The sequence below is a fragment of the Pecten maximus genome, chromosome 6 (genome assembly GCF_902652985.1).
Source record: "Pecten maximus chromosome 6, xPecMax1.1, whole genome shotgun sequence".
In the NCBI taxonomy this organism is placed as follows: domain Eukaryota; kingdom Metazoa; phylum Mollusca; class Bivalvia; order Pectinida; family Pectinidae; genus Pecten; species Pecten maximus.
The window spans coordinates 22,873,788-22,999,683 of NC_047020.1; the positions used below are offsets into that span (position 1 = coordinate 22,873,788).

At 35.4% G+C, this 125,896-nt stretch overlaps 9 protein-coding genes across 10 annotated transcripts; 6 read left to right on the forward strand and 3 right to left on the reverse strand.

Moving 5' to 3' along the window:
• Nucleotides 1-5,693: 5,693 nt before the first annotated feature.
• Nucleotides 5,694-7,947, reverse strand: LOC117329266. The gene is made up of 2 exons (XM_033887128.1): nt 7,854-7,947; nt 5,694-7,348 (listed from the first exon to the last, which is right to left on the reverse strand). The coding sequence occupies exons 1-2, from the start codon at nt 7,872-7,874 to the stop codon at nt 5,990-5,992; spliced, it is 1,380 nt and encodes a 459-aa protein (XP_033743019.1). The 5' UTR covers nt 7,875-7,947; the 3' UTR covers nt 5,694-5,989.
• A 373-nt stretch (nt 7,948-8,320) lies between these two features.
• On the forward strand, nt 8,321-15,784 carry LOC117329272. The gene is made up of 3 exons (XM_033887134.1): nt 8,321-8,366; nt 14,434-14,697; nt 15,309-15,784. The coding sequence occupies exons 1-3, from the start codon at nt 8,343-8,345 to the stop codon at nt 15,720-15,722; spliced, it is 702 nt and encodes a 233-aa protein (XP_033743025.1). The 5' UTR covers nt 8,321-8,342; the 3' UTR covers nt 15,723-15,784.
• An 8,100-nt stretch (nt 15,785-23,884) lies between these two features.
• LOC117329271 (RING finger protein 121-like) lies at nt 23,885-32,525 on the forward strand. Of its 2 annotated transcripts, XM_033887132.1 has the most exons (9): nt 23,900-23,936; nt 25,070-25,234; nt 26,448-26,488; nt 26,881-27,022; nt 29,625-29,779; nt 30,242-30,470; nt 31,278-31,411; nt 31,911-32,012; nt 32,284-32,525. In XM_033887132.1, exons 2-9 carry the CDS (start codon nt 25,172-25,174, stop codon nt 32,402-32,404), a joined length of 987 nt encoding a protein of 328 aa, XP_033743023.1. In that variant the 5' UTR covers nt 23,900-23,936; nt 25,070-25,171; the 3' UTR covers nt 32,405-32,525. The 2 variants fall into 2 exon arrangements, with proteins under 2 accessions (XP_033743024.1, XP_033743023.1); XM_033887133.1 differs by lacking the exon at nt 25,070-25,234 and having other exon boundaries at nt 23,885-23,936.
• Nucleotides 32,526-41,842: 9,317 nt separating this feature from the next.
• LOC117329273 (V-type proton ATPase 21 kDa proteolipid subunit-like) lies at nt 41,843-52,566 on the forward strand. Its single transcript, XM_033887136.1, has 7 exons — nt 41,843-41,982; nt 43,914-43,962; nt 44,118-44,201; nt 44,679-44,826; nt 46,037-46,091; nt 48,736-48,926; nt 49,241-52,566. Exons 1-7 carry the CDS (start codon nt 41,868-41,870, stop codon nt 49,268-49,270), a joined length of 672 nt encoding a protein of 223 aa, XP_033743027.1. The 5' UTR covers nt 41,843-41,867; the 3' UTR covers nt 49,271-52,566.
• Nucleotides 52,567-56,626: 4,060 nt separating this feature from the next.
• On the forward strand, nt 56,627-59,287 carry LOC117330103 (leucine-rich repeat and fibronectin type III domain-containing protein 1-like protein). The gene has a single exon (XM_033888322.1). It carries the CDS (start codon nt 56,627-56,629, stop codon nt 58,445-58,447), a length of 1,821 nt encoding a protein of 606 aa, XP_033744213.1. The 3' UTR covers nt 58,448-59,287.
• An 8,551-nt stretch (nt 59,288-67,838) lies between these two features.
• Nucleotides 67,839-70,081, reverse strand: LOC117329275 (leucine-rich repeat-containing protein 24-like). The gene has a single exon (XM_033887138.1). It carries the CDS (start codon nt 69,885-69,887, stop codon nt 68,277-68,279), a length of 1,611 nt encoding a protein of 536 aa, XP_033743029.1. The 5' UTR covers nt 69,888-70,081; the 3' UTR covers nt 67,839-68,276.
• A 10,190-nt stretch (nt 70,082-80,271) lies between these two features.
• On the forward strand, nt 80,272-85,018 carry LOC117329277 (caltractin). Its single transcript, XM_033887140.1, has 5 exons — nt 80,272-80,433; nt 81,910-82,068; nt 82,437-82,518; nt 83,365-83,549; nt 84,301-85,018. Exons 1-5 carry the CDS (start codon nt 80,290-80,292, stop codon nt 84,388-84,390), a joined length of 660 nt encoding a protein of 219 aa, XP_033743031.1. The 5' UTR covers nt 80,272-80,289; the 3' UTR covers nt 84,391-85,018.
• A 790-nt stretch (nt 85,019-85,808) lies between these two features.
• LOC117329276 (ceroid-lipofuscinosis neuronal protein 5 homolog) lies at nt 85,809-94,949 on the reverse strand. Its single transcript, XM_033887139.1, has 5 exons — nt 94,819-94,949; nt 91,942-92,119; nt 91,057-91,276; nt 90,611-90,700; nt 85,809-87,217 (listed from the first exon to the last, which is right to left on the reverse strand). The coding sequence occupies exons 1-5, from the start codon at nt 94,926-94,928 to the stop codon at nt 86,748-86,750; spliced, it is 1,068 nt and encodes a 355-aa protein (XP_033743030.1). The 5' UTR covers nt 94,929-94,949; the 3' UTR covers nt 85,809-86,747.
• A 6-nt stretch (nt 94,950-94,955) lies between these two features.
• Nucleotides 94,956-104,003, forward strand: LOC117329278 (COMM domain-containing protein 6-like). The gene is made up of 4 exons (XM_033887141.1): nt 94,956-95,031; nt 97,269-97,328; nt 97,963-98,115; nt 102,024-104,003. Exons 1-4 carry the CDS (start codon nt 95,011-95,013, stop codon nt 102,072-102,074), a joined length of 285 nt encoding a protein of 94 aa, XP_033743032.1. The 5' UTR covers nt 94,956-95,010; the 3' UTR covers nt 102,075-104,003.
• Nucleotides 104,004-125,896: the final 21,893 nt, after the last annotated feature.

A 125,896-nucleotide genomic window follows, 5' to 3' on the forward strand; every position in this document is an offset into this window, starting at 1 on the left:
TGGCCTAGTTTGTAGCATATTTTGCAGATGCGTTGTGTCATTATTTTAAATTAACATCCTCCTTCTCCCCTCCCCCCTCCCCCCAAAAAATTATAGAAAAAAAATCAGAAAATGTGGTACATGTTCTTAGACTGTTATTCTCATGTCCCTGTACATGTGTTTCCTTCTTGATTAACGGCGAGTCAGGTGATTATAGCTGTGCTCTTCTAAGGCTTTGCCTTAATTCATATTATTTCATGATTATATACCATGTTTCAAATGGTCCGTTTCAAATCTTCAAGCAAGATTTTGAGTTTCTGGAGTCTGGGTTGCTTTGACGCTCTCTGTACGGTGTCGTTGTAGGATTCATCCACTCCAAAAGTTCCGGGTTTGGTCATCATCATACAGACGTTTGCACATAGTATAAAGAAGTTTGCACAGCATATAAGGAAGTTTGCACCGCATATAAGGAAGTTTGCACAGCATATAAGGAAGTTTGCACCGTATATAAAGTTTCATTTTAACTACCGAATATAAAGGGAAACGCACCGCATATAAGGACATATCTACCGAATATAAGGACATATCTACCGAATATAAGGACATAACTACCGAATATAAGGACATAACTACCGAATATAAGGTTATGTCTACCGAATATAAAGACATATCTTATGTCTACCGAATATAAAGACGTATCTACCGAATATAAGGATGTGTCTACCTCATATAAAGACATAACCACCGAATATAAAGTAAAAAGCACCGCATATAATGGTATAACTACATCATATAAAGACATAACCACCGAATATAATATTTGATCACCTAAGACAGCTCTGGCGTTCCATAGCCCTACATATACACCACACATGGTGTCAGGGCCATTATTAAGGAAACTCGGGCTTAATGTTTTGTGTTTTTGTCGGGTTCGTGAAATCTTATATTGACTCTTGTTAATAATAGAAATCATCTTATCTGTGCTGAGATGTATCAATTTTAGCAGAGGTCAATATAATATTTCATGCACCTGGCGAAATGTTATATTAACCTCTCGATAATGTGATGAGGTATGTTAAAGAAACCTTTTTTTTTTAAATTAATATAAATCATATTATAAAGTAAGTGCATAATTTAGTTCCAGGCAATCCATGGTTTTACGTACCCGCCCTGAATTGTTTGTTGACAAAATATATACGTCTCTGCTTGACGTTAGCTTCATCTGGTAACAGGAAAAACGCTAAAATTGCATTGATCAGTTCTTACAAAATGTCGGTAACGTCACAAACAGATGACGTCATGATTATGTTAAAAACCGATTCCCGCAATTATTAATCCGCTGAGCCTTTTCTTCATTGCGTTTGCGCTGATTTATTCGCAGTCAGGGTTTACTAAGCTGAATAAGGGAGGGATGTAAACATGAACAAACTGCACTCAAAACACATCGATATAGGTATATACGAACTTTACATAACCTTCACACACTCTTGGAATGTGTGAATTATTACGTGTGTGAATTATTACACTTCGTTTTGTATGATGATAATCAGAATTTATTCAGATCATCATCAATCAAGCTGGCGAATTTTTTACGTGCATGTTTGTTAGTTTGTATGACGGGTTTATTGAGGCAGGCCCCCTTTTAGCAGTTGGTGACTGCCTTACTAGACAACATACGAGAGGCCCGTCACATGCCATCCAGAGTAATTAGGGTAAAGTGTCTTGCATTAGGACATAACCAAAACAGCAGACTGGTTCGTTTCTCAGCTTCCCGAATTACACAGCAGACTGGTTCGTTTCTCAGCTTCCCGAATTACACAAACCGATACGGGTAGGATATAAAACATACATGTCTCTTGGTCATCGAGAAATCATGATTTAAAGATTTTAGCATATTTAACTCCTGTGACAATGAAACAAGAGATCCCAGAGGGATCTTGGCGCCCACCATTGAATGATCTTTATAGGTTCCATGTCAGATTGATCTTTTCTCTACTTTTCCCTTCCTCTAAATCTTACTAATCTGTGTAAATTCAGAAACAGCCCTCTAGTACTTTTCAAACAAGGGAAACCTATATATAAAATTTAAGATTTAGCGATAATGGCTGTCTGTCGGCCATGTTGTTTTCGGATTGGTCCCAAAATGCAACACCAGGGACCAAGGGGAACCTACATATGAAATTTGAGAAAGATCCCTTCAGTACCTTCTGTAAAATAGCGATAACAAACTTCAATTGTCAAAATACAAGATGGCTGCCTGTCGGCCATGTTATTTTCTGTTTGGTCTCAAAATGCAATATGCATAACTAGGCACCAAGGGGAACCTATATATGAAATTTGAGAAAGATCTCTTCAGTACATTCTGAGAAATAGCGATAACAAACTTCAATTGTCAAAATCCAAGATGGCTGCCTGTCGGCCATGTTGTTTTCCAATAGGTCTCAAAATGCTTTATGCATAACTAGGCACCAAGGGAAACATACATATGAAATTTGAGAAAGATCTCTTCAGTACATTCTGAGAAATAGCGATAACAAACTTCAATTGTCAAAATCCAAGATGGCTGCCTGTCGGCCATGTTGTTTTCCGATTGGTCTCAAAATGCAACATGCATAACTTGGTACCAAGGGGAACCTACATATGAAATTTCAGAAAGATCCCTTCAGTACTTTGAGAAATAGAGATAACAAACTTCAATTGTCAAAATCCAAGATGGCTGCCTGTCGGCCATGTTGTTTTCCGATTGGTCTCAAAATGCAATATGCATAACTAGGCACCAAGGGAAAGATACATATGAAATTTCAGAAAGATCCCTTCATTACTTTCTGAGAAATAGCGATAACAAACTTCAATTGTCAAAATCCAAGATGGCTGCCTGTCGGCCATGTTGTTTTCCGATTGGTCTCAAAATGCAATATGCATAACTAGGCACCAAGGGGAACATACATATGAAATTTCAGAAACATCCCTTCAGTGCTTTCTGAGAAATAGCGATAACAAACTTCAATTGTCAAAATCCAAGATGGCTGCCTGTCGGCCATGTTGTTTTCCGATTGGTCTCAAAATGCAATATGCATAACTAGACACCAAGGGGAACCTACATATGAAATTTGAGAAAGATCCCTTCAGTACTTTCTGAGGATTAGCGATAACAAGAATTGTTTACGGACGGAGGGACGGACGGACGGAGGGACGGATGGACGGACGGACGACGGACCACGGACGCAGGGCGATTTGAATAGCCCACCATCTGATGATGGTGGGCTAAAAACTTGGTAGCCCTTCACCCTAGCATCCTACAATATCGTACCCAATATCATGTCTCTGGGCCTCTTGGTTATTCAGAAAAAAAATCGTTAATAGTTAATTAGCCTTTTTAACCCCTGTGACCTTGAATGTAGGTCTAGATCATTCATTTAAACAACTTTGTAGCCCTTGAGTAGAACATTCTACAGGCCCAATATCAGGTCTCTGGGCATCTTGGTTATTGAGAAGAATTAATTGTTAAAGGGAAAAATTGATGCTAAACAGACTACAGATGCCCCACCACTTCATATGCCTTTCAATCAGGCAAGGTAAAAAGTATATAACCGCCTAATCTTATTTTCTTTTCGATCGTAATTAAGGAAACTTTTTCGTCGAACGGATGCTAGATGCTGCACCACTCCGACTTCAGCTCATCCGGTCAACAAGGAGTCATGTGTTTTGGTTTGATGACTGGGAAATCGCACTAGTAAATGTAAAAGCAATGACATCTATGTTGTGGTTTGCACATTTCCAAAGTTACCATCGACAATAAACTGACGTTGGCCCCACATATAATACCACCGTTTTCTTGACACGCAATATATCCAGCCGCCCAAAGAACAACAGGGAAACGATATACTCCTATAACATAAGAGGCCGCTGGTCGGCTCTTTTTCTATCGGATATTATTTTGCCGACTGTTACACGGCGCTAGTCAAAAGTATCTCGCCGTGTAAAACCTCTAACATTGTTGGAGTAGGAAACGATATACAAAACACTGATTTGTGGAATATGCGTCAAAAGTGCAGGATCACTCCAATAAGGCGCATATAGTTAACGTTGCTAAAAGGGCCGCTCAGTACAGTGTAGCAAATTTCATCATTGGAGACAACAGCAGTCAGATCACTTTAACAGAAATGCTACAGAAGATCTATAAATGGAGACCTCCAAATTTTGGCCTTGCACAGCTCGACCTACCATTATGCATGATGTTGTCAATGGGCTCGATCATTGACATACCAACTACTCTACAGCAAACTGGAGTCTGAACAACAACAAACCAAAGAGCATTTTTACCAGGACTCCTTTAAATTCCTCGCTGATATACATGTATATATATCTATGGAAATTTTTGCCACGTGTGCCAGCTGGAGTCTTTCAAGACCAAAAAGAAAAAAAAACATTGGCATACATTATTTCTATATGGTGGTCCATATAGTTGACCACTAAATATCGACATGTTTTATCAAGTTTTTAATCTACCATCTAAATAGATACAATTTAAATGGTGACAGCTGCTTAAGCTTGTCTTTATATATAGGTATTTCTGCCTTTTCTGGCTATCTTTTTTTTTTAAATATAAGACTAGACATCCCCTATGTGTAAAGTCAATGGTGCACATATATACAAGGCAGACCAGATCATTGGACTGATGGATGTATTTTCATTTGTTTACCTTGATAATTATAATTGAACAGTCTGTTAATTTTATATAATTTTTTAGAATAATCAAGTTAATAAATAAACCTTGGTATAGTATAATTAAAATAAAAATAAAAATGATAAAAAAAAACAACAATAATATAATTTATATTAAAAGGTGGTGTGCACCACGATTGATACCTCTATCTGGTATTAGTTATAATTAGAAACTTATCAAAAGAAACTTGTATTTTATATAAGCCTCTAGATCTGTTATCACTATTGTTATGTCATAAACTGGTCTGTGAGCACAAGATACGTATACGTATATAATTACCATATATCATTTATGGTCTAAGGGGAAGTAACCCTATTCTGGAAATTTCTTTTATTTTATTAGTTTTTTAATTGCTTTGGAGAAGAATTAAATTTTGTCTATTTTCATATCATGAGTCATGTCATTATCTGCCATCAGCCATTGACATTGACATCACACTTCAGCTAGCTATTGCTATTTATCAGAAAGTTCATGATGGATCTTTCTCAAATTTCAAACGAAAGATTAATTACATATAATTCCCTTTTGGGGGTATACGTATACGTATATCCATCGATACAAAATTGGTGCCCCTTCACCCAAGGATGCTTCAGACAAAATCCTTTCATATTTTAACAGGAACAAGAAGGATTTTGAACAAGTTGCTATATTTCGACTTATATTAAGGGCCTACTCCTGGGGGCCAGACCCACATTTATACAAAATTGGTTCTTCTTCCGACTTCAGCAATGGATGCTTTAGACCAAACTTGGTCGAAATCTGTTTTGTTCTTGCTTTAATCTATCATATTGGGCCCAGCCCATACGAAAAATTTGTTCTCCTTAACCCCTAAAGGATGTTTCTGAGTATTTTTTTTCAAAACCTATTTAGTCTTTTATAGTGATCATTTAAAAGAAAACTTCATGGATGACGGATGCCATGCCATGGCATATTAGCTAGGCAAGTCCTCCTGACAAGATGAGCTAGTAAAAGGTACATTATGATCACATAATTATGAAAAATTTCAATTTTATTTTTCTTATTAAAAATTACAAGTCACTGCTACTATACTGTAGCTACAACAGTTCAACATTATTAAACTCAATTATGATGCATTTATAAGAGGTCTGTTCTTCAAATTCCAATACAAATATATCTAGACAATACATTGAAAATTGTTCTGAGAATTATTTTGCTATGTCATCAACATTGGTATTTTGCACGATCATCTCCCACAGAGATTTAATTGTCCTGTCTAATGGTTCATTTACATATATACATTGTACTATATATGTTGTCTTGATGTTAAAAGTGGAGCAGTCTGTCAGTCTTCTCAGACATCTCTTCCTCCAGTATTGGTGTCCAGCTGAAGCCCATCCATTGAGACACTTCCTTACATAAACAGGCCTCGCTGTCCAGGATACCTCCCCCTTCTCTGAGTGTGGAGGGTACAGGCATGCACACTCGGTAGTTGTAGAGAAGCTGTCCTTTCTGAATGTGAAGGTTCTGCAATTTGTCAGCTTTCATTGCTAGACACCATACTGCCTCACATGGCAAAGGAATGCCACACACAAAAGTCCGCAGGTTTCTACATTGGCTGGCGAAGTAGTAATAATCACATGGTAATGACTCCATATCATCATAAGGCGGCAGTGTGGGGTGAAGCATTGACAGATGGGCAAAAGTCTGTAAACTATTGGCATATAATGCTGCTATATTTCTCAAAACATCCCTAGATAATGCATTTGGCACTTTTCTCAATGTGATTGACTCTAAAAATGGGTTAACAGCAAAGTCACTTAATTGTACTTTGATTTGATCAAAGATGTAATGCACTTGAAGACCCCTCTTTGGTTTGATGTCACACCACTGTATTGGTGTTTTACCACTTGTCCATCTCTCCGTGTTCTGGTCTCGCACCAGGTACACCTGTTGGAGATTTTGTTGGACCAGATCCTGTATAATGTCTGTACTGATGCTACTTTGCTCAGTTTTCAGTGTATGTAGACTGTTGAATGGCCGTAACCCTTTGACAGGTCTCTGACAATAACTGTGCAGTGTAAACTCCAGCACATTAACTCGCTCACACATAGACACCTCTTGCATCACCTCGAAGAATTTACAGTTCTTAGTTTCACTATTCCTTGGACAGTCTTCCAAGTTACAAAGTTGAACATGTTTCAACGATTTTGCACACAAATTTTTCAAAGGTAATAAGTAGTCTTCCCACTTTCCTTCAAAAGTACAGAACATGAACTCATGGTAAATCCTGAGGGATTTGAGGCTTGGACAACACTGTGAAAGCTTATTGAGCAGATGAACACCATGACTGTTTTCTTGAACGTCAAATACGGACAGCGCGATTGTAATGTGTTGGAAATATTTTCCAAACTCATCAATACATCTTTCCTGCTGCTTTCCCTCATCAATAAAGGCACTATTGAAACCGTCCGGTAGTCCAATGGCCCAATTGGTGAACTCCACAAAGTTCCATGAAAAAGAGGAGTGAAGCTCACTGTACCAGCCGGGGATCACTTGTCCTGCTAGGATCCGGTCTTCCCAGTCCAGGAAGGACAGAATCCGACATCTAACCACAGAGGGCAAATTCAGAAGCTGATGGTTCCATGTTGTTATTTTGTTGAATGTTTCTGATGGATTGTCAACCTACAAAAGAGAAAATCAGTAAATAGCCGAAAATATATAATGATAAAATGACCAAAATTGGAATATTCATTGAACAGAGTACATTTGTTTCAATATCCTAGCTACTGTTCAGTCCATGCACAGGGGCATGTCTAACGTTTGTTTTATATATAAAAAAAAATAGTCAGAAATACTTATAGTCTATATATTGACATATAAAACTAGACATGCCGGCCCTGTGGTCCATGATGCCAGATGCTGAAAGATGTTGTGTTCCTAACCACAGGTCCTAGCCTCGTCTGTCAATAAATCCAATATATAATTTTAATATATACAGTAATCTTAGATGTATTGACAGACGATGCTAGGACCTGGGGACCTGTGTTCCTGACCAGTTCACAATGACGTGAGACAGTTATTGAGAGCACTCAAAAAGTGACGGTCCAGACTCTGGTAGGTGAAGAAATGTTGAAAGAATAACAAGGAAATATGAAAAAATACTAAATGAGCTTAATATTATACTCACACAGACACAGTTTTCTTGCATTCTTGAGTTTCAGAACGCACTTTACCACAAGACGGAAACGTCTCATCGTAGCTTAAATTTAGAAATATACCCGGATATGTCGTTTCATAATTATCTTTTAATTTAGGAATATGGGAATTTATTCAACGCAAGAATATTAAACCAAATGTAATATTATTTCTGATAAATGAATATTATATCGATACAACATATAACTAAATGCATTGATTCAACAACAAAATAATTATCACGGAATATTGACCCAGTTCGTTGTTTTTTTTATTATTGTTGCACGTTATTTTCGTATCGTATTATATTTTCGATCCATGTGAAATATAAGATATAAGACAGATGAAATGTTAATATGCAATCATTATTTAAGTAAAAATAATTCAAACAATTTTTAATGTAAATAATAGTTCAAATATTTTCATATTGTGAACAGTTACTTTGGATTCGAAACTAAGAAAAGCGATCATAATAAAAAAAATGGCGGCGGTGTTACAAGGACAGGTGTGTTGAAAATATTATGTTGAAGTGGCTTTGCCTGAAACAACCACTTTCATTCTTACCCAAACCTTTCAATGTCTGTATTTTGATATGCTGGTCAGTTGAGATTGATATCTGAATAGTTGCCTAATCAAAATTTTAAAATCGACGAATCCGGTATAGTCAGAGTAGACTGGCCAAAAACTTGAATAACATATCTATAGTTAGCTAGCTAGTACAGTCAGTAGTCAGGTCGGGCATATATTTATAAATGATCACTATTATAGCGAAACACCACTATAAAAGCTATTGATAGTTATACCAAACTGACGAAAAACAATATACAGTGGAACCTCTATAGTCTATAAACCGAACATGCATGGTACACCGGTATTTGTTTGATTTATAGGGGGTTCGGTTTGGAGAAGTTGATCGAAATGACCGGTCGAATTCCGGATATAATTGGTTGGATGATGTTTTGTTAGAATGTACCTAATTACAAACCGTCATGTACGTACGTTCGTTTGTTTGAATAATATGAATATTATGACAGATAATCAATGTACATATTAATTGCAGATTATATACCAAAGGCAAATGACAATAACTGTAGTTTTAAACAGTATTTGTACATGAACAACTGCACATTACAATCGACCTACATTTTGTTACATCCGGCGAAGCTTCCTCATGTTGATGGGACCGATACAGAATATTTTACACATCAAATAATATGAAAGGGTGTGAAGATTTTTTGTTTCAATATTAATTACAATTGATCAGTTGATACTAGTCCTATTTCCGACATTGCAATTGGTATTGTCTTAAAAAACATCACAGGCTTCATTTACGACCATGCAAAAACGACCCCCTTTGGGCCTCATTTAAATTGGATGCGAAACTCGGGCTTCTAGCTCTAATTATATGTATACTTGCATTGAGAAGATAAACAAACCGATGCGCTTCAATGATTGTTTCATAATTGTCGTGTTGATTATACACTAGGCCTACCATCATAATGCCCCCTCGGGGTATATATCGGATACCTGTGCAAATCACCTACATGTATATGTACGTTCCGAGACACAATTAGGCTTCACACAAAACCTGTCACAGGTGTTATTTCATGGTTGACTGGCGTGACCTCATGTCATGACCAACATCTGAAAATTTTCAACTTTCTGGGGGATGTTCATAAACAACATTCAAATTTTTTTCTGCAAACAGCAGTTTTAATACAGGTTAGACGATATACAGGATTGGAGAAGAATATTGGACCGTTTTAGCTTTGCATTTAGTTTGATTGACATAGCTTATACTTGTGTTAGGACTTTTTTTAAGAAATTATACAAAATATTTATTTTATTTTTCACATAAATTCACCGTACATATCAAAATGAAAGAAGATTTACTGGATCAGGCATAGTTGGCAAGCTTGTGGGCAGGATCGGACCTTTTAAATATAAATTATATATTTGCTTTGATTATTCTTTTAAATGGTCATATTTAACGTTTTTGCCCAATTTTAACAAAAGTATACAAAATATTGCCTTTTTTCACAAAAATGTACTGGGTCACGCAGGACTTAAAGATAATTTACAGGTTTGAACAGAATTGGACAGCTTATGACCAGGATTGGACCTTAAAATTATGTTTTTAGTTTTATTACAAATGTTCATATTTAACACATACCCCAGGTAATAGTTTCATTTTAAATTCAAAACAAAAGCAATTATTAGCCCAATTTCCTGAATTAATTTCGATCAAAGCTGCTTTCAGTATGTTTTAATGTTGTTTATAAACATCCCTTGTAAGTTTCAAGTGACACACTTTTGCATGCCTGCAGTGTTTTAGCCCACCATCATCAGATGGTGGGCTATTCAAATCGCCTTGCATCCGTGGTAGTCTGTCCGTCCGTAAACAATTCTTGTTATCGCTATTTCCCAGAAAATACTGAAGGGATCATTACAAAATTTCACATGCACCTTCCTCTTGGTCCCTAGTTGTGCATATTCGATTTTGAGAGCGATCAGAATCAACATGGCGGACAGGTGCCCATCTTGGATTTTGACATTTGAAGATTGTTATCGCTAAATCTCAGAAAGCACTGAAGGGATCTTTCTCAAATTTCACATACAGGTTTCCCTTGGTCCCTAGTTGTGCATATTAAATTTTGAAGCAATCGGAAAAGAACATGGCGACAGGCTGCCATCTCGGATTTTGACATTTGAAGTTTCTCATGGCTAGATCTCAGAAAGTACTGAAGGGATCTTTCTCAAATTGCACATGCTGGTTCCTCTTGATCCGTAGTTGTGCATATCCCATTTTAGGACCGATTGGAAAACAACATGGCTGACAGGCAGCCATCTTGGATTTTGACAATTGAAGTTTGTTATCGCTATTTCTAAGAGAGTACTGAAGGGATCTTTCTCAAATTTCATATGTAGGTTCCCCTTGGTCCCAAGTTGTGTATATTTCATTTTGGGATTGATCAGTAAACAACATGGTCGACAGGCGGCCATCTTGGATTTTGACCATTGATGTTTGTTATCGCTATTTCTCAAAAAGGCCGGATCTTTCTCAAATTTCATATGTAGGTTCCCCTTGGTCCCTTGTATTGCATTTTGGGACCAATATGAAAACAACATGGCCGACAGACAGCCATTATTGCTAAATTTCAAATTTCATATATAGGTTCCCCTTGTTTGAAAAGTACTGAAGGGGTGTTTCTCAATTTACACAGATTAGTAATATAAGAGGAAGGGAAAAATAGAGAGGTCAATCTGACATGGAACCTATATATATAAAGATCATTCAATGGTGGGCACCAATTAAAGATCCCTCTTGGATCTCTTGTTTTTAGGTCATCTGACTTCTTCTGAAGTTCCACAAGTGAGATTCAGCTCCAACTTGCCTGAAATGATTCGAGATGGTCCTGACCTAGTGTTGTAATTTTTGGGTTGCTCAGTTATAAGCTTACCTAGCCCAAAGGGCCATGTGAGCTTATGCCATGGTGTGGAATATAGTGAGCCTGGTGTCCAACCGACGTCAACTTTTCAATTAAAACAACTTCTTCTCACTAACCAGGACTCCTAGAGTCATGATATGTAGCTGAGAGGTTCCTTGGATCAGGCCCAACAAAGTTTGTGACAAGAAATTACCTTGACCAATATTCAAGGTCACATGGGTCAAACTCCTTAATGCCTTTAAAATGACTTCATTTAGCTGACATGATCCTTGGATGAGGCCCAGCTAAGTAAGCAAAAAGAAATGACCTAGACACATATCTAAGGTCATGTGGATCAAATTCCTTAAAATCTTTAAATGACTTCATCTCGCTAACCAAGAGACCTATTTATTGTAATGATATTTTTCCAGTAGGTCTCTTGCATGAAGCAATGACCCTGACCTATATTCAAGGTCACAAGGGTCAAATTCATTAAAACAATTTCTGGTTAACCAAAAGCCAAGAATCATGATAATTGGCTGGTAGGTTCCTATGATAGAGCCCCCCAAAATTTGCATAACGAATGACCTTGAACTATACATATTCACGGTCACAGATTTCAATTTGTTAAAAACATAATAAGGAGTTCTTATGATTACCTATATAGCTATAGCTGGCTAATTATATATATATAATTGCCTTGAATGAATATCTCTTGACTGAATGAAAGGCAGAGAATCATCAAACAAGTACCAATACCAGGTGGACTACAGGCCCATAGGACCTCTTGCCCAAGATGGTGCAATGGGCAACATATAATATTGCACAATCCCCATTGTTGTCTACCACTTATACTGCTACTGATCATGAGTACGATAGGACAAGGATCTGTTTTAAGTCAGATGACATTGAATTTGGCCCTTCCACTTCTTGTTATCCAAAAAATATTTTTGGCAGGTATATGTATGTATCTCCATAATAAATTAACATGTGCCCAACTTGCTACAGTCTACACATATATGTGATCATGATGAACTCCATTGGAAAGTTGAGACAGTCTTAATTTTGCGAGACTTCTTTGTATTTTATGATTTTATTGAAAACCGTACCTCTTTTTCTCAATATAAACAAGTTATGTTTGAACAGTTTTAATTTTTTTGACAAATATCTTGGATTTTGGCCTTCAGAAAAATGGTGAATTTGGATGCTGCAAATCGGTAAAAATAAAAACATTGATCTTCACATTGTCTCCAACAGAGTTAGGAACTCTCTCAGAAAGTCAAGACAGTTTTGCAAAATCCCAGGAGCTAGCAACGATTATATGGCATAAGAATCAACATAATATACATAAGAGAGCAAACACAGTGTTTTGTGCTCCTACGTTATATTTTTAGCCCACCATCATCAGATGGTGGGCTATTCAAATCGCCCTGCGTCCGTGGTCCGTCGTCCGTCCCTCCGTCCGTCCGTCCGTAAACAATTCTTGTTATCGCTAATCCTCAGAAAGTACTGAAGGGATCTTTCTCAAATTTCATATGTGGGTTCCCCTTGGTGCCTAGTTATGCATATTGCATTTTGAGACCAATCTGAAAACAACATGGCCGACAGGCAGCCATCTTGGATTTTGATAATTGAAGTTTGTTATCGCTATTTCTGAGAAAGTACTGAAAGGATCTTTCTCAAATTTCATATCTAGGTTACCCTTAGTGCCTAGTTATGCATATTGCATTTTGAGACAAATCGGAAAACAACATGGCCGACAGGCAGCCATCTTGTATTTTGACAATTGAAGTTTGTTATCGCTATTTCTCAGAAAGTACTGAAGGGATCTTTCTCAAATTTCATATATAGGTTCCCCTTGGTGCCTAGTTATGCATATTACATTTTGAGACCTATCGGAAAACAGCATGGCCGACAGGCAGCCACCTTAGATTTTGACAATTGAAGTTTGTTATCGCTATTTCTCAGAAAGTAATGAAGGGATCTTTCTCAAATTTCTTTCTCAAATTTCATTTGTAGGTTGCCCTCTGTGCCTAGTTATGCATATCGGATTTTGAGACCAGTCAGAAAACAACATGGCCGACAGACAGCCATTATCGCTAAATCTTAAATTTTATATATAGGTTCGCCTTGTTTGAAAAGTACTAGAGGGCTGTTTCTGAATTTACACAGATTAGTAAGACTTAGAGGAAGGGAAAAGTAGAGAAAAGATCAATCTGACATGGAACCTATAAAGATCATTCAATGGTGGGCGCCAAGATCCCTCTGGTATATTTATTCTAATATGCCATATATACAATGTAATTAATCATTGCTAGCCCGTGATTTTGCGAGATTTCTTTGTATTTTACAATTGAGCTTTTGGTATACATGTACTTTATGTAAAATATGTACTACATTTTACTGGAGACCTTTGCCTTTTTGCCTATAATTAACAGTTTATGTTTGGACAGTGGACAGTTTTAATTTTTTTGAAAAATTTCTTGGATTTTACAAAGATGAACTTTAATTTCAGATGCTGCAAAATCGGTGAAAAACAGCAAAAAAACAAAAGTTCTTAATTATTATGTTGTGATGGTTTTCTATAAAACAAAATCTGAATATTGTAATATTTTATAAAGGAATAAATTGTTTTTTTTGTTGTTGTTTATTTTGGGGGGTGGGGGGGCAGGGGTACATTTTGGGTGAAATATAGGCCCCTTCACCTACTGAAATTTTGTTATATTTTCCCAATCAGAAATTGTTTTAAGTGTTCATGTGTACATCAGTTTGTATGAAGAAATGTTTATCAGAATGTACTGGTAATAATGAAACTACCAGTAGTTTCTATTCATCAAAGCTAAATTAAACATAGGATATGTGGTAGCAAATTAGCAATAAGCAAAAGGTACCACTGTATTTTCCCCAAATGGATAAGGTAGAGGCCCTGTAAATTTAGGGTAAGCTCACACATTCAGTCAGAAAAATACAAAGAAGTCTTATCAAATCAAGACTTTCCAAGGGAATTCCTATTGGTCAAACAGTAAGGATTCAGTTTAGCTTGTCCATAATGGACATTATCTGAGCAAAATAATAAGATAAATATGAATATCACTGTGATTTAAGATTCCTATAATGATGCAATGATGTTATTCTTTTTGGCAGACATGGTGTCTACTGAGGGCGCTAACACGAACAAGTTGTGCTTCTCTACGGTGTAAATCTACCATCAGCAAAAAGCTGTGGGAGGAGAGAGAGAAGGACACAACCTGGGCGGAGCCATTACTTGAATGGCCAAAGGAGCAACTTGAAATAAGGAAACAGGAGCCATCCCCATTACACATGGTAGTTAGGATCCATAATCTTAAGGGCAGACCGAAAAAAGAAAAAGAGATGGCCAAGATTCTTGGAATTGGGGAAGGTACAAAGGTCAGTATCCATTTTGTTTCTTTAAATCCAATATTGCTTTCATATGGAAAATGTTAAGTCTAGAAATTGTCTCTAGATAAGAAATGTTGATGAAACCTGGACCTGAATCTTTAAAGAGGAATGACCTTGATGAAGAAGACCCCTAGTCCTCTGTTTCTTGTCAAATTGATATCCGCTACAGAAATCCAGGAAAGAGATTACTGTATATTTATTATCAATAATTTACTGAGTATGTATGATAAATGTTATCAATATTTTACTTTTCTAACTTTTGTCAACCTTTTCGATATGACTCTTGTATTTAAAAAAAAAGTTGAAAAAACATCAGAAGATTTGGAATAGGAATTATTGAGCATTTGTTCTCGTTATCTATTGAATATTTATTTTACAGTTTATTCAATCTATGAAAATATTATTGAACATTATGATATATGGTATAGATATTGTTGAGTGCTGGTTTAGTATATATATTACAACTTTTAACATGCCATATATATTAAATAATTTAGGAAATACAGATGGAAATAAAATACTGTACTCAAAAAAAAAATATCTAAAAAAAAATCCACATACAATGTACTATACAATCATCTGCTTAATGAATTTTGCAGAGGCTGCAAAAGGTCCTGCTGAAGAACATCCCTACCATCAATGAGCAGCTGAGAATTGTACAGCATCTAGTGAAGATTGTTCCTGTCACATTCCCCTATGGTCTTCCAGAGAGTGAAGAAGACTGGGAATACTGTTACTTACGAGACAATGGCGAGTTTGTTGTGCGTCGGAAGATACCAAATATGGAAGAGAGTCTTCCAGAGGATGTAGAAACCACAGCAGACAAAGAGCCCTCAATTTGGGAAATGGACATTGAAACAGTTAAAAAACAAAATCAAAAGAAATTATTAAACTATGATGTTAATTCAGAATTTTTCAAACCTCAGTATGTATATAAAAACAATACTGACGGTAAAGAACATCGATATTTCGGAGATAAGAGATTCAATGGGAAGGGAAGAACATGGTACTGAACTTTGGATGTTGGGTTTTTGCTTATAGAAGTTTTGTAAATTAAATTGTAATATTGTAATCATCAATGTCTTTGTTTTCTCCTTGGTTTTGTCAATATTTCTGTTTACACTTAACTATCCAAATTGTATCTTCCTACCGGTATGTATTTTCTTGGTTGGAGTCGAGGTATTGTTTTACTTCCACCCCTGTATATTTAAGATTAATAGAATCTTGAATGTGAGGACTTCTCCCTGGACAGATACCCTGGTATCTTTTGTGTAAGAGTTTTGATATCTGATCGGTATGAGTCTCGTTGAGTGCTGGCCTGGCCAGAGATAACATTTTCCATATATAACAGATCCATATTTGATTATTTAGTCTGGGCTAAAAATACAGGTAACATATCATGATCACGTGACCCCCCAGTGATTCCCACAGTACCAAAATAGATCGTCATGGTCCATTGACGCGCCATGCATTCTGAACGGATAATATAGTCAATCAATACCATATGAAATAAGTAAAATTGACATGTTAAACACGAATTTTACACTACCCATCCATGTATGCCTGTTGTCGACGTTGCAGTTCATTTACATTTTACTTTGAATGATACGGGGTAAATCTCTCTTTTTTTTTTCTTCATATGAATTTTTAGCTCGTCTCTTCGAAGAAGAGTGAGAGCTTATGTCGTAACTCCGGCGTTGGTTTTCCAAATGTTAAATTTTTGGTGCAAGTGTTGAAAGGCATAGTAATTTATGGTAATATGGTCCCTGTGGGGGTCAAACTATCCCCTGCCGGAGTTAAACTAAAAGATTTTTTGGAAAAAAAAACAGATTTTTGAAAATTTTTGGACTTAAAAAATTTTTGCGTTAAGTTTTTGGTGCAAGTGTTGAAAGGTATTAATACACCACTTCATAATTGTACTAGGGTGCTGATAATTGGCAATAGAGTCCCTCTGGGGTTAGTCTATCCCCTGCCAGAGTTAAACTAAAAGATTTTTTTGGGAAAAAACCAGAATTTTCAAATTTTTGGACTTAAAATATTTCTGTGTTAAGTTTTTGGTGCAAGTGTTGAAAGGTATTAATACATCACTTTATAATTGTACTAGGGTGCTGATAATTGGTAATAGACTCCCTCTTGGGTTAAACTATCCCCTGCCGGAGTTAAACTAAAATATTTTTTTGGGAAAAAAACAGAATTTTCAAATTTTTGGACTTAGAATATTTCTGCGTTAAGTTTTTGGTGCAAGTGTTAAGAGGTTTTAATACATCACTTTATAATTGTACTAGGGTGCTGATATTTGGCAATAGAGTCCCTATGGAGTAAGGCAATCCCTTCCTGGAGTAAAACTTTAGAAAAAAATTGGATTTTTTCTTTTTAAATCTGTGTTTTTTTGTATTTGTTTTTAAATCTTTGGACTTTGTGTTAAGTTTATATTGTGAGTGTTGAAAGGCATTGTAATACATGGTATTAGGTTCCCTGTGGGGGTTAAACTATCCCTTGCCGGAGTTAAACTGAAATATTTTTTTGGGGAAAAAAAACATTTAAAAAAAAAAAAGGTGCAAATGTTGAAAGCTATTTAACACATCACTTTATGATTGTACTAGGGTGCTGATATTTGGTAAAAGAGTCCCTATGGAGTTACACTATCCCTTCTTGGGGTGAAACTGAAAATAAAACAATGTGAAAATGCTCACAATAGACAATTTATACCGATCCACATTTTTCAAGGGAGACAACTCTCATCAGGATAATATTTTGTCAAAAAATTGAAGAAATATGTCCAAAAGCAATTACATTTGTATTTAATATATTCATTTAATCTACAACAGCATAGCTTGTCTCCTGAATGTTTGTCAATAAATAATTTATATATATATAAATTTGTATGGCTTTGAAAATTGCATCAATTCACAAAGCATAATCTGATCAAGTAAACAATATAAATATTATTAATGCAATTTGCGAAACCATTCCAATTAATATATTTTAATTGTTTATTGACAAACATTTGCGAGACGAGCTATGCTGTTCTCCAACAGCTCTTGTTTTTATCTCAACCATTTTTATCTTTATATTAAATATGCATGTAACGTTACAAATAGCTTTCAAATACGATCAAGAAAAATTAAATGGTATTAAGAAACATAACAAAATATGAAAAAAATACATCTTGATGATTCGAACTCCAAACCTTTCTGTTGCTAAGCAATGGTTCTACCATATGAGCTATGCAGACTTATGGCAAGTTGAAGTTTATGTTATCAGTTACAGTCAGTCTAGTTACTGCTAAATTAAAATATTTTGTCAACTACGTTTTTTTACAATTTTTCGATACCAGCGTATCAGAGGACCACTTTTTAGCTCACCTGGACCGAAGTTGAGCTTATGTCATGGCGCGGCGTCCGTCCGTCCGTCAACTTTTGCTTCAAATCGCTACTAGTCAAAAAGTTCTTATTGGATTTTTACCAAATTTGGTCAGAAACATCCTTGGCGGAAGGGGATCAGAATTTGCATAAATGGTGGCTCTGACCCCCCAGGGGCTGGAGGGGCGGGCCCAATAGGGTAAATAGAGGCAATTCCTTTAAATCGCTTCTAGTCATAAAGTTATGAATGGATTTTAACCCAATTTGGTCAGAGACATCCTTGGGGGAAGGGGAACAGATTTTGCATAAATGGTGGCTCTGACCCCAAAGGGGCCAAAAGGGCAGGGCCCAATAGGGGAAATAGAGGTAATTCCTTTAAATCGGTACTAGTCATAAAGTTATGAATGGATTTGAACCCAATTTGGTCAGAAACATCCTTGGGGGAATGGGAACAGATTTTGCATAATTGGTGACTCTGACCCCCGAGGGGCCAAAAGGGTGGGGCCCAATAGGGGAAATAGAGGTAATTCCTTTAAATCGCTACTAGTCATAAAGTGATGAATATTGTATTCAAAAACTCAGTTTTTAACATTTTTTTTTTAATTTTGGAAACGGCCACCTTTAGGTCGAAACAGGCCATTATGTGCCATACCTCTTTGACTGGAAGCATCTGTAAGCAGTTGGGATTAAAAAATGGACGAGGCCAAAAAAATTGAATTTTGCCTATGAAAAAATATAGAATTTTGCCTATGCAAAAATAAAATATTGCCTAGATTTAATTATGACATCATTCCTGTGCCATATATTTCTTGCACCCCCCATGGCATGATCGTAAGAGGCGACTAAATTTGGGATCTTATATTTTCTCTTCTCTTCTTTCTAAACAACTTTCTTCTTCCTAATGTCTCCTTTGACAAAGCCTCACTTTTGGTCTTCAGTTGAGCGTTCGCCCCTATGAGGAAGACTTTGGGTTCTGTCCCCTGGCCGAGACATACCAGAGTCATGAAAAATGGTAGTCACTACTCCTGCTTAGCGCTCAGCATTGTATGGAGTGGGACGACTGGTTTGCTCGTTGTCAGTATAATGTGACCGGGTGAGGTGTCCTGCTGGGTGTCTGGCAGAATGCTTCAGTGAGGTAGCACTATAAATCGGCACTTAATACGAACATATCCTTTAAGGACATATGCTTCAATTTGCAAGGTCTTGGTTGAGGGCAGTTTCTATATATTTACAGGAAGATGATATCTGATCATCAACTGCTAAAAATAGGAAGACGAGTACAATACGTTAGATCTGTTTACGGTAAACTAAGTATGATAATAGGGAACTCCAGTTTGTTTAGTGCCCGTGCCAGAAAGAGAATCTGAAATCAATACTTGTTGCCTATCAGATAAGTATCATGATTAATTCGTTAAAAAGGACGGAACGTATGAGGTAGTAAAATCCATCCATATTCTCTATAATACACAAGTTATTGGATCATAAAACTGACCAATGCACGCTATCGCGATGTGTTAGTAAACACATCACCAAATGCTCTCTGATGGCTAGTATCTCTGTGTACATGTGTTACTATCAAATAAAAAATACACATCCATATAGTATTTGGATAATAAAATAGGTTTGGTTTTTCAGATTGTTAAGTTTTGGAAAAGAAACACCATCATAGAAAATTATATCTTTAATTATAAAAAAAAATGCAATTGTTTGATAAACTGAATATCACACTGAGGCCTATAGGTCATGTTACACTCCATACATTTTGTTCATATTGCCAAATTTGTCCTACGCAAATACTCGGGGTTTGAATACATAATTCTTTTGTCATGGTAGACTACATCTTCGCTAGCCAAGACTTCTGATTACGTTTCGTGGAGTGAAACGTAATCAGAAGCCTTGGCTAACGAAGATGGGTAGACTAGTGTCACATTATCAAAAGATTCCACAAAGTGGGTATTGACGTAATTGACATAGTCCTTGGAATTTTGCATAACTGGAGGTTTTTATTTCCTTGTAAGTATCCTCGCGGCATCTTCTGTTGTAATTTTTAGTTTTTAACACTCATAATTTTAGTCAGTTCACTGTGATGCCCTTTGCAAAGTTCACAAAAATCTTATCCAGAAAGATTGCAAATTTCGCTGTAATCATTTCATTTTCCGAAATTCGGCTCGCGCATACGCTCGCATTACCACTAAATTTCTCTTTTCAAATTACTGGATGCGCGCCTGGTCTTAGTAACAATGAGTTCTTATAGAGCCAGTCTTGTGTATGTATTTTAGCGGGACGTGTAGCGATTTCCTTCATTGGTGATTCCTCTCGCAGCATGCCGAGTGTCATTAGAATTTTGCACGTCTGGTTGGTCCTCTCTTATATATTTATTAACAGATGTGTTTCTTTCATGATCATGTATACAGACTGCAATGACATTATCTTTGAAATATTTATATATCTGTCACCTAACAGTTCATGTCTAAATTGATCAGCATCCTTATTAATTGTTGCAGCTCCTAACACCGTGTGTGTAATGCTGCCAAGGGCCAAAACATCTGACTGGGCTACATTTCGCCTCCACCAAAGTTGAGCATCTGTTATGGTGTCGATTCCTGAACATTCCTTCCCATTTGCCTCACATTGTATTTTTCACTTCCTCCTCTAAAAAACATTCTTTATAAACGTTTTAGCTAAGTTTTCTGTGATTTCACAAACTGTTTCATGAAGTCCGTCAACATATTACTCGGCACAGACATCGATTTTTGCAGCTTCATATTGCAATTGGCTGTATCTTATTCCCGTGTATCACTGCATGGACTAAGCGTATGTTTGACAACAGTTTACCTCCTACAATATTAGGAGAGATGTCACAGTTTTCTGTGTGTCACATTTCACTGTGTGTCCAGCTGAACATTGGTATGTTACTTCCCCAGCATTGTTAATTTTCTGATGTCGGCGTCGCAATAGCTATACTGGTTTATGGGCTTGTAAGTAGAAAACAAACACTCCATTCAACAAATAATGTTTTTGACATCAGAAACCTTTTCTCCAGTGATAAGTTTGATTCAGTCCATTTTGTTAAATAACATCATCTACATAGTATTTGATAGTTCCAGATATCTTCCGGTTTTCATTACTTTTTCGTCTTTCATTTCTTTCTTTCAGATTTCCTCTTCTTTCTTCGATACGCTCTCCTGTCTTTTGACATCTCTTATACGTTTCATATTTTTATCATAGCATCTTCTAAATATCTTAACTGATTTGAACTTAGTGTAATAACGTTTTTTGAATAAATTGGTGAAATGGGTGGGAAAGTACAGAATGGACTGTTTTAAATGTAAGGGAGGTCAGGATGATACATGTCCTCTGTTTATGTATATATTTGAACAGCTATGGATTTTTTAATCATTCGATTTTTTCTTCTTATAAGTCTAAGATTATTGTCTGCAATAGATCTTTCTGACTTCTAACAAATAATCGTTTTGAATAGGAAAGATATTCAAATGTTAATCTTTCATTCCCTTTCAATAAATGGAACAGCTCAATGAAAAATTTAACCTTTTAATATATAAAAGGTTAGTTACCAATATTGGCATCACTCTAGGGATTACAAGTCTAGCTTTCATCTAAATCTCATTACCAATATCCTAAATGGAAAGGAGAGAGGTGATCCTGAACCTGACAAGGAAACAACTAAGTAATGACAGTGCCAGCACTCTGTCCACAACAGTTAAGACTTTCATGACTGCGTCAATTATCAATGATTGGGATTTTCAAGAGGAGACATCAGATGGAATTGCAGAAAATGGACAGGAAAGAGAGGAAGTTACTCAACAAAAAGGCGTTGTGACTGATCTCCAATAAAAAGGAAAATAAGATGAAAATTGGGACGACCAAGGAAACTTTTAATCTGAAATAGAGGGGAGATACTCCTCATCCAAATAAATGTAGAGGTTGTTTCTGTACTCCATGTGTTACTTCAGACAGACAAATATGGCTGGGGGACAGGCCATACATGAGAAATTCAAGGATCAGAAAAACAAAATACAAATCTAATTATTTTGGACTCTGTTATCCAGAAGGGGTGTTTGGAGAGATGCACGCTACACGTACCAGGAGAAAGCTCATAATGGTTGGAAGAGATGCTGACCAGCTTGTGTGATCACTTTACCCTGATCCCACCAACAAGCCCTACATATGGGGCACCAGTGGATATCGTAGAGTGTGTATTTTCGGTTGTATATTGATTTACACGATGTATACTGTACTGTATATGTTTATGGACGGGAATGAAAGACAGCTTCAATACTGTGAATTACTATATCAATGCTATTATGGATACAATATATATGTTATTGATCAAAAGTAAGTTGTTTCTTTTCTTTTTCAATACAAATATAACTGGAAAACACAAATCTATATATGTCTCTGTTCTAATGTGATTTTAATTGAATGGTCATGTTCCTTTATTTATAAACAGAGATATGTCTAATTTGCAATGTGAGTGGCAACTAATGTAAGGTCACTATTTCCTTATTTATAGAATGGAAGTTTTCAAATCTAGATGAAAATATTACACCGCAGATTTTCTACTAAAGTTTTTGTCTTAATTCATTTTTTCCAAAATTCATTATTCAGCCGAATATTAACTCGTAGAATTATTTAGCCGTATATTAAAGGCATATAATCATAAATACCTGTAACAAGTTTTGGAAATATGTGAAACATTGAACCATTGATATTCAGCAAAACCACGCAGAAATCTCCTCTGGTTTCAACTTACAGCTTAAAAACTGAACATTTTCAAATATAGTTCCACCCCTGATTTCCGTTTATACTCTGGGTGCTGGTGTGTGTACGCTGCCACTGATTAAAACATAGCTGACTAATAGGTATATTTATAAAGCTATAACAATCTATATTGGTTAAGGCAATTATAATAAACTAGAATAAACCAATTATAGAAAAACTGACCCGAAAATATTTTCCAGGGAAGACTGTTGATTAAACCAGGGACGTGTTAATCAAGATAAAACGAAACTTCTATGGCATGGGGACGGCGACGCGACTCAAGTGTATAGTCAAAACGTTCAATATATAATTTAATATTCGTTTTGTATTGTTTAATGTCATATCAATAACTATGCGCGGTCATTTACTGACGGTAATGTTAACATAAATGATACATATAATAATTGAAAGACTGCACTATAAATCAAATGTAAATTGAATTTGATAAAACAACATTGAATAAAACGGGCAGTTTTTGTCCCAACCATTTAATACATATAAAGACATGGTTCAGATGATATGCCATATAAAAAACTACTTAGGCCTACTTTCATCGTGGTGTTAAACATTTTTTGTGTTTAACACTGTTAGTTGCACTTCGATCTACATAAGGTAGATGATACGACTGTACAGAAACGTCTGGGCTATATTGATATATACGTGTATCATTATAAGTTGACGATAAAATGTACAAGCATATTTACGTTTTAAAAAGATTATAACACCAATTTTCCTCATAAAATCTTTTTAACAATACAAAAAAATATTTGTACAAAAAAATACAAAACGGGGAAAATATGTAGGAGAATCAAACTTGGTAATGATTTACTGTTAAACAGGTTAAAACAACAATGTGAATTTCATTTGGAATGAAGCGTTCTGAAATCATACAATTTATGTGTGTTCGTTTATAAATATACGGACATAATTCAAATTTTACACAGGCCTTCAGTACAGTATCACTTTCAAAACAACTTTTCCTTTAACAACTTAATTACCGTTCCTGTTGATAGAGGTCGCCTCAGTCGTGCCATTTCCAACATGGCTTCCATACATCATGCCGGCCACGTTACAAATCTATCGGTAATGTTTTTATCCCACCAGCAACGGCAGATAATTCTTTCGAGATATTGTTAATGTTGTAATGAGACTAACATGCATATGTAACTAACAAATATCTGATTTTTAAGTCGCATTGTTCCAAGAGATGGAAAACAGGACTGAATATGAGCTGTCAGATCTTGCTGATGATGCTGGTAGCTATGATATCGATGGCAACCAATCTAAACGGTCAGCGTTGCCTACTAACAAGATGAAATGCTCCAGTTTATGAACACATTCATAAGCACATGATTAAGATACTATGATTTGTTTCAAATGCCAGTCACTTTCACTTCGCGAACCGAAAGCACAAGAATCGGACTTGGCCTAATAACATATCACGTACTGAATAGAGTAGTCGTGTAACCATATATATATAACGCTGTTTTTATGTTGTCATTTCATTAGTATCACAGCTATTTATGTGCAATTCTCTGATTATCTCCATTTTTTTCTTTCAATAACAGATTGTAAATATTTTCAATTCAGTAACTTGATATTAAATAATGGCTATTCAATAAATAATTTTTGACATGGACTTTTCATTTATATTTTAATATTTTATTGAAAGGCATATAGTATGGAGCAAGTTAAGTTAAGTTCTTTATTTCCTTGAGCCTTACGGCTCATCGGTTCAACAAATATATACATGTACAGAAATGATACAATACAAAAACCACACACTCGCATACACACACTCACACACAACCGGACTAACACATACATTGTACAACAGGTAGAGTGTAGAAGGACATTTTTTTTTTTATACTAATAGACATTGCATTCAGATAAGCGGATTTCTTGAGATCTACTTGCCAGGGGCAAGTGACTTAATTGAAAAAAATGTTTTTACCCCTGATGCGTTGCTTGGCAGAATCCTCGATTCAGGGCCTGCAGATATTTCACTTGACATGATGCTTTTGTTTCAATCATAAAGAACTATTCTAGATGTGATTAATCTACAAAATGTTTTAATTAAACTGCTATGGAAATTGAGACATCTTTATTTTAATGACACTTTCTTTTTTGTTGTGAAAAAGAACTCGTTAAGTAAAATCCTGTTCATCACAAACAGTTTCGATTATTTAAATTATGATTTTCTTTATCATGACTAGATACTGTACATGCATGCTTTGTGAGACGGTGAACCTGCTGGTGTTAAGTCACAAACACTAAGTTGTCCAAAAAATTGCACATTTGTTTATCTTGGAGGAAGCATGCAAGTTAGGACTAAATTCCCTAGATACTCAAAGGAGCATTACTACTATGCTGATCTAGAGGTAAATCATCTTTGTGTGGGTTGTAATTTTGGGTTCCTACTATTTATAAGGTGTTAGAAGCTGTGATGGAATTTGCTTGACACTCTTACCTACAACATCCTCAGGAAATCACTTAATTTCAAGATGATAATATATATTTGTCAGGAAAATAAAATATTTTCTTAAATATTTCTTCATAATGAACTGACAAGGATCAATATAATGAAGCATCCTTGAAAGGACACAATTGTTTTTAATTCAAAGTGAAAATAGCTCTTAATGAAAATAAGTGATTTAAAGTATAACTGGCATTCACTTGTGTATGCAGGCACTGCACCAAATACATCTTTATTATGGTTATAGCATACACAGGTAGTTATGATAATTTGTAAGTTCATATCCTGATCAACGGTTTAGCTATAGCTATAGGTTGCTTAAAACATTTATGTCGGTTTTGTATCGCTGAAAACAGTACCTTGTTTTAAGATATCAATAGTTATTGGTACCTGGCATTTGTTTGTTTACAAATTCTTTATTAGATACAAATGTTTCTGTAGATTGTTTGTTTTGGCATGATGGAAGTAGTCATGTTTTGGCATGGTGGAAGTAGTCAGGGTTATAGTTTTCTTGCATGCTTCCTTGTAGTGAGATTTCAGTGGTGAAGTTAATAATGGATAGTATGCAATCTATGCGGTGTTATCTCCACCAGAAATTATAGCAGCATGTGCCTAAATTTGAAAATTAATAATAATACTTTATTAAGAATTAAGAAGATATTGGTGATTGTTAACTCATTTTGGGAATTACATCTCAAAAGAATTCGAAAGAGAGCATTTTTTTACAGGGTAAAAATATCACTGCATTGATGAGTAATAGATATAAATTACAGTTATTTTACTGGTTATATACCAGCCAAAATATCCAAGTTCAAAAGTACATTGTATAGGTGTTACAATTAACAATCCTACAAATTAATATACCTGTATTAAGATAAATATAGTTTTAATACCTATGAGATGTTTACTGTTATTTGAAAAATAAACCTGACTTATGTTTCACCCAACATGTTCATGAAACACTATTAAGATATGTTAATTTATAACTTAGAATGCTATGTATATGAATATTATAATAATGAGAACCCTAACTTTTGTTTGTTCTAATTGATTATGTAAATTTAAGAACTTTGCTGTAATAAATAATATTAAATATTCATGCTTTTTAATATTTACAGAATATAGATTTGTCAAAACTATCAGAAAAGGAGAGATGGAGGTAAGAAAAGTACTTAAATTTCTGTAGAAGAGAATTCCTAGAAATAAATTTGTTTACCCAGAGTTTGTAGAAGAGAATTCCTAGAATTAAATCTGTTTACCCAGAATTTGGATTTTTAACTTCTGTTGAAAGTTGAGTAATATTTACTTTGTATATATTGTACAGGTACATTTAATTTGTACACTTGCACAACTTCAATTTAACACACAATATGGATGAAATTTCAATTTTGTCTGGATTTTGGTCCCTCTTTTCTGATAGTGTTTAGATTGATTGTTGATAAAGCTTTTTTGAACACATGTATTTTATATGCCTGTTAAACATTAATTGTTATTAATTATTGTAGTAGATTAATGAAATTTCATTTTTGACTTTATTGGGTTTTTTTTCAGGATAGAACACCAGCGGTTACATGAAAAACACAAAGGCCATGAGGCCATGCATGCTGAAATGGTGCTCATCCTCATTGCCACATTGGTGGTCGCTCAGATACTGCTTGTACAGTGGAAACAACGCCATTTTCGATCCTATGAAGTAAGAGTTGTTCACAGTTATGTATATATATGCGATATTGTTCTGTAGAGATTTTGTCCTACGACCACTAAACTTTTCCCAGTACCTTCAGCTTTTCAAGATAACATTTAAAAAAAAAAGCTAGAAATGCTCATTTCATTATTTCTTATGCTATAAACTGTTTTCTTGCTTGCTCTCTGTAATGTAATTTTCTTTATGTCACTTCCCTTTACATTGAGAGGGTGCCCTGCAGGTAGGGCGTAAGAATTGTACCTGCTGCCCCCATTGCATGATCGTAAGAGGCGACTAAACTTGGGATCTAATCTTTTCTCTTCTTTCTTAACAACTTTCTTCTTCCTAATGTCTCCCTTGACAATGCCTCACTTTTGGCCTTTAGTTGAGCGTTCGCCGCTGTGAGGAAGGTTTTGGGTTCTGTCCCCTAGCCGAGACATACCAGAATCTTTAAAAATGATAGTTGCTAGTAACTAGCTACTCCTGCTCAGCGCTCAGCATATTTGGAGTGGGACGACTGGTTCGCCCGTTGTCAGTATAAACGCACTCGCCACACGCATGCATGTCGCACGCACGGGAGGCCGTCCTTAAATGACCTTAGCTCTTAATAGGACGTTAAACAAAATAAACCAAACCAAACCAAACATTGAGAGGACCACTGCTTAATAAATTTTATGTCATTAATTGAAGAGTCAGAAAAATTATCCCAACAATATACTACTGGAATCAGAAACTTTAATATATATTCCTGTATTTGTACAGTTTTTGCTGTTTAAATTTGATGACAGGGGTTCTTAATCCTTTGCAATTATGTAAGTAGGACCACATGTCAATCCATTTGACTTGACCACTTCCTGTTAGTATGAAGTTAACTGGTTGGCATAATGTTGGGAATTGCTTCCCTATCAGTTCATTGATGGATATCCTGAATTCGCAAAGGATGCTTTTACAGGTACAAACTGTAGCCAAGGGTCATGATAGTTTTTACACTATGTATAATCAAAGCTGGGTAAAGGGCATTCATGACACATTATAAACATGTTTCTTGTTCATGAATCCATCGTGACATTCTCATATGTTTGTGTGGTTCCAAACTCAAGGGTAATAATTATATAATAAAACATAATCTTGAACTTTTTGAACTAAGCAGGAATTGAAACAGGATTCGGCACAGAACTTATATTACCCGATGTAAATCTTCCCTCCTTCTGTAGATTGTGTCTTTCACTTCCTGACCCTGACTTCATACTTTAGACATTGGTTCACCTAAATGAGGCTGTGTCGCATACCAAAAGTCGGTGACTTTGACCTACATGGTGACCTTCGACATACATCAAAGAAACAGTTTGTCGGGTTCTTAATACCTCTTGCCACAGGCACTTCATACTTGGGTCGTTAGCTATACAATAGCTGTGAAAGACAGATTTCAGAACTAATGTGATGGAGCCCATTATTCAATTTCCGTACAGTATGATCCTGATACATCTGTATGCACATCTATATTTCGTTATATTTTCTTTTTAATAGAATTTACACCCTAGAATGGGTGATATCATTAATCAAATTAGTCACATTGCCTTTTTGAAATTTTCATTTTTATACCCCCGCAACGAAGTTAGGGGGGTATACTGGAATCAGGTTGTCTGTCCATCCTGTCCGTCTGTCTGTAGACACATTTTGTCCGACAACTCCTCCTAAACCGATGGGCCGATTCCAATGAAACTTCACACAAATATTAATGATCATGTGTAGATGTGCATGCCACTTTTTGTTTTTTCAAAGTTATGGTTGCCATGGCAACTGGTCACTATAAACAGGTTTTCCGATAAGAACCTTAACTTTAAGTTTGTCCGGACAACTCCTCCTAAACCGATGCGCCTATTCCAATGAAACTTCACACAAATATAGAGGACCATGTGTAGATGTGGATGCCACTTTCTTTTCTTCAAAATTATGGTTGCTATGGCAACTGGTCACTATAAACAGGTTTTCCGATAAGAACAATAACTTTAAGTTTGTCCGGACAACTCCTCCTAAACCGAAGGGCCGATTTCAATGAAACTTCACACACATATAGAGGACCATGTGTAGATGTGCATGTCACTTTCTTTTTTTTAAGTTATGGTTGCTATTGCAACTGGTCACTTTAATAATCTTCTTTATTGTGAACAACACATATTTCAGACAATCTGAATTTCAGAAATATCGGCATGCACGGGTTATCTCAGTTAGCCTCTAATCAACAGTTCCAATTCACCATGCATTGACTAGTGCAGATTGCGGGGGTATTAGTCAGCCATCCAGACGACAGTTCTAGTTCACATCTGAATCCTGATATAAAATTAGTGATATTACTAAATTTCATACCACACAATGCAATCAAATAATGTACATTTGTCACCAGATCCAGTTTCATTGTAAACAGACATCATTTATCAGAAATATCCGTCAGATTTATTTATTATCTGTACATTCTCGGCATAAAACTTCACATTGGGTGGGGTACTGTAGTTTATTGAATTGTCTTGTTTGACACATGTACCATAGTGACATTAGGAATAACTTGAACATGTATATCTTACATCTGTATTAACTATAATTTTCTTTTCAGAGAGCAACTCTAATAGGGATGTGGATCATACCAATTGGATTCTGTATTAAGTTTTCCTGGTTACGATTTGTTGTTATATGGGGTATATTCTCCTTGATAACAGGATTTGTAACATTTAGAGCTACGAGGAAACCTCTTCCTGGCAATACGCCAAGGTAATTTATTTCATACACAAAAGCAAAATATGTGTCAGGGAGGCCCTATTTTATAAGATAAACACAATACATGTAATAAAGCATTTGTATGTGTTATATTGCATGATGAAGTATATATATTAGGATTCATCAGTATATTATATGGCCTATAATCATTAAGGAATATTTTAAACCAATATTAAATTAAGAAAAGGAGAAAAAGATTGATATATGAGTTATCATTTTTTTGAATTATGGGTACCAGTGATGCCCTGGGAATATATTGTTCTCTCAGCACATTGATGGTACCAATATGAAATGCCAGACAGAGGGTTTGCAACGTGCTATGGCATTGTCAGGTAAATATACATGTAACAAGACTAATGCGGATTAGCAATGATGGCTTTATGGGTTGGTGCAATTTTTAGGGTAAGGACTTGCATGTTTCATCATTAAAGTGTTTGACCGTTGGTTCTGTTTCAGATTAGTTTACAAATGGTTCATAATGATCCACAAAGTGAGTTACTTTGCGGGAGTGACAGGCTATATGATCATTATGCTGACATTGTTAGGACTGAACCTTTTACTCCTCATCAAACCTAATGTATCCATGGACTTTGGACTGTTACTTCTCTTCTATGGACTTTACTTTGGTGTTGTGTCGCGGGATTTTGCTGAAGTCTGCTCAGATACTATGGCTGCACATATAGGGGTAAGACCATCATTCTTCTGCACAAATTTCAGTTTTATGCACATGAAAGATTGATGAAACAATTCAGAGGAGTTCTTTCATTTCATTTAAAAAGTGTTGTAAAATATGTGTTCCCACAGCATTCTTTGTATTTACAATTATTATCACACGAAACAAATTTCATAGTTAAAGACAAAATGAATACATGTTAAGTGTAAATACAGTATGTATAAGTTTTATTGTCAAAATTTTATGTTAGTATGGTATACGTACCACTTGTGATGTGTGGGCTAACATAATGAAATCAGGTTTTATGTCATACTTTACAGCATCATTGTCTTTTCACTATGTCACGTTGACTGGAGTAGATCTTGTGTTCTAATAGATACCTATATATACTGGGTAATTACTGCTAATTGAAATTCTCTGCCTTCAGTTTTATTGATTAAAGCATTATTTACCATCATGGCATGGAAAACAGAAAATAACAAGTACACTAATTGTAATGGGCACTGTTATGTATTTCCCCCTAAGTGACCCTCCCAGTCGTAAATAAAGTAGTTGATATCTCAATGAGTTTGTACCTATATACCAAATTTCCAGCCGAAAAAACAAAAATACTCTTGTGCAGTGCAGATCATACAACACAAACACTCTTGTGGAGTTTCATTGAATTACGGCCTTGTTTTCAATGGAAACCTCTTTGACAGAAGAAATAAGAACAATAATGAGAAGAAGAAACATAGCGAAAATTTTGTCAAAGGGACATTGTTTGGGGGACAGAATTATGTTATTTTATGTGTCTTTATATGTTTTATCTTGTTTCAGTATTACTCAACAACAGGTCTGCCAGGAAAGCGACTAGACCCAAACGTATGTGGAGTGTGTGGAAATCCAATTATGGTGCTAAATAATGAAGATGCCATTATTGAAGAAACATGTAAACTAGGATGTAACCATATGTATCCTTTGTGCTACAAGTTAACCCACACACAGTGGAATCCCCTTCCTCACACTTCAATAGGATCAATAATGGATACCTATTATAGCTGAATGTATATGTATTCATATGAAACATCCTGAATAGGTAGAAATGTTGGATCATCAGGACATCAACATGTTCCAGTTGTTTCTGCAATCAAAATTGACATCTTATTATTAGAGCACAAATATTGTTGTTTTTGATAAAGAATTTTACATCAATGTCTATTATTGAATATTGGGAAATATTCAAAGTTATACACTTTATACTAGAAAGCTAGATAATATGATGATATGCTAGTACAGGTGATATGATATATGATAGTGTAAACAATATTTTATTCAATAGATTCACAATGTAATATGATAACAAGCATTTTCAATGAGAGTAAAAACCGATAGAACTTTCATGTATATCGGTTCCTCTCCCAAAGAGCACACTGGTATTGGTATGTTACACTGTCCTTGACTGCTTTTCAGATTCCATGAGTTTTGTTTAAGAGGCTGGTGTATTGTAGGTAAAAAACAGACATGTCCATACTGCAAAGAGAAGGTGGACCTGAAGAGGATGTTCCCGAGTCCGTATCCTTTTACATGTGATCGAGTGGTAGTCAAATCATACTTTGGGACAAGATCATCTGCAATAATTCATTTGCTGTACTTGATATCATTATTCAAATACAGATTTCATTCATTTCTGGTATTATTATTTTGAAGGTCACTATGTAAAGATCTAGAATATTTTCAACAGCATTCAGCTGCATAAATGTTGCATTCAGGAGAAAGTCACTTTTCGAAACTATGACATGCTTTGATCTTAAATAAACCTGTTTGACCTTGACTGCCTCGTCAGATGGGACCGTCCACATATGATGTATGGCAACCTTCTAGATTGGATTCGTTACCTTGTTGCTTGGCAACCAATCATTATAATGGTAGTTCAGGGTATAAACTGGGCCCTTGGGCTGGAGTAGACTATTTATTCCAAAAGTGTGAAAATATGGATGTAAATGTATGTGATCTCATTGACCAATGATATATATAATACTTGTGTTGTACATGTTTTTTTTGTTTTTTTTTTTTTTCAAAATATAACCATGGAAGCATACTTGCCAACTTTTTAAAATTCTCATGGGGGAGAAAGTGCGTGAGCGACTTTTTTGACCGGAAAACACATTTCACGCGCGACACATTTAGCAAACAAAAACTAAGGGGAGATAATTTGCTATTTTGGAAAGTAAATTCCTTGCATGAACACTTAAGCTTTCTTCCCTCACAGAAAAAAAGGTGGGAAAAAACTTATTTCAAGCTTGGCCAATGATCTTTTTTATTCAAGTTTGGAAAGATAATTATATAAGCAACAAGTTACAAAAAATAGCTGCAAAAGTACATCATTTTTAATTATTTCTGGATATGATTTAACTCTCTGTTCACTCTAAATAAAAGTATTTACTTAGATGTGTTATGAAAATTATGTTGTAAGATAGATGTCAGTCAATTAAATGCAAATTATCACAATGATATCACTTTCTATCAAGCTTTCTCTCCAGCAGTAAACTTAAAAAAAAATACCTAAAATGTCACGATAAATATCTAGAGTACAATATAATATCTGAATGAAATTTCAAATGTTTCCTTTGGATTACAACAAAGACAATAATACAAAAAATTTAAAAAAAAAAAGGGCTGTACCAGCAGTTGTATTCACTATATGCTTACAACTCAGTACTTTGTAGGTGGGGACTGATACTTAAATTCAAAGTTTTAACATGACAGTATTTAGTTTAAGAAAGTGAGTATTTGTGGACATGTTTTTGTCTTTCAAAATGTGAATTGGGAAAGTTTCAGCCAAAATAAGTCTCTGCTAATTGACACTATAAGTATGCTGATGCTACGGTGATTGAAACGATGTTACCTACCGGCAACCAGGCCTTCGGTCTATATGGTCGTTATTGTGAATTTATTTCCTTGTGCTAATTATCTAAAGATCAGCCAATGTTTAAATGTAGTTAACATTTCAATAAGTAATCTGTCAAATTTGATACTCCGTTGATAACATTGCCAGTGTTGTTTTCACTTTTCTGTCCGAGATATACTGTCAAGTAGAGGTCGTTTATGCGCTTGACATTAAAGGCATTATACGAAGCCATTTACAAGCGTTTAATCAACCATGACTGACCTGCTACAAAACCATCACCACGCGTCCTCAGCTTAATTGGTTTTAATTAATTGTTTATTTATCGGGGTATTGTCACCCTTGCAGTCAGTGAAGTGTCAGAATTTCGTTACGGTCTGTGAGCAGGTCAGTTAACTGACCAATGCCCCACACATATGTCTTTCACCAGCCAGCAAGCGTTACCTGTCATAGGCCTAAGTGAATCTAACAAGATGAATAGGGGCTCCATACGGGGTTATCAAGACATATTCTCCAAAATCGGGAGAATACACTATGTTTTGTCCAGACAGACAGAATATATCTGAATGATTTGCAGAATATCATGGGGAAAAAAAGGCTGTGGGAAAAACATAATTTTAAATAAAATGTGAAAGTGTGGATCCTGTTACATTCAGTAACAATAGAAGAATAGAAAAGTAATAAAAATTCAATATTAGATAATAGAACAATAGAATAACTGCATTAGAGAGAATCCAATATCTAAAACAATAAAATACCTGTGAATTAGGACAATAAAAGACTGGGTATTGATTTTAGAGAATCCAATGTGATTTCATAAGTACATTTTTGTACTTGAAGTTGGCATCTTGTAACAAGAACAAAAGTAAACCTTTCATATACTGTGTACATTGACAACATATTTAAAATCATGTCATTTGGTGAGAGGATTTAGCTTAAAAGTATAGAGACTGTTTACCTGTATGATATAAAAACTTTAGTGTGATATATTAAATGTGTGCTTGTAATATATTGTTGTCTGAGTGTCGAGTTCATACAAATTAGTATTTGAGAGGTATTTGAAACAAATGTGACATTTAAATATTTTTTAACAAAAAGGTGCTTGAATCAATTCATTTTATCTTGAAAATGAATGAAGCATTGTCTCCTTTTGTACTATTGTGTGAGGTAATGTCTCCTGTACAATTTTACAATATTACACATTGCTAATTTTGTCAGGGTTAGGGGAAGCTGATTCAAGCACCTGCTATTTCAGGTATAGATCTTAAATGTGAAAACTGGAGAAGATTATTTATATGTATTGTTTGTAATTTATATATAGTCATGCACAGGGACTAGTCACACATTCCCAACCAATAGTCCATGTATATTTATTATAAGTTCTTGATACCTTGGCACTATAATACAGATATATGAACTGTGGGTTGGGATTTTGTGCCAAGTCCCTGTGTAAATAGTGTGTACCTAATAGACAGTTATATTGTTGTGGTTTATAAGTGATGGGTGTGTGTGTTGTTGGAGTAATGCAACAATTTTTTATTATTTATAATGTTGTAAATGTGTTAACAGGGGATGAACTGTACAACATCAGGAATCCAAAAATTTGGAAAAAAATTGTCCAGATTTTAATGTTTACTGATTAGCGTTTCAGTTATTGTTGTCCTATCTATCTAAAAATAACGTACTTCCCCAAAGGGAAACAAGGGTCCACAAAACATACGTGTGTAATAATACATGCATATTTGTATACAAGGGTATGCATGTATTTAAATGAACATCTGCACATGTATATGTATAACCTTGAAATCATGTAGAACCTTAAAGGATGTTTATGTTTTGTGATTGTAAATTGTGAATATGCATGTGTGCAGAATAAGCCTTTTGAGGGCATGTGTAAACATTCATACATGTGTAGCAAAATGTGTGTATCATAATTGGTGTAATTGCTGAAAACTTTCAGTTTCCCTTTAAATACCATAACTTTCAAAACACTGAACATTTTTACAAGTGGAAACTAATAAAGGTACAACATATTTATTTATTCTGTCATATGGTTGAAAATCGTGTGTTATATGGAGGGAATCCATTTAAAGATTCAGTTGCTGAATTAGCTCGGGGATAAGTAATATTGTATTTCACATTTGTATGACGCTGTGGTATGTCACTTTGATAAGGCTGCTCTTCCATTTATTTCTTGAAATGATTCAATTTATCAACAAATACATCTGCCTATGAACAAAAAATAATAGAAATAATTGAAATTACAAAGTATTGTTCTTATTGGTCAGTTGGATATTTGCTAATGGTTCACTGATAAAATGATATACAAGTTATTCATGCATTTGTGTAATTGAGATTTGTATGTGTGCGTGAGAGTGTGTATGTATATGTGTGTGTATTTGCAATCTGCTAACACTATTACAACACTTGGGATCTTTTTTGCTTTTATCTTCTGGCTTTCTCGTCAATCTAATTGAAATTAGATGTTCATTATCTAGTCCGTAAACTCTGTTCATACGAAATGGAGTTTACGAGTAGATAATGAACATCTAGATTTAATTAAGATTGCCTTTCTTGTCTGCTGTCTCTTGTATGCTTTATTTTCATATGTTGGTGTCCCCCTAGATCTCTATCCAAATATGACTCCGGTTTTTAATTAGAATTTAATTTTTGGGTACCCCGGTGTATTTATTTCACCAATTGATAAACATGTACATTTTTTGTACTTCCAAAATTCTGACCATTGCCAGAAAAACTGTGAGCATTTGATTAATTTTTTTGGGGCATGTGCACATTTGCAAAAATGTGTATAGATGTAATGTACTGTTAACAAGAAATAAATTCTGTAAACACTGAAGGCCAAAAGTTATTGTGTTTATTTTAAATGAAGGGAAATCAAAGTAAATGTACAAACTTAAAGAAAGATATGGCTGTGTGTAGAGTGATACTGGAATTTTACCAGAAGTTGGTCGGAATTTTAGTGGCTGTAAAAAGAAATATTTATTCCAGTTTTGTTGGCACCTTTGAATGATGGGGCTGCATCAAAATTGTGAGAAGGTGAATTCAATGATGGAAAAGTAAACTATCTTCTGAAAGACCCTAGAGTTGAAAAATTAGTGGGATTGTTTGAGATGTATAAAAGTTTGTAACATAATGGGGAAAATATCATTGTATAAATTCATTAGAATCTTTCAAATATTAGTTTTCATGATATCATTATAGTTTATGTTCCATTATTCTTTTCAAGTTTTTTGAATTTGACATGAGATAATTTTTATTGAGCTATAATTGTTGATTTTTTTCAGTATTTATAATTTTGTTATATAGAATAATTCATGTATATTATAAAAGCCAAAGGAAACAAACCTGTTGAGCACATTTTAAGTTGATTGTTGTTGATTCTGCTTTATCGAGGCAACCGTTACATGTATAGCCACAGGTGTCTGCATCTGGTAAGTAGTAATAGAGGAAAAACATAAACCTCTCCTACTTAAAGGTGTAGACCACTGTGATTATATCATCCTCAATACTCCAGGAGATATATTCACTTTTGCTCTCTGAACCCCAGAATATGTGGCAAAATCAAAGACACACAACTAGCTATTTGATTGGTGTCGGGAACAAAACACAACCAATCACTAAGCTAGTGCATTTCTTTTGAGGATCACATAAGCATGACAATGAACTTCATAGCCAGTCAATTTATTGGTATGGCGACCTTTAGATTCATTTGTATGGCGACCTTGAGATTTGTTTGTTTGGTGACCTTTAGATTCATTTGTATGACGACCTTGAGATTCTTTTGCATGGTGACCTCAAGGTTTGTTTGTGTGCCGACCAGGAGATTCGTTTTTATGTGACCTCAAGATTTGTTTGATGTGTTTTAAAGGATCACACTTATCTGTGTGTTTATCAAAAAGAGAGCAGTGACTGTCCATGGTTGCAGAGAGTGAAAGTGAAACTAGCCCCCGAAGTATAGAGGATGTAGATAGTATAGAGGACTCCTCCAGTCTCCCCAACTTACAATCATTTCTATTTTGTGGAATATTTATTATAAGATTAACACACAAAGAGAGTTTGTTGTAAATTTGAACATCATACTATTTCTATCACTTTTTTTTTCTTCCTTGAATCCAAGACATGATTAACTTTTTGAACCATAATGTTTTGTTTTCTTAGATAATAGAACGATATGTATTAAACTAGAAACCTTTCATATACCAGTTAGTTGTCACATAGGTCATCTTTTCTCTGAAGTGTCTGATTTTTCATGCAATCCAAATGCTTTTCTTTTATTATTCTGTTTCCATGGGAAAAGATCCATTAAAACTTTTCCAAGATTTGAAGTGTAAAGTTTAGCTCTGCATAGTTAAGGATTAATATTTTAGCTAAAAATCAATGCATAACTGTATTTTAATTTTAAAACCTCCATCAGTGTAACAAAGACTTATACAAAATAAGAATGTATGCTGATGGAAAATTGGTGTGATGTTCCTGAAACAAAAGTTCTAAGAGTGAAATTGTAAAAGTTTGCAATGGATATTCAGAATGTGATCTGTCTTTGAAAACTGAATTGGATATCTTTCATCTTTTGTGTGTGAATCAGGTCTTGCCAGTTACAAACAAGGCAGCTCTCATTCAGGTAGGGATAATATTTCAGTCTCTGTAAATAGTCATGTCTTGTCAACAAATATTGTCAAAGAGAATTTGATCTAAACATAATCATTAATGTTTCACATGAACGGACCATTTTCAGAGATTGAAACTACTGGTTTATACTCCTTTGATGTTATGTAGTGTTGGCGTTGTTCTGATGAATTATTTAATGTCTATTTTCTACTATGATATATGTCCCAGACCTTATTTATGGGGCGTCTATACGTAATATATTTCACGTTTGAAAATAGATACATGTAAACACCTGTGATGTCATAGCCTCCTCTTCAGATAGTTCGAATTAATGAATAATGGTCAGTGTAAAAACCAGATGGACAATAAAAGTATAATGAATGGTTTTGATTATTTGCCTTATTTTTAGCTCACCTTGTCCGAAGGAACAAGGTGAGCTTATGCCATACCTAGGCGTCCGTCCGTCCATCAACAATTAACTTATTTGACTTCTTCTTCATAACCGCTGATCAGAATTTGAACAAATTTGGTCAGAAACATCCCTATGGGTAGGGGACTCAAAATTGTACAAATGATGGGACTGACCCCCTGGGGGCCTCTGGGGCAGCCCTAAAAGGGGTCAATTTGGCACTATTGATATAAACGACGACTTCTCTGAAACCAAGAAATGGCTATTTCTCATATTTGCCTGGTAGCATCACTATGGGGTGGGGATTCAAATTGTACAAATGATTGGGCTGACCCCCCAGGGGCCTGAGAGGTGGGGCCAAAAAGGGTCATAGATAGCTCTCATATTTGACAAGTAGTATCCTTTTCGGGTAGGGATTCAAAATTGTACAAAAACAGCAAAAATGGGTCAATTTGGCGAAATTGACAAACAACTTTTTCTCTGAACCTAAGCAATGAATATCGCTCATATTTGCCTGGTAGCATCCCTATGGGATGGGGATTCAAAATTGTACAAATGGTAGGGCTGACCCCCCCCGACCCCCCCCCCCCCCCCCCCCAGGGGCCTGAGGGGCGGGGCCAAAAGTGGTCAATTTGTTTAAACTTTTTCTCTGAAACGAAGCCATAGATATCACTCACATTTGTATGGTAGCATGGTTATGAGGTAGGGATTGAAAATTGTACAAATGTTGGGGTTGACCTGGGCCACCAGAGGACTAAGGGGTGGGGCGAAAAGGAGTCAATTGGTTTTAACAACTTCTTTTCTGAAACTAAGCAATGGATATCTCTCACATTTGTGTGGTAGCATCCCTATGGAGTTTCACCAAAAGTCAATTTCATTTCATGGATTAATGCACTTTTTGGCATTTTTAGGATTAAAATAAAAACAATGTACATGTATATATAAAATTCCTATAATATGTATTGACATAGCAATACCAGCGACAAATAGACTTGAGCATCATTCTAGTTTCATATCTCATGAAACCAGGTGAGCGATACAGGCCCTCTGGGCCTCTTGTTTCCAATAACTCCAAGAAACATCTGTTGGTACCATGCTCTAAAAGGATATGGCCAAGGCGGTTTCTTCAATGATCTAAATGCTTTCAAGAAGTACATAGATCCGTCTCTTCATCAAGATAGATTCCTACTAACAGCCACAGGCGCTTGCATAGATAATGAGATTTAAAAAAAAAAAGATATCAGTGGTATGTGTAATACAGTACTTTACAGAGTACACATACCACTGTCATATAAAAAAAAAATGAAAATCACATTTTCTATGCAAGCGCCTGTGCTAACAGCCCGGGCCGTCATAGCTGCTGTTGCCCCGGAATATTAATAGAATGTTGTCAATTTCAGTAGGTCTGCGAGCCTTATTCCTATATTCTCGAGCCACACGTACAAAGTATGTTGTGTTACGAGATGTAAAACATAAAATGCATTACGAACAATGAAGATTATAAATCATTTAATTGCATTTGTTAGAAGTCAAATACTCAGATAATACATTTCGTGCATTTAACTACTGTGGGTTTGTTTTGTTTTTTTTTAGCTCGCCGGTTACGAGTACATTGGAAAGACTATAACAAAGACCCTCTATCAGAATATCGTCCGTCTGTCGTCCAGAGATATACGTTTTCGCAGCTACGAATATATGCTAATGACATGAAATATTTGACATTACATATAAATTTGATGAGATTACTTTTGATTTTAAACAACTCCGTAAATGTTAATCTATCTTTTTTCACTGATATTTTATACCCGTATAACTCCTGACCCCCAGGATGTCGTCTGTGATACATAAAGTTATCATTGAAGGTCTAAGGTGAAGTAATAATTTTCATTTCAAAATATTTTATTCAATCAAGCATTTGAATTAATTTACATACGATATTTCATAATAGAGATAGAATTTAGATATAGAAATGGATTGGACAACAGGCTGAGCCTATACAGGTCATTTCCGTACTTTCGTTATCATAAATATTATAAATAATCTTAGTGGTATAGTTGTATTTCTAATCATGTAACGATATACAGTTGTATATATATAAAATGTTATATATTTATTGGAGGAAAAGAAAGATCATAATTGAGGGGAACGTTTTGCTTTATAATAGAAAAGATAATTGATTGAAGAGAAAGTATAACAGAGAAGAGAAAAGGTCAATAAAAAAGAAGTAATAATCCGGATGTCTATATATAGCTAGGTTGAATGAATTTAAATAAAACCTGATTATATGTCCACCGGAAAGTTGATAAACTGGTCATGATTTTCAAAAACGTTGCGTCGAGAAGAATAGACATTCCTCAATCGTCAGAACTTTATTAACCATTTCACGTGCAAACCTAGTCCGAATTTTCTGACGACCTTATAATTACTATATGGCCATATTAAGATTATTTTTGTAAAACTAGTGACATACAATGTATACAAATGTCTCCATATCTGCACTCTCTATTTGCCCTTATGTCTACGTAGTGGCCCCTGGCCTTTCCACAATCCTTTGCGGTCGCTCGGTTCCGTCTTCTCATGACGCCTTATTGGAGAAAACTTGAAAATCAGACACATAATTATCAATAATTTCTATTTGAAATCATCGACAAGATCCAATGATGTGTTTTAATTTTATTAATATCAAAGTGCAGAAGTGTCATCAAGATGAATATTATTATATCAAAATTTGCTGTCAAAGTGTTTGTATTTTGAGTATGAAAGTCAAGCACACCACAGGGAAGATCGGCGGGAATCTCCAATTTTCGAAAAGTCCCTATGAATGTTCGACAATACGGATATTATTGACAACAATGTGCATGATCAGAGACATATATACATCTGTATATATGTCTCTGGCATGATCAATAAGACTATATCCCATAAGTATGATAGTTTTTGGATATAGTAACATTCGTAGTGGCCTAAATTTAAAATTGACGACGTTTTGGTCTGACGTAATGGCGGATTAACCAGAACATGTCGAATAAGTTCCATTACATCCACACATACGCAAAGCCCGATTTACAATAATTATGCCCGCGTGCGTTTGATATGGGACAAGGCGCTCTCGATAAGGGATATGCTTGTATTGAGTGGTCACGAATAAAGGGAGCCACCACTTGTACGGGAAAATAGCGATGTTACTTATCTCTCTCTCTATATGACTGTATATATACACAGTCCTATTAGTCTACTACATACATATTTATTGGTAATGACAATTGTTTTATAGTCTATCTTGTAGGCTATATCAAAGTCAGCCTCGCGTCTGTTCATAAGAATATCAGCGTGGCATGTAGCCCAAGTTTCCAATGGCCCTGAAAGATACAGGGGTGAATAGATCGACTTTAGCAAGTCTACAATATACATGGTTAAGTTAGAGTTATCGTTCTTCCCTCAACGAGATTTCAACGTGATTTCCTGGTAAATCATATGAGCAAAGATGGCAGACATAGACTATCAGCCTTCGAAGCCTTCCTCGAAGCTTTCGGGGGTTTCCCTGTACCCCGTGTATGCGATTGTCTATGTTTTAGCATTTTCAGCTATTATTGTAATAGGTAAGTTCGATATAACTGCACGTCCATTTGCTGTTGACCGTCATTGAATTGCTGACATGGCAGTGCCCTTGGGTGTTGTTGACAAATGTTCACGAGACTGGTGACGAAGGAATGCATCTGATCTGACTTAAACACCGCTTCTTTTATCAGTCACTGTCTATATTCTATATCGTGGTTATCCAGTATAAAGTTTGGAAGGAAACTGCATTGTAACTACTGATGTCGTTAACATTTGTGACATAAAAAAGGGGTTTATAGTTAACTTGACAATCATATATTGATCAAAATATGGTAACTGGGGGGGAATCTAAATTGAATCAAACGTATTCATGTACTCATGCTACGTGTACACGTAGCACCATTACGCATAAAGTAGTTGAACATGCATGTACAGAACATGTTCAGTCGTTTTAAAGCCTCTCTATGTTTTCGTAATTTATATAACATATTAATTATGACAAAATTACAAAAACATGTTGATTGAATCATATAGCTAGAGTATAGAATATACAGTACTGTACAGTAATGATGATATAATGAGAGAAACAATGTAATTCATCATTATTGCAATGAAAACCAGAACACTACCCACTGATTACAGGGACTCTCTTATGTGGTGCTCCACTCTCTAAAACCCGAAGATGTCATGCATGCATGTGTAGCGGAACTGGACCGGGTCGATCATCGGCGACCAGGTAGCTACACATGCATGCACAAACTAGCTAGTTAGTTTCGAAGAAGGCAGACTGGCAATAAAATCCATGCATCAGAAAACCAGAGACGATCATTCAAACTTGTTGCTGTCGTAAAAGCAAAAAAAAAGGAATGGGTAAAATCACAAGTCAATATATGAGCTTTTAATGACAGTTCACGAGTCTTCACAGCGTTTGGTAGATAAACCCATACTTTCTGTTTGTGGTCCAGGGAGGTTGCTGGCATGTGCAGCGTTGGTTCATGGTCTGTTTTTAGATGATTTACTTTATTAAACTTTATTTTTGAATGGTTGACCTGAGCAGATTTAAATGGAAATTAAATGATTGGGGATGATGAAGTCTAACTTGAACGAAAACATAGAGAGGGCAGGCTTTATTACCCAAAATGTGCTCCATATACATCTAGCACACAAACTGTAAGGATGCTGATCGATGTTGACCTTTGCTAATCCGGTGCAGTTATCCGGAGCTTCTCTCTTCACACTGGTTTATTAGGTGTTCTAATCTACCATATATAAGATCTAGATAAACTCTCTAAAACTACTGAGTAATTACATTCAATAGACTACCAAAACTAATGTGCACAGCTGTACAACAACAGTGCCTATATTCCATTTAAACATATAGAAATAGCAAAGCTAGAGCTAGTTCATTTGAAATTCATGATCTTACTTTGCATTGATGATCAGCCGATTTGCAACACTGTACATCATTCAACATTGTATTTAGATTTAACAATTTTATAATCAAAATTACTGCATACATCAAGTTTGTCATATTATGAAAACACTAAATTCTTCTATTTATAAAACTAATCGATGCTTGTAAATTGTGTACATGTGATATTCATCAACATCTAATAACTAATAATGCATATATCCATTATAGGTGTAGTATGTTGAAGTCAGGGGCTGCGGTGGCCGAGTGGTTAAGGTGTACAGACACTTTATCACTAGCCCTCCACCTCTGGGTTGCAAGTTCGAAACCTACGTGGGGCAGTTGCAAGGTACTGACCATAGGCCGGTGTTTTTTTTTTCGGGTACTCAGGCGCCCTTTCTTCCACCTCCAAAACATGGCACGTCTTTAAATGACCCTGGCTGTTAATAGGACGTTACACAAAAACAAACCAAATAAAACCAAAGTGTTAAAGTCAGTCATTGCCCTTCTGCGGAAAACATTCTTTTTCATTGTTTTTATTAATTTTTTTTTTTTTTGCAGCCTTTTATTATATGCTAACAGGGAAAGGAACAAGATTTGATATTGGATGGTAAGCATGTTACATTATTATGATAAAATTATTTTGAAAATATATAACTTTTGATAATACATATTATGATATGATTGCAATATGCTATGATGTACTTTTGAATTTTTCATAATGCTGCCATGATATTTATAATGATTTGAAATTGGTTCTTGTAGGTTTCTGGAAAGCACGTCTCCATTTATGTGGGCGAGTATAGGAATAGGCCTGTCTATTTCCTTGTCAGTGGTTGGAGCAGCCTGGTAAGTTATCAACCTGTCTGGCATATTCTCAATTCTTGGCAGTTACTCTAGGTGTAACATGGGGATTTTAAATTACAGCAGATATATTTTAGACTAAACCTACTACTGCAGTTACAGATCTGCATATTACCACTTAAAACAAGTAAACTGTGTTCAGTATTGAGATTATTCGTAGTCTGTTGTATTATAATTTTGTTAGTTTTTCATAGGAATACTTGGTTTCAGACATCCTTCAAGTCAATTATGTAATATTCTGGGTATGAGGATTCCCAGATTGAAATTTAAATGCTTACTCTGTTGCCTTCTTTTCTATCATGATTATATTTGATCATTATATGTAAATGGTACTGAAAATTGTGTTAAATAAGTGTGTGAGTATTGTTATAGGCAAAACTAAATTATCAAATTACCACAAAATCTTAAAAATATATTTTTCTAGAGAAAAATGTTGAATTGCTTTACAACAAATCTTTGCAGGGGAATTTTTACGACTGGAGCCAGCATCCTTGGAGGTGGAGTGAAGGCCCCTCGTATCAAAACAAAAAATCTGATCAGCATCATCTTCTGTGAAGCTGTCGCTATCTATGGCATCATCATGGCTATTGTCATCGCAAACCAGCTGGGTGTAAGTTGATTGCAATTATCTGTTTTAGACTACCGAGAAATCTATCTCATGTTTATAAAGTTTGGCTTTTTTGGGCGGATATTTTAGTATATGTACTTGATATTTCCATTCATTCATTTGGTTTCTTTAAGAAAACTTACAGCTGTACTTAAAATACCATTATATTTTTGATTGAATAGTGGCATAGTTTTTGTAGGAAGAGGGTCAAAATCTGTTCTAAATTTCCAATTTATGTTCTGATTAGTCAAAATTTTGAAAATTTTCTGGACTTATACATGTACTTAGATAAATATAGTATAGTAGATCTATATTTGATCTATATACAGAAACAGGATGAAATACTGGACAGTTTGATGTTAAGGAAAAAAAATGGTTTCAAGACAGAATATGTATTTCAGTAACTGTATGAATTACCGTATTTGACCTAATAAGGGCGCCTGCCCTAATAAGGGCGCCACTACCTTTTTTCAAGCAAATAAATCTTTGACTGAGTGTCAAAATGGTGTTCAAAAGTAATAATTCATGTGAAATATTTTGCTACTTTATGTGTTCAATTTTCTTCAGCAAATTAAGTAACTGGAACACAAGTTTTGGCCACATTTTGTGTATTCCTACAGGCTACAGATGACATGTCAGTGCAAAGAGCACCCAAAACTAAACACACATACAAATAATAACTTACCATCATTATTTGAAGGTAAAGTAAAGACTTCATTCTTGTTGATAAATAACTTTTGTTCAGAACAGAAAGCTAGTAAAAGACATTGTAAATCAATTATTAGGTCAAAGAAAACGATGTCTGATATGATCTGGGAAATCACATGTTTCTATAAATAGAACACAAAAGAGTTCCAGTTGAACATAAATGGTGGAACACACGTTCTCTGGTCTAAAGATCAGCTGGCATGGTTTACAAGTTTGCAGGAGTATTCAAGTGGTGTTTAAGCTTAATATATGATAATGATTAGATATCTTCATCTGGAATATTTTTATGACTGAATATTTTACCGTTTCCACAACCTTGGGTATTCTGCTATAAGGTATAGTCTGTTTCATAAAACTTCAGAATAACTAATCTTAATAAGGGCTGTCAATTACCCGCGCCCTGCGCCCTTATTAGGTCAAATACGGTACATGTACTTGTTTTCTTTAATTCACTCCTTAAATTTGGAAAACATATAAATTTCATAGCTGATTTTCTACATTTCAGAGTTATGACCCACTAACTGCATCGGAAACTGTAATTAGGGATTCCCATTATGCAGGTAAGGTCAGACTGTCAACAATGAAAATATAATTTCTACATTGATCAAGTGTGGTCATAAGATTATAGCATTCTGTATAATCCATTATACACTATTATCGTGTTAGTTTGTTGTTTCATTCATAATCTTTTGTTTTTGATTTGTTCACTGTATATGATGTTAGCCCGAGTTTTCTCTGGCCCTGTCACCATGTCTGGTGTAGGGCCAAAGCGCACTGCTATATGAAAATGTGGAATTATCCGACACCGTGACATAACACCTACCTTACATGTTTGGATAAATGAGATATTTATTTACCCCGAGAACACCCATTTAGTCATATCTAGCTAACCACCCGAATCGGAACGCAATGGACCGAAAAGACCACATATGGTTTATTGTTTTTTTTCTTCTTGCATAGTTTAAATTAAGAAAACTAAGTTTATTATTTCCCCAAACCTGTTATATTAAATTCAAAAATGCGGACGGAATAAAACAGCTAGATTGGACTAAATTGGTGTTCTGGGGTAAATAAATATCTCATTTATATATATAAATCCATCTATGTAAGGAAGGTGTTATGTCACGCCCGATTTTATTAGCCCACCATCATCAGATGGTGGGCTATTCAAATCGCCCTGCGTCCGTGGTCCGTCGTCCGTCCGTCCGTCCCGTCCGTCCGTCCGTAAACAATTCTTGTTATCGCTATTTCTCAGAAAGTACTGAAGGGATCTTTCTCAAACTTCATATGTAGGTTCCCCTTGGTGCCTAGTTATGCATATTGCATTTTGAGACCAATCAGAAAACAACATGGCCGACAGGCAGCCATCTTGGATTTTGACAATTGAAGTTTGTTATCGCTAATTCTCAGAAAGCACTGAAGGGATCTTTCTCAAATTTCATATATAGGTTCCTCTTGGTGCCTAGTTATGCATATTGCATTTTGAGACTAATCGGAAAACAACATGGCCGACAGGCAGCCATCTTGGATTTTGACAATTGAAATTTGTTATCGCTAATTCTCAGAAAGCACTGAAGGGATCTTTCTCAAATTTCAAATATAGGTTCCCCTTGGTGCCTAGTTATGCATATTGCATTTTGAGACCAATCGGAAAACAACATGGCCGACAGGCAGCCATCTTGGATTTTGACAATTGAAGTTTGTTATCGCTATTTCGTAGAAAGTACTGAAGGGATTTTTCTCAAATTTCATATGTAGGTTTCCCTTGATGCTTAGTTATGCATATTGCATTTTGAGACTAATCGGAAAACAACATGGCCGACAGGCAGCCATCTTGGATTTTGACAATTGGAAGTTTGTTATCGCTATTTCTAAGAAAATAATAAAGGGATCTTCCTCAAATTTCATATGTAGGTTCCCCTTGGTGTCTAGTTATGCATATTGCATTTTTGAGACCAATCGGAAAACAACATGGCTGACAGGTAGCCATCTTGGATTTAGACAATTGAAGTTTGTTATCGCTATTTCTAAGAAAGTATTGAAGGGATCTTCCTGAAATTTCATATGTAGGTTCCCCTCGATTTCTAGTTTTGCATATTGCATTTTGAGACTAATCGGAAAACAACATGGCCGACAGGCAGCCATCTTGGATTTCGAAAATTGAAACTTGTTATCGCTATTTCTAAGAAACTGATGAAGGGATCTTCCTGAAATTTCATATGTAGGTTCCCCTCGATGTCTAGTTATGCATATTGCATTTTGAGACCAATCGAAAAACAACATGGCCGACAGGTAGCCATCTTGGATTTTGACAATTGAAGTTTGTTATCGCTATTTCTAAGATAGTATTGAAGGGATCTTCCTGAAATTTCATATGTAGGTTCCCCTTGGTGCCTAGTTATGCATATTGTATTTTGAGACTAATCGGAAAACAACATGGCCGACAGGCAGCCATCTTGGATTTCGAAAATTGAAACTTGTTATCGCTATTTCTAAGAAACTGATGAAGGGATCTTCCTGAAATTTCATATGTAGGTTCCCCTCGATGTCTAGTTTTGCATATTGCATTTTGAGACCAATCGGAAAACAACATGGCCGACAGGCAGCCATCTTGGATTTTGACAATTGAAGCTTGTTATCACTATTTCTAAGATAGTATTGAAGGGATCTTTTTGAAATTTCATATGTAGGTTCCCCTTGGTGCCTAGTTATGCATATTGCATTTTGAGACAAATCGGAAAACAACATGGCCGACAGGCAGCCATCTTGGATTTTGACAATTGAAGTTTGTTATCGCTATTTCTCAGAAAGTACTGAAGGAATCTTTCTCAAATTCCATGTATAGGTCCCCCTTGGTGCCTAAATCTTAAATTTTATATATAGGTTGCCCTTGTTTGAAAAGTACTAGAGGCTTCTTCTGAATTTACACAGATTAGTAAGACTTAGAAGAAGAGAAAAGTAGGGAAAAGATCAATCTGACATGGAACCTATGAAGAACATTCAATGGTGGGCGCCAAGATCCCTCTGGGATCTCTTGTTGTATTTGCACCAAATTCTCAGCAACATCATACATATGTAGGGCCCCTGACTGATTCCATCTGGATAACAAGAAGAATTTATATAAGTTGATATTACTTGTGTCCAATTGTTGAAAAATGAAAAGGTGTTAAGGTTGTATATACCAGGAATATATCCCTGTTTTAGGTTTCCAGATGTTTGCTGCTGGCCTCACAGTGGGTTTATCCAACATTGCCTGTGGAATTAGTGTTGGAATAGTTGGATCTGGTGCTGCTTTAGCCGACGCCCAAAATGGCAGTCTCTTTGTGAAACTTCTCATTATAGAAATCTTTGCCACAGCTATTGGTCTCTTTGGAATCATTGTTGCAATCTTGCAGGTAAGTACTTTACAATAAAGTAAAATAATAGTACAAAAATGTATTGTTTTCTGTTTTGAAATTTTATACAATTTTGCTACTGAAGAGGTCAATAGGTATACACCCTCCCTATTATTGAGTTTATGATGGTTTTAAATTCATAAAAATGTTTGACCTTTGAATTTATATGTCATATTTTGGATTTGAATAAATGATGCAATGAATTTAGAAAGCTTTAAAAAAGTGTGTTTGATGTGTTTAACTGTAATATTTCTTTTTTCTTAAATCAGCTTTTTCAAGTTAAATTATTATACACTTATTTATTGTCCTTATAGATCACTGGAGTGAAGATGGGATCAGATTAAAGTTTGCCCCGGACCATTCATATTGTGGTATTTGTTGATAGAGACAGGACATTTTCTCACCTCTAAGAGTAACCAAGATGGCTTCCAGCCTGGCTCATTCTGAAGTTGTGTCTAGAAGTGAAAGAGTTAGATAGAATTACCTACAGATTCCAGTACAGATAATGTAAATGTGATACGTTTCTTCCAGTGATGTTGTCACCAGTAATCACTCCTATATCTATATATATATATGATGAGCAAAATTTCATTTAATTTTCATTAGAAACCAGTAGCTAGACTACACAAATGACCAAAAGGGTAAAAAAAAGTTTCATGATTTTGTCCAATATATTAGTCAAACAGTCCATATATAATGTTAGATGCACAGTATATCATGGAAATATAACATGAATGTTTCTGCATTAAATGAATCAGATCTATACTTTTGAAAATAATTAATTTGTTTAATAAGTTAAAAGAGAAACAGATGATAAATTTGACCTATTTTATCTAGCCACCCTTAACAAATGTATTTTCCCTTTGCCTAATGTAGTTGGCAGATGGTAATTTTAATGTCAAATGAAATGTCTCAGTCATGGAGTGTGTAGTTCTGTAACAGCACTTCTATGTATTAGCTTAAAAATAAGGAAGAGAAAATAGATGGAGATTTATAGGGGCTGGACACAAAAACATACATGAGGTGTATATATATACAATAGTATTGTCTGTCCAGTAACCGTAGTGGCAGTAAATTCATATAAGGGTGTTAGGGGCAGTGCCCCCTACAGCTTCTTGGGTGATCTTAAATAAAGTGATATAAATCAGTTAAGATCTGTACCCTGTTGCAGTAAAATATCTACCCAATGGGAGGAATCCAGGTTTGCCAAACAGGAACCACCCATGGAAGTGATTTGATTTAAACAGTTCTATATGATGACAGGCTACATTTTCTCCAGCACCCACCATATATAAAGGCTACATTTTCTCCAGCACCCACCATATATAAAGGATTTCTTTATTTTTTGGCTTCCTCCTGTTGGATACATATTTTACTGGAATATCCCTAATTGGTGTTATAATGTATTGGCACTATGATAATGTATGATCCATGTCAAACTGAAGAAATCCTGGGGGACACATTTCATTGATAAGTTGTAGATTTATATTCAGATTAATATATAATGTATTGTAAATATTTTACATTTAATTGTGTTTCAATTATCATGTCTCAATATTTACCAATGTGATAGTGATTATGTCAAATGTTTTGTTCTAAAAATATTTTCTTGATTCATGTATTATTTCATTTAATAACTCTATGGCCCGAAATACGAAGGCTAACACTCTGTAAAGTTGTCAGTGGAGTCTATTACCTACAAGTACTGAGGGAGCATTTCCATTAGTCAATTTGTCATTCCAAGGAAATGAAAATCTTGAACTGTTCAATCATTAAACATGATGCTGTAATCTGTAGATTTTATACAGCAAACTTAACATACTTACATTTAAGTTGTTTATGTAGGAATGTAAATGATTTGATTCCTGTTTTAAAAAAATAAATGAAATTGTAAGTAAGGGCTATTCCAGTAACTATATCTACCCTAAGGGAGGAGTATATTAACTGGAATAGCCCTAAAGTTTTCCATAGCTTCCATTAACCAAGATATTTCAGTGTTAACAATTTAAATGGAATAGTTGTAGGGCAAAGCTGATAATTATATACATCCATGTTAATTGGAAGAGAGGATTTTGACATTTCATCATTTTACTTTGCTGACATTCCATTCTGCTCCACATTTTTTCAATGTTGATTTGAATTCTTTCATTGAGCGGTGTTGATTGAGGTAATAAAATGATATGTATGGAAATCTATGATATTAAAAAACAGAACACAAGAAATACCTAATGATTATTTACCCATGGAAAAATGATAGTATAAATCAAATGATCAATAATGTAGCTATTCAAATTGGGTTGAAAATAATTCTTTAATTAAATCTTGTGTTCGATTCACATTGTACATTGAACAAATTGTGCTAGCAGGGAGTGGTTGTTGGAGGGAAGAGTAACATAGGTTTGAAAGAAGAATACATGTGGTTGCTTAATTATTTATCATACAATATGTGATTATTTATATATTATAATTATGGTGCATGGTAGGGAAACTACTGACTGGACCATGTCTTTGGCAGACAGCTGTTTTAGAAAGTAAAAGTAAATATCGAATTGGTGTTCGTATCTTATTGGTTTTCTAAGCTCATTAAACTTGAGAAAAGAATTTCTGTCATGATATTGTCCTATAGATAGTTCTAAAATCCCACATCAAAATAACTTTTTAAAAGTAGATTCATTTTGTTGTTAATGTTGTAAGGTAGTAACGGAAATGTATTACTAGAATTACTTAAAGCTGACTGGAAAAATTGAATTGAAGAAAGCTAGAAATCATTTGAGAAATTATATTGCGCTTGTCAAAATGCTGATACTGCCAAATATAATGGGAAAGAGTTGATATAGCAAAGTACACGTAGCTTAAGATTGATTGCTACTGTGTGTTATAAATTATGATATTGAGTGTCGACATTAATTCAGGGTGCAGGTATCAGCAAATGCAGTACAGGGTGTGTCGATGATCATGTAACATCATTGAATATTATATATATACAATGTTATAAAATAATAACTATACATTGACGTAAATTAAAGCTGATTCTCTCGAAGAAAAGATAACTGTTTTGTGGATGTTGCAAATGCGCATTTAAAGGATCATAACTTCGAAGTTAACAAGTACATAAACTGGGTATATGCTACTGCTGGTTATGATTTCAGAATTGTTTTTTTTTGTTAAAAATTTTCATCTGAGAACATATTCTGTTACTGCGAACAAAGCAAGTAAAACCGATCTTGATTGTAAATTTGGTTTTGAATTGAATTGTGTTAAAACAGAAATATTTTAATTTAAAAACTAATTACGTTTATCTTTTAACAGATCGATATGTTAGATACATGCTATACATGTAATTTTTGTAAGAGTTAACTCCCCTGTAATTCTGAATGACTGTAAACTTGATGAATAAAATATTGATGTAACAGTAATGTTGATTTCAAATCTAGTCAAATTCAGTAGTTTAATGTGAATCATGATAAAAGTTAAAAAGAAAATGTTATAGTTAGTCAAATTCTAATTATGATGGAGTCACAGTCACTAGACATGGGAGTGAAATGTTCTGTAATAGCCGATATACAGTATGTTAGTAATACATGTAGTTGTTAGTATTTAGTGCATATGATCAATGTCATTGAATAAACATGGTATAACATATTGGCCATTTGTTTTATTTGTTTCACATAATTCTCATTCACATGATTACACAAATTCTAAAATTGAAAGATAAATACTTTTTTAAGATTTCATTTTTATCATTTCTGTAATTTGCGGATATGAGGATAATTTTTATTTCTTTGATACAAAGTCGGTGTCACATGTAAGTTTGGTTTTCCTCCGGGTACTTCAGCTTTCCTCCTCCAAAACCAGGCACGTCCTTAAAGTACCTTGGCTGTTAATAGGATGTTAAACAAAATGAACGTTTGTCACGAGTTGATATCACTGGGATTGATGCTAATTGGTATTGCGTGTATAACCAAAGCCACATTATCCGAGACAAGTTATTTAAGGCAACAGCATAGATAATGTAATTATGGTGTGTTATTCAAATCAGACTTTATGGTTCATTGTCCCCTGTTTTCTGCCAACAATACTGTTTCTCTCAAAATGACCAGCAGGCAACTGACAATTGAAGATTGTCGTCGTCCGTCCGTCCGTTGTCAGTTAACATTTGCTTCAAATCGCTACCAGTCAAAAAGGGGATCAGATTTGCATAAATGATTATTCTGACCCCCAAGGGGCTGCAGGGGTGGGGCCCAATAGGGGAAATTGAGGCAATTCCTTTAAATCGCTACTAGTTATACAGTTATGAATGGATTTGAACTTAATTTGGTCAGAAACATACTTGGGGGAAGGGGAATTTTTTTTGCGTTAACGGTGACGCTGACCCCCAGGGGCCAGAGGGGCGGGCCCAGTAGGGGTAATTGAGGAAATTCCTTTAAATCACTATTAGTTATAAAGTTATGAATCGATTTGAACCCAATTTGGTCAGAAATATCCTTGGGGGAAGGGAAACGGATTTTGCATAAATGTTGATTATAATCCCCAATGGGGCTAAAGGGGCTTGGCCCAATAGGGGAAATAGAGGTTATTCCTTTAAATTGCTACTTGTCATAAATTAAAGTTAAGAATTAATTTGGACCCAATTTACTCAGAAGCATCCGAGGAGAAATTTAAAAAAGGGGAACAGATTTTGCTGTGACCCTCCTTCCCATAACCATGCATAGCATCCCTGGATGTAAAGTGATAAACACAATTGTGATCTAAAAACAGGCCCAAGGGTCTATCCCCACCCTATGGGACATAGTTTCACAATCATGTAAAAACAATCCCTGATGTCTTTTCACACCCTTAGAGAGTCTGGACTTTTATTTCTTAAAAGCAGTTGGGATCCCCACACTATAACCATATATTGCATTGTTCTAGATTGACAAATAAAGCTACGTTTTAACGAATTGAACATGAACATTATTTTGACAGTAGATCTAATCCAACCAGGTGAGTGATACAGGCCCCGTGGGCCTCTTGTATCTCATTGTCATGGTTCCTACTTCATTTTCAATTTTGAGACTGGTCGGAAAACAAAATGCCACAAGGTGGGCAATTTTGAATTTGACAATTGGAGTTTGTTACCGCTTTATATTTACTGGGTACTGAATGGATATTTCTCAAATTTCTCTTTAATGTTCCCATTGGTCCCTAGTTGTGCTAGTTAAACTTTCAGTTTGTTGTGTTTGAAATCTACTTCCCTGGTATTTCCAATATTATTGGTGGTTTCCTTGTCCCTGATTGTACATATTCAGTATTGAGACAGACCGGTTTTATTTTGTTTAACGGCCTATAATAGATATGGCCATTTATGGACGGTATTGAGACAGAACTACAATCAAAAGTTTATCAAATGACTGAATGAAAAAGAAGAGAAAATATCAATCTTACTTGGAACCAATAAATATATTTTTCAATGATGGGCGCGTAAATTCTTATTGGATCTCTTCTTTAACACGGGTTATTTGGGGCTGATCATTTCCACTTAGTAACTTGGTCAGGACAATCCCAGGATCATTCAGATCAGTGAGAGCGGATTCCACTGTTGGAACTTGAGAAGAAGTTTGAAATGTGAAAAGTTTACGCACAGCAGACCACGATGGACTGACGACCTCAAAATCGGGACCTGTTTCTTTGAGAGAAATAATTTTAGCTATTTTGATACCAAAAATTGATTTCAACAAACATTATTGTGCAAGTTTGAGTATGTGTCAATTTTTATAAAAAAAAATATCAACTGCCGGCTGTTTATTATTCATTAAAAAGTGCTGACATTCACACGATATCGGAAATAAGATACCACTTTTCCAACCTTAAAAAAACAAATTACTTACATATATACATGTAATATTCTTTTCAGGGGTGGTAAATATATTTATAACGTTAATTTTGACGACGCCTGAGAGAACACAATATGCCTTTTGATCTGCATTTTTAATCTTAACGATTGAAGTAGAAAACGTCCCCCGTTCCTCGACACCTTATCAATAAGAATCTTCATTTACATCTTTATGTTGTAGATATTTCATCAGGTTAGAGTTATGCTAGTTATGTAATTATGGTTTATATTTCAACTTTAATATGTGATTCAGTAGTTACTTCCCTTGTTAATTCCTGTTAAAGGGAGATTGTCAATCATAATTTAAATGTCACTTTTCTCAGATTAGATATTGTATGTTGTATTTGTAATGTGATTTGATATTCTGTATAGGCTTTTCGGCGTATTTTAGATTTTCACATACAGGTATATCTATACATGATAGGAAAGAGAGAATGCTAATGTAACGATTAAAGTACTATTAAAAAGTAATTCATGGGAAGTACATTTCAGTTGTTGTCTGACCTTTGGTTTAAACAGTATTTTATTTTGTAAACAGCAAAGTTGTACACATTACATGAATGTAAGGATTCGAAATCAAGCCTAAAGCTTATATTAATTCGTCTCCTTATAAAAGAAATAGCAAAATATATACAGACGACGGTAAGTCAAAAGAGCATGGATATGGTAAGTTTAATACAAAGTTTAAACCAGAAAAATTAGGTAATAATGAAAATCATAATTCAAAATCTTAATCCATGTCCCAACTGTGTCAGTACCAGTATGTACATGATACATGTTGACACATATTCTATTTAATACATTATTATGATAAACATGTTATATATATATATTATATTTAGAGATATGATGCCATTGAAAGACAGATAAATAACCTTTAACGCACATTACGACAATTTGCTAATGCAATGTACTCTTCGAGAATTACATTTCAGTTGCTATCTTTCTTCGAAGTATATCCGTAATGAACTATCTTGCATATTACTATTGAAAGCTCGTACTATAAAGAAGTACATTTCAGTTTGTGTATACTCCTTATGCAATATAATTTATGTGCGACATAAACAAATTTAAATTTAAAAAAGGTCCGGGAAATTAAAAGTTGGTATCAAAATGAGGAAGTATGTTTTAATCTATTTTAAGGACCCATTATACATGATTTATGTTAATATTTTTGTATTATTATGTTAAGAGTTGTAAGGATTTTCTATATAGGTTATATACTAATTAATCATTTTTCACTGACCTCCTGTATTGCACCGGCAACATGACATGTCACCCCTTACTCGACTGATGGCGGACATGTTCAGATAACGACTAAGTAACGTTCTAGCTGGCTTATCAAGCTCCCAAAGGAATTTGACGATCCTTTGTTGCTTCAATACATCCTGTTCAATAGGGGTTGATATAAACGGACGAATGATTAAAGCCGGTCAGTCTGGGTACAATACTGGAATCTGACATGCAGTTATCCTATAGTGGGCTGTCTATGGAACTATGTAAGCTCCAAATGACACTCTTTTCAGCTCTGCTCCCCGCTCCATATTAATCTTAATTGCTCTAGCCATAGTGATATTGAAAGTTCCTTGTATCCTGACATTGATTAAACGTCTATGTAGATATATATAGATGTTTCCTAATGTGTTCAGATAGTATATACAAAAGAAAATATATGCTTGTGTCATAACCTTACCAGCTGTAGAACTGGAACATTATCTTCTGCGACTGCCAACGAAATATTGAAGAAAACTTATATAAGGAAATATTGGAGAAAACTTATATAACGAAATATTGGAGACCAACTCTTGTGCAAACCCTCGTTTACAAGATGCATACTAAGATTGAAATCACTTTGTTGATATTAATACTTTTTGTTTCACGTGTAAATAGTCTTTGTCCAGCAGGATGCGCGTGCCCTAGCGCCACGACGGTCAGCTGTAGCCCGGGATTTTCTACATTCCCATCACCACTAACCGATGATGTCAAAGTTCTTTCTCTTTCTGGAAACTACAAGACACACAACAAGATCCCGGCATTACACAATAGTGACTTTCAATCCATGCCTGGATTGGTTACGTTAAAGATGGCGCATTGCGAAATTAACGCAATTGCAGACGACACATTTTCATCATATACAAAATTAATGTATTTAGATTTGTCGAATAACAACATTCCAAGAATAACTGACAAAACATTTGCGGGACTTATCAATTTGGTGTCCCTTCAAATCAGCGGGAATCCGCATTGCGAGTTCAGTGAAAAGGCTTTTGATGGTCTTTCAAATCTACAAGAACTTTATATTGCCGACATGGACTTGGAACGTATAATTCCAGCTATGTTCGCAAGCTTGAAAAACCTTCGACTTTTGGATGTCCACGGAAACAAAATTTGGAAAATCGAATTCGATTTTGGATCTGTATTCCCCAACCTACAACATTTGGATGTATCAGAAAATGTTCTGAAGGGACTGCCAAAAAAGTACAATAACTCCTTTTCGAATATAAACACGTTAAAACTGTCGGGCAATCCTCTGCAATGTAATTGTGAATTACGATGGTTGAAACACGTATCGAAAAAGGTCCTTGATCCTGAATATGCAAGTGATGCATTAGTTTGCACTGGACCAGAACGACTGAAATTTGCTCCGATTTTGCGCGTTCCGGACTTGGAGTTTAAGTGTGTTCCACCGGAAATAATCAACTGTACAACTGAAACTTACGTGGTGATGGAAACGGCATCACTCCGGATGTTGTGTGAGTTGGCAGGAGATCCGTATCCGGAGGTAACCTGGACGAGATACGATGGAAAACAAGTGGAATTTACTTACGAAAACACTTCAAACTACTATGTTTCTAGAACAGGATCGTTGGATATTTTCAATGTCTCAAAGGCTGATGACGGTACATGGACTTTAGGTGTCACCAATACAATTGGCCATAAAAGTCGTCAGCTAAAAATTGTTGTTACCCGCAAAACAACAACGACATCCACAACAACAACAACAACAACATCGACGACGACGACAACAACAACAACAACGACAACAACCACACCTACAACGACCCCGACGACGACAACAACCACACCTACAACGACCCCGACGACGACAACAACCACGTCTACAACGACCCCGACGACGACAACAACCACGTCTACAACGCCGCCGACAAAAGCGATACCAGCAACATCAACAACGACGGCGACGACAGTACAGGGAACAGCAGCTAAAATTATTGGAGGAAGTAGTTTAAAGACCACAACTGGAAACTCAATTATAAACAGTAATGACCACAAACAAACCGGCGGAGGTACTGTAACACTAAACATACCTAATCACGTCAAACCAGACCCGACTAGCATCCCATCTGATGGTAATGACCATGGGGAGACAGGCGGTGGTAGCAATGAAAACAAAGCATCAGACAGTAAGGCAGATGTTCAAAGTGATGAGGGAGGAGGAATGAACATGATGATGATAGCGGGGGCCGGTGGGGGCGGTCTTTGTCTCATCGTCCTCATCGCCGTTACCGTCTACTGCGTGAAGAGGAAGAAGGGCAGTAACCGAGTGGAGGATATCAGCATCAAACAAGACGACGACTTCGACTCGGTCAGAACACCGCGTCGTCATCGTGTGACTAATGATTTCTAAAATACACGCATGTGAAGACAGCAGTTCTGTATTTCGCTCTGTATTGAGGATACTTCGAGGAAATGTGGTGCATTAATTTTATTTTCTGTTTGTTTGCTCCTGTTAAGAGCGCGAAACCAAACTCTAACACAGACACAAAATTGTGATTATTATGCAAAAATTGAAAACAAAACGTGAAGGATAAAATATCAAAGGGACCAGACGCACCGCAGAATTAAACTATGGTGTTTATCAATACTTCCTCACTTATCGCGATTTTCTGTTAGTAAGACTATGTATACACCGGTAAACGTTTCTGTGATTGACTGTGATAACCTTCTTATTGAAATACTTTGATGTCCCTGTGATAGTGTGATAACGTTTCTACTGAAATACATCCTGTGATAGTGTTTTACTGTTATATTTTTACTATGACTTTATTCTACCTGCGAGTAAATGTTCCTTTATTATGGACTCTACTAGAGCCAGCAACACCACTGGCGGGATACACCTGTCATATATTGATGTTTTATGTATTCGAAATTATTATCCACAATATCTAAATGTTAGGAATAAAACTAATGTTGAAATACGAAGTTTTATAAAAGATGCTTCTCCGACGAAGAGTAATTATGAAGGATTTGATCTGTACAAAATACTGTTGTGTATTTTGTACAAACCAAAAGTTACATAAATCAACACCCTCCAAATAGTTTAACTTAATTTTTATCTTTTAAAATAAGGTATTTTCATCTCTTAAAGTTAAAATGGAGAAGTGACCATTCGCACCATATCTATCTATATCATGTTATAAACGATTATTAGTAGGACGCTGTTATTGTTTTCATTTATTGTTGTTAATCATACATATTTCTATATTTTTTGACGCCCCTTTGTTGGTGTTAATTAGATATATTTCTATACCTTTTTGGGCGCCCCGTTATTGGTGTTAATTTTATATATTTCTATACCTTTTGGGGCGCCCCTTTGAAGATGCTAATGATTATATATATTTCTATACCTTTTGGGGCGCCTTTTTTTTGTGTTAATTAGATATATTTCTATACCTTTTGGGGCGCCCCTTAATTGGTGTTAATTAGATATATTTCTATACCTTTTGGAGCGCCCCTTTATTGGTGTTCATTAGATACATTTCTATACTATTTGGCGACCCTTTATTGGTGTTCATTAGATATATTTCCATACTATTTGGCGACCCTTTATTGGTGTTAATTACATATATTTCTATACTATTTGGCGACCCTTTATTGGTGTTCATTAGATTTATTTCTATACTATTTGGCGACCCTTTATTGGTGTTCATTAGATTTATTTCTATACTATTTGGCGACCCTTTATTGGTGTTCATTAGATTATTTCTATACTATTTGGCGACCCTTTATTGGTGTTCATTAGATAAATTTCTATACTATTTGGAGTCCCTTTATTGGTGTTCATTAGATAAATTTCTATACTATTTGGCGACCCTTTACTGGTTTTAATAAGATTTATTTCTATACTATTTGGTGCCCCTTTACTGGTTTTAATAAGATTTATTTCTATACTATTTGGCGACCCTTTATTGGTGTTCATTAGATTTATTTCTATACTATTTGGCGACCCTTTATTGGTGTTCATTAGATTATTTCTATACTATTTGGCGACCCTTTATTGGTGTTCATTAGATTATTTCTATACTATTTGGCGACCCTTTATTGGTGTTCATTAGATATATTTCTATACTATTTGGCGACCCTTTATTGGTGTTCATCAGATATATTTCTATACCTTTTGGCGCCCCTTTATTGGTGTTCATTAGACAAATTTCTATACTATTTGGCGACCCTTTATTGGTATTCATTAGATATATTTCTATACCTTTTGGCGACCCTTTATTGGTGTTCATTAGATATATTTCTATACTATTTGGCGACCCTTTATTGGTGTTCATTAGATACATTTCTATACTATTTGGCGACCCTTTATTGGTGTTCATTAGACATATTTCTATACTATTTGGCGACCCTTTATTGGTGTTCATTAGACATATTTCTATACTATTTGGCGACCCTTTATTGGTGTTCATTAGATATATTTCTACACTATTTGGCGACCCTTTATTGGTGTTCATTAGATATATTTCTATACTATTTGGCGACCCTTTATTGGTGTTCATTAGATATATTTCTATACTATTTGGCGACCCTTTATTGGTGTGCATTAGATAAATTTCTATACTATTTGGCGACCCTTTATTGGTGTTCATTAGATATATTTCTATACTATTTGGCGACCCTTTATTGGTGTGCATTAGATATATTTCTATACTTTTTGGCGACCCTTTATTGGTGTTCATTAGATAAATTTCTATACTATTTGGTGCCCCTTTACTGGTTTTAATAAGATATGTTTCTATACCTTTTGGCGACCCTTTATTGGTGTTCATTAGATATATTTCTATACTATTTGGCGACCCTTTATTGGTGTTCATTAGATATATTTCTATACTATTTGGCGACCCTTTATTGGTGTTCATTAGATAAATTTCTATACTATTTGGCGACCCTTTATTGGTGTTCATTAGATATATTTCTATACTATTTGGCGACCATTTATTGGTGTGCATTAGATAAATTTCTATACCTTTTGGCGACCCTTTATTGGTGTTCATTAGATAAATTTCTATACTATTTGACGACCCTTTATTGGTGTTCATTAGATTTATTTCTATACTATTTGGCGACCCTTTACTGGTTTTAATCAGATATATTTCTATACCGTTTGGTGCCCCTTTATTGGTGTTCATTAGATATATTTCTACACTATTTGGCGACCCTTTATTGGTGTTCATTAGATAAATTTCTATACTATTTGGCGACCCTTTATTGGTGTTCATTAGATATATTTCTATACTATTTGGCGTCCCTTTATTGGTGTTCATTAGATTTATTTCTATACTATTTGGCGACCCTTTATTGGTGTTCATTAGATATATTTCTATACTATTTGGCGACCCTTTATTGGTGTTCATTAGATTTATTTCTATACTATTTGGCGTCCCTTTATTGGTGTTCATTAGATATATTTCTATACCTTTTGGTGCCTGCTGATGAGTAATGTATATGCTGTCGGCGATATGTTGAATAAATATATTTTCAAGTTATTTGCAGCATAAATAAAAGACATGTCTTGTGTCTTGAAACATGAGTCACGACTTGAATTGTCATTGTCAATGGCAAAAAGCTTCCTAGACCAAAGTATAGCTTATCTACTGGTTGTCTATCTACATGATGTATATTAATCACTAGTTCGAATGTTCCCGCACACATGAATTGGCATGTTTCAAAAAAAAAAAAAAAAAAAAAACAGAATAAAAAATATTTTAACCGTGCAGTAGCAGAGAGGTATGGCAAGCCAAATTGTCATTTATTCATGTAGAAATGTTGACCAAGTACTTGAGATGTTACATTTTTTTTAAACGATATCTAATTTATCTTATATGATTCATCGTACAGTATCTGTTATACGGCACATGTATATGTTATATAATGTAAGGTTTCTAATAAGTATATAAGATATTTCATTCATTTTATGAGGTATCTAATGTATTATACAAAATATGTAATATGATATATATTAATTATTTACTATATAACACATCTCATAGTATACAAGGCACAATACTGCTCCACGCCTTAGAGAGGACGAGTTTATTGTAAATAATGTCTTTTTGAAAACACTCGTTAATATTTTGAATTACTAGTCACATCGTTTTATTGTGTTATTGATTATAATACCAGTATCAAAACAAACTTCTATGATATAATTGTGTATTCTGCTGGAGAAAATCAATGATCCTGCAATACAGAACACTTTATTTGATAAGGTTGATATAGTAGGAAAACGCTGTCTCAGAATATTGACTTATCCTAAGTGCAGCAACAATATATAGGAACTAAAGTGTTCACGGAGGTACTATACTGGAAAATGCGTTTGAGCCTGGTCTAAGCCTCGCTTAGTACCACTATTATTTGGCTCTGTTATCATTTCAGATATATATATACATTTGTAATTGGTCACCGACGACTTTAACATAATTCATCTGTTATAATTCAATTATTATTTCTAAATATAACGGAATTCAAATAAATGCACGTATATCTCTAGATATTTCCAGACAAATTGTGTGATATCATTCTTCTTTATCCTGTGTTTAATTTCTAAGGAAGATATTCAAAGTTCAATTAATTCCCCTTTAAAAATGTATGATCGCAAACTGTACCAAGGATGTGATGTGATGTATCTTGATTTAAATGCCAAAACTATGCGGTTATTATTTGATATCATATTTTAGTAGATGTATTGGCTTTGAAATTAGTTTCAGGTGGTAGGTTTTTTATCATTAAGTTTAAGTCGGTATTATACTTACGTTCCATGTAAATACTTGTTATTAATTTATTTATTTCGTTTTTTTCCTTCTTGATTTAATGTATTGTAATGGTGTTGGTTGGCGTTATGTATCATATATACATATAACATATGTATATATGTGTGTTATGAAATGTTTATTTTCATATTGCTTTGCGAAGGATTTACGGGAGTACAGTTATTTATATCACAAATTCAAATAAATTGCGATTTAGGCACCAACTACAATGACGTGTCCAAGTCTTTCACATGACACCATGTTCATATGCGTCACTGTTATTTCAAAATCGTGAAAGTGTTTTCAAAGTCTGTGGTTGTGTTGTTGTTTCGGGTATCCAGGTATTGTCGTTAGTCACAGTATTGTCACACAACATATACATATCTAAACATATCTCCCTTGCTTTGTTTTAAATTTGAAAAGTTTGTTGCAAAATAAATTTATTGATTTCGAGTTTGTGTTGTTGGATTATTATTCACATATTGCTTTCCGTTCATGTTTTAGGGTTCAAAACATTCTTTGGGTTTATCTTAAAACGTTCAGGCATGTGTGCTTAACGCTTGTCGCAACCTTGTGAAATCCACCACTTTTAAATCTGTTCCCATTTTAATACGTTTTCATGGCGTGAAACGACTGATCCGTAATGAGTTAATTCCTTATGTGTGAATGCATATTGAACGGGAACCTTGAATCAAGTAAAATATATATGAAATATTGACTGAAACATTGCTTCAACACTGAAGCATTGCTTCGGCAATGAAAACGCAATGGAACACGGCATCCACAATAAAGCATTGCTTCCGCAGTGAAACATTGCTTCTACACTAAAACATTGCTTCTACACTAAAACATTACTTCCAAAGTGAACATTGCTTCCAGAAGGAAACACATTTGCACATTGCATCCTCAATTTAACATTTATTTCACAATGAAAAATGCTCTCACAGCGAGAAATTGCTTCCACAACGAAGCATTGAATCCACAATATTAATGTAACATTGGATCCACACTGCTTCAATAACTGAGCATTGCTCCAACAAAAAATACAGTGGGACATTTCTTCGACAATGAAACATTGCTTCTACAGTGAATATTTTTTCCTTCGTGAAACATCAATTGCATTCACAATGAAACATTGTTTAACAATCAAAATTTGCTTCCACAATAGAACATTGCTGCCATAATGAAACATAACTGAACATTGCATTCACAGTAAAGCATTGCTTCAACAATGATACACAGTGGTATTGTTGTTGCACAGTGAAACATTGCTTCCATAGTGAAATAATACTTCAACAGTGAAAAATTGCTTCCACAATGAAATATTGTTTTCACAATGAAATATTACTTTCACAGTGAAATATTGTTTTCACGATGAAATTAATTTTGAAGATACTAAATTTACCGATCAAACAAATATATCTTGAGTAACTTGTTTTGTTTTTAGATTGCATATAAAGGTCACAATCTTGAATTTCACTTTTTAAAATTCATATGTATTGTTCAATTTTTCATTACACTTTGTTCTGATGCATTTTTACTTTGTTTTGCACTTCAATTTAGAGGTAGTTTCCAAAACCGTGTTTCTTAACGTTTCGCTAATTATAATCATATAAAATCAACCGTATACTCTGTCAAAGACGTACCAACGAACATGCAACCAGTCAAACAAGACATTGAGATTTTAAAAATTGGATCATAGACGATAGACTTTTAGTTTAAGAGTTTAAATGATGTTTTATCCATCAACAAGGATGTGTTAATGAAGGGCTAACGGCACAGATCAGAGAGGACGACTGTAAACGAAATGCATAGCAAATTTAACAAAATGCAATAAGCCAAGTTTCAGTGTGAATCAGGTGTTATAATGGTCATGTTTCAAAAATGTTAATGTTCCTTCTTATTCGTAAAGTTTCTTTCAGCATACAAATACATGTACATAAAATGTGGTGTTTATGTAATCATTTAAGCATTGAACGGCTTTCAGTTGGCATTCATAGTCAATATGAATGCCAACTAAACAGAGGCAAATTATATTCAACATGAAGCGCTAGCGCGCTTCATGGAATTTGCCTCTGTCCAGTTGGCATTCATATTGACTATGAATGCCAACTGAAAGCCGTTCAATGCTTATATCTACCATCTGCGATTTTTTATTTGTCGTGCGATTTTTTTTGAAATTTTCAAACTATATCAGTGTTGACGCTTTTCATGTAAGCGTCATATGTAACGCCTCGCATACAATACTGTTACAAAATGTTGTATTTACCAACTATGTTGTACTACCCATCATAGGGTGATCATGGTAATGAGGCCGGACGTTATTTTTAGTACTAAATGTACAGCTAACTCCTCATTTAATTATATATTTGAAACCACCCCGTGGATAATGTTTTCACATTAGATGTTTCATGTAAATCTTATATGTTATATCAGATGGTGCTAATTAAATCATTCCACATTTCACTAGAATATAGGAGCTTAAGAAGATATATGGTTTACACGTAATTATATGATGACAATATAATACTCGCCTACTCAGTTGGAATCAAAAACATATTACATGTCTCACATACCGGTATCACCACTGCCACGCCCTTACTGGACGTCATTACTTTGGAGCTTGTGTATAATCACATATGCATATGGATTTATCTATCAAATGTAGTTCCTGATCCTATATCGGGCCGTGGTACTCCATCGCATGCCCTGGGTGTGATATTTACATTCATATCTTACATAATGGGCGAATATGGTATTCCGTTCACTGTCTGAGATATGATATTAATATTTTACTATCATCAGCGCTATAGTACATATATCAAATTTTCTGTAATATATTTTCGTTGTGTGATTCATGTAATATGAACATGGTACAACTTACAGTGTAAGTAATTTATTTATCTATTTATTTCTGTATTTATTGTCGCTGGTTGATATACACAGTACTGTGTAACCATCGCTTACTGCTGTGATCTTGTATATCATCAGGTTGATTAAAACGTAAGGAACTGAAAAAAAAACCACTTAATTTTTTCTCCCATACTTCACAGGCTCATTATTCGGTCTAGGCCATTTTTACCGGGACAATCGCCTGAATTTAAAAAAATGCAGGGTTATCCGGCGGTTGCTAGGGAAAAGATAAATAGAATCTATCATGGGTCTGTTCCGTGGACAGGGATATCTCAACCCGAGTGTAAGAGTTTTGCCAGTCAGCACGAGGCTTGCCGAGTGCTGGCCAGCCAAGTTCTTACATGAGGGTTGAGATATCCTTGTTCGTGGAACAGACCCATGATTGATTATTTTTCTCACATACTTGCAACCAAACGTAAGTTTTTATGAAAGTTTTTTTATCGCACCATCGGGAGCCGCGGTGGTCGAGTGGTTAAGGTTTTTCTCCGGGTACTCCGGCTTTCCTCCACCTCCAAAACCTGGCACGTCCTTAAATGACCCTGGCTGTTAATAGGACGTTAAACAAAAACAAACAAACCAAATATCGCACCATCCAATGCTCCTTGGAATTAATCCGAAGGGTTCTGATGTTAATATCGCCTTTCAAGCTGCCTTGTGGCGATTTAACATCAGAACTCGACCCATACAGAAAACGAGCAATTTTTCCGACCCACCCTCAGGTCGGCGTTTGAACAATATTTCCCCTTATTCCCTTCAACCTGGCACATAAAATGTATACATCGATTAAAAGGTAAGATATTATTTTATTAGCTTACATACATATTTTACTCACTGGTCATCTTTCACTATATATATCCGTCAACATTCTTTTCAAACCTGTTTTCAGCATAGTTTTGAAAATGGCCGCCACCGTCAGGACACATGATCTCGCGAGATTTTAATGTAAACAGATCGGACAAAAGTCCCTTGTGACGAGATTTGGGTCACGTGATTAGCTATGGTGGTAGCTTTGAAGTTCTCTGAAAACGAGATGGCAAAGTATGCGGACGGATATATTTAGTGAACAATGACCAGTGAGTAATATATGTATGTAAGCTAATAAAATTTTATCTTACCTTTTAATTGATGTATACCTTTTATGTGTCAGATTGAGGGGAAATGGAGTAAATGTTGGTCAAACGCCGACCTGAGGGTAGGTCGGAAAAATTGCTCATTTTCTGTATGTAAGAAGTTCTGACGTATAGATACGTAGTAAGATCGTCAGAAAATTCGGACTACTTGGAATGTGCGTGAAAATTGATAACGTCATCATTTTACGTTGAGTAACCTGTCGTAAATTATGACGTCATCAATTTTGACGCACATTCCAAGGAGCATTGAAGATGGCGCGATGAGAAACTTTCATAAAAAAATTACGTTTGGTTGCAAGTACATGTATGTGAGAAAAATAATCAATCACGGGTCTGTTTCGCGAACAAGGATATCTCAACCCTCGTGTAAGAGTTTGGCTGGCCAGCACTCGGTAAGCCTCGTGCTGACTGGCCAAACTCTTACACTCGGGTTGAGATATCCCTATCGACGGAACAGACCCGTGATAGATTATATAAGTCCTTGGCTGCCTATTTCCGCTTTACCAGCGGTACTGTTTACCCGTATAGTCTTTGATTTGGGTGTGTCCTTTCAATCCCGTGTTTCATCATTTCACTGTCTATGGCTGTTTTGTTGTGTCATCTGTGATTTCCATGACTTCCCCATATTTTTTCGCTTTACACTCAAATTATTCAATATGTTAGGTATAGACCATTAACCCATCTGATCCGTAAATGTGTTGTAACGATATATGAAATACCTAGGTGTAAACAAAACCACAATTCTATATCAAACAAGGTCACGAGGGCAAGAGCACGGATGTCATTTAAGACAAGACATTAAGACCAATGTAGGCCTAGTATAATGTTAATTCTGTAGCATACATGTATATAACTAATTGTCCATTATGAAAACTTCAATCTTTAATCAATATATATACAATGTATACAAGCAAAACAATAAGAAAAATGATTAAGTGTCTGAACTATAAAAAAACAATGTAAAATTCATTATGATTATGCATATATTACATGATTTGGTTAGGATATTATGCATATTTGTATACAACAATATAATACATTTAATCAAACATAACAACATTAAATATACATTTTCATTTATTTCCGAATTCCTGTGGTGTTATGATGAGAATTACAATTTGCAATGAAGGCAGAAATTTGAAAACACAATGTTTGTTTTTAGTGGTTTGGCACTATCAAGATAATCGTAATATACATGAAATGTTAGCAATTGAAAATGGAAGAGAACAATGGCCAACAATCAAAATTTGAATACACACATATGTATAAAAATGATAAATTTACCATTCGATGCCTAAATATTCTATGCTAATATTCCATTCGCTTCATATTCAAATTAATAGACTTTCTTTCATCAAAGCAGTGTTGTAGAATATACTTATCACACAAACGCCTGTCGTCGATGGCGTGTAGACCTGGTATTTTCGGTAAAAGTAGTACCTACTTTCTTCTTGGCTGATGCACATTTAAACAGAAGTATCAGCAGAGTTGTGATGACAATTAAACTACAGCCACCTACTACAGACGCCACGATGATACCCGTATAACCCCAGCCACTCTCCGATGATCCCTGGGAAGTTTGGTGATTGAAATCGGCCGTTCTAGGATGTTCAGGTGTTTTGTAGTTTGTTTGTTTAATTGTGAAAGGAATCTGTGTTGGAGCTGTCCTCGCAGAAGCGATATGTTGCGTTGAAAACAATGGTGCTGTAGGGTTTCTTGACGTTGTATGGCTGTTGGTGGTTGGTGCCGATGTACCCCTTTTCCTCCCTGTGGTTTGTATAGTTGGCGACAGTGTATTCATCCAATGTCGACTTCCCGTCGCTGTTTTAGTGGGTGTTGATGGAATCGTCATTGGTGCATTAACTTGAATATCAACTTTGAAGTCTCTCTCAACTATACCTTCTGGGTTCGATACTTTCAATGTCCAACTGCCACTGTCTGCCGATGAGATTGGAAATACATGTAACGATCCATTTTCAAACACAGAAAATGATCCTAACGTGGAATTGTAGGGATACAGCAGGTCTCCGCTGGGAGTTTTCCACTCTACATATGGGAAAGGATCACCAGATATATTGCATGTAATTTGAAATCCATCCCCCGTCGTTAACTTTGACGAAATTTTGTCACAGTCAATGATTTTCGGTGGCTGACATTTTAAGCTGGAATCAAGGACGTGCGAAAGTGGCATATATTGAAGTCGGCTCGGCCCGGCACAAATGAGCGCGTCTGTGATGTTTCTGAGTGCTGGAGAATTCTTTAGGTTTTTTACCTGACAATTGCATTGCCACGAGTTAAGGCCAATGTATACTGTTTGTAGTTTGGACATAGATTCCCATACTTTTTCATCTAACGCTGTCAGTGAGTTTGAGGAAATATCCAGTACTTTCAATGCAGGAAATAAACTCATGTGCTCTGTTCCAAGATTCTTGATTGAATTACCATGTATGTCCAAGACTTTTAAAACATTTAAACAGTCAAAAACATGCAAGTCTATTTCCAGTAAGTTAATTTCTCCTAGATACAGTTCCTGAAGCGCAGGAAGTTCCCGGAAAGTACCATCGAGGATTTTAATACCTGAATTTCCAGATAAGTCTAGAACTTCCAATTTTGCGAGTCCGGTGAATGTTGCTGGTCCGATCTGTTTGATATTGTTGTGATTTAGTTTTAGTTGCCTGAGTTCTTTAAATCTTCTAAAAGTGTAATTGTCAATAACCTCTATATCATTAAAACTGAATGTAAAGTGACGGAGATCGGCAAGGTTTGGTAAGTCAGTTGACTGAACACGCTGAAAACTGTTGTGTAAGGTCACATTCCCAGCCAGATGTAACGATTTCGTGAGTTCCGAAATGTCCGTGGGGATTGTTTGAAGACCGGCATCACATGATACTGTGACATTGTAATGACACCGGCACATGTTCGGACATTCGTATGTCCCGGATGTAAAGTTCATCAGTATAAGGTAAATCATAAAGTGTAGAAGCGCGTCCATTTTCGTAGTTATTCAAAATTTAAGAACAAATGTATGCCCCTTTTACAGCCAAATCTGTTTGCTTCACTGAGATTCTGTTTAATATCTCAAATTGTATTTATTTTTTTTTCAATTTGGAAAAGTCGTATGCCACAAAGAAAAACAAATTTCACTCACAATCCGTGAGCTACTGACGAAATGATGAATAGTTTACCTTAAACGGAGACCGAAGTGGAACTCTATGTCTACGATTCTGATTTATATACCGGTTGATTTTGATACGTAATATTTAAATTAGATATAATTGTTTTACCGGTGTACATTCACCTGCCTACATATATACGTGTATCAGCTAATAATAGTCAGCCTATCGTTATGTCATTGTCGTAAATCCGTCATAGGAAAGGCGTTATCATTTTGACGGATAACGCATACTTCACGATTTGTCGTCTTAAAGCTTTATTTCAATTTCATTTTGCCGATATTCGATAATTCAGCAACCGTATACGTTTAGATAAGACTACAGGTTTGTATGAAGGCCGTATCGGTCTATCGACCAGATGAATTTCAGAATGAAAGAAGAGCATAATTGAGATTTCACAGTGCGTGAAATAAATATTGAATTATTGTTTCCTTTTTTTCATTTTAAATGTCTAATGAAAGTTAACAATACTTCTAGCAAGGTGTGTCAGTTCCGAGATTTCTGACGAATATTTGTTTGTCTTATCCATAGTAGGATGGAACTTATCCACGAATAAATAGATATTGCATTTCGTTATTCTGGAAACAAACAAGACAATCATGGACGATCAACTTCCGTTGTGTAAACTCACGTAGTGTTAATGTAAGGTTAATCGGAATCTTTTATTCACTATGTTTACAATATACTAATAGATAAAGATAAGTAAAGGTAAATGTTATTATTAATTATTAAACATATGGAAATGTTAAATGGTGGAGTATATACTGCCGGACGGATTTACACAGAACGTCGGGGGCGGTGTGATACAATACGGTTGATAATATAATGGATAGTTTTATTAGAATATAAGATTGTTTATTTAGTACATAACGACAGTGACATTTCACAGTCGTACAATTACCTCCCGTTGGTCTGTCGTAAAGAATCTAATTCTTCCAGCCGCAAAATGCCCCTCCCTCTTCATGCTTGGGGATGGACTAAGTACATGGTTGCTTGATCCCCATTGGATACTGTTACCGACTGATCTGAAGCATTTTGATTGAAATTAAAATCAATACTGTGTAGTTAAATCTACATGGTGTTTGTTACAACTGAAATAGACAATATTGTTAATGAAGGTGAAAGGCCCAAAAGATATGACTGTCTGATAACGTGGATATGATATAAAGCTAGCCCAATAATAAAGGATATTTACTCAAATTCTCCCGACTTTGTTGATAGCTAAAGTAGGAATAAATGATAAAATATTTAAACATTCAGTAAACACACATATTGTATACCAATATAACTTCTGTAATTAACTAAACTTTTGTATGATTAGTACGTTGTCGAAAATCCAGAACGGAAATTTAAAACTACTGTTTATTTATATATGTATATGTTTTTCCTTTAAACAAGGAAAGCTAGCTCCTCAATCATGTAGTTGTGTCATGCATGTATTTATATCATTTAAAAAACTAATCTAAATCTAAATGCCCCCCCCCCCCCCCCCCCCCCCCCCCCAAAAAAAAAAGAAATAAATAAAACAACGCAAGTTAACAAATTCATATATAAGATTACAAATATACAACATAGTCTTATAATTTTATACAAAAACATAGACGCTTTTAACTCCACATCATTACTCGGTCGATACTGATCACAGAAAATCCATTGATAAGAGTCGTTTTTATTGAATGTCTCCCTAATCTTAAACATTACTTTTTTGACAAGTGCTTTCTCTTAACTATGAACTGTGCTGATAATTTTGTGATATATACTATAATCTTTAAACTCAAAATAAAATACGGTTTATATAATATTAATTATAATGTAAGCGTGTCTTGTACATTCAGTTGGTTATTTTTATTTACATCAAGTAAATATTAAAAAAAAAAACCACATGATATGTGAGATTTGACCCTGAACTTAAATTGGGTTAAAAACATTATGTTCCATGATGATTCAAACGACTTAATGTTTTGATGCCGTTTACCTACCAATTGTAGGTGTTAGAAATTGTAACTATACAACGGAATTGGTCCACTTAAACGTTTAGATAAATCTTGAAATACCGACTTCATAAAAAGTGTTACTAATATTCGTTGGATCTGACATGTGGTTTAGACTTAGTTCTTGTCTGAATATTTTTATTTACATAACACGTTACACAGGGGGCTGAAATGTGTAGTATAAACTGCTGTATAATTCCCATTAAATCATTCACTAAAACAATAAAAAAAACTTGGGGGGGGGGGGGGGGGGGGGGGTGTCAAACGCTGCTGATCTACAATTGAAATGGACAAAGTACACCATCAATTGGAATAATAACAATAAGAAAATGTTTAAAGGAATGACCTACATTATATTTACCATCATTTAAATCCCTTGGTATGATTTAAGGTGAAACTGTCGCCATTCTCATCTAATTTCGACAACCAGATATTGGCAATCTCATGAATTCCTCAAATCCTGTAAGATTATGATACCATCCTAAAGTACACAAGTTTTGACCAAAATAAAAACAACCGAAAAAGCAATCAAATTAATCTTTACTTTTACCATACATTTTAATACAAATACATGAGGGATAATAGTTCAATAAAATTTGTCATAATGCCTTTTTACGTTGTATTGCTTCATAGAGCCTTATCATTATTGATATGATATCACTCCAGGTTGGCGACATTGAATATGCGTAATACTTTTATTAACATGTGACATGTGTTTAACTGTTATTATCTTTATTGTCTACTATCAATCTAAAATCGAACCCCGGTCGACTTAATAATGCAACATCACTTTTAGCACGACCGACCACCCTGTACATACTGGGCCTATTAGTGGGTGGATTAGGTATAAAACCACAGCCATCCATATGTACACGAACAGTCGATATTAAGTGATATAAACTCGAGCTTATTGAGTTGAATGACGCAATATTTTAGTTCTGTTCCCAGAGAGTGTCTGTTAAATGCACCAGTAAATTGCTGAAGGGTCTTGTTTATGTTTTAAAAAATGAAATGAAACGAAGAGTATTAAACCACAACCTTCCGTCTGTACACAAAGCAACCAATATTAATTGGTATAAACTTGGGCTAATTTTACTTTCTTGGGAGAGTCAATCCTACGTAAGCAGTGTATTGTATGTTCAATATAATAAATTATTCAAAATATTCCGTTCCATCTACGTGTCGAATGTTTTGGTCGACTTTTTTTGTCAATTTCATTTCATCGAAATTATCATCAGTACATTGGGCACCCTCGCCCTCTATAAAGAATCAAGTGTTCTATGCATACGAGCCCAGGTATTTTGTATTATGGCCACCATTTCTTCTTCTCCCTAAGGATCTAATGTTCCACACGTGTCTAGATAATTTATATTATGACCACCATTTCTCTTCTGCACCTAAAAGATCGAGTGTTCCACACAGGTCTACATATTTTGTATTATGGCCACCATTTCCCTTCCTCTCCCTAATTAGGATCTAATGTTCCACATAAGTCTAGATATTTTGTAGTATTGGCACCTTTTCTCTTCCTCTCCCCAAAGACCTAGTGTTTTACACAGGTCTAAATGTTTTGTAGTATGGCCACCCTTTCTCTTCCTCGATTTCTTTAAATATCTAGTGTTCCACACAGGTCTAGATGTTTTGTATTCTAGCCACCCTTTCTCTTCCGCTCTCTCTATATAAATCTGATATCCCATCCAACTGAGACTAAATTTTGTGTATTGGTATCGCCCTTTTCCCTACTCACTTTATAAATCTAGTGTCCCGCCCAGATATCTTATACTGTGACCACATTTTCTCCTCGGCACTAAATCTAAGTTTCTATCCACATGAACCCAAATATTGCGTAGCATTGCCACCATTTTTCCTTAAATCTAGTGTCTCGTCCACACGAGACTAGATATTGGGTATTATGACAAATTGTTGACCTTACTATCTTTAGAAGTGTCCCGTCCACACGAGACTAGATATTGGGTATTATGACTACCTTTTTAGCTCGTCTCTTCGAAGAAGAGCGAGAGCTTATGTTGTCACTCCAGCGTCGGCGTCGGCGTTGGTTTTTCAAATGTTAAATGTTTGGTGCAAGTGTTGAAAGGCATAGTAATTTATGGTAACATGGTCCCTGTGATGGTCAAACTATCCCCAGCCGGAGTTTAACTAAAAGATTTTTTGGAAAAAAATCAGATTTTGCGTTAAGTTTTTGGTGCAAGTGTTGAAAGGTATAAATAGATTACTTTATAATTGTACTAGGATGCTGATAATTGGCAATAGAGTTCCATTGGGGTTTAACTATCCCCTTCTGGAGTTAAACTAAAAGATTTTTTTGGGGGAAAACACCAGAATTTTCAAATTTTTGGACTTAGAAAATTTCTGCGTTAAGTTTTTGGTGCAAGTGTTAAGAGGTTTTAATACATCACTTTATAATTGTACTAGGGTGCTGATATTTGGCAATAGAGTCCCTATGGAGTAAGACAATCCCTTCCTAGAGTAAAACTTTAAAATCTGTGTTTTTTTTTGTTTTTGATTTTAAATCTTTGGACTTTGTGTTAAGTTTATGTTGTGAGTGTTGAAATGCATAGTAATACATGGTATCAGGTTCCCTGTGGGGGTTAAACTATCCCTTGCCGTGTAGTTAAACTGAAATATGTTTTGGGGGAAAAACACATTTTTTAAAATTCTTGTGCAAATGTTGAAAGCTATTAACACATCACTTTATGATTGTACTAGGGTGCTGATGTTTGGTAAAAGAGTCCCTATGGAGTTACACAACCCCTTCTAGGGGGTGAAACTGAAAATAAAACTATGTGAAAATGCTCACAATAGACAATTTATACCGGTCCACATTTTTCAAGGGAGACAACTCTCATTAGGATAATATTTTGTCAAAAAATTGAAGAAATATGTCCAAAAGCAGTAACATTTGTATTTAATATATTCATTTAATCTACAACAGCATAGCTTGTCTCCCGAATGTTTGTCAATAAATAATTTATATATATAAATTGGTATGGTTTTGAAAATTGCATGAATTCACAAAACATAATCTGATCAAGTAAACAATATAGATATTTTTAATGCAATTTGCGAAACCATTCCAATTAATATATTTTAATTATTTTATTGACAAATATTTGCGAGACGAGCTATGCTGTTCTCCAACAGCTCTTGTTATCTTATTCCCTTCAGAGGTGTCCCGTCCACACGAGACTAGATATTTGGTATTATGACTAGCTTTTTATTTTACTATCTTCAGAAGTGTCCCGTCCACACGAGACTAGATATTGGGTATTATGACTAGCTTTTTATCTTATTCATGACTACCTTTTTATCTTATTCTCTTTAGAAGTGTCCCGTTCATGTGGCCACCCTTTCTTCTTTCTAGTTTAGTTTAAATTTTATTTTTTGGAATTGGACACTATTTGTACAACTTATAAGCGTCCTTTTCCATAAACATGTATAAACAGGTATTTACAAAGCAGCATATGCGATATAATTTAAAGGTATGTATACATGTATATAATAAACAACGTTAATATATAAGGTGACAATACGCAATTTCATATGCCATACCACTGCCCCCACATTTTACACCAAATTTATTAAAACTAAGCAAATAAGTTCAATGAACTTCTCTCCTCCTCTCCTTTAAAATCTAGTGTCCCATCAACACGAGCCTAAATATTTAGTATGTTTGCCAGCTTGCCCCCACCCCCACCGTCTCTCTAAAACTTAGTGTCCAGTCCATACGAGCCCAGCTATTTCATATTTTGGCCATCAATCAACTGTCCCATCGTCCCGAGCGCAGATAATTTCTACCCCCTCTCTATATAAATCTACCTGTCATCCCTCTACCGTTTGACAACAGGTGGTAAATTTGGATAGATTATACCATTCCATCCCACTGATCTTAACCATATATGGTTCCTGATATGCATGAAAGTCATCATGATTCCTCACTAATGTCATTTTTGCATGAAAAACGCAAAATTTAAATACCAAAATATTTAACATGAAAAGGTGAAAAACAGACATGGTTAAATTTCGCGTTTCACCTCGCGTTCCCAATCTATTTCGACATTTCGTCTCACGTTTGACACACGCTGTATGTATTCACTCATGTGGTTATAAGGTTTTGATGAAATAAAGTATATACTTCACCTATACAACAGGCAGAGAACAAGCGAGAAAAACTGAAGTTGATAAGTATTTAACCGTGAAATTTAGGCGTCCTCTATAAGCTAATGTGATATGCATGTCAAATCATAAGGCGAACAACCTAAAAACCTAAAAACCGCCAAAACACCGCGAAGTGCCGAAACATAAGGCGAAATAGCGCTGTTTGAACATTTTTTCACTTTTTCGCGATCACGAAAATCAGTCGCCAAATATATGACTGGTTCAATTAATTCAAACACATGAATTAAGTATCCTGCTTCATATTACATATAAAAATAATCTGAATGTAGATTTGGGAAAAAACTTAGTGGATAACGCATTTGATTGAATTAAATGATAAGCCGGAAAAAAATTAAATTAAGAACATACGGTGTCAAATTGTGCTATCACTCATTCTATAAAATGCAATATACTTACGAATCACCTGAGGCGGTCACATTCTGTGCCAAATCCTGCTCTAGTTGAATTTGTTTAAACTGGTCAGGGATCGTAGGGTAACATATATCATAGTTTATCTGTTCATATCATAACCCTACGAAAGTCACTAACAATGATTGTATTCTACACTAATATCTTATTGAATCCGAAAGGAAAATTAAGAAATCGATATATCCTCGAAGTTTTTTTTTCTGATTTATTGAAACATTACACAATAGAATGACAGCGGAATGAAACCGATCCATGATTTAGGTAATTTATTTTTCTGTGTGTCGCACGTTTATGAATGCTGCGTTTGACAGCTGATCTTTGAACAAACAATATCAATGTACGAGATAAAGAAAGAATATATACTTAATTTAGATAAGGATGCATATAAAGAGAAAAGTACGTAATCGGTTACATCATAGCCTAGTGTGTGGTAGGAAAACCATTTACATCGTTCCATTGGTCGCCTATGGATTACGATTGGTAAATCAGCTTGAGACCATAGCTGCCATGGATAATACAATAAAGAAGTTAGTAAACAAACAGAAATATATATAATTGGTCTATATATATAAATTACGAAATTTTAATGGTATTCCTAATATGGTTCTTGGGAAACTGGGGCTATCGGTCAAATTACGCATTTATTGGGTTAGAAACTTCAGATTTTTTCTCTTAACGCAATCATTTAAGTTATGTATTACTTTTCCGGGGCGTCGGTATTTGGGTACAGGAATATAGCACCAAATATACCTAGACTAACAAAAGGTTTCTTGTAAGTATAGGTGATAAATAAGTACAGATAGATGGAAAAGAACCGAAAAGATTACGAGAGTCGCCATAGGACGGGATCAATTTGGGTCTTTTCGAAGTCGTCTAATAGAAGTCATATAAAAGAAAAAACGATTCTGTTCTGAAGGGAAGGTGTTTATGTTAATTTGTTTATACTGCTTTGTTTTATCGATTATAAGTTAATTAGAATTGTAGTTTTGCTTGCACTTAGGTTTTTTCTTGATGATACTGATAGATGGGTTGGTGTAAGCTTCAAATACTCGTAATGCCTGATTATTATTATAATTTTTAAAAATCCTATTAAAATGAAAACATGAATCATTTCTTTATGAGAATAAACGTGTTTTGTGTTCTGATACCGACTTCAACACACCTGCAATAAAAATATATCGCATATGGACGACAACATCCTACGGGTCAATATTGGATTGATTTAACTTAAATTTTGTGAATATTTTCTAAAGATTCTTATATTTAGCTTACCGTTTACGAGTAACCTTGAGATCTATCACAGGTTCCTGCATCTTGTTGGTAAACATTTAGAGAAAAAAAAACAACATATTATTCCATCCTACTATATACATAGCAGGGTAGATAACAGTTATGTTTCTTAATTTATATAAATATTTTCTTACCGGATGCAGACACGTAGTGATTGTAAATGCTGTTCCCTAGAGTCGGAGTCTGACCTTAATTTTTGGGGCAAGTTTTTTTGAAATGGTAAGCATCTCTGGGGCGTGAGACAGAATAAAATGTCGCCTAGGCCCCAGAAGCTCTCGGACGAAATGGTGCGAAATCCTTCATTCTGTCAATATGTATTTGTTATGTATTGCATAGTGACAGTCTCGGAATGAAACAATTTCAATATTGCACACAACTAATGGAGAAAACAATAAAATATGTTATATCAAGATCTCTTTATATCCATTCAAAGAAGTGTAAAAAAAAATCAAGGAGTTTTCATTATGAAAGAAAACAGAAAAGGAGATCTTAAATCCGCTGTGAAAAGACAGGATTGGAAATTTAACAGTGCTTTATTAAGGCATCAATTATTTTATTTCCGCGGGGCGGGATCTGGAATTGTTTTGTGTCGAAGTACATTTTTTCACTTGTTACAGATCTTTGTTAGACTTACGATTTACAATATTGCTAAGGTATGGTCTCAATCCTGAGACCTTCATTAATAAAATGGTCGGTACCTTACTTGAAGGGATGGAAAGAATAAATAGGAAGAGAAAAGGGGATGAAAGAGACGAGGAAATGCGAGGAGGGAGGTGGGAGAGGATTGACAGAAAAGGGGAGATTTGAGGATTAGATAGGGAGAGGTAACCGAGAGGACCTTCCTTGTTTTTATCATCATTATTGGAGTGGTGTCGAGCGAAGGGTAAAGCAACTGGAGAAAGATCAACTCCGTCATACCAAAAGTCGGAAACAACTTTAGTTTGTATCTATGTTATTTGTTTTAATCATTTATCTGTTGTTAACACCATTGCCGGCATTGGAGCTCTGAATGTGACAATGGGAAAAACAAGTATTGAGGCGATCTTCTTTGAGAAGAGTGTGACCAAATCTGAATGTTTTCTTCTTCTTCTTTTTTGGTGGGCGGGATTTGCCTTCTGGAGTGATTTTTCGGCAATTTCTGGACATAATTCGGGCTTCATGTCTATTTTCTTTATACATGGTCATTTTTGTTCAAACTCAGTTTATTTTTTCTGCCCAGAATGAAAGGCAAACTTTTTTTGTCAAAACATTTCAGCAACATTCTTCTTTTTCATAACCGTTACATCAGAGACTTGTATATCAGGGTATATACGTCTCTGGTTACATCAAAGTTGAATATTTTTACTCCCGTTTGAACATTCATTTTTTTTTTTAAATTTTCCAATGGCATTGTGAGTATTTCATTCGTTTTTAAAATAAAGGGTTAATATTTGTGATTTCATCATCCGTTGCTATCTATATCAGTTTATAAAATTTGATAATTCATCCTGTACAGCAGTCCATCTTTTAATTGATAAGAAGGATACATATCTAATGTATGGCAAATATCAGCAAAATATCTTGATTGCCCAAGTAGTAAAGGGAGATAATTAATTGCTTTTGGTGTGATCAATAAGTTTATAAAATAAAGCAATACTAGCTGTTATATATGCAGATTGAAACAAAACAACAATTTAATAAATCACTATCACTTTTATAATGCTATTGTAAGACTAGATTTCACACAATAGTTTTGAGTATATATGATTATGAACAGAGACGTATCCATACAAGTCTCTGTTATGAAGAAATTCACAAATTACACATGTATTAGATATTAAAACAATTATGACCTAATATTTAGTATTTGTAATCTTAAAGGAGCAAACCTTTTTTTAGCTCTAATTTACAAACGAACTTTTCCCCCCGTCAAAACTGCCAACAAACTATTTTTTTCCCAAAAAATCTTTTAGTTTAACTCCGGCAGGGGATAGTTTAACCCCCACAGGGACCATATTACCATAAATTACTATGCCTTTCAACACTTGCACCAAAAACTTAACATTTGAAAAACCAACGCCGACGCCGGAGTGACGACATATTAAGCTCTCACTCTTCTTCGTAGAGACGAGCTAAAAAGGCCCCAGAATGTCGGGATTACTGTCTTTCGAGTACCCGTGTGCTTTTATATGTCATTAAATCTATATAATAACATCATTTGTTGGGTAGCGAATACTTCAAAAATTGATTCAATATACATTTCACATCATTTGAATTTCAAATGAGCGAATGAAGGGATTGAGTCACTGGTAAGCACATATCATATAAAACATTTAGTTGTGTGAGCCCTCTATTTATGAGGTTTACACATCCGGTCTACCTCATTACCGTATGTATTTTTTTCTGCCAATCAAAATGCTCTGTCACGGGAACCCCGCTATTAACATCCGGGCATTTACAAGGCGGTCGGTTCGTCTCGAAGATCAACAAAACAGACATGGTAAGATTTCACGTGTTTAATTCTTACATAATTATCCTTAAATCGGAGGTACATTCGTCTAATTTTTTATCATAATTTTAAGCTGATGACAAATGCCTTATTAAAAAATACCGATGTTTGACTTAAAAAGCGATTGTTACGGCAATCTGGTGGAAATTATTATTTTTCGTTGAAGCAAGATTCTGCATGTTTCGCGATCATACACAGAATCATGTTTACATTTCAATGACCAACCTCCTGATTAGAATAAATGCTTTCTATCATTTCAGAGGCAACGCTTTATATTAAGGATATATAATGTAATGAATGAAATCATGATAACTTGGCCTATCACATGTCGTGACTTGTGTATGATTATTCATACCTCGATTTCTCCAGTAATATTGTTTTCCCATATTAAACGTATCTCCCAAATGACTTACTCGTCATTCCCAACGAATTAATGTTCCTTTTTCGTCAGTTATGTTTCCAATAATGTTAAATACTTAAAACCACTTGCATTATTTTTCCGTGTTCAACCAGATTAATACCAAATCATCAATGTTTTTAATGTAGTACTAATAGCTGGAACACCTATGGTAAATGTAGGGGTTTGTGGCCCCTAGGAAACCCAAGCCCAGCTTATCATCCCAAAAATGTAAAAAATGCATATTCTTTTTCCATATTGTGACAATTAAATGATTAGCAGAGCACATTTACTTTGCCAGTCCCCAGAACAATGGCACTAAGGCTTATCACTGCCGAAAGTGATGCCATATAGGAGAATTCGACCCTATCAGTTTTTCTATAATCAAAACCAAAGCTTGCAGAAGCTTGTAAGATGTATGTTTTTAGCTAGAAAAATCAGTTACTTGACTGCGGCTCCATTTACAATCCGGAAATTCACTACGCAAAGTAAAAACCACCCTAGTATATATATATAGCCAGAGAGCTTTAGCTAGCTGAAGTACTACTTAACTGTGACCAATGATAAAAGGACGGCATGTGCTGTCAAAAATGATAAAATTTGGTCTGCACAATCTGTAGAAAGGAAAGGGACAGAGTCATAACCACTCTAAAAAATACTTACTTTCTTACCCGTTTTGTCTGTGAATATACACCCAATATATGATTGTATATCTGGTGTATTGATGGATGTGTGAATACACCAAATATATGATTGTATATCTGATATATTGACAGATGTTTGAATACAACCAATATTTGATTGTATATCTATCTGGTGTATTGATGGATGTGACGGGTACCTGTGAACATGACTGTGTAAAGTATTTGATGTTGTTTTCCCTTGAAGTTTTTTATTTGTATCTAGAATTATGTTTGCTAACTGACAATCTGCGTATATTCAAATATTTACCAAATCCTTCATTCCCATAGTTGATCATTGACCATTAGCAAAGCATATTAGAATTTCCCTAAAATCTAAACGGCGTTGCCTTCTTGATGAATGCTTAAATTAGGTTTTTCATTCTGTAGGCAAGTTATGGAGGGAAGAAGAATGCTTTGGCAGGAAGAGGAATGAAAAAAGGTGGTCCCAAACCAGAGCTTACAGAAGAGCAGAAACAGGAAATTCGAGAGGCGTTTGATTTGTTTGACACAGATGGTTCTGGTACAATTGATGCCAAAGAACTCAAGGTATGTTTGTACTAAAAAAATGTCAGAAAAGTCTTAAGAATTTTGGTACATTGTACGGATACAAATCAATACATGTACAATTTCTTGATCAGATATATTGACAAAAATGTAAGTGTGGTGATACTGATACAGTTTTATAAATAAATGTACTTTTAAGGATACAATAACTCAGACATTTTATGATTACTTCTCATAATTATTGATACATACGTATACACTGTACATTGTTTATTGGTGTAACAGAATATCCGATGTTTGTCTTATCTTAAATGAGACTTGTCAGAGTATTTAATAATCATGATGTGGAGTTGTCTCAAATTGATAATTGTACAGTGTAATTGATGTGAGTAAAACTTGTTGTTTTGCAGGTGGCAATGAGAGCGTTAGGTTTTGAGCCAAAAAAGGAAGAAATAAAAAAAATGATATCAGATATAGACAGAGAAGGAACAGGTATGTAAATTATACAAAGGTAAAGTACTGATATATGATGAAGTTTATGATAGGTTTTCATTGTTTGATATAAACCCCATTTCAATACTCCTAGGTCTGACAATCAAAGGGGTCTCAATTCAGGTTTATGTGTAGCAAAACCATTATCATAAAGAAATAATTATACTATCAAATAGGTTCTATTATGTGTTACTCATGCATTAGAAAAATCATCCAAGTCATGAAAAATGGAAGAAAACTGATAAACTTCCATCACTTAAAATGTCTCATTCCTGTACATGTGACAACCTAGATATTAGTATCATACAGAACAAATATCAGATTTGAAATATTTGTTGAAAATTGGCATAAAACCTTGAGGATATAATCAAAAACTTGGGGAAATAGGGATACCTCAGGTAATCACACGTTTATGTAATCCAGAACATTGTTTTTCTTTCTTCATGTGTTTTTTTGTGCAGAATTTATGCATTTAAAGTACATTTAATCACAAAATAAAAAAAAACAAGAATGTGAGTTCGGATGGTGCAATAAAAGCACATATCAAGATAGCCAGAGTTAAAGTTTGATACCCGGATGATGGATCAGACATGAAAAAGTGTTGTTGGTCACCTGTCTGGCTGAGAGTTATTCTGGGTACTGGAGATTCTTTCCAACTGAATTAAGATCCATCATCATAAACATCGATATCCAGGTTAAAAAGAAAAAGTGACAAGATGTTAATAAAACTAGTTTAATACGTAAGTGATGATTGTGAAATAATTTTAATTTCAAACATTTAAATTTTAAAATGAAGGAATTTTAATATAGTAATGTACACATTATCATCTTTTTATTTTCAATTAGGTACCATTGATTTCAATGAGTTTTTGATGTTGATGACACAGAAGATGAGCGAAAAAGATGTAAAAGAAGAAATCCTAAAAGCATTCAGATTGTTCGATGATGATGATACTGGTAAAATCTCATTCAAAAATCTCAAGCGTGTAGCCAAAGAACTAGGAGAGAGTCTTACAGATGAGGAATTACAAGTAAGTCCATGGTGGCCAGTTTTGTTGTAGATATAGGGAGAATCGATGATGATGACTCGGGTGAGGATGATTTTGGTGGGATTACTTAGGTTAGGGATGACCTGGATGGGAATAACTTGATTGATGATGATTTGGACGGGGATGATTTTGGTGTGGATGACCTTGGTGAGGATGAGTTTGATGGGGATGACCCGGGTGAGGGAAAGTTATATTTGTTTTCAGTTAACTTAAAGTCTTGTCATACAAATATACACATGTACAATTGCATTTTGATGTAAATGATTCAGCTAATGACAAAAATTAAAAATAATAATAAAATACATGAAAAATAAATACTCCCACAAACAGGCATGTGAACAGAACTTGAAAGGTATATTGTCTCTGAGTGGAACAAAGGCTTGTATACTTGCCAGCCTCGCTATGTTAGAGGGAAACTCTTGATTTTTGACCTGCAATTTAGTCATGAATAATCAGTAAAACTTCTCAATTGTTCGCTATATCAAAAAATCTAATAAGTCCCAAAGAAAGAGTAACTTAAAATATGTAGCTTTAATGTATAAGTTAAAAGGGGGTCTCCTGTGTCTGCCCTCAAGGAGTGTGGTCTTGTAAAAACTTGTTATTATTCATATCAAATGAAATAAGTTTTCAATGGGGAAATTTTAATTTGCATGTATGATAACATCTTAACCTTAAAACAGATGAATACTGTTACAACAATTATTGTTAAATTGGAATTTCATCTTTTTTTCAGGAAATGATTGATGAAGCAGATCGCGATGGCGATGGTGAAATCAATGAAACAGAATTCCTGAAAATCATGAAGAAAACAAGTTTGTACTAGAAAATTAAAAATTTGCTATTTATAAAGACATTCCATTTTATTCATCTTGAGAAAGTGAGCGAGACTGGGACCAAGAGAGATGGAAACCAAGCCAGAGATCTGATTATGTGCCCCAACTTACATGTCTGTATAAAGATGTTATGTGTAGCTGTTTTGTTACATTTTGTGACTTGGTTCAGAGTCCCTTGTGTCACGCTCTCCAGGAATGCTGCCAGTGTCTCGTTACAAAATACCTGGAACTTGTGCATCATTTTGTATGTGTTTTGGCCAAGGGGAGACAATCGAGAATAACTTTGCAGTTAACCGACAAATTTTGCCAAAGTTTCAAAATTAGTAGAAGTCTTTCTGACAACTCAGAAGTTATTCCAGTTCTCTAAAACAGCTGTTGGAAAGTGCTTACCTGATCTATGACTCAAGATATTATTTATTTTTTCTCACAGTTTCAAGATATGCAAACTTAATTCAACAAATATTCGTGTTCCTTTGTGGAACAGAATATTGTTTCAGAATACAGGTATTTTCATTTATACTGTTCAAAATCTCACAAACTTGTCTGTATATTGTTTATGAACAAAAATTCAGCCATTTATTTTGTAAATAAATGATTAAATATATATATTGAAATTAATTACATTTTCATTTTTTTTTTATTTTGTCTCGTCTCTATGCTTTGTGTTTCCGTTATATATCACCCACTTGTGTTTGTCAGTAATTTACCAGGTAGGTTATTTTCTTCAAAAGAAAATTATCATTTCTATTTAAATGATAAGTTCTAGTCAGTTTGTGTTCTAGGATTGCACATGTATCCGGTTTCTTTATATTAGAACACATTTTAATGTAACATACCCTGGTAAGTAATCTTTGTGTTCATCAATTATCATCAGTGTACAGTGTAACATATACTGTGACTTCTACCTCTACTGCAAAGTATAAATATATCAAAACAAATGAAACTAAGGCCTGGTTAGAACTAATAAGGGCAGTGTTGTTGACGTCAGCTATTACTTCAATGTGAACAAGTTTCTCATTTTTCAAACCACACCTTTTCTGTACAGCGTTTGTCAGTATTATGTAATAATATGTGAGTTCTTTTTACACTGCTACTTCCAAATGAAAACCGTGTCAATATTTGGAACATGATCTACTATCTCTTGAATGATACTACCGAGTAAGGTATGTGTATTTTATCATCTTTACCATATTGGATCTCTAGAGAAAATGTCCTTTTACTCGAAATTAAACCTAACAAAAGACAATTTAAATCAGGAAGTATTTATTATGCATTACCCAGTGTATATTATGGTATAGAAGTATGTAAAAGCACTGTAAAATATGCATGTACTGTGCCCAGATCTAGTTTTTTTGTCAGTCATGATCACTGAATTGTATTTTGATAGAAGGAAAATTAGATTCATCCATTAAAATTAAAAAGATTTTATTGCACATATCAAACATAATCAACATTCCATATATTTAACAAAATACAAATTGTAATATTTATTTAAATTGATTTTTTCACAGTTAAAAAGATATCTTCTTGAAAATAATTTTGTTGTAAAACATCAGTAGAACATGTATTTTAATGGATTAAAAGTAAATTCATTGATGAATATGCACTGTATTTTTACCTGCACTTATTCTAATTTGATATATATATATAAAACTATACAAAATCAACCAATCACAGGGTAATTAATTGTTCCTCAAATTCATAGTCCACACAATGTTCTCATTAGAGGAACCATAAAAAAAAATCACAGCTTTTATTATTCATTATTATCTACAATCAAAACAATTATGACTTAGACCATGCTTACACTCACCATGACAACACAATTATAAATCTTCTGAATAATGATCATACTGAATGAAGTCAAAAACCTATCACGAACAATGTCATATATTAACCACAATAGTAATTTGGACCATACACTTATCACCATATTAACTGGGACCATATACTTATCACCATAGTAACTGGGACCATACACTTATCACCATAGTAACTGGGATCATACACTTATCACCATAGTAACTGGGACCATACACTTATCACCATAGTAACTGGGACCGTACACTTATCACCATAGTAACTGGGACCATATACTAAATCACCATAGTAACTGGACCTATAACTTCTATAAATCTATCATCATGACATCAACAGGATATGTCAAAAAGAGTACAAATCAACAACCAATGCCTAATTTGAATATGGAATGTCTTCCACATGAAACCCAAAATTTCCTTCTTGTTATTGTAATAAATGCGAGAAAAGAAATGTTTTGACGACAAACAGAAACTACATGTAATAACCTCGCCTATTTAGCTTTATACATTATAGGAAATGAATTATCTCAGAGTTTTCCATATTTTGCTCTCCAGTTTGCTTCCTCGTGCTGCAAAATGTTGTAAGGTTTTTGGTAGCCACGTCCTCCAGGTAGTGGTACTTGGTTGTAGGTCAGTCCCACATATGGCTTCTTCATATGCAGCAGCCAATAGGCACTGTTGTAGTAAAGGTAGAATTTATCTTTTTCTACGATATACAGCAGGGCATCTATCAGATTAAGCACTAGTTTACCATCAGAGACATGTGCCTGGAAATTCTTATAGAAATTAAGCATGTCCTTCGCTAATGATACATTGCCTTTTTTTCCAAAAATTTCAGTTTCATTGCCGAGGTATATAGGTTGATCAGCGTACAGATGTATCCTTGTGTAGTTCAGATGGACGCTTTGATTAAACTTTGCTCCGATTACGCCAAGTTGGTTAAATGCTCGTTGGACCCAACTTGCACAGTCAAATGCATCAAACCACATCTTGCCTCCTGAAATGTAAAACAATTGATTTATTGTGTTCTGTCATACATAATAGGTTTTAACACTTAAAACAGATTCTTTTGGCAATCCATATAATTCAGTTGTTTATAAAGGATTCAAAGTTACAAATATGATAGGGTATTGTACTACAGTAGGCCTAAGCTTATCCTTTCTCAAGTTTTTTTTTGCCATTTAAGTGTATTTCCATGTACAGCATCAGGAAATATGATCATATCAAAGAATTTTAATGTATGTTACAAACATTAAACAATGAATATTGATTGAATTCTGATTTTTGGATGAATTCACAAAATCTATTTTCAATATAAGATGTACATGTTAATTAACGTACACAAATCAAACGACAATTATATGATGTACTTGTCGGAGTTTTTTTCAGCTGAACCACCAGATATCAGACATTCTGATGAGCATGTCTCTCAGGTGGACATCTGTCAGCCAATTTGTCTTATAAAACCAGCACACTGGGTAATACTAAAAACATACATGTCCCCTACAGGCCCCTGCTAAAAAAACTAATAGTCGATTGTCCAAAACCCCTAAAACTAGAACTATTGTGTAAAGTTTGATCAAAATATTTCAAGGAATGAAGCTGCTAGTACTGACAAACTTTGACATCTTTTACATACCGGTACGTATAATATGTACAAGACGGATGGAGAGGAAACCTTAACGAGTTATGTGCCACGGGGCCGATTTTGGGCCGATTATAGTACTACGTTGAATGCCAGTGGGCCGATTTTAGGCCGATGCAGGACATTAAAAAATGAACATATTATTTTCTTAATTTATTTATTACAGATTGATAGGGGAATATCTTAACTTCACATTGAAATAAATTTTGACGTCATATCATGATAAATGACGTCACTACAGGTAAATAATGACGTCATTAGTGCAAAGCCGTGAACAAGGTCACGACGTTGTTCCAGGGAACGTCATTTTTACTACATGGTACATCAGTGTTTTCGGGTTTTATTTTCTGGGCCAAACGATCTTCTGTATTTTACATTAAACAGCCGATTAACATCTTGGGTTTCTTTTTCTGAATCAGATTATATTTTATTTTTCCTATGAGTTGTATTTGGTAATTAGGCTAGTTCAACGGACGAAGACTATTTCTGTCTCATAACATTGTGTTCATCATTACATAATTCACGTTATATGCCTACATGTAGATCGATGATCTCGTTGAAATCAGTTTATCATAAACTACCCAGTGTAAATATTATTCATATATTGTCGTTTCGGTATCTATATTTAGGAAAGTCATACAGTATTTGCAATGTAGAAAACATAAGATTTGAAAAAAAAGTTTTTTTCCAATAACTAATAAAAAAAATCAATATTATGGAAATTATGGAATAGGCCACAATTTTCCGGAGCGGGCACCATGCAGATAAATCTGCTGGTAGTATGAAAATTGTTAGTGGAAACTATCCCACACATTGCCTCAAAGCTGAATTAAAAAAACGTGTGATAAATTGTCTAAGATAAGGTATAAGAAAACGTGAATCACTGCATTTACTGCATGTGCAAAGATGATGTTTAGGAATGTGTGAAACTGAACATTTATTTACCATATATACAAAGATAAAGTTTAAGGATATACAAAGTTAATGTTTAAGAATACGTGAATCACTGTACTGTATAGATACATGTGTGTATGTCTTCTTGTTCCACACAAAGTGTGGTTGACTATGTTACGATATCGAGATTCGTTACACATTCTTCCGTTCTAATAGATTGGATAAGAACTGAATCAACCAAGAGAGTTTGTATGAGACAGCGTTCAGATTTAATGGATGATATGATATGATGTCACATTTAATTATACATATTTATGTAATGTTATACCCGATACATGTAAATTTAGATCCTTTATTGGAAAATAAACTAAAATAAATCAAAGTTCCAAGGAGGAAACTGCGCAAAACCATTTGTAGACCCGCTCTTGACAAAACTACCTCAATGTAGTCTTCCAAAGACATCCAGCAAGACAGCCCACATTATACTGACAACGGATATACCAGTTGCCCTACCCCAAAAATGTACATGTACCATCAGTACAGACTCTGGTTTGTCCCACAAGAGAAAAGCCAAAAGTGAGTCATTGTCAAGAGATATCATAAAGAAGATAGTTGATAGAAAGAAAAGAAAAGATATGATCCGAAATTAAGTCGCCTCTTACCATAATGGAACGGGGACAGCAGATATATTTTTTACGCCCTACCTGCAGAGCAGTGACAAGTATAGTAGATGAGAATGTAATCATTACTGTTGCTGTAATATTGACCGGGGATGGGGAAACTGTATAGCTTTTATGCATGACTATATGTAACCAAACTGCATGTGACATTACTTTAGCAACCTTTTACTTAAAACACAGGATGTTACATTTTATGTCGGAAAAGTTTTAGAATTTTAAATAGAGCAACAATAGTCTCGACAGAGTTGTGATAACTAAACTCCAGATTGTGTTTCTTGTTTGACAGCTGTACCATAACACTGACATACAAAATGTACACTGCCATATAAAACAAAATGAAATTCACATTTCCTATGCAAGCGCCTGTGGCACACATTAACATTAGCTTGTCCTACCATAGTACATGTACATACTGTCGATTCAAACACGGGGACTAGGAGCATTTGTTACAGTGTACATGTAATGGGACCTTCTCTAGTGTGTATAGCACATTTTCAGACGTTTTTGTTTTGTGTGTGTGTTCTTTTGTTTTAGTTTTTTGTTGTTATTTTTTTTGGGGGGGGGGGGGGGGGGGATGTGGAGGGGGCTAGATATTAAAACTAGGTAAAAATGACACCCCCATTATAATGTACACCAGCGGTGTCATTTTTACCGAAAGTATATTTTGCTATACATACTAAGGTTGATTGCATTGATCTACAATTTGAGAGAGTTTTAACGACAGCATTGCAAGCCTAAAATTCTATTCGAGTCTATTTGTACAAAATTTTGAACTGTCTGAAAGTTACTGGTCTGTATCACAAGATTTGAGTAGCCATAAGCACTTTTTTTTTTTATTTTAAACTGATCGTGAGTGTACCAATATAATTTATATCTAATTTTTTACATGTTTCGTTTTTTGTATGTCATTTTGTCTCTTTGCCCATTTTGATGATTGCCCGAGAAACGTCGTCAGAAATTGACGTTGAAAATACGTAGAAAATCTGCGTCTGATAGGATTCCTGACGTCAAACATCACCAGCGTAAGGGCGATCTTTGTGTGACGTCATAATTACGGTGACGTTGGCACCTTTGAAATTCGGCGTGGCAGCGAAAGGGTTAAGTGCCCCCTTTTCACTGGTGGGGGACTAATAAATTACGAGTCTGGATCAGAGGGCACTCCATGGCTTACCAGGTCCATTCTCCACCGTCCATGTTTCGTAGAAGATGCCAGTCCGATTGTCCATCAACGCCCAGTCAGCAAATGTGTTAAACTGGGCTCCTGTAATCATTCCAGAATAAAATACCAGATATAGAGCACATGCAGATTGAATGTCGGCTCTGGTTTAATCCACACAAAAAAAAAATAATCGAAGATGTTTTTTTGATAATTCCACTGGTCCTTGAACTTGATAGTTTTACTAATTAACTATATACAGTTGAACCTTTATCGTTATCTTGAAGTTTGTGGGATCATAAAAAAAAATTTGATATCCAGAAAAGTCAAGGTAAAAAATCTGTTGGGACTGAATTTTTACTACAAATCAAACATGGTCTTTGAGTTATCAGAGTTTGAAATAACAACAAAATTGACTGTAAATAAAAGATTTGTCCTCATTTATAAGATCTTCCATGTACCTGTCATAGTGGCAACCTTAGCCAGTGTGCCATTCTGGCTCCACAGTTTATCCTGAATACCGTCATAGATACAGGTAGCCCCCTGGTTACACCACATGAGAGTATCATTCCTTAGATGAGGAAAGGTACAGTTAAACAACTGGAAGAGTTCGTACCATTCCATCGTGTAATTCTGTCCTGTCTTCAAATTCTTGATGCCAAGAGCATCATGAATGATATGCTGTGAACATTAAATGGTAATCAGTGATATACTGTGCTGTGAAGAAACCTAATGTAGTAAACTTATAATGAACATGTGATTTAAAAAATTCTTTTTGTATTGTTTGTTCTCTAAGCAATAAGATAAGAATTAAAATTAGAAAAAAATGACAATGTTATTATTTTTAACAGGAGTTTTCCAACACAAGAGTTTGGCCCTTACAAAGACTGTGTCCACAGCTGATTGGACCACTCAGAACCGTATAGTGCTATCCCACTGAAATATCACTCTGTTAAGTCTTATAACACTGACAACGAGCTACTTTACCACCATCACATTTAAAATTCAATGTCAGAAAGTAATTATCATTTTTTAAGGTAAAGTTTTCAGTTAAGACTACAAACTGTATTTAGAATATAATTGCATTGAGTTTTATAGTTCATATTGTAGTCGGCGCCAATGGTAAACTGCTATACGCTGCTTCTTCAGGCGCATTTAGTTAATTCATTAATTGTTACAAAAGCAAGATTACATTTTTTGGATGAACAACACCAAATTTAACCATGTGACTACCCCGGGTAGTCATGGTAACAAATTGCCTACCTTCTGTAAAACACTGATTAACATTTTCTACCTGCATTTGAATGGTTAAATTATGCCCACTAATTACTCATCTTGACACTTACAAATTTTCCCATTATATCTCCAAACTTGAACTGCCAGACAGGTTTCTTAAGAGCATAAATTTCTACTTGGTCTATGGGATTGAACAAAGGCATTGAGTTGTCCATCTCTCCAGTGGGACAGAACGGAATAACGCCAGCTTTGCAGTAGGAGTTGGATATGGGGCGGTGATCATGCCTCCTGAAAATCACAACAATAACAATATTTATACATTCATGATGTTATGTTTCAGTCATGTATTAAGGTTGTATGGCTTATCTAGAGTCTGCAATTCTGAATTTGTTGAAGTCATTAATACAGAGAGTCTAAAATAATACTTTGTTGTCACAGAAAGTTTTTCTTTATTGTGATTTTTTTATGTTGATTGCAGATGATATTTAAAAAATGATCTTGTTACCTTTTATATGTTACCATGCATGCACAGTGCATGAACACTTTATTGTTTTGGTTTGATGAATTATAATGAATGGCAGATTAAGTATCTCTGCAACTCATAATCTTTTGAATTTGTGCAAACATATAATATCGAAATATCTATTCATCTATCAAACCCAGTATTTATTCATGATACATGAATGAGTGTATGATAAACAAGAGGCCCATGGGCCTTAACGGTCACCTGATTTTTGAAATATTTCAATAAATTTGATTGACACTTTTTGGCCTGACCCATCAGTCTAAGGATCAGTCAGGGCCAACATGTACATACCATTAAGCAGTCATCCCATGCTGATAATGTTAACAAATTTAGAATGAATTTCAAAACAAATAAAACAAATGATAGTCAAAAATGTGATTTCCCTATAACTATAGTAAAGTTTATCCCCTCCCATAGGGCAAACGCGAGACCCCAGGGCTAGGAAATTCACAATTATGGTAAAGCACCTCAAGACCCTTCCATCTGTGAAGAGTATTTAACTCTACCTTATTTGGGTTGTAAGAAGAAGATTTTTAAAATTTCAGTTAATTTGACCCCAGGGTCATGACATTCACAATTGTCGTAAAGCACATTAAGAACCTTCCATCTATGAAGAGTATTTGATTCTACCATATCAGAGAGTAGAGAAGAAGATTTTTGAAATTTCAGTCAATTTGACCCTTTTTAGCCCCGCCCACCAGCCCCTGGGGGTCAACCAGGGCCAACATGTACATACCATCAAACTGTCATCCTATGCTGATAATTTGAACCAAGTTAGAATGAATTCCAACACAAATCCAACAAATAATAGTCAAAAATGTGATTTCCCTATATAAACTATAGAAAAGCTTACCCCCTCCCCAGGGGCAAACGAGAGACCCCAGGGTCATGAAATTCACAATTTTGGTAAAGCACATTAAGACCCTTCCATCTATGAAGAGTATTTGATTCTACCATATCTGAGAGTAGAGAAGAAGATTTTTGAAATTTCAGTCAATTTGACCCTTTTTGGCCCCGCCCACCAGCCCCTGGGGGTCAACCAGGGCCAACATGTACATACCATCAAACTGTCATCCTATGCTGATAATTTGAACCAAGTTAGAATGAATTCCAACACAAATCCAACAAATAATAGCCAAAAATGTGATTTCCCTATATAAACTATAGTTAAGTTTACCCACTCCCCAGGGGCAAAGATGAGACCCCAGGGTCATGAAATTCACAATTTTGGTAAAGCACCTTAAGACCCTTTCATCTATGAAGAGTGTTTGATTCCACCTTACCTGAGAGTAGAGAAGAAGATTTTTGAAGTTTTAGTCAATTTGACCATTTTTGGCCCCGCCCCTCAGGCCCCTGGGGGATGGGGACCATATAATTCACAATTTTGACCTTTAGCCATAGAAGCTCCCTGCCAAATTTCATTGAATTTGGTTCAGTGGTTTTGGAGAAGAAGTTGAAAATGTAAATTGTTATGGATGGACGACGCACACCGCACGACTGACGACGGACGAAGACGGACAAAAGGCGATTAGAATAGGTCACTTGAGACTTTGTCTCAGGTGACCTAAAAATCTAAGGAAGAATTAGTAATTGTTTCATACCAGAAAGGCAGGGATCACACACTCGTTGTAGGATGGTACGATGTACCGAAGTTATATCATGAACCACAGGATTTCGTTACAAATGATATGTTATATGAGATGGTTTATAATAGCCTATATACAGTGATCATCACGGGCTGTTTTACTATGGTGCATATCATGTAGCCCCATAGTAAAAAATAATCTGCCCCACTTATCTTCCTATTCAAAACTGTTAACCTGTGATAATGACTAGGCATAACCGCCGACTGTGTAGGGCACTGACTGTACAGGTGTAGTAGGAGTGGAAAAATGCACGACCAGACTGGTGTTCGAACCCGGGACCTCTGCACACTAGCCTTCCTTTTTAAGTCTTCGACCCCGAAGACTTCACAACTCACAACCCAGGTTTGGGTATCATCCCCTTGTCAAGTATTCACCTCACTTGAAACAAGGTTTGGTGACAGACACCAGAAAATAAGGGTGGAAAAATGCATGGTCAGACAGGGGTTCGAACCCGGCACCTCCGAACACTAGCCGGATGCTCTACCAATATTGAGCTACCTGCATGGTCGCCGATGATCGACCCGGTCCAGTTCCGAAACACTTGTAAGAGCTTGGGGTCAGTTAATTTACCTGTCCACACACCGGGACGACTTTTGACACTTCATTCAATGACCTTGATGCCAAACACCCCGACGAATTAACCGGTGTAATTATATCAATCATACCAATATATTACCCATCTCATAATTTGTAACGAACCGGAACCCCTCTGTATGAACGGATAATATTCGTTCAAAACGTCTGACCGTGTGATCCGTCGATCATGTCAAAAACTGGACGGATCATTATAAGTCATAAGATTCCAATTTACAAACCTATATGGCATTGGCCACGTCACAGAAGAGCAAGAAGCAATACAGCAAAGAAATAATATCGACAAGGTGGAAAACAAACCGAAACCGGTGTCCGCCATGGTGCATATCATGTGATCACATGGAAGAAATCACGTGATATCTAGAAAAAATGGCAGCCCCCGTCGGATTAACGTGAGACGTACGCGTGTACATATGATAACGAAAGATTACCAGGTACAATACAGATAACATATATATCCTTAGCTATCTTTGTTATTGTAACACAATAGGCTTGGCTACGTAATTATTGCGTAATCGTATTTATTTTTATTGAATAGGCTAGGCCTTATTTATCTTTAATTGTGATATATATTTTGTTAAATATATTGCTGGTTATCCTTACGATACAAAGATAGTCATGATCAGTATGATTGGGTCGAAATGATGTGGGTTAATAATTGATATAAATTGAGTACTGATGATAGATAACATTGCATTGCATGTCAATTAGCAATCTTCCTCCAAGTGCTTGCCTTGTGTGCAAAGTGGACAATGCCCAGGGGAATGACAAGACCTTTTAATTTGTTAACTATTGAAGAATAACATTAGTAGATTGTATATCCCTAAGCCCGACAGCGGGTCAGATGACAAGCTATTACGTGGTCAACTTTTGGTCAGGTGATGGGGAGACGTGGTGCTGTCTTGGCATCTACGCCATGTTCCCTATTTAAACAATACCCATTCGACTTGGGTGGATTGCTCATGAACGGACGGCTCTACAGACGTCTCCGTTCGAGGACTACTCACTTTCTGACATGAGACCTAAAACTCTGTAACTTTTGGAACATTTTCACAGTATCTAAGTTTATTTACTTTTACTAACAGCAGAGACCTATATTATTATTATTTAGTATAAGTCTCTGCTAACAGTATACGTTGCTATGGTGGAACATTGTTAAAAGCTGAAGCTGTATTTGTACCTGTTTTGACTACTTTGTGGCTGTATATAAACTTATGATATTTGGAACCTGGGTTGAACTTTGTTTATTTAAGCGCAAATAGACACCTGAAGTGTTACACTCTACTTCCTGATTAATGAGTGGATATTTGATGAACATACTGCCCGGACTACAGTGATTTAGTGCTGGAAACTGAGCTCAAGCTTATACAAAAAATAACAAGTAAGGAAAGATTGAGATGTTATTATTATCACAGTACAACTACAACAGGAAATTCAAATCTTTATCTTCGGATCACCGACACATAGTGCATATGATACATTGTGTTAAGTGTTTGATATATAACATAGTTACACAATTGACAAAGAAAGACAACTTTATGACTCATGCCCTGACAGGTGTCAAGCATAATATGTACCTCCTGCATAATAAGTATCCGGATACTTTTTATTCTGCATATAAAGTACCCAGATACGTTTTAAACACCTACCAAAATGTACCCACCCTTGCATAAAAAGTACCCCCCCCCCTATCAAAAATCTTTGATTTTAACTTTATCAATCTAAAATAGTGGAGATATGAATCAACAACAAAGGGGAATGTCATTTACAATGTTTCTGTCGCCACCCCACCCCAGGGCCAAAAAAATGTATTTTTTTTTTATTTGATCCAACCTTCAAATATGACTAAGGATCAATGTAGGAAACCTTCATATGCATATAAAAGACATCTCACAACTCCCCCCACCCCCACCCCCGGATACTTTTTATTCTTCTGCATAAAAAGTACCCCCTTATCAAAAATCTTTAATTTTGACTTTATCTATCTGAAATTGTGAAGATATGACAAGAGGACACAGGGGATGGCATTTGCAATGTTTATGACCCCATCACACCAAATCCCCACCCCAGGGCCAAAAAAATGATTTTTTTTTTATTCAACCTTCAAATATGATTGAAATAGGCTAAAATCTTCAAACAACTTCTTCTCAATAACCCAGCGGCCCAGGGACTTGATATTAGGCCTGTAGCATGTTAGGGTGAAGGGCTACCAAGTTTGTTCCAATGTATGACCTTGACCTTCATTCAAGGTCACATGATGATGGGCAAATATGCTGAAATCTTCGAACAACTTCTCAATAACCAAGAGGCCCAGGGACTTGGTATTGGGTCTGTTGCATGCTGAGGTGAAAGGGTACTACCAAGTTTTTTTTTCAAATTGATAACCTTGACCTTTATTAAAGGTCACTTGGGTCAAATAGGCTTAACTCTTTGAAGAATGATTTCTCGATATAGCCAAGAGATTCCAAGACCTGTTATTAGGCCAATAGTATGCTGGAATGAAGGACAAAAATATAGTGACATGAAAATATAGTAGTTATAAGCATAGTATCTGCAGAAATGATCTAAATAAACTTCAAAGTTGCTGTAGAGCCAGGAGAGCTACACAAGCCCATTTGGCCTCTTGTATATACTTTTGCCATACTGATCAGGAACTGTGAATGTTTTTCAGGTTATACTAACAGTGAAGCTTCGAGTGTTGAAGATGGATAAAATCCTTAGTGTTGGACAGGTAATGTCTAATGTTGTCAATGGGACAGGTAACTTTGTACTGTAGAGACAGGTAACTTTGTACTGTAGAGACAGGTAACTTTATACTATAGAGACATGTAACTTTATAGTATAGAGACAGGTAACTTTGTACTGTAGAGACAGGTAACTTTATACTATAGAGACAGGTAACTTTGTACTGTAGAGACAGGTAACTTTATACTATAGAGACAGGTAACTTTGTACTGTAGAGACAGGTAACTTTGTACTGTAGAGACAGGTAACTTTGTACTGTAGAGACAGGTAACTTAGAGACAGGTAACTTTGTACTTTAGAGACAGGTAACTTTGTACTGTAGAATACTGCAAATCTGACACCACATAGTCAAACTTTCAATTTTCCGATTACCTGTCATATATTATTTTTTTCCAGTATTGTATATTTTCAGTCTGATTCATTCTTTCAATCAATTGTATAATGTTCACTTCAAATTTTACATTTTACACAAGCAGTTTGTACATGTGGTCAAGTGGTTAAGGTGTCCCAACACTTTATCACTTGCCCTCCACTTCTGGGCTGTGATTTCGAAACCTATATGGGGTAGTTGGTTTTTCTCATGGCATCAATTTTGAATATTTTTTCTCTCCATTTTTCAGTTAGTTGATCTGAAATGGAAAGTGGGTGTGGCAATGAGCTCAGATACCTGTCGTAGTTTGAACAGCTCATATGTTGCTATGGCAATCAAGGTTGCAGACCCATCAGGAAAGGTCACAAATCATAATTTCGAGATGACAGTTCAACAATTCCAGGTAAAGATACTATGTACTGTTTGGGATGACACTATGTACTGTTGGAGACAACACTATGTACTGTTGGGGACGACACTATGTACGGTTGGAGACGACACTATGTACTGTTGGAGACGACACTATGTACTGTTGGAGACGACACTATGTACTGTTGGGGACGACACTATGTACTGTTGGAGACGACACTATGTACTGTTGGGGATGACACTATGTACTTTTGGGTACAACACTGTACTGTTGGAGACAACACTATGTACTGTTGGAGACGACACTATGTACTGTTGGAGACGACACTATGTACTGTTGGAGACGACACTATGTACTGTTGGGGACAACACTATGTACTGTTGGAGACGACACTATGTACTGTTGTAGAGGACACTATGTACCGTTGGAGACGACACTATGTACTGTTGGAGACGACACTATGTACTGTTGGAGACGACATTATGTACTGTTGGGGACGACACTATGTACTGTTGGAGACGACACTATGTACTGTTGGAGACGACACTATATTTACCATTGTATGGCACTGCCACTATATAACCCTACCAATTCAGTTGCGAGTTCATCAGCTTATGAACTGCCAACTGAAATTTGAATTTGAAAATTTCAAAAAAAATCGCACGACAAATAAAAAATCGCAGATGGTAAATATAAGCATTGAACGGCTTTCAGTTGGCATTCATAGTCAATATGAATGCCAACTGGGCAGAGGCAAATTCAACATGAAGCGCTAGCACGCTTCATGGAATTTGCCTCTGTCCAGTTGGCATTCATATTGACTATGAATGCCAACTGAAAGCCGTTCAATGCTTAAATGTACTGTTGGAGGCGACATTTTGTACTGTTGGAGGCGACATTTTGTACTGTTGGAGATGACATTATGTACTGTTGGGCACGATACTATGTACTGTTGTAGACGACACTATGTACTGTTGGAGAGATGACACTATGTACTGTTGTAGACGACACTATGTACTGTTGGAGAGATGACACTATGTACTGTTGTAGACGACACTATGTACTGTTGGAGAGATGACACGATGTACTGTTGGAGAAGACACTATGTACTGTTGGAGATGACACTATGTACTGTTGGAGAGACGACACTATGTACTGTTGGACACGACACTATGTACTGTTGGAGATGACACTATGTACTGTTGGAGAGACGACACTACCGTAAATATTCGCGTATAGTGCACACTTTTTTTCAAAAATTGACAAGTGAAAAAGACCACTGCGCACTATACGCAAGTACAAGCCTTTTTCCAGTCAGAATGAATGTGATTTGACCGAGATTTGTGATCGTTTCCTTTCACAGCAGGATTGATTTAATACTTATATATATATATATAACATAACATATATAAAGCATTTAGAAAGTAATACTTAACAAATAATCAAAGAAACGAATAGTTATTTTGATGTTTAATTCCTTGAAATTGTGTATTTATCAGCAATGAACGTGGATTTATCTAAGTCGATCGTGAGCTACACTTTCCGTACACATACGATCTCACTTGAGCATGTTCCAGTATTCAGGTCCTAAACGATGTATAACATCTCAATTAACATCAAACAAAACTTGAAATGATATAGCAGTACTTAGTTATTTCATACTTCTAAATTAATCATCTTATAAATCCAGAGTGCTGCCAGAAACTGATAACGTTCAACTTGTTTATTTACGGAAGCTGTAACAGCACGCATGCGCAATTAGGCAAGGGTAACACTAATGCCTTGATCTCGTGTGGCAGTCACTGACCAACTGGCCATATAAAATACGATCTGACTGTGAAAACTACCGGGGTACTCTTATTTATCGTCTGCACTATAGATTTATCCATTACACATGTTAATTAATTGACATAAAAGTTGTGACCAGCACGACAGCAGACTTGTTTCCGTACTGTATACAAAATGGCGGCCTGTGTTACATTACGCAGCAGTCAGCTTAGTCATGCAATCTTGTTATAATTGAGCTTAATTAGCTTTGTATGTTCGTGGACAGATACCACAAGAGATCATACCTGCGTGAAAATCACAAGGTAATTGAGGGTAAGATTAATTATTTTGTTTGTACAACAGCGTAGATGGGACCGCTACAATTTGCAAGCTGACTAGGCCTGTTGTGGTATAATGTAAACAACCTGTCAATCCAATGTGTCAAATCTGACCTGTGATTCCAATTAAATGTGGCAAATAAGCTTTCATAGGTTACAAATTCCTATCATCTTATGCTTTAGAATTCTTCTACCGCTCAGTTGAATATTGAATTTTTTTTTTTTTTTTTTTTTTAAATGAACCTCAAAAACATACCTGCGCACTATACGCGAGTGCGCACTATACCCGAATATTTACGGTATGTACTGTTGGGCACGATACTATGTACTGTTTGGGATGACACTATGTACTGTTGGAGACGACACTATGTACTGTTGGAGACGACACTATGTACTGTTGGGGACGACACTATGTACTGTTAGAGACGACACTATGTACTATTGGGGACGACACTATGTACTGTTGGGGACGTCACTATGTACTGTTGGGGACGACACTATGTACTGTTGGGGACGACACTTTGTACTGTTGGAGACGACACTATGTACGGTTGGAGACGACACTATGTACTGTTGGAGACGACACTATGTACTGTTGGAGACGACACTATGTACTGTTGGAGACGACACTATGTACTGTTGGAGACGACACTATGTACTGTTGGGGATGACACTATGTACTTTTGGGCACGACACTATGTACTGTTGGAGACAACACTATGTACTGTTGGAGACGACACTATGTACTGTTGGAGACGACACTATGTACTGTTGGGGACAACACTATGTACTGTTGGAGACGACACTATGTACTGTTGTAGAGGACACTATGTACCGTTGGAGACGACACTATGTACCGTTGGAGACGACACTATGTACTGTTGGAGACGACACTATGTACTGTTGGAGACGACACTATGTACTGTTGGAGAGATGACACGATGTACTGTTGGACACGATACTATATTTACCATTGTATGGCACTGCCACTATATAACCCTACCAGTTCAGTTGCGAGTTCATCAGCTTATGAACTGCCAACTAAAATTTGAATTTGAAAATTTCAAAAAAAATCGCACGACAAATAAAAAATCGCAGATGGTAAATATAAGCATTGAACGGCTTTCAGTTGGCACTCATAGTCAATATGAATGCCAACTGGGCAGAGGCAAATTCAACATGAAGCGCTAGCACGCTTCATGGAATTTGCCTCTGTCCAGTTGGCATTCATATTGACTATGAATGTCAACTGAAAGCCGTTCAATGCTTAAATGTACTGTTGGAGGCGACATTTTGTACTGTTGGAGGCGACATTTTGTACTGTTGGAGATGACATTATGTACTGTTGGAGACAACACTATGTGCTGTTAGCAACGGCACTATACAAACCTTCAAAGTCCTCATTTCATAATTAGTATTTCATAGACTGAAAATACCAAGTCTAATCTTGGAAGACACATGAATAATTTGATTAAAATATTCTATTATTACTTGTAACAATTGAAAGATAATACTGTTATTTGGAGGTAGGGTAGAAACATACTTGGAGATTTATCTCCCTTTTACATCCCTTTGAATGACAGAAATAATTAACAGATATCTTTTTGCGATTCCTGCATAATGCCTGTTTGGAATTCATATGTCCAAATGTAGGTAAAATATTTCCATTTTCAAGTGTTCATTTAGACTCATTCATAAGGAATTTGAGCACCTGTTTGTTTACAAAAGAGTAGAATTTGCCCCAGATAAGTTTTATTTATTCATCTGCATATGACTCACTAACTAATGTTAAATTAGGTGACAAAGTTTTATATGTAAATTTCATTTTTGTCACAGAATTTTTCCAAACAGTTGAAGGATATTGCTAGCGCATTGGAGACAGTATGATGGTATTGACCGAGACTGGTGGTCATTAGAATGTAGAACTTTACCGGTCAGTTCTTCAGAGGTCAGTGTTAGTGCTGTCCAGTGTTACATAACTTATGGAACTGAAAGATCTGTAAAGATTATTGGACTTTTATAAAGAAAAATATGACAACATTGACATGAGGAAGCTGGAAGTTAATAAAGATCTATTCAAGACTTTGTCATCCATGAAGGGAGTGAAAATGTCAGCCAGGAAGATGTTTGGTGTGATGTCGGCAGACTTGACAGAGATGAAAGTAAATGTTGATCAGTTGAATTATCTGTTATTCGTTCTATGGAAGACTTTTTCGTTTTAATACTGTGGAACATTATATAAGATATAAACTGAAAAGGAGAAAAAATGTCAACACAGATAACAAACTTGATAAAAAAAAATTAAAACTGAAGATATTTAATTGAAGAAAGCCCAATATAACAGCATTATAGAGAGAGTTTGGTCTATAGCGGAAAAGGATTGCATTCAGCTTTTGGAAAATAATTGAAAATAAAATGTACAGGAGAATGCCGTCTGTAATTTTTGTAACTTATTCTGAGCATGTTTACGTTATACGGCAGTTATTTATCAAGGTCATTCATAATATTAAATTGGATATTTCAACAAGTGTGATAGTTCACCAGTTGATGAGGATGAAAAGGTTTTGCCATCTGCATGAATTTGTTTGACTTTGTTAAAAATATAGTACTTTGTGACTTTTGTAGAAGTTTCAGATAAAGGAACACCAGCCGTTACAAAGGCTGTAGTGTATTTCTAAACTCAAACCATTGATGGATTGAAAGAAATTTTCTTTCTTGGATTTTAACACTTATGAACTGTGTGTGTCACAAAGTACAATATTTGTTTATTTATTTGTTACAGTTTGTTTGTATTGTATAATTTATATAAAACACGATGCATATCTTTTGGGGACAGCTTCTATTTATTTTACTCGGTCATATTATACACTTTGATAGTTGTTAGTACTTTAGATATTGTATGATTTTATCACTAAGTTTATATAATCTAATCTGAAGAGCAGTGTTTTTGTACTGTTTATATATATGGGAAAGAAATCTCAAAAAATATATTCTCTCTTACAATTCACAGAGTAGGCCTTGTATGTATTTCTTTATTATGTGTCGATAGACCAGCTATATGTATATATAAGGTTGGTTTATAGCAGCTTATCATTAAATAAAGAAATGTCATATTATGTTGAAATGTAAAGCTTTCTCTCAGGGTATGAAATTGAGAGGAAAATTCTAAATTCTATACAAATTCCCTCTGTTTCATCAAGTATATCTATTAGATTGGTGATACATATGTATTAGGTTAATATGTGATCAATATCACAGCTTTTGTAGAGAATACAATGTAAAATAATTTACCTGGTAGTATGGAAATCTTATTCACTTAATTTGAGAAAATGATTACGACTGATTATACAATTACATAGTTTATTAGATATTAAATATTAATATCTGGTGGAATTTTACAAAATGAAGTATCATTGTTAACTATTTTTGTTGTGGTGTCTATTCTGGAAAGATTTAATCATTCAATATTAAAATCTACAGATTACTTCAAGTTGCTGGAATCATATTCTGATAAAAGTCCTTTTTTCACAACATACCGGTAGAAGAGAAGTATTGGTGTGCAGATTGAAATATGTTGGATAATAACATCGAATGTAATGGGTACATTTAAGATGAAACAAATATATTATTTGTTCCAATATCTCCATGTTAAATTGTATAGTAACTATTTGCTTTGTATTGTTTTTGTAATGTTTTTTTTAGTTAATTTTATGCAGTTCTTATTGTTTCTATTATGCCTTGATGTTTGTTTCACTAAGGTCTCAACATCATTAGCAATGACTTTTTGATTTTTTCAATAAAATTATAGCATATTTAGATCTATTTTTAGCCTCTTATTTTTATTAATGTCAATCTTCAAAGTACACTCTACAAAAGTATAAAGAGATTGAAAATCCAGTATGTTTACTGTGGTACAAGGATGTACCTTGTATCATTTCCTTACCCATCTGAAAGTTTCCCAGAGGAAAGTATCAGGTTGCAGATTAAAACATCAATATTGATTTAATGGAAGAAACTATTGGCCATTTATATTTTGTTTATGACCCTTAAGTTCAGCAAGCATTAATTAGCAAGCATAAATAGTTTCAACATAAGGGAAATAATTCTGACAGTTTTGGGAGGAAAATTTGGGGAGACCATATATGTCGGAAATTATAAATCAATATTGAAAATTGTGAATAAATGATAATGGAAATATATATATATATATATATGCGACATAGACATTTTGTATGTTTTCATTATGCAGCTGTTACTAAGTTTTGTTCTATGAAAGATTTACATGGTACTTTATACTTTATTTGTGTTGAGAAACCTCAAGTCATCTTACCTATATGAGTTAGCTCCCTTTGTCCAGAAAATTTGCACTTTCTATTAAGAGTAAGTACAAAATCATGCCAGTGTGACAAATTTGATAAAAGTCAGTGTTTGAACAAAGCTATAGAGCTACCTGAACACCAGCTCAATTCTATTGTACTCTCGGTCTTTTGGACAAAGATGCATTGAAAATATGAAGAGTTACACAATAGTCGGTCAGTCTTTATGGATGAATTCCAAGCTAGCTTCAGAACTCCCGATCTGAACATTACAGACTCTAAATAATTGACCTAGCTGGTCACTGGATGAATATAACAGACTGCCAGGTAAAGTAATAGTCCTTAAAATACATGTTATGAAACACCATCCATTTGGAATGTATTTACAACAGAACTAGAGTTGAAGGACAGAAATGTTGAGAGAAGTAAATACTGAGAGAAGTAAATACTGAGACTAGTAAACACTGAGACTAGTAAATACTGAGACTAGTAAATACTGAGAGAAGTAAATACTGAGACTAGTAAATACTGAGACTAGTAAATACTGAGACTAGTAAATACTGAGAGAAGTAAATACTGAGACTAGTTAATACTGAGACTTGTAAATACTGAGAGAAGTAAATACTGAGACTAGTAAATACTGAGACTAGTAAATACTGAGACTAGTAAATACTGAGATTAGTAAACACTGAGATTAGTAAATACTGAGATTAGAAATACTGAGACTAGTAAATAAAGAGACTTGTAAATACTGAGACTAGTAAATACTGAGACTAGTAAATGCTGAGACCTTAGACTAGTAAATACTGAGACCTTAGACTAGTAAATACTGAGACCTTAGACTAGTAAATACTGAGACTAGTAAATACTGAGACTAGTAAATACTGAGACTCGTTAAGACTGAGACTAGTAAATACTGACACTAGTAAATACTGAGACTAGTAAATACTGAGACTAGTAAATACTGAGACTAGTAAATACTGAGACTTACTAAGTAAATACTGAGACTCGTTAAGACTGAGACTAGTAAATACTGAGACTAGTAAATACTGAGACTAGTAAATACTGAGACTAGTAAATGCTGAGACTTGTTAAGACTGAGACTAGTAAATACTGAGACTAGTAAATACTGAGACTAGTAAATGCTGAGACTTGTTAAGACTGAGACTAGTAAATACTGAGACTAGTAAATACTGAGACTCGTTAAGACTGAGGCTAGTAAATACTGAGACTCGTTAAGACTGAGGTTAGTAAATACTGAGATCAGTAAATACTGAGACTAGTAAATACTGAGATCTGTAAATACTGAGACTAGTAAACACTGAGACTAGTAAATACTGAGACTAGTTAATACTGAGATTAGTAAATACTGAGACTTGTAAATACTGAGACTAGTAAATACTGAGACTAGTAAATACTGAGATTAGAAATACTGAGACTAGTAAATGCTGAGACTAGTAAATACTGAGACTAGTAAATGCTGAGACTCGTTAAGACTGAGACTAGTAAATACTGAGACTAGTAAATACTGAGACTCGTTAAGACTGAGACTAGTAAATACTGAGACTAGTAAATACTGAGACTAGTAAGTACTGAGACTCGTTAATACTGAGACTAGTTAATACTGAGACTAGTAAATACTGAGACTAGTAAGTACTGAGATCAGTAAATACTGAGACTCGTTAATACTGAGACTAGTAAATACTGAGACTAGTAAATACTGAGACTAGTAAATACTGAGATCAGTAAATACTGAGACTAGTAAATACTGAGACTAGTAAATACTGAGATCAGTTAATACTGAGACTAGTAAATACTGAGACCTTAGACTAGTAAATACTGAGACTAGTAAATACTGAGACTAGTAAATGCTGAGACTTGTAAATACTGAGATTAGTAAATACTGAGACTAGTAAATGCTGAGACTAGTAAAAACTGAGACTAGTAAATACTGAGATCAGTAAATACTGAGACTCGTTAAGACTGAGACTAGTAAATACTGAGACTAGTAAATACTGAGATCAGTAAATACTGAGACTCGTTAAGACTGAGACTAGTAAATACTGAGACTAGTAAATACTGAGACTAGTAAATACTGAGACCTTAGACTAGTAAATACTGAGACTAGTAAATACTAAGACAAATTAATGCTAAAACTACCGAGACTTAGTTAAATGTTTGTTAGGACACAATATCACACCTTCATTGTTATACAAATTAACGATGAGTATCAGTGTTGTCAGTAAAAGTAAAAATCTGCACATGGACGATTTGTAACACTGTGTTGTCTACTGAAAGGGTGCCCACATTGAGGGTAGGATTAGAATGAATTGTGAGAATATATATATAGGACTTGAATTTCTATCAAGATGGATTTCTGCCTGAAGATGGCTAAGTAGACATAAAATTACATAGTTAGGCAACCTTGATTTAAATTGTTTTATGGTCAGATTTTGGTTTTTATCATGAAAATTAATTTGACGCTAATGTTATGCATGTAACAGTTGAATAGATTGCACCAGTGGTATATGACTTTAGTGTAAAAAACAAATCATGCTGTTTTGTATCTAATTAATGGAAAACAGCATGGTATGAATTTTATGCATGTCAGAATGGACTCGGTACAATATCTTGATTACAAATGCCATGTTTACCAACTACACCCATCTTTGACTACTTAACATTGAAACAAACACAGCATAAAATTATACTGCTATCTGACAGTGATTTAATAAACCTCGTTCATTAAACCAAAAAAGCGTGTCATATTTACATAATATAGTCTATACGAGGTCAGGGGAATCGTCACTGGGATTGTCTCTGTCCGTCGACAGCACCGTAATTTATTACCTTCATGTTGAAATGCCACTACTATTTGAAAGTTTTATTAGGGAATTTTAAATTGTATATGCAGTGATGCAGTGAAATACCATCCATTTGATTAATAGGCTAATTAATTAACAGGGATGTTATAATGATTTATGTTTTGTGGTGTGGTGGACGTCATTTTCATTTAAATTGTATGTTAGCACTACATTAATTTATACATACAAACTTGGCTGTATATAATTATCTACAGAATAGAAGTTTCCCAGTGCTTTGTGAGACTAATTAACCCAAAGGTCAGTCATCTTTCCTACATTTACTCAGCGTGAATCCATATATGTATCTGCCGTTTCCTTCTGTAGAAAAAAAACATTTTATACCAATGCAAATGCAGATGTCCAATATAGTTTTTGTATTTAGTCGTGATGATATGAGAGCCAGGGTGGTTATGATTTGTAATGGGAACTTCAGTTTACAGTTGATACAAATAAATGACTCCAGCTCTGTCTGGACACCAAACTCACGATCTACAGCACAAAATAACCCAGACAGAAATGTCCTAACTGCTGTCAAAGCCGAGATCATTGGCCTACATGTTCTGCTGTGGTTGTCACTATGGATAAGATGGATAGAATGTGACATTCCTCCCATATATGTTGCTTATTAATGTAGCCACCAGCTACTACAAGGACTCAAAATGACCTTAGCTGTTCATGGCTATCATGTATTGCTTGTAGCATATGTGGTGACTGTATTTTGTGTAGACTCATTTCTGGTGTATGTGTAGTTGGTGTGGAGAAATTAAACACACTCCTACTTTTTTTCAATGAAAGGATATGTGCCTGTTTAATGAAAGTCAAGGGTTTATTTGGTTTAACGTCCTATTTACAGTCAGGGTTATTTAAGGCCATGCCAGGTTTTGGAGGTGGAGGAAAGCCGGAGTACTTGGGAGAAAAGCCTATGATCAGTACAAGGCAACTGCCCCACTTGATTTTCGAACTCGCGACCTAGAGGTAAAGGGCTAGTGATAATGTGTAGGGATGCCTTTACCACTTGACCACCTTGGCCCCCTGAAAGTAAAGGGAATCAATTTACTGATATCACAGAAACGCCAATACAGTCTGATTAACTTGACCTTTTTCGTAAAAAAACATAAAACCAGTGCAATTGAAAATAACCTTTTTGGTAGGTTGTTTATCTACAGTACAAGAATCACTCATAAACTGTAATCAGTTCAGATAAAATTACTGTACTAACAAAGGAATTGATGCTATATAATAAAAAAAACCAGGGTTACAGCTATTAACCAGGTCCTTACTTAACCAGGTATTCCTTACTTAACCAGGTATTCCTTACTTAACCAGGTATTCCTTACTTAACCAGGTATTCCTTGATAGGGAGGCAGACCTACCTGGTAATGCTGTGGTTGTTATGATAAATTTTTTTATGTATTCCTGAAAAAATTGATTAGATTATGTCGCAAATAATAAATTTGGAAAATTTATTTATGGGGAATTTTGCATTTGGAAAAGAAACGTGAGAAAATATAAGATCTTTGACTATTTCACATGGAGATAGTGTTACGCGCCTAAGTTTATAATGAGGATGAAAAAGTCAGCGACGACCTTTCGTAACACCCCGAACTTTAAAACAATGCCTGTTAAGCTGTAGACATGAAACTGTCGGTATTTCTAATGTGAGGGTATATATACACAGACATACTTATCTGTTACTAACAATAACGTGTTTCATTTAACTTTGCTACCTTGTTGCGTTTTTGTAACAGTTTTTGGTACACTTCATAATCTCCAAAGGAAGTTTTGGGACATATTTAATTGTTCTTAAAAAGATACTTGAAATATAAACAATATGATTATCAAACATGCGAATCTTGTCACCTCGGGAAGGATATATTTCTCACAGTTGATGATAAAATCTTTAAAGGGTATCATTCTATAGTTAACAGGTTTGTGTTTTGTTTCTGAAGGTATCTGTTGATCTAGAGCTCTACTGTGTCACAAAAAGGAGTTGTATGTTTTGTGTAGGGTCGACCCAGCGATTCCTTTTGTTTATTGTCCAGATTGAATGGTATTGTTTTAGAGACAAACTTAAGCTGTTGACAAACACAATCCTAATCAGATGTGGTATACACAAATGGACTCAAGTGTCAGGTTTATACCTTAATAGCTTTCAAAGTTTTGACAGAAAAATTGTGCATTTTCATGATTTTGTTGTGTGCCAAAGTCCTGTTCATTTGTGTTTGTTGTTACGTATCTGTGTTTTTTTCAGTTCCAGTTTCAAAGATGCTATCATCAATTTTTTGCATTTTTCTTTTGTAATTTTTTGTATGTAGAAAAATGGTTTTCTGGCATCTTTCCATTTTAAGCGAGGAGAGTATGTGATTCTACATGCGATGGCTGTGAGACAGAACCCAGTGGCCAGCTTTCTATACTTCTATTGTATACATCATCCTTGATGAGATCATTTGCTGACTACATTTTGTAATGAGTATAAAAAGCTCATGAGCTCATTGAATCCTATTTAACATGATCAGTATATATACAAAAAACATCTAAATATTGGCACCACATGGAGGTGTATATACAATGTACACCCATTTAAACAGATCATGACTCGTCATCATATTGTCTGTCTGTTGACATTTTTAGGTCACTTGAGACAATTCAAAGAGCTATTGCGACTGCCTTTTGTCCAGTGTCATCCACCTTGCATCAGCAGTTGGGCATTGTAAACAATTTACATTTTCAACTAACGGGCCCAGGGATCTAATATTGTGTCTGTAGCATGCTGGGATGAAAGGCTACCAAGTTTGTTCAAATGGTTGACCTTGACCTTCATTCAAGGTCACAAGGGTCAAATATGCTAAAATCTTTTAAACAACTTCTTCTCAATAACCAAGAGATCCAAAAACCAACCTGATATTGACCCTGTTGTATGCTGGGATGAAGGGGTAAAAAGTGTGTTAATATGAATGACTGTGACCTTCATTCAAGGTCACAAGGGTCATATATGCTAAGATCTTTAAATGACTTCTTTCCATTCAGCATTTATATTAATTATTAGTGGCCAAGAAACCTGATATTGGACCTTTAGTGTGCTAGGATGTAGAGCTATCAAGATTGTTCATACAAATGACCTTTGGGCGTTTTGTTTTAAACTTAAGTCCTCTAGGTATTGTAGATTAGTGTTGCCATATTGAATACATTATAAGTCTCCTTATGGACTTTCGTAACAAAAATTGTTAACCTTGGATCGTGATCTCAATTTAGTCCCAGTCATTGACTTATAGGTACTTCATTGATGGCACTGTGTAAAAACTGATTGTCACAAAATTAGCTTCCAGGGCAATGAAATATAATATAACAGCCCTAAAAAGATCCCTTATAAGACAACATGAAGATTGAAAATTAGGTTGTTAGATTATTTTTATACCAGAATTATTTCCAGGTATGTGCCTTATGCTGTAAAGTGAGACTTTTTGATAGCTGAAATTTAAATGAAAATTGAAAAGAAAAAACATCATTACCTGTAAATATCTGATTTAGATTTCACTGTGGGTAAAACGGTACAAACTCATCATTTCACAGTTCATCTTTCAAAAAAAGATGAGGTGTTCTGTCATATTTTGGGCACCATAAAATTTACCGCGTAATCATAGCAATGATCTGGGGTACCTGCCTGTCTCGGCACGGGACGATCATGCGGTGTGAACAATTAGCGTGAAATTGGAACATCATAGCCTATGGATAGATGTTAATTTGTGTTAGGCAAGTTCAATGGAACGGCATCTCGACTTCATCCTACGCCAGACTCCCTCTATGTGGCAGGTGACCAAGGCGGTCATTTACATATTACATTATAGGCCGGTGGAATGTTAAAGTGTGTTATATTGCCCTAAGCTCAAATATATTGGCAGGTGATCAGGGTTGGGAAGGTTGGTCAGAATTTTTGATGCATTTAGTTGTGCATGAAAGGAAATCTTTAATTGAACAGGTGATAAGTAATGTTTCCTTTCTGAATGTACTTATAATACAAGAAGTGAAAAAGTTCTAAATTTATTAAGTTTTGGTACGTTAAAAACCATACCAGTGGCAAACATTACTGAGTACATGACTACATGTAACTAATCTGAAACCTTTTATCTCTGCAAAATAAACAAAACAAAAAGGGGAAAAAAAGAAGGTTTTTACAGAGATCAAACAATAGTAAATTCTATTTCTTCATAATCACCGGGCATGCATTCAAAATGGTCTCTACATACCGTACTCAGGTAGATACGGATGATACTCAGATCCTTGGTTAATAAACTAACTATTTTTTTGCCTTTCCTAACAAGAAATATGACGATGTTTATGGATTTAACTAGGGCACAGACAAGCTATTTAAAACTCTGCATGATTTTAATGTAAAATGATATATATCACATATCAGAATGATTATTAAAATTGGATTAGATTTAGTTGTACAATTATGGTAAGAATAAAAATAGCTATTTGATCCTCAGCACCCCTAGAGACAGAACTTGTGGGGGCTCTTTTCATTTATAGTTAGCATAATGGCTAGTTGGTAGTGGAGAGAGTATGGGATGGAGTGATAGAGGGGAGAGAGACAGAGGGAATGGTGGACAGTACATCTGATAGGGAAAGGGGAGGGTGAGATGGAGGGATGGAAGGGAGGGAGACAGAGGGAATGGTGGACAGTACATCTGATAGGGAAAGGGGAGGGATGGGATGGAAGGGAGGGAGACAGAGGGAATGGTGGACAGTACATCTGATAGGGAAAGGCGAGGGTGGGATGGAAGGGAGGGAGACAGAGGGAATGGTAGACAGTATATCTGATAGGGAAAGGGGAGGGTGGGATGGAGGGATGGAAGGGAGACAGAGGGCATGGTAGACAGTATATCTGATAGAGAAAGGGGAGGGTGAGATGGAGGGATGGAAGGGAGGGAGACAGAGGGAATGATAGACAGTATATCTGATAGGGAAAGGGGAGGGTGGGATGGAGGGATAGAAGGGAGGGAGACAGAGGGAATGGTAGACAGTATATCTGATAGGGAAAGGGGAGGGTGGGATGGAGGGATGGAAGGGAGGGAGACAGAGGGAATGGTAGACAGTATATCTGATAGAGAAAGGGGAGGGTGGGATGGAGGGATGGAAGGGAGGGAGACAGAGGGCATGGTAGACAGTATATCTGATAGGGAAAGGGGAGGGTGGGATGGATGGATGGAGTGAGGGAGACAGAGGGAATGATAGACAGTATATCTGATAGAGAAAGGGGAGGGTGGGATGGATGGATGGAGTGAGGGAGACAGAGGGAATGATAGACAGTATATCTGATAGAGAAAGGGGAGGGTGGGATGGATGGATGGAGTGAGGGAGACAGAGGGAATGATAGACAGTATATCTGATAGAGAAAGGGGAGGGTGGGATGGAGGGAAGGATGGAAGGGAGGGAGGCAGAGGGAATGGTAGACAGTATATCTGATAGGGAAAGGGGAGGGTGGGATGGAAGGGAGGGAGACAGAGGGAATGGTAGACAGTACATCTGATAGGGAAATGGGAGGGTGGGATGGAAGGGAGGGAGACAGAGGGAATGGTAGACAGTACATCTGATAGGGAAAGGGGAGGGTGGGATGGAGGGATGGAAGGGAGGGAGACAGAGGGAATGGTGGACAGTACATCTGATAGAGAAAGGGGAGGTTGTGATGGAGGGATGGAAGGGAGGGAGACAGAGGGAATGGCGGACAGTACATCTGATAGAGAAAGGGGAGGGTGGGATGAAGGGATGGAAGGGAGGGAGACAGAGGGAATGGTAGACAGTACATCTGATAGAGAAAGGGGAGGGTGGGATGAAGGGATGGAGTGAGGGAGACAGAGGGAATGGTAGACAGTATATCTGGTAGGGAAAGGGAAGGGTGGGATGGAGGGATGGAAGGGAGGGAGACGGGGAATGGTAGACAGTATATCTGGTAGGGAAAGGGAAGGGTGGGATGGAGGGATGGAAGGGAGGGAGACAGAGGGAATGGTGGACAGTATATCTGGTAGGGAAAGGGAAGGATGGGATGGAGGGATGGAAGGGAGGGAGACGGGGAATGGTAGACAGTATATCTGATAGGGAAAGGGGAGGATGGGATGGAAGGGAGGGAGACAGAGGGAATGGTAGACAGTATATCTGATAGAGAAAGGGGAGGGTGGGATGGAGGGATGGAAGGGAGAGAGACAGGGAATGGCGGACAGTACATCTGATAGGGAAAGGGGATGATGGGATGGAGGGATGGAAGGGAGGGAGACAGAGGGAATGGTAGACAGTACATCTGATAGAGAAAGGGGAGGGTGGGATGGAGGGATGGAAGGGAGGGAGACAGAGGGAATGGTAGACAGTATATCTGATAGAGAAAGGGGAGGGTGGGATGGAGGGATGGAAGGGAGGGAGACAGAGGGAATGGTAGACAGTATATCTGATAGGGAAAGGGGAGGGTGGAATGGAGGGATGGAAGGGAGGGAGACAGAGGGAATGGTAGACAGTATATCTGGTAGGGAAAGGGGAGGGTGGGATGGAGGGATGAAAGGGAGGGAGAGAGACAGAGGGAATGGTGGACAGTATATCTGATAGGGAAGGGGGAAGGTGAGATGGAGGGAAGGATGGCAGGGAGGGAGGCAGAGGGAATGGTAGACAGTATATCTGATAGGGAAGGGGGAAGGTGAGATGGAGGGAAGGATGGCAGGGAGGGAGGCAGAGGGAATGGTAGACAGTATATCTGATAGGGAAAGGGGAGGGTGGGATGGAGAGATGGAAGGGAGGGAGACAGAGGGAATGGTAGACAGTACATCTGGTAGAGAAAGGGGAGGGTGGGATGGAAGGGAGGGAGACAGAGGGAATGGTAGACAGTACATCTGATAGGGAAAGGGGAGGGTGGGATGGAGAGATGGAAGGGAGGGAGACAGAGGGAATGGTAGACAGTACATCTGATAGGGAAAGGGGAGGGTGGGATGGAGAGATGGAAGGGAGGGAGACAGAGGGAATGGTAGACAGTACATCTGGTAGAGAAAGGGGAGGGTGGGATGGAAGGGAGGGAGACCGAGGGGATGGTAGACAGTACATCTGATAGAGAAAGGGGAGGGTGGGATGGAAGGGAGGGAGACAGAGGGGATGGTAGACAGTATATCTGATAGAGAAAGGGGAGGGTGGGATGGAAGGGAGGGAGACAGAGGGAATGGTAGACAGTATATCTGATAGAGAAAGGGGAGGGTGGGATGGAAGGGAGGGAGACAGAGGGAATGGTAGACAGTATATCTGATAGAGAAAGGGGAGGGTGGGATGGAAGGGAGGGAGACAGAGGGAATGGTAGACAGTATATCTGATAGAGAAAGGGGAGGGTGGGATGGAAGGGAGGGAGACAGAGGGGATGGTAGACAGTACATCTGATAGAGAAAGGGGAGGGTGGGATGAAGGGGTGGAAGGGAGGGAGACAGAGGGAATGGTAGACAGTATATCTGATAGAGAAAGGGGAGGGTGGGATGGAAGGGAGGGAGACAGAGGGAATGGTAGACAGTATATCTGATAGAGAAAGGGGAGGGTGGGATGGAGGGAAGGATGGAAGGGAGGGAGACAGAGGGAATGGTAGACAGTATATCTGATAGAGAAAGGGGAGGGTGGGATGGAAGGGAGGGAGACCGAGGGGATGGTAGACAGTACATCTGATAGGGAAAGGGGAGGGTGGGATGGAGGGATGGAAGGGAGGGAGACAGAGGGAATGGTAGACAGTACATCTGATAGGGAAAGGGGAGGGTGGGATGGAAGGGAGGGAGACAGAGGGAATGATAGACAGTATATCTGATAGAGAAAGGGGAGGGTGGGATGGAGGGATGGAAGGGAGGGAGACAGAGGGAATGGTAGACAGTACATTTGATAGAGAAAGGGGAGGGTGGGATGGAGGGATGGAATGGAGGGAGACAGAGGGAATGATAGACAGTACATCTGATAGAGAAAGGGGAGGGTGGGATGGAGGGATGGAAGGGAGGTAGTCAGAGGGAATGGTAGACAGTTCATCTGGTAGGGAAGGGGGAGGGTTGGATGGAAGGGTACATATGATGATAACCTTGGCCCACACATAACCAGACCAGTCCATACATATGATAATTACCTCGGCCCACACATAACCAGACTAGTCCATACATATGATAATTACCTCGGCCCACACATAACCAGACCAGTCCATACATATGATAATTACCTCGGCCCACACATAACCAGACTAGTCCATACATATGATAATTACCTCGGCCCACACATAACCAGACTAGTCCATACATATGATAATTACCTCGGCCCACACATAACCAGACCAGTCCATACATATGATAATTACCTCGGCCCACACATAACCAGACCAGTCCATACATATGATAATTACCTCGGCCCACACATAACCAGACTAGTCCATACATATGATAATTACCTCGGCCCACACATAACCAGACTAGTCCATACATATGATAATTACCTCGGCCCACACATAACCAGACCTGTTTTAATATTGATTTACTTATTGGCAAATGTTTGATTGGATAAATTATGGCTTTCTCCAAAACATTTCTGGTTTAATCCTCTGCACAGTTAAGCAATGTCTAATACTATAAAATGAGATGTGATTCCTACTTTTGGATCCTTAATTAGGGATAATAAAACTCCAAGACCAGTAATGGGTAAGAGGTGACAAGTTTTCTACAGTTTCTGTAGACAAGAAGACACAAGTCCACCTTATGCCCCCGGCTGTGAACCTACAGACCCCAATCATGTTAAGTGGGGATTTTGTTTCTTCATCAGCACACCTGCAGTCCGGCAGCCCGTCAAAAGAAATAGGAACCCCGTCATCCCTCTTGTACCTGTCTGCCTGTCTTTGTATCCTGGCAACATGATCCATCTAGCTCAACATGGTGTTACTGCCATCATCTGTCAGGGATGCTACAGGTAATCCCCCTGGTACAACGTTTTCCAATTCCATCAATGTCGTCCTGATGTCTTTCTCTTGTTCCATCGATAAAATGCATGACATTGCTTGTACCGCATCTATTAAATGAAATGCACACCTTTACAGGTTGTAGGGCTTACCAACAAAATTTTTGTTTGGAGAGGAAATTTTATTCATGAAAAATAATAGCATTCTTTTAAGTCAGAAAAACTGTATATTTTACTGCATTACCAAACATTTATATGTAAGTTTGTATTGGTTTTTAAATATTTCAGTTGTGTGTGTCTCAGTTACTGTCTAGTTTATCACAACTTCTTTTATTTTTTTAATTGTGAAGTGCTCAATGCAGGATCTAATCAGTCCATCCGAAATAAAATTGCACCATTTGATAGTGTAATGAAGATTTCTGCTGTTTCAATAATTAAAACACATCCAACTGAATTGTAATTTGTTAAAAAGCTTCAGTTGTAATACTCGTTGAAGTCGTCATATTCTTCCTTTCATGATAGGATTAAAATTGATTATTGGAAGAAAAATTAAATTACCAATTCCTGTAAAAAAAAATTATTTATGCAAAATAGATTTTTTGTGATATTACTTTCATGTAGACTGGTTGAATTTAAAATAAATCATTTCCTTGAATGTCATCTTCACTTCTGAGTATCTTTTATGAATGTTATAAACAAATACAGTGTAATTTAATTTTGCTTGTAACAAGCATTTTCATTGGCTCAAAAAATTATGTTATCATCTCATAACATAAAAAAAATAAAAGGAACTACTTTCAGTTATACCGGAAGTACTCGCGGTTTATTCAGAGTACACCCCAGTTTTTTGTGTTATTGCTCAATAAAGTAAAAAAAATATTACAGTTAACCCTTAATTGATATCATAAACAATAAATATTAACAATGACTATCATAAACTATGAATATTATAATCAATGAATCCTTTAAACAGTGAATATTATGATTTTTTTTTCTATTTTGACATTGTCAGTCTTTTCATCACAACCTCAATAAATCCCACATATAACATATAATTTTCAAAAACAGGAATCACATGATTTTTGAAATTTTCATTGATATTTGTATATTTAAAGAGAAAATAATTGTACATTAATTCATAAATGGTTTTTCACCTTTGAATGTTTCCATGTTATTTTTCATTTAAAAAATAAATAATCAGAATGTTACAGTAATTTCCCCAGTTCTTAACATTTCAATAAGAATATTGGGGCATTCTAAGACGATTTGTTATCAAAGATGTCTGGTAAGAAAAATAGCTTTAGTTTTGGCCAATATTATGATTGTTATACATGTACATTAAGTACAGGCACTTTCACCTTTCTTCATATTCTATGTGGCTCAGTTGATTACTGATTTTTTATTACCCAGACATATAATAGTTTTTTTTTTAAATGATACTTCAGAATTCCGGAAAAAAAAAACAAGAAAAAAATGGTGTACCCTTTCTTTAAGCAAATGGGTATCTGGATTGTGGAGATAGGGGTTGATATATCTAGTCATACATACGGTTATCTATATTGTTATAATTTATTATGTGTAAAAACACCTTTAGAAAGTTTATAAAGGATAAAATGTTATCAAATTTCATGAAAAATGGTGAAAAATCTACAAATTGCTGAATCACGCCGGTGTTTATTCTCAATATAAAGTGAAAAGGATGATGCAGATGTTTTGAATTTAGATTTTCTCCCTCACACATAGTTCCTAGTGAGAACAGCATGATGTTCAGAGCTAAAGAGCCGTGGAGAAAATGTTATGTAAATGATCTCTATAAATGACTTGCAATTTAGGAAAGTCATTCTGGTTTTATGTACATGTATATAGTTGTCAGTAGATTTGCTTTAAAACTGGTTTCACTTTAGTTTACCTTTGTAAAGGCATATTTATTATGATGTCTGAATTACCTACTTTAAAGTAGCCACAATCCACTCCCCCACCCCCACAAACAAGGGGTTGGGTTTGTAGCTGTATTATCCATAATATTATATAAGAAGTAATATAAGTCTTGTTGGTTACAAGGTATTGAACCTCTACGCTATAAACAGATGAAGATTATCATAGATCTGGCTCTATGGCATCCATCTGAAAATTTTCGAAATTATTTATTTTAACACATTTATGTAATAATATGGAGTTACGTTTATCGTGAATGAAAAGAGGACCATTCGACCATTATAGCTCGATATGACGTATGTTTACACTTGTGACCATGATACCTTCTCGTCCAATTCTGGAATCAAACCCCTGCTCTTTTGGAAATTACTGTAAGATGAATGCACTAACTATGAAAGTTCGAAATGACAATTGAGATTTCAGAAAAGACATTTATTGGATAATAGGATTTTCTTAACTCCGATTCTGACCAGTTCTTATAGCTTATTTGCATGTTCTATTGACACCTTAACTGTGACTTTATACAGGTATTTAACGAGGTTACGGACAAATCTGAGAATTGATTTCTATATGTTAATCCGGTAAAATGTTATATTAAATTTGTTTTGAAAATAAAAAAAAAATTGTTGAATATTGAAGTACATGTTACTTTATGCAATACCGATTAAATCAAGCAAATCGTCAATGATTTATTTCAATTTAAACTGTTACACAGGAAGAAGGCATACAATAAATTGAAGCCTGGATTTAACAGGTGATTCCAATTTGAATTTCATGACTCTTTAATATAAACATCCGTAGCCTGTATTACCAGCTGTCCTTGACGGTGATGTATTTGACACCAGGTCAAGAAATGGATTTAATATTTTATATCAATACAACCATGTCACACAAATACAAGTTTGTTAGAAATGATGAAAAAAAAGATATGAATGACAAATTGGTTGTGTATTGAATCGTAAAAGATGTTTATTTATCAAACCTCTAGTGTCAATGACATTTAGATATTAAATTTAGATCAAGAATATCAATAGAGATCAGGATTATATTTAGATATTTTTTATCCTGTTTAATAAAATAAATTGGTCTTATCCTTACACCATTGTATTTGTACATTCATGAAGTATCAAGACTAGAAAAGGAAATATGGACAGGATTTCTGTTATCGGACAATTATTATATTACTCCATTTTTTTTAGCCGTATCAGCTGTGTAGAGTACTGGGCAGGCCTAAAATGCCATGTGTTGATCAGGTCTCTCACTATCTTATTTGCTTTGTAATATGCCATAAAATAACAAAGAAAAATTGAAAATAAACTTCTGCCTTTTTCCAGATCACACTGTGCTATCATAAAATCCCAGTAAAATCAACAGAGCTTGAATCGGTTTCACTTTTCATGCATAAAGTAGTTTATTATTGATACCTTAACCGTAAAATTGTAATGAGGTTTTGAAAGTTCACTGATCAATAAACGCACCATCATTTAATGAGCTGGGAAAGAAAAAATGTCTGCCAACGACCTCACAAAATGAGAGGATATGCTTTTGAATGATAATATCCAGTTTCTCCTAACATCAAAGATATTGGATAAATGACTCCTTTTTATATATTTATAGATAATGAGCTTAAATGGGATCTTGCATTTTTCTTTACAATGTTATGGAATTAAATAATGTATAATGCTTGTTTAAGATGGAAATCATTGGTATGAATCCATAAAGATAAGATATATTTTAAATTAATGGAACTTTAAGTATTGAAGTTTTGAAAATCAAATTATTTTTTTTTAGAAAATTGACATAATTTGTTAAATATTATAAATCATTATATACTGTCTTATGGTCCATTACTAACACAATGATATATACCGGTATTTTATCTGCAGTCATATGATAATTTTAAATCATTTTCTTTGTCAGTATAAATTATCTGTATCTTTAGGTGCTGTTATTGAGACACCAGATAAAAAGTTAATGTTTGATGGTAAATTAATTTGAATTATAGTCCAGGATGTTACAAAATGTACTTAATTTCCCATGAAAATAAAAGTTTAAGATTGTATGGGTAATATACCTATTAAAGTTATCACTGTGTTTCCTGTTGCCTTTAAATGGAAGTAATTTATGAGTTTGATCCATTTTGAAAACGATTGGTACATTTATTCACATAAAATTTTAAACTGAAATTTAATTGTCAGTCAGCCTATAAGTTGTCTGGTGGATGGAGATAGTTGTATACCTTACATATATCCTATATAACTAGATATCTAGTTATATTTGTCAATATACAAGTACATCTTCTTGTGACATGTAGGCTTAGTGAACTACCCTTTAATTGGGTCTTGTATTGCTTGTAATAATCCTCCTTGCTTAGGATTATAGTTCTTAAGATCAAACAAAACAAAAAAAATGAAATTTTATTTATCTGTCTTTTCAGAAAGATTAGAAAAGAATAAATAGGACAGAAACTGAACTAATAAAGTTGATAAGGCTTAGGATATAGCCTGGTTCTGTCTTATGTCATTGTCTCATTAGATTAAGTTTGGTTAGCTTTAATGATCTGAGTCCCTATATAGAAAAACACTTAATTTGATATTTTTAACATACGACTGATGCTTTGATAAAATATTAAGCTTTCCTTCTCATTTTTTTTTTTGAAATTTTGGTAAAAGCTTATTTGTCTTGAAGGAACAGTGCTCAGCTTCATGATGAAATTAATGTATTTCCGCTCAATGCTTTTGTACTAAGCTGAGGTACTTGAACTGAGGTTGAAGCCTAGCTGTGTTTGTTTTGTTGTCAGTATAGAGGTATGGGGGGTAATGATTATCAATATCATCCTATTGCTATGATCTAATTAAGTGTTTCTGAGACCTTGATGTCGACTTTGTCCTGTTTGATAGAATGACATACAATCAGTTTCAATATTTGTGAAATACTCAGAGTGATGAAACGACTTATTGATATCAAAGATAAAATATAATGTATATATCTCCCTATATTCCATTGTGAACCATTTACATCCATATTACCTTGCAGAGTTATTTCCCTTACATGAAATCTGTTGGTTACACTCTGATATAATTCCCGTTAGATCATTGCCTCCTCACTCACTGTCAAATCATTTTGTCTATAAATACATGTTTACTCTTTGTTTTCAAGTTACTGAGAATGTTCCCTATGCACACACAAAGATTGATATTTAAGAAGTTTCCAACATACCTCTCATCTAAATCAGGTTATTGTCAAAATTTGGAGCTTAGATATCAAATATGAATATTATCAGTATAGATATCAATTCTATTGTAAAGGCTTGGGGATGTAATCTCTGGTTTTAGTTAATTATATTTCCAGGTAGACAGCTGCAGTTATGTCCCTTTGGGCTACAGGTTTCAGGCAAAACTTCATTGATTGAAGTGTCATCAGCTTAATTGCAGTTTCAATTTAAAATGCTTTTTGAAATGTATTTTTCTCTTTAAGATATATCAACAAAAATACATTTTTGTTCTCCTTTTAGTTTTGATATGTAATAGAAAACAGTGTTGATGAGAACTTTATTTCAAACTTTCACAAAGCTAACAAGGCTTTGACAATTGGATTAAGATACTATAATATACCTTTCTCTTTAATTTATCTACTCTGTACTAAGTACAGAATAAAATTATTATGGAAGAGAATATCACAAACTGTATTAGGATGAAAGAAGGCCCAGGATTCGATACCAAAAATCACCCACAACACACAATAAACAAACAACCTGACTAGTACTTTGTAATACAGTATGAAATCTATAATTTTGAGATACGAAGATGATATCTATATTATCAGTGGTAACCTCGGGAATTTGGAGGTAGCTGAACTTTTTATGATAGGAGTTAATTGCTATTTTTCATTTCCAATAAAAGGATGTGCTCTAGGGAGATTAAATTTAGGAAATGGATGGGTAGTGCTTATAAACTCTCGATTATTAAATTGAAAATATTCATAAGTCATGAGACTGGGACAGTGGACTGCTGTCATTGACTGGACAGGAGTATGGGAGGTCATTTGGGGTCGTCCCGGAAGCTATGACAGATACCTTTAATTGAGGTCTGTCCTATTTACCTTTCAAACTCAGAGAAATGACATTTGATTTTCAAAATTTCGTGTGGTTAGATACTAGAAAATGATGGTTATGATTATGTAATAAAACCATGATATGAAGGAAAATCTTTTTGTTTAAACTTACATAATTATATAACTGATAGTGATATATTATTGTTTCCCTGATTTTTATATCTTAATTCTGTTACTTATTTTTTATGTTTATGAATATTTCCTCATTGTATTGATTTAATGGTTCCTCCTCTGCTATTGTGCAGCGACTTAACTCGAGAAAAAGGAGTGACATTACCATAAGTATATTATACTAAGTGTGTGGCTTACTTAACAGAATAGTAGAGAAATCAAGTATGCGATTAAAACAGTTTAACACCGATGATGAGGTATTAAACAAACCTCACTGACGCCTCCTCAATCTACGGAATGATCAAAATGGCTGACCATCGCGTCAAATTTTATTGACATCACCTGCCGTACCCAGTTTATTCATACCTGAAATTTTGTTACCTGAGGGCAGAGATGTAAATTACTGATGTATATATCTCTGCTGAAGGGAAATTTGGTATGATTTTTCTAAAACTTCACAAGAAAATAAACATCTTTATCAGGAAATTAAGTGAAGTCTTTGTTTTAAAAGGAACATATTTATAAATATTGCCTAAAGGATATTTTTATGTACATTTTGTAGCTGCTATGAATATTTATGACAAAAGATGTCGTAGATTGGTTGCTTTAAACATGAAATACCCATAGGGCTGTACAGTTTTCTCCTCAGTTTGAGGGGGGAATGGGAAAAAAGTCTTACAAGTACCTGTTACAGAACAGTTATCTATCTACCTTGGAGGGTTTTAGTCAAGGAAGGCTGCTTTGTCTGTACCTGTTGGCATTTTGTCATGATCTGTAAGGAAAGATGGCTGAACAATGGAAAGATGATAGTATCACATCCATCCCGTTTTGTATAGAAGCATTTCTTTAAGGATGAATAAAGCATTTGGTGTATATAAAAAAGGTTACATACTTTGATGTTATCCTGTATGTATGAAGGTAATATTTCCTCGCGATCGTTTGATGTACAGCATATAGTTATGGGGAAATATTATCACTTTGAAAAGGTGAAAAGTAACGCACCATGCCTTGCTAATAGGCGGTTGATTCTTTACTTATCACTATAAAGTGATAAAAATCCTATTGCAGACTTTCTTGTTAAGCAAGCTTTAAAATCTACATGAAAGTGTTTATCTTGAATCTTTGTGGTGAATACAAATAATGCTGTAGTGTATTGGTTGTTAGGTGTTAAATTGTGCAGGCATGGTTAATTGATTATGATAGGGTTATTAATGGGATGTAAAATATAAATACATGAATTTATATGGTGAAAGTCAAACAGAGGTCACCATGTTTTTGATGATGGTATCCATTCTCACAATGTCATGTGAGAATTGAAATATCTAAACTGCATTTATAGTTTTAAAAAATCTATCTGGAAACTTTGAAATTCTGCCCAATGTTTCTTTTTCCTGGATTTGTTTTCATTGAAAATTTGTTTCAATGATATGAAATCCAGAGAGGTATTTTTAATGTTTACTAGGTGAAGTTTATGATATTTTTTAAAGAGTTAAGTTCATTAAATAATTTGATTAAGAAAAATATTCTTTTCGGTTTTATAGAAATTTGTTTTTGAGGTCAGGTTACTGGAGTTTAATAGTGAAGTTATTCTGTAGTGTTGTCATTAATTCAGTTTCATAGTATTTTGATAATTAATACAATTAACTGTCCTTAAGACTGTTAGATTTACAATGTTGAGATCTGACAGACATAATTTCCTTCCAATTTGACAGGTGGAAATGATGAAAGGTTGATGTAGGTTTTAATTTAAAATTCTAAAGAAAACAACAGCCACATGTTTAACTGCATGGACATGTGTAGGTGATGAAAAAGAAACATTTTGTTACCAATTCCCACCTGATTGGACACCTGTCGTTTAAATGATCAGACATGATTTACATCCTGTTTAGCAGTCTAAAGGAGAGGCAAATCACTGTTATTCTGTAACCCTTGGCGACATAAACTTGATGCTTTATGTGACATTTTATTTCGACTACACATTCATTAGAATTAATTTGAATCTCTAATCTCTCCCTCGTCCCGAAATCGACAGAATTCCCCGTCAGGTACAGGGGAGATAATTACATACTGACCGCCGCGGCCTGAGGGGAGGTGTCGCCGGAACTCTTACAGTCTTGACTCCATTGATGATTTAAACAAGATGTTGGAGAATTACAATGTGACTAGGTTGTCATTGTGGAAGTACCAGGGGCGTCGACCCAGCCCTCTCCTCTACCACTAGTATTGTGTTGTAGATTTAACTTTGTACTCCTCCAAACCATGGTGTGTCTGGCTTTCACTAAAGTTCTGATGTCACAATTTTAGCTTAGCTTCATTTAAAACACTATATTATATGTTAAGATAGATCTTACAGATATTGTCAATAATTCACAATCTTAAAGATGTACGGTAACATTTTCAGATTAATTTTAAATGTTCCATATATCCATCAATTGAAAGAATATTTAAAAGGTGAATTTTAAAATGATATTAATGAAAAGTAATTCCAAACTTTCCTGTATGATACAGGTACCATATGTGTACTTCTTCTAATCAGAACCTGCATGGGTATCACCTTTTAGACTTCATTTGATAACTGAATGGTAAAGGGTTCATTTATTGGTGTATAGATGGCTAAGATGCAAGGTAACGGCTGAAAACTGTTGAATTGGAATTTTTACCTATCCTCTAATACACAGACAACTATTGTGCTGCTCAGGATCACTTACAGAATATGACATGACGGATATTACAATGAGATATTTCATAATGTCATATTATACCATACCTGCTGAAACAAGATAGCATGTGCTCGCCAGTGATGGGAAAAATTTAACTCCTTTTTGCAATTTCAGGAGTTATTTTTCTAAATTGTAACTTTAATTCTGAAAATATTCATTAAACAATATCTCATTTAATATTATTTAAGGTCTGATGCCAACATATTCAGAACTTTCCCCCAAATTGCATTTGTCCAACTTGCTTATGTCCATGATATTGCTTCATTTAAAAGACTGGTGAAATGTGGCAATTTTTAAATGAACATGCATAACTGTGTTAATTAGACCACTCCCTGCTCTTGGACAGATCTGACCTACCTGGTAACTCCTGGGTATTTGACTTAATCACACAACATATGTTGAATTTGATACAGAATCTCGTATTCTTTGTTTGCATGTCTCCATACTGTGGTGTGAGCTCATCTCCATACTGTGGTGTGAGCTCAGCTTTGTTTTCCTGTTCCTACCCCGTACTCTTATTGTATTGGAAGGAAACTAAAAACTAGGCTTATTGTTTGAAAAACATGTAAGAATAAAAGTTTTTCTATCAATTTCTTCATTTGTGTAAATGTACACCAACTTCATTTCAACAGTTATGAAAATTGATATGATTCTTTTTACATGTACATCAAAGTGTTTACTGAATTGGTCTCGGTGTATTTGAATTTGAT

Excerpts from the sequence above, each read along its gene's own strand:
- LOC117329278 (XM_033887141.1), top strand. The coding sequence starts at position 95,011 with ATGATAACGAAAGATTACCAG. Across the intron at positions 97,329-97,962 it reads AAATCCTTAGTGTTGGACAG|TTAGTTGATCTGAAATGGAA; the intron begins GTAATGTCTAAT and ends TCCATTTTTCAG. Across the intron at positions 98,116-102,023 it reads TGACAGTTCAACAATTCCAG|AATTTTTCCAAACAGTTGAA; the intron begins GTAAAGATACTA and ends TTTTTGTCACAG.
- LOC117329275 (XM_033887138.1), bottom strand. The coding sequence starts at position 69,887 with ATGGACGCGCTTCTACACTTTATGATTTACCTTATACTGATGAACTTT.
- LOC117330103 (XM_033888322.1), top strand. The coding sequence starts at position 56,627 with ATGCATACTAAGATTGAAATCACTTTGTTGATATTAATACTTTTTGTT.
- LOC117329271 (XM_033887132.1), top strand. The coding sequence starts at position 25,172 with ATGCAAGTTAGGACTAAATTCCCTAGATACTCAAAGGAGCATTACTAC. Across the intron at positions 25,235-26,447 it reads ACTACTATGCTGATCTAGAG|AATATAGATTTGTCAAAACT; the intron begins GTAAATCATCTT and ends TAATATTTACAG. Across the intron at positions 31,412-31,910 it reads AAACTAGGATGTAACCATAT|ATTCCATGAGTTTTGTTTAA; the intron begins GTATCCTTTGTG and ends ACTGCTTTTCAG.
- LOC117329272 (XM_033887134.1), top strand. The coding sequence starts at position 8,343 with ATGGCGGCGGTGTTACAAGGACAG. Across the intron at positions 8,367-14,433 it reads CGGCGGTGTTACAAGGACAG|ACATGGTGTCTACTGAGGGC; the intron begins GTGTGTTGAAAA and ends TCTTTTTGGCAG. Across the intron at positions 14,698-15,308 it reads GAATTGGGGAAGGTACAAAG|AGGCTGCAAAAGGTCCTGCT; the intron begins GTCAGTATCCAT and ends TGAATTTTGCAG.
- LOC117329276 (XM_033887139.1), bottom strand. The coding sequence starts at position 94,928 with ATGATATGCACCATGGCGGACACCGGTTTCGGTTTGTTTTCCACCTTG. Across the intron at positions 92,120-94,818 it reads ACGTGGCCAATGCCATATAG|GAGGCATGATCACCGCCCCA; the intron begins GTTTGTAAATTG and ends TGTGATTTTCAG. Across the intron at positions 87,218-90,610 it reads GACGGTGGAGAATGGACCTG|GAGGCAAGATGTGGTTTGAT; the intron begins GTAAGCCATGGA and ends TTTACATTTCAG.
- LOC117329266 (XM_033887128.1), bottom strand. The coding sequence starts at position 7,874 with ATGCAAGAAAACTGTGTCTGT. Across the intron at positions 7,349-7,853 it reads TGCAAGAAAACTGTGTCTGT|GTTGACAATCCATCAGAAAC; the intron begins GTGAGTATAATA and ends TCTCTTTTGTAG.
- LOC117329273 (XM_033887136.1), top strand. The coding sequence starts at position 41,868 with ATGGCAGACATAGACTATCAGCCTTCGAAGCCTTCCTCGAAGCTTTCG. Across the intron at positions 43,963-44,117 it reads ACAAGATTTGATATTGGATG|GTTTCTGGAAAGCACGTCTC; the intron begins GTAAGCATGTTA and ends TGGTTCTTGTAG. Across the intron at positions 46,092-48,735 it reads TAGGGATTCCCATTATGCAG|GTTTCCAGATGTTTGCTGCT; the intron begins GTAAGGTCAGAC and ends TCCCTGTTTTAG.
- LOC117329277 (XM_033887140.1), top strand. The coding sequence starts at position 80,290 with ATGAGGTTTACACATCCGGTCTACCTCATTACCGTATGTATTTTTTTC. Across the intron at positions 82,069-82,436 it reads TTGATGCCAAAGAACTCAAG|GTGGCAATGAGAGCGTTAGG; the intron begins GTATGTTTGTAC and ends GTTGTTTTGCAG. Across the intron at positions 83,550-84,300 it reads TTACAGATGAGGAATTACAA|GAAATGATTGATGAAGCAGA; the intron begins GTAAGTCCATGG and ends TCTTTTTTTCAG.